Source organism: Sesamum indicum, linkage group LG8, assembly GCF_026168435.1.
Source record: "Sesamum indicum cultivar Baizhima isolate 11 linkage group LG8, ASM2616843v1, whole genome shotgun sequence".
In the NCBI taxonomy this organism is placed as follows: Eukaryota; Viridiplantae; Streptophyta; class Magnoliopsida; order Lamiales; family Pedaliaceae; genus Sesamum; species Sesamum indicum.
The window spans coordinates 17,178,721-17,300,616 of record NC_142664.1 but is presented as its reverse complement, the minus strand read 5'-3'; the positions used below and the strand labels follow the sequence as shown (position 1 = coordinate 17,300,616).

General features: G+C 38.3%; 20 protein-coding genes across 29 annotated transcripts; 11 read left to right on the top strand and 9 right to left on the bottom strand.

Annotated features, from left to right (window-relative positions):
• The first annotated feature begins 1,303 nt into the window (after positions 1-1,303).
• Positions 1,304-7,037, top strand: LOC105167855 (protein LIGHT-DEPENDENT SHORT HYPOCOTYLS 10). The gene is made up of 2 exons (XM_011087690.3): positions 1,304-2,004; positions 6,626-7,037. Exon 1 carries the CDS (start codon positions 1,438-1,440, stop codon positions 1,963-1,965), a length of 528 nt encoding a protein of 175 aa, XP_011085992.2. The 5' UTR covers positions 1,304-1,437; the 3' UTR covers positions 1,966-2,004; positions 6,626-7,037.
• Positions 7,038-8,645: 1,608 nt separating this feature from the next.
• Positions 8,646-12,621, bottom strand: LOC105167854 (trihelix transcription factor ENAP1). The gene is made up of 2 exons (XM_011087688.3): positions 11,297-12,621; positions 8,646-9,109 (listed from the first exon to the last, which is right to left on the bottom strand). Exons 1-2 carry the CDS (start codon positions 12,210-12,212, stop codon positions 9,096-9,098), a joined length of 930 nt encoding a protein of 309 aa, XP_011085990.2. The 5' UTR covers positions 12,213-12,621; the 3' UTR covers positions 8,646-9,095.
• A 2,933-nt stretch (positions 12,622-15,554) lies between these two features.
• LOC105167853 (uncharacterized) lies at positions 15,555-16,882 on the bottom strand. Its single transcript, XM_088883210.1, has 2 exons — positions 16,732-16,882; positions 15,555-16,366 (listed from the first exon to the last, which is right to left on the bottom strand). The coding sequence occupies exons 1-2, from the start codon at positions 16,745-16,747 to the stop codon at positions 15,861-15,863; spliced, it is 522 nt and encodes a 173-aa protein (XP_088739336.1). The 5' UTR covers positions 16,748-16,882; the 3' UTR covers positions 15,555-15,860.
• Positions 16,883-19,953: 3,071 nt separating this feature from the next.
• Positions 19,954-22,404, top strand: LOC105167852 (abscisic acid receptor PYL12). The gene is made up of 2 exons (XM_011087686.3): positions 19,954-20,728; positions 21,990-22,404. The coding sequence occupies exons 1-2, from the start codon at positions 20,163-20,165 to the stop codon at positions 22,063-22,065; spliced, it is 642 nt and encodes a 213-aa protein (XP_011085988.2). The 5' UTR covers positions 19,954-20,162; the 3' UTR covers positions 22,066-22,404.
• Positions 22,399-23,016, bottom strand: LOC105168574 (sugiol synthase; the record flags this gene model as incomplete). The annotated part of the gene is made up of 1 exon (XM_011088708.2): positions 22,399-23,016. A coding segment is annotated over one exon (618 nt), but the record flags the coding sequence as incomplete, so codon positions are not given.
• A 1,018-nt stretch (positions 23,017-24,034) lies between these two features.
• LOC105167851 (uncharacterized) lies at positions 24,035-26,900 on the top strand. 3 transcript variants are annotated; one of them, XM_011087685.3, is made up of 4 exons: positions 24,035-24,245; positions 24,704-25,722; positions 25,800-25,884; positions 26,083-26,900. In XM_011087685.3, the coding sequence occupies exons 2-4, from the start codon at positions 24,742-24,744 to the stop codon at positions 26,697-26,699; spliced, it is 1,683 nt and encodes a 560-aa protein (XP_011085987.2). In that variant the 5' UTR covers positions 24,035-24,245; positions 24,704-24,741; the 3' UTR covers positions 26,700-26,900. The 3 variants fall into 3 exon arrangements, with proteins under 3 accessions (XP_011085987.2, XP_011085986.2, XP_088739313.1); XM_011087684.3 differs by having other exon boundaries at positions 24,036-24,245; positions 25,800-26,900; XM_088883187.1 differs by lacking the exon at positions 24,035-24,245 and adding an exon at positions 24,255-24,545 and having other exon boundaries at positions 25,800-26,900.
• Positions 26,901-28,441: 1,541 nt separating this feature from the next.
• On the top strand, positions 28,442-33,862 carry LOC105167850 (protein MALE DISCOVERER 2). The gene is made up of 14 exons (XM_011087683.3): positions 28,442-28,915; positions 29,133-29,601; positions 29,707-29,839; positions 30,066-30,137; positions 30,586-30,729; positions 30,816-30,956; positions 31,035-31,130; positions 31,215-31,276; positions 31,369-31,842; positions 32,354-32,547; positions 32,648-32,780; positions 32,881-33,035; positions 33,127-33,324; positions 33,419-33,862. The coding sequence occupies exons 2-14, from the start codon at positions 29,487-29,489 to the stop codon at positions 33,677-33,679; spliced, it is 2,178 nt and encodes a 725-aa protein (XP_011085985.2). The 5' UTR covers positions 28,442-28,915; positions 29,133-29,486; the 3' UTR covers positions 33,680-33,862.
• Positions 33,863-34,365: 503 nt separating this feature from the next.
• On the bottom strand, positions 34,366-35,557 carry LOC105167849 (protein DOG1-like 4). The gene has a single exon (XM_011087682.3). It carries the CDS (start codon positions 35,509-35,511, stop codon positions 34,522-34,524), a length of 990 nt encoding a protein of 329 aa, XP_011085984.1. The 5' UTR covers positions 35,512-35,557; the 3' UTR covers positions 34,366-34,521.
• Positions 35,558-36,828: 1,271 nt separating this feature from the next.
• On the top strand, positions 36,829-38,039 carry LOC105167848 (protein DOG1-like 3). The gene has a single exon (XM_011087680.3). The coding sequence runs from the start codon at positions 37,030-37,032 to the stop codon at positions 37,789-37,791; it is 762 nt and encodes a 253-aa protein (XP_011085982.1). The 5' UTR covers positions 36,829-37,029; the 3' UTR covers positions 37,792-38,039.
• A 148-nt stretch (positions 38,040-38,187) lies between these two features.
• CIPK20 (CBL-interacting protein kinase 20) lies at positions 38,188-40,837 on the top strand. Of its 2 annotated transcripts, none has more exons than XM_011087678.3 (2): positions 38,188-40,190; positions 40,443-40,837. In XM_011087678.3, exon 1 carries the CDS (start codon positions 38,802-38,804, stop codon positions 40,179-40,181), a length of 1,380 nt encoding a protein of 459 aa, XP_011085980.1. In that variant the 5' UTR covers positions 38,188-38,801; the 3' UTR covers positions 40,182-40,190; positions 40,443-40,837. The 2 variants fall into 2 exon arrangements, with proteins under 2 accessions (XP_011085980.1, XP_011085981.1); XM_011087679.3 differs by having other exon boundaries at positions 40,438-40,837.
• A 138-nt stretch (positions 40,838-40,975) lies between these two features.
• On the bottom strand, positions 40,976-42,738 carry LOC105167845 (CBL-interacting serine/threonine-protein kinase 12). The gene has a single exon (XM_011087677.3). The coding sequence runs from the start codon at positions 42,591-42,593 to the stop codon at positions 41,199-41,201; it is 1,395 nt and encodes a 464-aa protein (XP_011085979.1). The 5' UTR covers positions 42,594-42,738; the 3' UTR covers positions 40,976-41,198.
• A 2,381-nt stretch (positions 42,739-45,119) lies between these two features.
• On the top strand, positions 45,120-49,272 carry BIN2 (Protein kinase superfamily protein). Of its 3 annotated transcripts, none has more exons than XM_020695932.2 (13): positions 45,120-45,365; positions 45,480-45,529; positions 46,128-46,220; positions 46,324-46,383; positions 46,469-46,741; positions 46,823-46,897; positions 46,982-47,038; positions 47,212-47,352; positions 47,447-47,497; positions 47,575-47,670; positions 47,864-47,947; positions 48,102-48,203; positions 48,691-49,272. In XM_020695932.2, the coding sequence occupies exons 3-13, from the start codon at positions 46,131-46,133 to the stop codon at positions 48,790-48,792; spliced, it is 1,131 nt and encodes a 376-aa protein (XP_020551591.1). In that variant the 5' UTR covers positions 45,120-45,365; positions 45,480-45,529; positions 46,128-46,130; the 3' UTR covers positions 48,793-49,272. The 3 variants fall into 3 exon arrangements, with proteins under 3 accessions (XP_020551591.1, XP_020551592.1, XP_011085977.1); XM_020695933.2 differs by having other exon boundaries at positions 45,480-45,541; XM_011087675.3 differs by lacking the exon at positions 45,480-45,529 and having other exon boundaries at positions 45,121-45,365.
• A 507-nt stretch (positions 49,273-49,779) lies between these two features.
• Positions 49,780-55,092, top strand: LOC105167843 (Leucine-rich repeat protein kinase family protein). Of its 5 annotated transcripts, none has more exons than XM_020695930.2 (12): positions 49,782-50,152; positions 51,282-51,313; positions 51,436-51,568; positions 51,699-51,770; positions 52,007-52,150; positions 52,252-52,323; positions 52,410-52,469; positions 53,046-53,116; positions 53,193-53,339; positions 53,432-53,770; positions 54,062-54,456; positions 54,551-55,092. In XM_020695930.2, exons 3-12 carry the CDS (start codon positions 51,447-51,449, stop codon positions 54,866-54,868), a joined length of 1,740 nt encoding a protein of 579 aa, XP_020551589.1. In that variant the 5' UTR covers positions 49,782-50,152; positions 51,282-51,313; positions 51,436-51,446; the 3' UTR covers positions 54,869-55,092. The 5 variants fall into 5 exon arrangements, with proteins under 5 accessions (XP_011085975.1, XP_011085976.1, XP_020551589.1 ...); XM_088883759.1 differs by having other exon boundaries at positions 51,270-51,313; XM_088883760.1 differs by having other exon boundaries at positions 49,991-50,152; positions 51,270-51,313; positions 51,433-51,568.
• Positions 55,093-55,428: 336 nt separating this feature from the next.
• LOC105167842 (translation initiation factor) lies at positions 55,429-59,004 on the top strand. The gene is made up of 7 exons (XM_011087672.3): positions 55,429-55,643; positions 56,333-56,463; positions 57,245-57,583; positions 57,681-57,727; positions 57,906-57,968; positions 58,430-58,562; positions 58,779-59,004. The coding sequence occupies exons 2-7, from the start codon at positions 56,349-56,351 to the stop codon at positions 58,793-58,795; spliced, it is 714 nt and encodes a 237-aa protein (XP_011085974.1). The 5' UTR covers positions 55,429-55,643; positions 56,333-56,348; the 3' UTR covers positions 58,796-59,004.
• Positions 59,005-60,302: 1,298 nt separating this feature from the next.
• LOC105167841 (uncharacterized) lies at positions 60,303-62,747 on the top strand. Its single transcript, XM_011087671.3, has 2 exons — positions 60,303-61,060; positions 62,283-62,747. Exons 1-2 carry the CDS (start codon positions 60,675-60,677, stop codon positions 62,500-62,502), a joined length of 606 nt encoding a protein of 201 aa, XP_011085973.2. The 5' UTR covers positions 60,303-60,674; the 3' UTR covers positions 62,503-62,747.
• A 727-nt stretch (positions 62,748-63,474) lies between these two features.
• Positions 63,475-69,147, bottom strand: LOC105167840 (cellulose synthase A catalytic subunit 8 [UDP-forming]). Its single transcript, XM_011087670.3, has 13 exons — positions 68,820-69,147; positions 68,518-68,588; positions 68,274-68,325; positions 68,027-68,180; positions 67,325-67,588; positions 66,787-67,132; positions 66,527-66,664; positions 66,259-66,384; positions 65,967-66,179; positions 65,526-65,787; positions 65,235-65,434; positions 64,630-64,983; positions 63,475-64,278 (listed from the first exon to the last, which is right to left on the bottom strand). The coding sequence occupies exons 1-13, from the start codon at positions 68,998-69,000 to the stop codon at positions 63,691-63,693; spliced, it is 2,949 nt and encodes a 982-aa protein (XP_011085972.1). The 5' UTR covers positions 69,001-69,147; the 3' UTR covers positions 63,475-63,690.
• Positions 69,148-86,451: 17,304 nt separating this feature from the next.
• Positions 86,452-94,774, top strand: LOC105167839 (uncharacterized). The gene is made up of 3 exons (XM_011087668.3): positions 86,452-87,135; positions 93,930-94,083; positions 94,172-94,774. The coding sequence occupies exons 1-3, from the start codon at positions 86,744-86,746 to the stop codon at positions 94,727-94,729; spliced, it is 1,104 nt and encodes a 367-aa protein (XP_011085970.1). The 5' UTR covers positions 86,452-86,743; the 3' UTR covers positions 94,730-94,774.
• Positions 94,775-108,020: 13,246 nt separating this feature from the next.
• Positions 108,021-108,833, bottom strand: LOC148787256 (uncharacterized). Its single transcript, XM_088883554.1, has one exon. The coding sequence runs from the start codon at positions 108,831-108,833 to the stop codon at positions 108,021-108,023; it is 813 nt and encodes a 270-aa protein (XP_088739680.1).
• A 276-nt stretch (positions 108,834-109,109) lies between these two features.
• On the bottom strand, positions 109,110-111,628 carry LOC148787255 (uncharacterized). Its single transcript, XM_088883553.1, has 3 exons — positions 110,426-111,628; positions 109,893-110,267; positions 109,110-109,841 (listed from the first exon to the last, which is right to left on the bottom strand). Exons 1-3 carry the CDS (start codon positions 111,626-111,628, stop codon positions 109,110-109,112), a joined length of 2,310 nt encoding a protein of 769 aa, XP_088739679.1.
• Positions 111,629-116,918: 5,290 nt separating this feature from the next.
• Positions 116,919-121,458, bottom strand: LOC105167838 (expansin-B3). The gene is made up of 3 exons (XM_011087667.3): positions 120,807-121,458; positions 118,508-118,637; positions 116,919-117,565 (listed from the first exon to the last, which is right to left on the bottom strand). Exons 1-3 carry the CDS (start codon positions 121,250-121,252, stop codon positions 117,365-117,367), a joined length of 777 nt encoding a protein of 258 aa, XP_011085969.1. The 5' UTR covers positions 121,253-121,458; the 3' UTR covers positions 116,919-117,364.
• Between the last annotated feature and the right edge of the window lie 438 nt (positions 121,459-121,896).

The window sequence follows — 121,896 nt, the reverse complement described above, 5'->3', positions numbered from 1 at the left end:
AAAGGGGGTTTTAGAATCACATCAGATTTGAGTGGTAGGTTGACTCGGATTTTTATTATTTCGCGTATAACAAATGTTATTTGATTATTTGAAAAAGACGACTATATCCCTTCATTAACTATATATAATTAATTTAACCCAAGTCAATTTGGGTAATTAATTAATTAATTATCATCTTAAATTCACCCATTGCCTGAAATGTTTCATGAGCTGCGGTCGCCACTCACTGCTGAGAACCCCACCACCACAAATACAAAAGCTGCAGAAAAGAGAAGAAGAGAGAGCGGTATTGTCTGTATACGTATACCAAATTTATACGGGATAAGAAAGTAATAGTCACGTTTGATTCTGTAACTTATTTATTTATATATTTAGTCATTTATTTAACGAATTTGATCCTAACTACCTCATATTTGGTTCTTTTTTTTTTTTCCAAACTTAATCATGTTTTGACAATTTTGATCCTCTTTATACTGAAGTAGATTTCATTTTTAGTCTTGTAAATACAAATCGTTAGCATTAAAATTGCCAACACTTGACTAAATTTACCAAAAAAAGATTAAATATGAGATGTTCATTACTAAATTTGTTGGGAAAAAAAAATTACATATGTAGATAGAGTAAATTACAGAATCAAAAGTACTGACAACCTATAGCCATAGGACCAAAAATATAATTTTGCCAAGAAATTATACATGCATGATGCAATTTAAATTAGACTAAGAGCTCGTGAATTATGACACCACTGCCGCGTTTATATATATATGTGGGAAAAATATATTTCTCGTCTTGTAATTTTGGAAGGGTGCACTTTTCTTTTAATTTTGTAATTGGGGACATATTCTACTAAAAGGTACCAATTTCACTAAGAAAATGTACTTATTTTTAGAACATGACAATCTATTTTTTTCAAGAAAATAGGTATTTTTTATCTGAGATACAACTTTTTTATCCTCAATTGCTAAATTAAAATCAGAATAGATTGAAAATGTGATTACATCACAAATACAAGCCGAAAAATATAAATTTCCCAATATATACATTGCACCGACTGGAATCATACTATATATTTGCGGGAGGAGGATGCTAATGAACATAGAATTAAATAAATTACATGTGATAATCGAAATCAAGATTACAAATTTGAAAAAGTGATAGTTAGTGCATTTAAAAAGAGAAGTTGAAAATGAATGCATTAGAGAGAGAGAGAGAATGGGAAGAAAGAGAGCAATTAAAAGTACGTACAAAATTCTAAATAAAAAAAAATAAAGGAAAGAAAGAAAGAAAGAAAATTGCAACAAAAGCACAACCCGAAAGGGCCCATATGATGTCCCCTCAATGGACTCTAAGATGTGATCTTCATCTTTCTCCACTGAGAGCTAAAAGAGCTGCACTCTATTCCCTATCATCTTCTCTCTTTTCTTACCCAAAATAAGCATGAATTCTTCTGCAACAATCCTGTCCAAGGATTCTAATTCCGCCAGCGATCAGGCGTCGCCGCCTCTGAGCCGATACGAGTCTCAGAAGAGAAGGGACTGGAACACTTTCGGGCAGTACTTGAAAAACCAGAGGCCACCAGTTTCATTGTCTCACTGCAACTGTAACCATGTTCTTGAATTTCTGAGATACCTAGACCAGTTTGGGAAGACTAAGGTTCACTTGCATGGTTGCGTGTTCTTCGGGCAGCCTGACCCACCGGCGCCCTGCACCTGCCCCTTGAGGCAGGCTTGGGGCAGCCTGGACGCCTTAATCGGACGGCTAAGGGCTGCGTACGAAGAGCACGGCGGATCCTCGGAGACCAACCCTTTTGGAAACGGAGCGATTCGAGTTTATTTGCGTGAAGTGAAGGATTCTCAGGCTAAGGCAAGAGGAATTCCGTATAAGAAGAAGAAGAAGAAGAGAATCAATCATCCACTCAAGGCGCATGATGAGCTGCTGATCAAGAACCCCAAACAGCCCGCTTGAACTACTCGGCACTCCTCTTTTCCGGATGAAAATTTTATGGTAATTAATTACTAACTTCAACACTAATTAAATTCAAAAATTTATACCTTCTTGATTATGGTTTCTGCTGGTATAATTACATGAAATTCAGCTCCAGATACTTACAAGAAATTGACAAGTGATGATAATTAATCCTTAGATAAGAATTAAACCTTGATATGGCAGAAGCCCATATCAGGAAGGAATTGGAGGTACTGATTGGCCCGAGAAAAGATGATGATCACAACAGCAGCAGCATCCTATAATTCAAGAATGCTATATATATATATATATATATATAGAGAGAGAGAGAGAGAGAGAGAGAGACGGTAATCGAGAAACCCTAGGTAGATCCAAGTTAACCCACAAAAACCCTAATTTTGATAGACAGTGCTGGGTGAAAAACTTTAAAATTGGGAACATTATTTAAGGTTTAGTTGAAGAAAAGAGATGATCCATCCTCCCAAGAACTACTCTCTACGTGCAATAAATTAAAATTGAGTAATGACATAAATATTATAACTAGTTTTGTTTCTCTCTCAAATAATGCAAAACACTGTTGGTCTTTATATATAATTTCCCATAAACTATTTCCTTTCTTTTTTCTTTTTTATTTTCACTTTGTTTTTTTGGGTCTTTCGGGATTCGGAAAGATCTTGTGCACCCCATGGATGATCTTGCAGCTAATCATATTGTCCGTGTGATTATTTTCATCATCAATATATATATATATACAAATATTTAATATGGAATTAGTACTGACAAGACGTACCCGATTAATTTCGTCTTCTCCAACAGACAACAGCCCTCTAAAAATACATACATATACATAACATCACTTGTGCAGGGTAGCTGTGTTTTTCTCGTCAGAAATTCCTTTTATTTCTACCGACAGTACTTAGTCCTTTGTTTACTGAGTTCATCAGTCGCAGGATGCCTGCCTATATCTATATCTTATATATATTAGTGATGACCTCCAGCTGGTTTCTCATACAGACAGATAAATAGGTTTACACCAATGTGTTGAGATTGAAATAATAGTTATAATTGTGTTGGGCCCCTTCACCTGCTTCAGGATTTCAACCATCGGAGCTGCACAAACTTTCTCTCTATTTATAATTAACACGTTTGAAATGCTCCATGCAGAGGCTGTTTGGGTAAGTCTATAAACTCTTTAAAACATCCATTTTATTAGATATTTGAGAACTCATAAGATGCTGTAAGCGTATTTCGTAAATTTTTTAGAAAAAAAACTTAATTATAAATTTGTCATTATTAATATTTTATAAGTTGTATATCTTATTTTATCAGCTCTAAAAACGTCTTCTACAATATATGAACTTATAAGGTCTTTTAAATAAATTTAGGCAAACACCCTCATAGTTGAAAGTAGAACTTGTATATTATTTCAATCTATAAACTAGAACTAGCAATAAAATAATAAGCTCATGTTTGAGTGAGAAAATACTTACATAGCTAATGAATTTTAAATTTATGATGCAATACTTGTAATAAACATTAGGTAGAAAAAAGTTTTTTGGCATATAAATGGAAAGTCTTAAATATATTTTTAGTCTTGTAATTTAATACTTTGTATTTTTTTTTCGGTAAATTAGTACTTTGTATTTTTATCCTTTACTTTGTAGGATTGCAAAATATGTTAGTTTGTAATTTTTTTATATTTTGCGATTTTGGTCATTCCAGTGCCAGATTTTGCAAAAATTATCAAAATAAATGATGAGCTCTTGCAATTTTGATATTTTTATCCTTTATCTTTTCAAGAGTTGCAAAAGAGTCTTATAACTTTTTGATATTTTACAATTTTGATTCTTCCAATGCCGGATTTTACAAAATATATCGGAATAAATCATGTGCCAGCTGGTCATTTTTTTATAAAAAAATTCATTTATGTTGGCAAAAGTAAACCTCAAAACAAAAACAGCAATTTAAATGCATCATATGAAATGCACATAATTTATTTCAGCTATATTTGCAAAGTCCGCCATTGAAATGACCAAAATTGCGTAATGTCAAAAGGTAACATGACTCTTTTGTAATTCTAAGAATATAAAGGTTAAAACTACCAAAATATCAAAATTAGATGACCAAAAATATACTTAAGCCTAAATGGGAACAACACAATTACAGTCTTTGCCGAATTACAATTGTTATATGTTTAACATCTTTAATTAGTATATATATACATATATATATATATATCACAAATTCCAGTGAGGAAATGATAGATTTGAAGGGCATCAATTTTGTACCATTGATTACATATTTATAACCTGCAGGGTGACTGACTTAAATTGCCCCGCAGTGGATATGACTAGACGCTCAGATTGCTGCATTAGTATTGTGATTGTTATTAATGATAATTAAGTAGAGAAACTAAGTTAATACTTAAGTGCTATTGCAATTGGATCCCATGCCATTGCTAGCTCAATATGCGCTACTGCTCTATTCCCGATCAGCACTATTGTGATTGTAAGGAAGAATAGAGTAAGCTGGTCTACCTATCTATCCCCCTTAGACTAGCAGCTATGAGTTCTGAGCTAGATGTTCCCTTCTGAGTTCTTGAGTTCTTGCCTTATGTAGCTATTGAGTTCCTTCTTTATGAGCTTTCTCTAGACTATCAGAGTGTTCTCGGCAGCTTCATAGAGTTGGAAAGGGACTCAAGCTTCTTCTAGGACTCCATTAGCCCCCTCTAGCTGGCGGATCACAAACTGAATGGATCGAGGGTGAGGGTTAGAATCTGCTTTGATTCACCTCCGGGATGCTTTTTTTTGTGAAAATCGAGTGAGTTGCCGAAGGCATGAACGGCTTTATCTGTAAACTTTTATAAATGAGATAATCATTATATATATATATATATATATATGGAAGTACATAATATCAAGTAGGAGGTCCAGAAAGAGTCGTTGAATATCGGGCAAAATATTTTTTTAGTGGGGCAGAATTTTTTTTATACTACAATTATGGCAAGTGACGCTTCTAGTCGCATAAAACTCAAAATCACGCCTTTTTAGTCCTAAAAACAACATCTATCATAGGTGTGGTACGAAAAAAAATATATCCTTATTTTATGAGACTAAAAAAGTATTTTTCCCCCTGATACCATTTGCACATAAGAAGTAACCTTCATATGTTAATTATATATAAATCTGATAACTTAAATATTTAGGTGTTTGTTTGATAATTAAAACATAAGTGGCTCTTTATTTTGAATATTAGACTAAATATTTCAAGAAGCATATATAATGAACCTATTACATAGAAATGAAATTAGGGTGGAACTTGATTTGAACTCGCAGTGGCAGAAAGTTGAGCGACTACAATAATATACTATATATTAAGGGCTCATTTTGTTTTGAGGAGTTGATTAGATTGGGATTGATTAGGTGGTGATTATAATCATGATTGTATAATCAAACCCTCAAGGCTCTGATCATAATCTTGATTAGTAGCGGGCCACATGTGTTAGTTACGGGCTTGGAAGTAAACAAAATATAGAATAGTATTAAATGAGATATCTAACACAATATCGACTAGTAAACGGGGCCTAAGTGACTAGACTTTAATATACTCATTCATCTTTCTAATCCTACAAAATTATCCAATGATCACTAATCAAGTACCTTTATACATGTAATTTCTATCATTATATTCATATGTATTATATAAATTCTTACAATATTCCATACATTAGATCAATTCATTACCATGTATGAAGATGGTAATTATTATTACCACTTGATTGGTTTGTTATTTATATATATGAATTGTAAGAAAGGGATGGTTGAAGAGTAGTGCTCAAAGATGGTTATTGAGACCTGTTGGAGATACACAGCTAAATATACAGAGAGAGAGATTGGGGTGAATTTGAATATTAGTGGTGAGTGGTGAATGGTGAGCTGAGTCAAGAACATTATATCAAAGAGTAGCTAGCTAGTAGTGTAACTTTGAGAATGGTTATAGCTACTAAGGGATCAGGAGATTGACAGCCAGATATAATCACGACCTATAAATAAATAAAGGGTTGATGAGAATGGAGTTAAAAAATTAGTATATATGTATATTGACAATTGTTTCCTGGAGAAAACTAAAAAGTATTTGAAGGTGGGGAATGCTTAGTTGATCCTCAAACTTGATGAATTGGTACTTGAACCATTTATGTATATTGTTAGTAGTAACGCCAACACACAACACTACACACATCCATCCCATTGCAATTTCTTAGAATCATGCATCTCTAGCTGAGTCCTAATCTATTGAAATATGATAATGTGGGGTTCAAATTTTTCAGATCCCTCTTCCACTTTTCAATTCTTTTTTCTGAAAATGAATCTATCACTTGATTCCAGGGCATGTCAACTCAAATTTCTGCTTGCTGGAGTTGTTAGACAGTAGCTCTCCTGTGATCAAATAAGTAATTTGATAATTGCATGCACCTCTCAGAAGTAACTACTAACATATATGATCAGCCAGTATAGTATAATTAAGACATTTCATTCAACAAAACAAAAAAAAGAATTATTGTCTTGTTGGTGATTATTTCTTCACATTAATTGCATTCTTCATCCCAATATTATATATGTACTAAACTCTGGGTCGGTTTAAAATATTTGTGTTGGTGCAGGGTCTAATTAGGCCAGCAAGTGGTATGGGATGGAGAGCCGGAGAATGCTGGACCTCACACATCACATTCCTAATTAATTATGAGTCTACCTTAATTGTTCCAAATAATACACATAATATAATATATAAATCTCTAGGTAGCAGGAGTTCATAAAAAGCTGCTGGAGGTGATATGTTGTTATATCATAAAAAGCTGCTAGACGTAGATTATAGTACCGTGTTGGTTGTATGTACGTACCGAGTAAATTTCATCACCATTTCCATAGAGGAGATGTAATATGTAGGCCTTTTAGTCACATAAATAGGATACTACTATTAGTGTATTATTTCCAAACAAACAGGGGAAAATTGATTAAACGTATCTCAATTACCTGTGGTATGCTATGGAAAGAAATACTTAATCTTCAATCTCATGACTTGTTGTTGTATGTAAGTACTCTTCATAGTACAAGAATTCTTACCTAAATCAGATTTGGCACATAGTCAATATAATACGTTATTGGTCACTTTTCTTGAGCTATACACCGCAAGTATGTTGCACTTGCCATATAATTGATTCAACTACAATTAAACATGATTTGAGTTATAATTTCACCAATATCACATGTGATGGATCCACAAAATACGGGGTACATATCTTCCTTTACGACATGGGATTTTAATAAGGGGAAAAAATGCAATTTATCCCCTAGTGATATTATAAATGTGCAAATTAATCCTCTATGACAAAAAAATTTAGTAATTTATCCCATGTATTTTTTAAAATGCAGAAATTACCCCCTATATTTTTTAAAATGAAATAATTTCCTCTCGTTGAACCCTTTAATTAAGTGGAAATGGTCTCGTTGAACCCTTTAATTAAGTGCAAATGGTCATATATAGATACCCTAGTTATTATCCAAAAGGGTTAAAATTGAAGTGGTAGCACCGGGTATTTATGACCGAGGGGTCGCACCAAAAGTCTGTTGTGCTTAATTAGCTTCATGTCTTGGTTTTGTGTTGACTGAAATTACTTGCTTGTTTCCAGGTTGATGTGAACTAGTGGGCCACTTAGACTGACAACACTACTCCTCTGGCTCTTCAATTACAACCATCACCCATTGATGACCCCAAATTGCATACGGATAAAATAGTTACGCCTGTCCAAAAGGTCAGTTTCATTAAAGAAAGGCTATGTCCTGGTGGTTCAACAGGTTTTGAGATTTTCTCTAAGATGATGCATTTTACAGAAAAATGTCTTTCATCCGCTGCACTCACCTTATGATGTCCTTTCTCAATGTCCATTCCAAACTAACTATAAATCAATTTTTATATGTTTACCAAATCAACAATAAAACAACTAACGACTACCTATCAAAACGGTTAATTATAATGAAATTCAACTTAACAATCTATCCATCTGTTTTAACATGAATGGAACCACAAGAATACTAGGAGAACACAAGGAATGGATTCTTATAGAAGGTAAATGACATCCACACCCCGTGAGGATGGTATAATTTTACAAATATTGCATATTCTTTATAAAATTACAAATTACATTCTTAAGAGGGTATCGATGTAACCTATCTTATCGGGTGTACTTCTGAAAATTTATCTCCAAATAAATGATGTATTTATAATTACAACTACAATTTCAAAATGTACCAGTAATTTAATACAATGCATGAAGCATATGTATAATGAAACCTAACCCGGTGGGACGTCCATGAATTTACCCTAAAAAGAATGCATTGCTTTTGTAAATCAAGTTTCCTGAATGCCTATATAGGTTGCAAATATGCAGGCCGGTGCAGCACCAGCCACAAGAACAAAGAGAAATGCAAACACCAAAAATGAGCAGGGAACCAATTGCAATCGCAATACAGTAGCAGTAAAAGAGATATAGTAACACAATATTGGAAGAAAAGCAAAGAAGCAAGACCCAAAAACTGAAAAAACGCCAGGCCAAGGAGGGGATGCAAGACACATTGACTGTTCCCATCCAAGTCGTCCGAGTAGAATATAAGAGATGATGGATATAAACAGAACAGACCAAATTTTTGACATTTGCTATTATTCAACTTAATGGCAGCTACAGTTATCATTCCTTCCCAGGGTGGAAAACCTATACAACCACAAACTGAAATAAATTAAGCAGCGAAAAACATCAAAAGCTACACTTCCGTAAAGGCTTTGAACAAAATGAACTTGTTCTAACCAATGTCTTTCTTTTGGAAAAGCATTAATGATAAATAACTCTAACCGGGCCAAACATGGATGTTAGTTTGGCATAATGCAGAGATCAAAAGATGGAACCCGCTACTCTAATTGATAGTTCACAAGACATGAATCATTCTCTGCTGTCAAATTTGCCCATCCCTTGCTCTTTCAGGTAATATGAACAGGAACAAATATAAGAAAAAGAAGGAGAATCGGTTCATGCGCCCCAACTCTGACAAAATGATGCTCTCAAGTTCTCCTCCTCCATGTTAGCTATAAATATCTGCAGTATTAACAGGAAATCAACCCAAAGAAATAAAATTAGGTAATAGAAGTGAAGCGCAAGATAGACAGGCCTAAATACAACTAGATTGGTTCATGAGAATGTATATTGCTCAGTACATGATTGGTGTGGCTAATAGTCATACCATGCATCAGATGTTAGCTCTATACCAACTCCAATAGCACCGGTATACATAACCAAAGTGGGCAAGAGAAAAAGACAATTGTATCAAAACCTAGCTGAAAGCTACATCAAACCAAAACTTACAAACAACATAAAGCACAGAAACTGGAGCAACACTGTTTTCCCTTGACATGCCTACAGATGCTACAATATTTGACCAGTCTTTACTATCAAAGTGTAGAAGGTGAATAGGCAAACAGAACCACAGAATAATGTAATATTTCTATGTATCTTCATCTCAAACAGCAACATGAGGCCTTCTTATTATAGCTAAAAGAAAAAAATGGATACCTAACGGGCATTCTTTTTCTTTTCTGATAATTGGGCAAATTTAGAAGAAACAAAGAGCTTAAATAATGTGGCTTAGTATCTCACAACGGTTTTCAAGAAAACTTCAGCGAAACATAAATGCTGGGTAGAATACTTTACTCTGTACTCCACCTATGAAAAACCTCAAATTTTCTGCAAGGGCAACACAAAAGTTTTCACTTTGTAACATATAAAGACTTCAGATGTTATACTAGTCAGACCAATTTTCCAAGTATTCACAGGAACAAGTCCGAAGTGATCCTATTTTTCCATAAAAACTTGGACAGTGAGACAGCACCATGAATGTTTTTAAAACTAAGGGATAAGGGAAATTCCAGATCCAAAAAACTGAAATATTCGAAAAGACCAAGGCATTTGAAATTGAGAATGATGAACAAGAATGGGAACATTTAGCTCATGAAAACCAACAACAAAGAACTGTTGAATCAGCCGATGTCCAATCCGTAGTGCTTGTGTAAACTTAGTTTCGCGCAGATAAATCTTTCTTTAAGAGCCCGTAGAAAAAAGATAACGTTCAGCATCCAACACTGCTCTATGAAGACTAAAACCCCAAGATCTAAACCTAACCATGAACATTTGTTGCCATGTTGGAAGCAGAGGACTCTTGGTAACTAGGTACGCATTGTACATCCAAGTGAAGTTTGCAGGTGGAACTTTTTACACAAAGCGGGCAACTCGAACTAGCCTATTCCAGCATGCAATATAGCAACAGAGCACTGGAGATGCAAGGACAGGTCATCCAGACTTTTTACTAATAAAAGGCATGCTACAAGAAAGGATAATCTAGTGTAAACATAAGTTGCCTGGCGTCAAATTGTGGTCAATTAGTGTCTTGAAAAAGAAAAAAGAGAAACTGAGAACAAGAAGAATGAACAGAATTAAATAAATAATTTTCGCATATTTTTGACTGGAGTTTAATACAAATTTTATGCTTATAACTTCTTTATATAAAATGCAATTTTTTATAGAAACTTATACATATGAACTGGAAGTTTGATTCACATAAATATCTTTTATAGGCAAAGCATTTTCTTATAAAATGAAAATAGTATACATCTACAGACATTAAATTTTTACATATGCTACTCCCCCACTCCAAAAATGTTTCTCAAAATGATGCTCTTGTGCACCCTCTCCTGCCCATACTACCCACACCACTTAGTGACTTGGATCAAATGCTTATGCACAAGACAGGTAGTGGTAGCAACAAAAAGGCATGCATTAGCTATCAAAAAGTGCCTCCAGACATTTCAGGATGTCAAGCAAAACCAAAATACCCAAATTATGCAACTCTAGTCCATTTGAACTGAAAACATAATGGAACCACTTAATATCAAAGCAGGTTACCCTGATACTCGGTGTGCAAGAGCACCACCCTTGGACTGACATATTTATCAACTATTAAGAAATATTATCCTCTAATCTAAAGACACGCATGGGACAAACAAACCCAATTAAATTCGAAAAACATACAAAGAGTTTCACTGACCACCGATCAACATCTTTTCTAAAGGTAACAACAAGCCAAATTATTCGCCAAAAAATTCCTCCTAAAATATATGCAGCTCTTTATGCACTTCTAAGGAAGAAGTATTAAGTAAAAAGGTATACTTAGTATCCAATAACCGAGTTGACAAGAAAAAACATGAAAAGAACACGGTCTCACTATAATACCATCAGGAGATCCAGATCGTTTGGCTTGCTTGATCTTCTCTAGCTGGACTTGAGTATCCATAAACAACCGCATCCTCTGAACCTCTAAGTCTTTTGCAAACTGCATCCTCTGCTTTTCCAACTCCACCATCTGCCTCTGTTTCATACTCTCCACCTTCTCATATATCTCTCCGAACCTCTCTATCGCCTTGGCCAATCTCCTCATCCCCTCCTCCCCATCCTCTTCCTCCTCCACAGCCCTATCGTCGCTCCCCTCTGCTTCCTCCCCCTCAGATTCTCCATCGTCTTCGTCTGCATCCACTTCATCCTCAGCCGCTGCAGCCGCGGCCGCCATCGCCGAATAATTTCTCCTGAAGTAAGACTCGTCCATAGCCGGCGACGGCAAGGGACGCTTCTGAGGCAAAATCACCGGCGTAACCATTGCGGACGTCGGCGGCTTACGGTAGGGCAAAGGCACGGCCATCGGCGGTGCAGGCAGGTACAACGGTGGGGTAGACTGAGACGACGCCAACGGCGTCGCCGCGGAGGGCGTGAGCTTACTCTGGTTTTTGTTGAGATTAGATCCAATCAAAAGCTCTAAACGGGAGAAGAACGGCCACGACGACGTTAGGGTTCCGTTAGACTCGGAGATCTTGGCCTTCTCGATCTTGTACTTTTTCTTGAGAGTATCGATCCGGTTCTTGCACTGAACATCTGTGCGACGAGTCTTCTTGGTATGACCGTGGCGTGCGTTAACGGCGTCGGCCACCTCCTGCCAATCCTTCTGACGGAGATTGCCACGGTTGAGCTCCAAGTAACGGCGACCCCAAGCGTCGACAAGGGTGGATGTAGCCTCCTCCGTCCAACAGTCCTCACGGAAGGGAACTTGGCGTGAAGGCGGCGGCTGAGGAGTCGACGATTCCGTCAAATCACCCATATATAAAAATCCCTAATCGGCAAAAAGAAGAGTGAATCTGGAAAAGGAAGAAGAGAAAAACAAGAAGAAGGATCGGAGCGATGGGAATGAGAAGAAAAGAAGGGAGTAGGTAGGATAAAAGTAAGTGCGGCAACGGGGGCGCCGGATGGCGAAAGCGCGTGGGGAGTGGGGATGTGTGTGTGGAAGAAAAGAGGGGGGGGGGGGGAGGGGGGAAACGAGGGTATCGCCGGGGGGGCGCGCGCGTGGGGGCGACGGACACGCGATTTCGGCAGCAATAGCATGGCTATTGGTAACTGCGTTACGTTACGTTTCGTCTCGTCGTGATTTTGGTCACTGATTTTAGGGATGATTAATTTTGGACCCCCTTTTTTTTGGTTTAATTTTTGGTTTTTAATTTCATTGGGTGGAGAAGAGATGAGAGGTGGGATGGGTGTAGGAAGCGGAGATTGATTGGAAAGGGGTTTGGGCTTAGACGGAAGGGACTACGGTGGGGAATGGGCCGATGAAATTCTTGTCCGGTCATCACATTGCCGTGCCTTGTGTAAAACGACGCTTTTGCCCTCCCCCACTGCTGGATCGCTTCACTCTTCACCTCACCCTTTTACTTTAATCCTTAATTATTGTTTAATACAAGAATTATTACATAATCACACAAATACGTAAACTGGGGATTCTTATGTCACTTAATTAGAAATAACCTTTTAAGAAGAATATATTCATAATAAATCACCATAAAACTAAGATAAACTGTTTTTTTTTATTTTTTATTTGAGAATAATTACTCTTCATTCTCATGAGATTTGAGATAATAACACGTAAATTTCTTATAATTTGAAAAGTTCATAATATTTATCTTCATTCAATAAACAAATCTATCCATTGTTAAAATTTACAAAAAAAAATTATATTTATCCTTAATTGATTTAGTACAAATTTATTGTAAGTTAAATAAATATATAATCAATTCACTTTTATACATATTTACATACTAATATATCTAATCAATTCACTTTACATAAATTTATATTTAATTTTTTTAGTAATGAAAACAAATATGAAAAGAGTAGTTGAATAGCTTTATAATAGGTGCATCAGTATCATCTTCACTATAGTTAAATCAGCTGCTGACATAGAATCTCCTCTTCTTTCTCAAACCTAACATTAAACCTTACACTGCAAGCCCAACAAGGCCCAATACAACTCCACTATGGTACACCAAGTTATTATGTTAACATGAATTCTGAATGGTTCTAGATTTGAAAATTATTCACTAAAAACCAAACTTGCAAAAATAGTTTTGAATCTAAAAATATAATTTAAAATATTAAGAATAAAATAAGCTGGACGAATACATATAAATATATAAAGAAGAAATATAGTAGTAGATTATTGTTAATTATATCTAATTCTAAATACAAGCTCAATCATATTTATATGATTACCACTTCACTCATATAAAACTATTAATTTAAATGAAACTAAGAATAATAGTCTACTTATAATTGATATTAAACACTATCATTTTTGCTATGAAACTAATAATAAGTAGGTACGCATATAAAAATAAATAAAGTAGTCATAACTATAATAAAATGAAAAAAGGATAATAAAAATTAACTCATTTGATAGAAAGAAAATAATCATATTTTTAATATAACTTCTCAAAAAGATAGGATCGAATTTTCTATTATAGATCTAGTTGAATTGTATATAAAATATTTTTTTAGATAAAATAATAATTCAATATTTGTACATGTATTAATGAAAATAAAAAATATATAATCAAAATTTAATTGGATGGGCGCATCATTACCATAGAAAAGAAATAATAGTTGTGTTATGTGAGGTGTAGTTGGTATACAAAGTGTGGTGAAAAGGGCTAACTGAGAGGGTGATTGTGATGAATCAATTAATGGATTAGATTCGAAACAAGTGAAGAATCTTTTCCTTTGATGGGAGATCAGTTCAAACTTGGATCAGAATATATATATATATATATATATGACGTCATTGGTCCGACGATGGTTGGACCAATGGTTGAACCAGTGACCCGTAACCTACTGAATTTTCCAGTTTGATGACCGGCCCGAGTTTTAAAACACTTGTGTATGTATGAGTGGCAAAGTTAATACACCACTGTATTATGACCTCTATTTGTAGGAGGCTTTGGAGCATAATCTTGGAGTTGTTTGTGGCACATCATGCATCGTTGAAAAGTTGTAGTTGTCAACTAACTAACAATAAAAATTAAGAAAATTGAAATAGAATTTGAATTTATCTAGACGAAGATCTAACCATTTGAATGAGTCTTGTCCAATTAACTCAAAATATAGAGAGTTTGTTACTTGCTACTTGACAGGTTGCTTTCCGCGGATATAAGGAGAATTAGTTGAAATTTTTTTAGTATAATGTTGCCTGAGATGTAAAGAGTTTGTCAAATGTGAAATTTTTATTATTTGTTGAACCGTCCTATTGAATCGGACTTGTCTTTAAACTTTGTCAGATTAGTATTAATGTAGAAATTATGCGTTTGATACTTTCTTCGTAGGCCAACAGGATATTAGACCTGTTGGGCTAACGAGCGGAGACTCACTTCCTTTGTTTTAGACCTTAAAAAAATAGTTTAGGGGGCATCAATATTGAATGATATATTGATAGTTGATAATTGAAAATTTATGAGGTAATTACAATCAAGTCACTCTAACATGCACTTGTATATATGTGTTTTTAAACTGACCGACATTAAGTCATCAATTTATGCCTTTTTTCACTGAATTACCCACTCCAATTTATGGATGTATTTTATATGTATACACATATATATATATACACACACACGAGCCCTGATCATACATGTTCATAGTATTACTGTAATATGTTATACATAGAACCAAAAGTGTTGCTTTCAAAATGATATGGAAGATGACGATGATTTCTGCGTGGATTATTGGGCTAGCTGCTGCAATCAACACGGAAGTTTAGTGAGTGAGTGAGTGCCATGGTGACGGCAAACTACATTTATATATATATATATATATATATATATATGATTTAAAATGTAATTAATTAATTAGGATAGCTATATTTAATTTTAATAACTACGTCTATAGGTAGGTCCGTAGCCTTCAAATTGGACATGATAGCTTAGCAACTACAAGTGCTGGCGGAAGAGGGAGCTGAAACCTGGAAACATGGAATTGCTCATATTCTAATTTTGCATCATGAAATCATGGGCTGCACTGCGCACAAGTTTGTAATAATGCTTTTATTGGCTGGTGGGGACATGGTACGTACCATGAACATTGTCCGATTTATGAATTCATGAAGAAAACACGCACAACACACACTAATCCACTCTTCCGGCCGGCGCCGGAGAATCCATCCACACTAACTATATTCAAAATACCATGAGTACAATTTTGTTCGAGCTGAAATTGTAATTCTTTTTTCCTTTTTGCTCTTTATGCATATGTACAAAAGAGGATGATGAAAGCATAAAAACAGGAACTGGAAAGGGTAAATTGAAACAAATAAGGAAGAAGGTTTGAGCAAATAATTAAAATATTCATCAGCTTTCAAACCCTAGCTAGTAAAAATCCTAACGAAAATAGATGGTAAGGAACCAGAAAAAGGATTATAAGCCGTGAATTATGCTTCCATTGGCTTCTCAGAAATGCTCTCCAGGTGGGGTCTCCAGACGCCGACACGCCCTCGCCGGCGATCCTTCTGTGTCGAGATTCTCTCCGACAGAATTTCACTCAGATAACGATCGGAAATGAGTAAATTCGCCACAGAGATGTTGCCTTCGGTCTTCGCTGTATTGCCGTTGGTTTCGGATTCTCTCTTTTTCTTTTTCGTTGAGGATCTCGTTCGAGTTTTTTCGGGCGCCGGTGGGAGGGGTATAAGGAAGTAAATATGGCCGCGTTTAAGTTGTGCGTCGGGAGGAACTACGACGATTTTGGGACACATCCCTTCACCGGACGGCGATGAGGGCTTCTTCAGGACGTGTTTTGGGTGCAGTTTCATGATCTCCGCGGCCTTCACGCTGCCGCTGATTTCTTCCACTCGGCCGTTGGCATGCACTATCCGAATCACGTCCAGCGCCCCGCATGGCAGAATGCAAGATATGCAGCACCTGATGGCGTTTCTCATGTCTGCCAGTTAATTGCTATTCTCTCATTAACAATTTAACACACACACACACACACACACACACAGAGAGAGAGAAACAAACTAACAAAGTAGAATTTTAAGAAGAGAAAGATAAAGGGAAGTTTATTCTCTTTTCTTTGTTGAACATGTATTTGGGGAAAAGGGGGAGAGAGAGAGTAGGAGTGCCAGTGGGAATCAGTCACTTCTTTGAGTTGTACAAATGATGTTTTTATTATATACTTTTGGACCTCCCCTTTTCCATTTCTTCTTTTGTGGGAATTTTCATACTTTTCCATTTCTCATTCTCACTTGCTTGGAAGGAAATCCATGGCATCAATTAATAATTGCACCTCATTTTGTACTTTACCTTTTGGATCCATCATTCAGCCCTTCCCATACATCCCCTTTCATCCTTCCCTCGCTTCAATTATTCCGCGAATGTGTGTGGAAGTTATAAGGGGCTAATGGTTTCATGTGTTTGTTCATGATTGGCACTGCCCAGTCATGACCCAAATGGTGGTACAACACAGGTCTAATCGAGAACACATGTCCAAATCCCTGTGCGACTATTGTCAAGATAGTGCTGATTAATTTGCTTGTAGAAATAGAGGAGCTAGTTGTAGCCTAATAGCGTTGATGGGAAAGAGTAGTGAAGACTTGTTGGGAGGTTAGTATGTGAAGAAAATGAAAGAAATGGGACAGATTTGTCCTATTCTTTTCTCTATTATTTGGGGTTTAATCTTCCTTTGAGAGGAGCTAGTGATCTTTCTATATCCCCAAGCAAAATCATGTGGATTGTTGCTTTCATTGGAAAGTGAGGGATGAGGGACTTCTTTAACCTACTGTTGTTTTTAGCCTAAACAAGTGCTTTGACTTGTGTGAAGTTGCTTGTCCTATTCGACATTCATCTACTAATCGAGACAACCAATTCCACAAGTTTAGACTCTAGATCCTCAGGGTTATCCCTTTTTAGACATCAACACCAGTACGTTTTTGTCAAATTTGATCTTCTGAAAATAATTTAACTCGCAAGTAAAGAAATTCAAAAGTAAGGTGATGATGATACGGAAGAAATATATACATATTTGCTGGTGACAAGTATCTAAAAAATTCTTGTGAGATGACTGACTTGATATATATCACGCCGTGGGCCAAGTAATAAATTAATCAAAATTGCTAGCTAAAATAAAAAATAATAATTAAGTTGGGTAGAAACCGTCTCAAATTGTTAATTTAATACTGTCCAATCAAATGGGAGGCCGGGACCATTTCATGGTTGAGGATGCAATGAAGTGGACAACATGTGAAGAATGGGGGGAGGGAGGACCCATGTAGGGAGCTAGGGGTCCTGGGAATGTGATGTGTAATGAAATCAAAACCCTGTTGATCTAAAATGATCAGTGATGAAATCTAAAACCTGTGGTATCTGATTGAATTAAAGCACAGAATATATTCGCCACTTCAAAATACATGAAAGTGATCCAGTTTGAGGAGATCATGGGTTGTCTATAACTTCAATCATTCATCTGTCTGGATATTTGCACAAGGTTGTAGTAATCTTGGCAATCATCAAAGGGACCATGTCACAAATAGGGGGTTCTGTTGGGCCAGCGACAGTTTTTGCAACATATATGTGCTAGGCCCATGTAATAGTTGGCTCTTGAAGAAGCCCTACGTTTGTAACTTGTGACCAAATTTCTTTGCAGCATGGACTGGAGTGAAGTTGGAGAGGACAACATTAAGAAAAATGATCGTTCTTGCAGTCGAATATTGGTCGAACATTTTGAAAATTATTCATCTTTTCCCACAACATGGGAATACAGGATGGCGCACACTCAAATGGTTCCGTCAATAGAATTGCGTCTGAATAATAATAATTAAAAATAAATTAATACAATTATATAAACAGTACATCATAATTATGTTAAATATCAAGACTCTTAACAGGTTTGGAAACAAGTTCAATTTAATGTCTTTTTCTACGAGAATAATAATAATTAAAAAAAAAAGAAAAAGAAAAAGAGAGATACGTGTACCCTTTCGATTCTTGTGGGAGTCGTGGAGGCACCAAATACAGCAGCACTGAGTCTGAGTGCGAGGAGGCTGCTCCATCACCTGCTACTCACCCAACGACAACATAAAAATAATTAAAAGTCATAAAACACTATGTGAACCTCAAGATCTCAAAAATATGAAGTGGCGTACGCTCCTCGTGCTCTCACGTGGAAGTCATGACTCGGACTTGGACACAATTATTCAGCCAAGCAAAAGATGGATATATATTTCATTGAGATATTTGGTAGTATAAATGTGTATGTCAGATATAGTTTCGAATCGCCAGTTATATCTCACTAGGATTATTTATGGATAGACCAAGACTCTATTCAATCTCATTCTAAACACGAAATCACGTATTTTGAAGTGGCGAATAATGCTGCCTATTTTTCGAAATAATAATGTGTTCAATTCTTTATATTAATATTAGTAACTATAGTGATATTTGAATTTTAGAAAAGGGTATCTCTTTTTATATGACTTTCTGTTTACACTTTTATATATTTCATCTTAGCACACATGACGGTGGCAGGAGCGTAAGCATAATGGGGGATGGCGGTTTGTCACCACGGAGCCGGCAGAGAATAAGTTGGGAACAGTTCAAAAGAAAGTAAATGATTTTTATTATAATTTTTATCCATTCCACATGAAATAATAATAAATAAATTATATTTCGAGTTTAGAAAAAAATTGAGTTTGGCACAACTAAATTTGTACTGATATATTGACGAGTAATTAATAATTTATATTAATACAAACTCAGAAAAGCCACATTATTTGTTACTGTGTTAGTAAATCATGTATGGAGCGTGTGATCACAATAATTTGAATGGTGGGTGTGGGACAGGGAGGGAGCTGACAGTGGCAACAAGGGAAAATCAATCCGGGGGGCCATATGTGATCTTGCTTATTGCCACGTGATAAACTCCCAGTCCCCTTAACTTCCACAAACTTGGCCCTGCTCGCCCTGCATCTCAACAGCTTTTTCTCAATTCTCTATTTAATTACTTTGAACTTTCTATTTTATGCATATTTACTATGTTATCATACATATTACAAATTAAAATACCAGATTCCATTGTGCAAGGAACACTTGAGAGTCAATTGATCGATAAGAATAAGATCTTGATATTAGTTTACTACAATGTTGGATATGAATATAAATGTATTAGCGAAAAGTGAATTCTTGAATTTCGGGTGATAATCAGTCAAATCCTCCACCTACATACATACAAGTACCACTTACCCAACAAACGTTAGAGGGGATGCATTTATAGGAATGAATTCACTAGTGAAATATATTCTTGAATTCACAGGTTTGGTAAACTTTATGGTTCCAAGTTTTGTCAAAAATTTAGAGATGATATGAAGATTGAACTTGTTTTCTTGTTCCACAAACATTTTGTTGAATTAGAAGAGAAAGGTGGCATGTTTGGGAGAAACAACCGGCCCCAGTATCCAACCAGGAACAAGATAAAGATTGATGGCTGAAGAAATCTCTGCAAGAACCGGCCACGTTAGCCAACGAGGTACAAGGTAAAGATTGATGGGCGAATTAATAAAGATAGAATCTCTTACAATGAATCTCATCTTTGCCGACATTATCAGATGAAACCAAAATTCTAAGTGAACCCCCTAGATTACATTTACTAAATTTAGCACTCACACTTGTACATTTAAACCCCGCGCGCCACTCCCCTTTTCCGCCACGAGACCCCAACTGACTTCCACCCGTCAATTACAATGAATATGCAACTGATCAAGAAATTTGACCACCGAACGCCCGCCCAGCAAAGAATACAAACTCTCTACCACACCCACCCCCTCTCCCCCAACCAGTGCACCTCAATAGTTCGTCAGATGATAGACGCGCCGCTCCCCCTGGTTTGGTCCATACTGCGAAAGTTCAGCAACCCCCAATCCTACAAACAGTTTATCAAGAGCTGTGATATGGTTTCCGGTAACGGAGCTGCCGGAAGCGTGCGTGAGGTGACGATCGTGTCTGGGCTGCCCGCGGGGAAGAGCACCGAAAGGCTTGACAGGCTTGACGATGATTTGCATCTGATGGTGGTTAGTATTGTCGGCGGTGATCATAAGCTCCTGAATTATAAGTCCACCACCACTGTACATGAAGAAGAGGGCGAGGAGGAAGGCGGCAGAACCGGAACGATGGTGATGGAATCTTACGTGGTGGATGTTCCGGCGGACAGTTGCGAGGAGGATACGTGTTTGTTTGCTGATACCATAATTGGGTGTAATCTTAAATCTCTGGCCAAGCTCACCGAGAAATTGGCACGTCAAGATGTCGCGTAAATCATGTTACATTTCGACGCCTTTGATTTCTACTTTTTCCTTTTTCGTGCCCTTTTTTCCTTTTAACCTGTAATGGGTTGCTGCTTATCAATTTTTGTCGTGTAAACTTTTTTTAGATGAGGGCGCCTTCTGTTTTTGTGGGCTGTACAATCCCATCGACCAACTTTTGAAATAAAAATTATATGTTTTCCTTTAATCCGATTGAAAAAATTTATTGAAATTGCGTTTCGTTAGGTCAAATCTAGTATAATAAATTTATATAATTGGTCGTTATTTTTGAATTATATAAAAAATGTGTGTGAAATCAGAATTTTCCAGAACAAATATCAACAATCATCATTCAAAGTTTGGAGGGAAACACGCAATGCATCTGAACTTGTATTCATCATATGGTGAATGCTGTTGTACATAACTTTTATATACAAAGAGAAGAGGCCTAACTACAACTAACTAAATGAACAAAAACGTGTTTCTAACTAATACAAGTGTCAAACTATAAAAAAATATTACAAGGAGAAAAATACAGCAACTTCAAACAAACACAACAACTTCAACCTGCACCTGCTCTGTTCTTGCGAAAGACTGCTGTTGTGCTGCTGTTGCTGGAATAATCATAACAACGTGTTATGTTTCTTCTGTAATTAATTTGAATGAATTAAAAGAAATATAGTTTTTTATTATAATAAAAAATCTCATGTATATTAATTAATTCTGACTGCACAATACGTATTAGTTGTTTTAATAATTCAAAATATTTGTTACAATAAAAAACGTGACAAATATTTTGATCATACATAAAGTTGTAGTGAATATTAATTAATAATGATCAAAACTTAAATTATTTAAAATAAAAAAGATATAGTATAGAAAATAATTAATTAATTTGCAGTAACGTATCAAACTCGATCTGGACTGATGTTTGACTCTATTTTGATGATAAATGTAGGCCAAAAAGAATTTTGTGGAATAAAACACAAGACATAAAAGGCTGCGTTTGGATTCATATTTTCGTATTTTTCGAGATAAGATAAAACACACACAATATTTATTTTTGTGTTTTTACACCTTATCTGCGTGTTTTTATATTTTTCAACTTTATATATATATAATATATATAATATAAAACAGATATGATTTGACAATAAATAGTAATTTTTATCTTCCAAAAATATAACATTAAATATACAATATTTATATATAAAAACTTACATAGTAATAACTGATCTCGCCATACTAACCAAATCTACTTATTTTAAGCACACATAACGCGCTGGTGGAAGAGGATATTGATGCTCCAAACTTAACTGGAATAACCTTGAGGGGAACTTGTTGAGAGTTCGACCTCTCGACCACATCGCCCGAGATCGCTTCTCATGAGGTCACTACCTCACCAATCAGTCACAATGAGGTCCAGCATCAGGTCGAGTCTTGAGGTCGCAACACCTTCTACTCATCTCCAGGTCGCATGTCATGAGATCGCGGGGAATTTTGTTACAATTTTATTCGATATGGGATAGATTCATTTTAACCATTTTTGTCATTTTTTGTGACAATATTTTGTTAGTTTGTTAGAGGACATTATACCCGATCTAGCTATATTTATATCCTTTGTATTGCTGCATAAATTTTGATTTGGCAACATATACAAAATTAGAGTGGATGTGCTCTAGAATGGCTGTCTTTTTGCTTCCTTCACACTTAAAGCCATACCCAATAATTCTGCACAGTACAACGGTTCCAGTTTCTTCCCTGGTTCAAGTTCCCAAGCAAAGTTATCGATTAAAGTTGCCATCGTTACATGTAGCATCCGATTTGCCAGTGGCATGCCGGGACAGATTCTTCTTCCTGAACCAAAAGGAACTAGCAGGTAATCTTGGCCTTTGTACTCTATTGTGCTGTCCAAGAATCGTTTGGGCTGAAAAGCGTCAGGGTTCGACCACAGGGTCGAGTCTCTTTCATTAGCCCACATGTTGATGAATATCTGTGTACCTTTGGGGATTGTGTTGCCACTTATTTCCACCTCAGCTTCTGATTTGTGAGGAACTAAGAGAGGACCGGGAGGATGAATTCTGAGGCTTTCTTTGGTCATTGCTTGTAAGTATGGGAGTTTGGCGATGTCTGATTCTTGCACTAGTTTCTTCTCTCCAAGGAGAGTCTTAAGCTCATGTTTGGCTTTCGACATTACCTCCGGGTGGAGTATTAATTCCGTCAAAGCCCATTCTGTTGTGCTAGCTGTTGTGTCCGATCCTACAACGAACAAAAGTCCTATATAACATAGACGATAAAACCAGTATTAGAAAACAGTTTTAGTTTCATGATCGAGTTTGATAAAATGGATTCAATTAAGAGCCTGTATATTAATATAATTTGCTTACCATGAGTAAATGCTTAATCTGGTTCGTACTCTTTTAATTTCAATATAAAGAAACAAAGTATGAGCGTTGATGAAATAAAAGTATTATTAAAATTCGCGCAGGTGTGTACCACCGTATCTAATATCACAAAAAAAAAAGGAGAAGAGGAGGAGAAATGCCAAAATAATTACAAATTTATTCACTCTTTAATTTTTGTCATAAAATTTTTAATAATAAAAATACTATTATAAATAATTTACATAACTAGGAAACATCCATCATTATATCCTTTAAACACATGCTTTATTCTACGTACTAATGCTAAAAGGATACAATCAACTTTGTTTCGTTTTATGTTTTCGCTTTTCCAAAATAAAATAAAACACACTCAATGTTTGTTTTTGTGTTTTCACACCCTGTGTGTTTTTTATTTTTCAACTTTCTATATATATAATATAAAAGAGACATGATTGCTCAAAAAAATGCAACATTAAATATATAATATTTATATATATACATTTTATATATAAATAGATATATAAAAAAGATATGATTTGAGAATGAATAGCGATTTTTGTCTGTCAAATCCCAACATCAAACCTACACCACTTATTTTAAAATATTTTAAATTACCTCAAAATACAAATTCAAATATACCCACACTTATTAATTTTTATTTTTTTTATTTATCTGCAAAACACAAAATAAAACACTCAAATTACAAATTCAAAAACTATGAAAGCATGCTGAGGAATTTTAATGAATGTGCGGTCCCCTGTCGGCCCGTTGAATAATTATTATCCTTAAAAACTGTAGACGATAAAGCAGGCGCGAGGCGGTCGAATTTAACTGTCATCGTACTCCAACCGTTGGTATGACGGTGACGTTTGTCCCTTCTTCGGAAAGGAAAGTGGCTTGCAAGAAAATATTACAATTGATCTGAACCAAGAACTTTTTGCACTAAAATATGCACACGCAATCGGTCAATCAGTGATCATCAAAGCTGCTTATTGTATTAAAAAAATAGAGACATACTCATCACTTCACAAAGCACAAGCAAACACTCCTGGACTTATAGGCTTCAAGATTTTCTATCTTTCTTCGACTTTTCGCTCAGGGGAAGACACCCTTTTCCCCTTTTCTCTTTCAGTCTCAGCAGGTACCAAAAGAGATTCCTAATTTCTGTGTGAACTTTTTCTTGATTTATTTCTCTTGTTATTGTGTGAAAATTTGTCATTCGCTGTGGTATTCAAGAAATCAAGCACAGAGATTTATCCCTTTTATGGTTCTGATTTTCTGATTCTTGGATTCATGTGAGTGATTAAAGTGGGAGTGGACATTGAAATAATAGAAAACAGGATGCCATACTGATAAATGTTTTATCTGTATCCTGTCAGCATTGTAGTAAAACATTTAGGGTTGGATACGGTCCTTAGATTTCTTCCTTCTGGCTCATTGGGTGAGTGATTTGCTGATCATAGTCGAAATACCAATTTTGAGTATAAGTTTCCTGTGATCTGATGTTCCACTTCCCTTCAACCCTTTCTGTCAATTTTCCGTTTTTTAGGTGCACTATGACTGATCTAAGTATTTTCTGTCTGCTTTTTGTGCTTTAAGTCGTAGGGACATAAACCGACTTTTTATAGTTAAGAGCAATGATGGAGGAAAGGCAACTTGATATTGGAGCTCCACTTCTATCTATGCGGCGATTTTCATCACCTTCATACTCTTCAGAGCTACTAAATAGTCAGGTGACCGGAAAATTGCGATCCAGTCGCCAGCAATCTCCTCCATTAAACAAATCCGACTGGGAATACGTGAAGGTCACAGAACAAGCTTCAGTCCCGTTTCAATGGGAACAAATACCTGGAAGGACTAAAAGTGAAGTGCAAATCCAGGTTCACACTTTAGAGGAATCTTCAAATACACCGCGGCTTCAATCTCCAGGAAGGGTAGCAGTTCCCTCGAGATACAATTCTGGGGAAAGATCTAATAATCAGAATATCCATAGACCCCAAATTGAAGCATTTCTCTTTGGAGATCATGCTACTCTTTTGGAGAAGCTACATCAGAGTTTAAATTGTAAAGATGAATCAGGTACACTAAGTGACGGTGATGCTTATTCTATTGCACTCCAGACAGAATCATGGTCCTTGAACTACAGTGTAAGTGGCCTCAGTGGGTATCAGAGTTCAGGTGTGAAACCATCAGGGACCTTTTCTATTGACAGACAAACAAGAGATTTTATGATGGACAGATTCTTAACAGCAGCGAAGGCCGTTGTTTTGGAGTTACCAAAACACGTTGTGAAGAAGCCTAACGAGCAACCAAAAGCGGTAAAGAAGATGGTTTCTGATGAAAGAAATCGTTTACTCGGGCATTCTGGTTCCTATCCCTTGCAATATTACATTCAGTACACGGATAATGTGGAAAGTGAAGATGGAGAGCACAAGTATACTTTTCCTGTGAAAAAATCAGGGAAAAGTCGCCTGATCATCCCTCTATTTTGTGCAAAGGATTCTTTGTGCATATTAAGCACCTCGCCTGGAATGAAATCGAAATTCCATGCTCCAACATCTTCAGCAGCTGATGCTAGGAAACTCACGAGAAATGCACAGAGTAGACCCTCTGACAAGGTAATTTTCAAATCTTACATTTGTGTAAATATATTGTTCATTACACCGTATATGGTTGAACTCTTGAGTCCTTGCAGAATAAAGCTGCTGTTATTCATAAGAGAAAATCAAATTCTGGACTCATGTCAAGGGACCTGCCGGAAATTAAGAATAAGCTAACAGGTAATTCCAATCAGCTTATCAGTTCCCATATAAGGAATGAATCAGGTGTGTCTCCCTTCAGGCGCTACAGAAGTTGTAGCATATCTCCGTCCCGAAAAAAATCTCAAAACTCTCCATTTCTTGATCTACGTAAGGAATTTCCAGATTACACTGCTAACAAGATGGATTCCTCACGAAAATTATTCGAGTTCTTGCAAGGTGCATCCAAGAATCAGCTATGCGAACGAGGATCAGGTCCAACTCCAACAGGTGATGCCGTCGAGAAAACTGTGTACATAGATTGTCCAAGTAAAACAAATCAAGACACTTCATGCCCGAATACATTGGAGGAAGGAAGAAAGCTCCGTCCTAAATCCGAATCAACGGATAAAGTTCGACCTTCTAATTGCACATCCAAGCTCGTATATGTTGCTAAAGAAATGGGAGATATTAAACTGAATCGTCGTCTTTATCAAGAATCCAGACCCCTTGAATTCACAGCAAAGGTACCGTCTGATACAAAATCTGGAATCAAAGATGGAAATAATCTAGCATCATATGATCAGAAAGACACTGATCCTGCTCCATTGAAGCCACCTTTACCTCCACCATTGCCAAAATCACCTTCTGAATCTTGGCTCTGGCGTACTGCGCCTTCCATATATTCGGGGTACCCGTTTTCTAAATCACAGAATGGGATCAGGAAGAAACGGGACCAGAAAGGTTATATCACTGACACAAAATGGGAGAGCATAGTGAAAACTTCTAACCTCCGGCACGATGATGTCCTCCATTCAGAGGGAGCTTCACCTTGTCTTCTCAACTATGAACAGTAATTTAGACAAAGAGTATCAAAAATCTCACCCATTAAGACACAAACATGGATCCATACATTTATTTTCAAGAATGTAGGTTGGGCCAATTTATTTTGTGAAGCCCGTGTTATCCCACTTATATTTCGTTGATTTTAAGGTTTTTGTAGCTCTAAACAACCCAACTTCGACGTTGTGTGTTATCTGATCTTATTTTGATTTCGACCCACTTTTGCATAATTCATCATCCTGTTAATTTATTGAGGGTCTATAAGAGTTTATATATATATATATATATATATATATATATATTTCTTCCCGTCAGCACATATTTAGAGATTGTATGACTAAAGTTATTTGAAATATTCTTCCTAACTCACATATTTTATAAGATATTTTCAATAATGGAATACGCCAAATCTTAATTTTTAAAAATATTTTCATACCAATTTATAATTGTGATAATTACACTTCCTTTTCATGAGTTTCGATGTAATTACATGCAATTTTTTTGTGGTTTGAAAAATTGCATCTAACATCCCTAAAGTTTGTTTCCATCAAGCAAACAAGTCCATCTACCAGTCAAGTTTCATCGAATCTTTTTATATTAACAAAAAAAAAAAAGAATAAAAGTCCATACTTACCCCAATTGACTTATTACTGATTTATTACAGGTCAAAAAAATATTTTTATAACCAAATTACATTTACACGTGCATCTTCACAAGTTAATGTATGTGAGACAGTATATCTTTACCATTATAAGGGTTGTTTAGTTAGAAAAATTTATTTGACCTGCACTAAGTCATTTTTTATTCAGTTTTTTTTATAATATCAACAAATTTAGTAAATTTTGACTAACGAATGAACTTATTTGTTAGACGAAAGCAAACATCAAGAATACTAAATATAATTTTTCAAATCATAAAAAAATTATGTATAATTATATCAAATCTTAGGAGTGGGGTATCATTAATTATCCTTTTATATTTGCATGATTTTTTCAAGAAATTTTATCAAATATTTTATAAACTTATAAGTTCATTCAAGGCCACCTTGATTTCTTTTTTAAATGGTGGTGTGCTGTGTTTAGCTGTTTGATTTTGATGGGTCATATGGATGTTGGGGCATGTAAACTAATTTCACTTAAATACACCAGAAACCTGCAACTACAAATGAGTTGGCCTCTCAATTTTGCTATAATATTTAAGTTGTAATTATTTATAATATAAGAAATAATTAGGATCTTATATTTGATCATAATATTGGTGTTTTAAGTATTAGAAAAAGTCATACCATATAATTAAAAAAAATAGGAATTTTTTATTATTATTTAAATATAAATAGGGGGTGGGGGGGGGGGGGGGGCAGAGAGTTAGAGGCAGGCACGAAGGCATTGAATTATGATGAATTGAGTAGGAGAGAGAAGAGTAGAGTAGAGGGTGTGTTTATATTTATTTATTTATTAAAAAAAAAGAAGAAGAAGAGAGAAAATGAGAGAGAGGGGGTGTCAGGTGTGTGTTGTGTGGGACCCAGTCAACGAATGTCCGGCAACTTCGGATGTCGGGGCCCGCACCACCACCAGAATGACACCACCGGGATAAGTCGCCGGCGTTTACCGGTTTTTACTTGTTACTGGGTCTCACTCGCTGAATCACATTGAATTCTTTTTTTTTTTTTTTTTGAAAAATAGAAGAAATATATATACCAAGTGAGAATTTTTTTTTTCAAAATAAAAATAAAGAAAAAAGAAAAAACAGAGTTTTGTGGGAGGTGGTGGGTGGTGTTGTGAGGGGGTGTAAGGGAAAGGTAGTGGAACAAAACGAGAGAGAGAGAGAGAGAAAGAAGAAAAGAAGAGAGAGAAAGAATTTTTTCTCCCCTTTCTCCTCTTTGAGAAAGAGATGGCCGAAGGGAGTTCCTACCTCTGAGATCATCCTGAAAAGGGCAGTCAAGAAAATCATACCCGAATTCTTCTGTTTTTCAAATTGTTCTTACTACTTTTGATTTTTCATTTTGCAAGCTGCCATTTTTTAGTTTCAAACAAGGAATCTTCTTCTACGTATCATCGTTGTCATATTCAACATCACCACCACCATTTTGTTCCTCCGACATTTTCTTGGAAACCCATTTTTTGGAAAATCCTGGATAGGACTGTATTGTGCCTTTCCTAGCCCAGAATTATCTGGCAGCTCCAGAATTCATTGTATCATTATTGACTGCCCTTTTATCCCTCCTCCTCCGGTGAGTTTTTACTTTGCATGCCTTTACGTTTCATGCCCTTTTGCTTTTTGTATGGATTGCTTGTTCCAAAGGTTATTCTTTTAGAACATCTTTTGTCATTTTCGATATGATTCTAGAGAGGGTTGTGGAATACGCTTGTTTTTATGCAATTTCATTCTTATTCGGAAACTAAGGCAATCATTCTGTTAATTCTTTTTTTTCCCCCCTGCATTTTCAGATAAAGATTGAATCTTGGATACGGTTCATTTAGCCAGGTTATGCAGTTGGTGAAAACGGAGGTGTTATAGCCCTAATAGGAAATAGTTGAAGATGAGAGACCCCAATTTGGTCAATAGTTTCAACAGGGCTAACATAGATTCTTTTATTTGTTACCTAGTTTATATCTAGTTGTGAATTCGTTTCATGTATAGAGTTATTGATTTCGTGAGCTGAAAAAATTGTTGGTGTGGTTGTCCGAGTAATTCTCTGTTGCTCGGAGGTTATTTTGCACTAGAAAGCTGGCGATTTTGTATATTAGCTTGTATAGAGTCCGGGCTGTTGGCAGAAAAAACTGCCTCCACCACCTTGACGAATGGTTTGGCGAGCAATGAGCGGTAGATGGAACGCTTATGGAGCCCCGTTTTCCTTGATCACATTCTTTATTCTTGTCTTGAGAATTCATGGCTGCTGGTCTCTCAACTCTGAAGGTAATCAGGATTGCTTCGCGTTAAAATTCTTTTGAACCCTCAGTAACAGCTGATTTGAAGTTTTTAAAACATTATGATGTTTACTTGATAAAACTGGAAATGTAGGATTGGCATTGCAGCAATTCCGCGCTAAGGTGGATTTCGACCCATCTGGAGCTTTAGCGAATTGGAATACTAATGACTCTACCCCGTGCATGTGGCCAGGCGTTCATTGTCTAGATGGTCAAGTGGACATGCTGTAAGTCCCTATTGCATGCACTATTTTTTGTTATAGCACTATGAATGTCTCAGAGGTTATTGTAACCTAACTCCAAAGGTTCTTGCCTTATTGTCACCTGAAATCACCAGTACTGCCTTATGATTTTATATGCTGATTCATACCTAAGTGCTTCTTATGAAGTTATTAATATTGATGGGAGATTTTGGTTTATTTCTTTATTCATAAATCTTTTTGTCTTGTATAGGGATCTCAATGGGTACGACTTGGAGGGAGTATTGGCACCAGAGCTTGGAAATCTCTCTCATTTAAGAGTTCTGTGAGTATCAACTTTCTTTATCTACATTTGATGTCAGAACTTCTGAGTTGATTACTAATAGGAGTTTTCAGCAGTCATCAAGTATCAAATTACAAATTTCAGAAAAACCTTGAAACCTCTCATCTCATGAACTTGAACTGCCAATTTGTTCCTTCAGTAACTGATACAGCAGAAGCATAAGATGGAATCAAAGCCTCTGATTGTTGCCTGGAGCAAAATCTCTGACTGTTGTAGTGAATTAAGCATCTCATATAAACTCTGGGGCATTTCATTTTAAATCCTTTTGTCTTTTCAGAAACTACAGGACCTGCTATCATATGGTTATAAATTTTAAAACTAATAGATTGTGCTAGAACTGCACACTTGTAATATAGATTATCATTTTATTTCCGTTCAAAAATTGTGAATATCTTCGGTTAACATCTTCTGATTTGTCATAACTCACAAGTATCCTATCCAAGAACCATCTTTCTGGTACGATTCCGCGGGAGTTTGGACAGCTTACGACACTGGAAGTGCTGGACTTGAGGGATAATAAATTGACTGGAACTGTTCCTGCTGAATTAGGACGATTGCATTCCCTAAAGCATTTGTATGTAATAACTTCTGAGTATATCATGCTTATTTTGTTGCCACGCAATATTATACACCGCAGCTAATTTCTGTATATTGGTCTAGGTTGCTCTGTGATAATAGGTTTGAAGGAAGCATTCCTGTGGAAATCGGAAAACTTGGTTTGCTAACTGATTTACAGTTTGATGAGATCCTTGCAACTGCTTCTGCTGGAGCTGGCTGCATGGGTAGAAAATTTGGACACTGGTGAGATTCTTGACTTTGCTGCATATATAGATTGCCATTTCTCTGGTACTGTCTTTCTGAGCTCTCTGTTTTGAACAGTATCTGGCAGAGTGTTATAAAACAATCGGAAAAATCAAATTCGTTCCAGGTACCAACTAAAGGGACCATAATTCGTTACCTCAATCTATTCCAGCTGTAAGTAATCATAATTACTGCTCGTTTGTGCTGTTTATCTCCCTCTGATAGAATCTTATTCACGAAATATCTTCTTTGTTCAAGGTTCAAGTTTGGAAGTGAATTGTCACCGAATCATGCTGATGATAGTCCCACCAATCTAACAGGTAATCAAGATTATGCGTTTTCTTTCTTAAATTGATGATACTCCTTTCATCGTACTTGAGATGAATAACACATCGGTTACTGTGGTTTCCAGATTTACCTGAGTCAGATGTCATTTGGAATGTAGAAAATCAGGTGAATAATGTGCGTCGTATATTAGTTGAACAGTCCAGTAACCTTGCTGCCATCCCTCCCAAAGGTGGAATACCCGCTAAACCAGAACCTGTCACTACTCTTCCAAGCAGAAGTAGTGGGTCATTTCCTGCTATTCCAAATAGCAAGAAACTATCTCCTCCTCCTCCTCCTGCAACCGCACCTACTTCAGATCAAGAAAATATGACTCCCGACATAACTAATGCTGCTGCTGCCGGTCAACCAACAGATAAACAGTCTTCAGATACTGGAAAATCAGGGAATTCCGTGAAGCTTATTGTGGGGTTATCAGTTGGAGTTTTCTTGCTCATTCTTGCTGTAGTCATAATTGTCATCTGCAGAAGCAGAGCAGCAAAAACAATTGCTCCTTGGAAGACTGGATTGAGTGGGCAGTTGCAGAAAGCTTTTGTTACAGGTATGCTTTTCGTATGTGATATGGATGCTTCAAGTTTCAGTATATCCGGAGATTCTGCCTGCTAGTTTAATATGTGAATTCTGCAATTTTTAATGTCATTTTTACAAAAAGTGCTTTTTTCTATTAGCATATATACCCCAAAAAGTAATTCAATCATGTTAAAATTGCCTGTCTTTCATGGAAGTTTGTTATGTGACATAAAATTGGATATTCTGGAGAAAGAGGGCACAGATGCTAGCTTAAACAGAAAAATATAATATTGCTGAAACTGAATGTTTACTGGGGTCGAAAAGGGATACTTCCTCCTAACCAGTTCAATGACGCTTGAATTAACCATTGTGAAGCAATAGTTAACATAAGTAATAATCATTTGAAAGTCATAACGATTGCTGAAACCATCCGAGTAACAGTTTATAGTTGTTCTATTATTTGTTTGAATCTGCACTTTGGATACTTATTTGAAATTCTTTGATCTATCATATGTATTGAAATGAATGCGCTTAATCTGTAGGGGTCCCTAAGTTGAACAGAGATGAGCTAGAAACAGCATGTGAGGACTTCAGCAACATTATTAGTACTGACGAGGGTGTGGCCACAGTGTATAAGGGAACTCTGTCTAGTGGAGTCGAGATTGCTGTTGCTTCAACTGCTATAGTTTCTTTAAAAGACTGGTCTAAACGTTCAGAACTGGTATTCAGGAATAAGGTTAGCTGATTAATATCAATTATAAATAGTAATATGTTATCATCTCCCATACAAAAGTATACTTAAAAATTTCTCATTTGCTTTTGTCGACTGCTACTAGATTGATACCTTGTCGCGGGTTAACCACAAGAATTTCCTCAATCTTATTGGGTACTGCGAGGAGGATGAGCCTTTCACTAGGATGATGGTACTGGAGTATGCTCCGAATGGCACGGTTAACGAGCATCTGCATGGTATTTGGAGGATACAAATTCATATAGTAGTCATTTCTCGTCACATAGTAACCACACCTTAATTTCACAAGGGTGAATCATCTGTTCTTTGTTTATTCAGTTAAAGAAGTTGAACACCTCGACTGGAATGCAAGGATGAGGATTATCATGGGGACTGCTTATTGCCTTCAACACATGCATGATCTCAATCCACCAATCGCACATTCCAACTTGACTTCCAAAGAGATACTTTTGACAGATGATTACGCTGCTAAAGTAGGCTTCTCTTGTTAGTGAGTGCTCTAGTATTATCCCTCAAGTAATATATGATGAATGTTGCTAACACTTTGAGAATCTACCCTTTCAGATTGCAGACATCAGTTTCTGGGCAGAACTCGTGGGCAAGTTAAAGAACACTAACACTGTAGACACTGAGTCTGCGCACTCTGTCCAGCTCCCTCATGCTGATGTGGAAACAAATATTCACAGTTTCGGAATCTTGTTGCTTGAAATAATTACTGGAAGGCCACCTTACTCAGAAGAGGAGGGGAATCTCATGATCTGGGTACTACTTAAAACATTGCATTAACCGATATTATTTCGTGAATGCTCATGATAGCTTCATTATATGTAACCTGGATTACTTGTAATATTGTCAGGCTGCTCAGTACTTGAACGATAAGAGCACCATCGACAAATTGGTTGATCCATCGCTGAAATCGTTTAAAGAAAATGAGCTGGAGGTGGTGTGTGAGGTGATCCAGAGCTGCACTCAACATGATGCGCCAAGAAGACCTTCCATGAAAGAAGTGATTCAGAAATTGAGACAAGTGATCGATATATCGCCAGATGCAGCAACTCCAAGGCTTTCTCCGCTATGGTGGGCGGAACTTGAGATCTTATCGGCGGAGGCGGCTTGATTTCACTGCAAACCTTTTTGTAAGTCAACCATATAACATTTTACAACAAGAAGAAGAAGTGGATGGATATTATTATAGTTTACCTTTACACTGCTTTGCTCTTAGAACGCATAAAGAAATTATTTGTAACTATCATTTCCTTCATTTATTATATATAAACATGCGCCATTCTTATTCTTCTAATTACTTTCATTCTTTCTTTGTTGCCCGAGACTATAAGTGCTGTAACGAAATATTTCAGTAAAATGTACTCTTTTTTCTTTTCTTATTATTATTATATATTATTATGGTGATGCATGCAAGTAAAAATCAATGTTTAAGAGAGCTGAATCACCACCTGAATCTTTTGGCATATTTTTCATGCCGTAATGTAAAACTCGAGTTGTAGCTTATGAACTCAAAGTTCCTTCATCAACCAAAATCAAATTCAAATCTAAATATTCAAAAGCTTGTGATGGGATTTACTGTTAGCTTTTCACAGTCAAATGTTTAACTTCTTTTAATAATAATGAAGAAATTAATAATGTCATCATCTTGGTCGAAAAGATAATTGCAATCTGTCTTTCCTGTTACCCCAAGAATTTCAAACTTTTTTTTTTTTTATATTCTTGGAAAGGGGGGGAGGGGGGTGTTTAGGGGCTGGAGTGTATTGGAAGCTCGCGAAAATTGCACAAGCAAGCAGCATATGCACAACCTGTTTTACATATACACAGGAAACGATCAATACATTTATATATATACCTACCAGCTCTCTCATTAAAATAACTAAATCTAATTAACTCATGAAAAGAAGGGAGAAAAAAAAAACCCAAAAATAGCTAAATCTAATTAAAAAACTTGTGTCACATGGTTTTCACTGTGATTAAAACGCTCTTTTCTTCTCTCTTTTTGCCCCATTTCCTTATCTGAATTTGAAGCATTGAAGCAGCAGCCAAGAAATCCACGCACTGCATAGGATTCAAAATATCCAACATCCCTTTCAGTGTCTTCAGCCTAACACAATCTGCCATTTTCATCACTTTCTCCAACCCAGCCAACAACCCTTTCAGCGCCACCTCCACCAGGCCGTCCACCTGAGCAACTGTGGCGGCGCCTCCATTCTTCTTGGCTTGCCTCTCCAGCGTCGCCAGCTCCACCATTTTCCTGTCCGCCATGCCCACCTGCTGTCTCTCCATCTCCCTCTCCACCCTCTCCTCCTCGACCTTAATCTTCACTCTCAAAGCCTCAATCTTCTTTACCTGCTCCTCAGTCAGGCCAGAGAGCTTCATACCACCTTCCGGCTGAACCCCTCTCAGGGACTCAACAAGCCGGAAAACCGTCGACGGCTTCCAGCCAGTGACCCAAAGATAGGCGTTCTCAAGAGGACTCATCCAAACCGGAGCAAAGAAGGCCAAAACGTCTTCATGGGCCGAAGCCCATTTGAATGTGTAGTATTCCTTGTGGTGAGCCGTAAGTTTGTTAACCATGGACTGGTAGCCTGCTTCCTGAGAATGCCCATCTCTTGAAACCACTAGAAGAAGCTGAAGAAGATGTTCAAGTTGGTCCATCCATTTCGCATAGAAGTCAGAGAACTTTTCTTCAACTTGGGTTTTCATCTTTCTTCTTCTAATTATACTGTAGTGCAGAGAGGAGAAGAAATTTGGGAGATGAGTTGCTTTCAGTATGTATCTCAGCAATGGGGTATTTAGGGGAGGGAGAGAGAGAGTGTGTGAGAATTTATTTAGGAGGTGTGGTGTTAAAGGAAGAGAGTGACCAGATGTAAAATGAGGGGTTAAGACACGGAGTATGCTAATCGGGAAATGCGTGGCTTGTGCAGTGCAGTGCAAGTGCATGGCTTACGCGCAGCAAATTTTCATCATGTGAAAGGCGCGCCCAGCACTACACTACAATCTACATACATATACATAATTAGATTCTTTCTACCTTTGACTGAGATGTGATCTGAGATACATACGCATGCATCCATAGTAGCACCTGGCGCCGCAACACCCGTGGCAACGTGTCAATTGCAGGACGAGTGTGTCTTCCCACGTGGGAGCATCAGGGCGGATATCTCTTCCCCTTAAAACCTCATAACCTAATAATAATTCAAATAAAAAATAAAATAAAATCTTGTGCCAGCCTCAAATAACAGCTTCTAAATAAACTATGTTCTATATATGACACAAAACGTCGGCCAGGCGTAATTCCTAGGGACAATTGTGGATGTAGATCATGATTAATGAGCTATAGTACCATGTTGGCTGTCGCGTATTTGCCCCGAGATTACCACCTTCTAAGGAGTTACTGTGTCCGAGCGAGTACACTACAGTTTATGGAGCCTTAGATCGAATGGATTAAATACCCTGCAGAGCTGGATAGGATACGGAGGTGTTGTATAATTATTTAATGGATCAACCTTTATTTCTGCTTTGCCTTTCCCTTTTCGACTCATGGGCCTCAGTTCTCTTTTTTCGTTTTTGGGTTTACATACCTCAGCTCTGTGGTTATAAAACAAGCCCACCTATTTTCTACTTTTAAACCCGATGTGAGACGAGAGTGGGCTAGACCAAACTACGTTGAGTGACTAATGACCCAAGATTCCGGGAAGGTTGGCTGTCGAAAGAGTTTTGTCTGAGAAGCCCTTCAAAAAGATGGCCCATCAAACTCCCAAATTGGTCAATCAGAGGGAATTGTTTATATGATCTGGTGGGACTAGGAGCTTGCGAAATACTTTCGAATAAGAATTTTGGGTATTCAAACCCAGGAATAGGATGTGATATAGAGCCTGCTCGGGTGATGATGTAAACTGCGACAATAACGACAAGAAAGCACTCACCTAGGCAATTAATAGGGTGCAGCAACCTCAATAGAGAAATTATAATCTATACAAAGTCGGTTAAGATGCAATGAACTGTCTGTATACACACACTCATGATTTTTCTGCTTCCTATACAAACAAACAAACGGTGACACTCATGATTTTTCTGCTTCCTATACAAACAAACAAACGGTGACATTTAAAACATCTTTTACTCATTATTACAAAAACGGGAAAAAAGAGAAAAAGTAAAAGCATGTTGGGTTGTCCACTCTGATCTCAGGGATCAGCACAAACTGCAAAAGATAAAGTGCTTGACGGAAGATATTGTCGTCTTCTTCGCACAAAAGAAATTCCAAACTGCACTATATATACATATATACACTACTACTACATCATAATCTGTCCAATACTCTTTTATCTCTCTGATTCACACTGGGTACATTATTACAGATAAGTATAAGGAATAACGCGTTCCGGTTGAAAGAACTTCCTTCATCCTGGAATTTGTAATTACAGAATTCTCCACTTTGTACAACTATATATCTAAATGGGAACGACGGATCAAGTTCGCGAATCCTGCTTCTATCAGGAGTGGATGAACCTCCAGGAAGAAGAACTCTCGGAGTTGAACCGAGCCATTTCTCTGAATGCAAATGGGCGCACCGCCGATGCTGAACTGACACGATTAATCGAGAAAATCATGGACCATTATCAAGATTACGTGCAGAGACGAAGCCTGATGGCGCGAGCCGATGTCTCGCCCTATTTCGCTCCCACCTGGTGCACCTCCCTCGAGAGATCGGTCCTGTGGATCGGTGGCTGCAGACCCTCCTCGTTTGTCCGCCTAATTTACGCTCTCTGTGGCGAGGAAATTGAGTCGCATCTTTCCGAGTTCCTTCGTGGGGTGAGAATTGGGCACTTGGGGGAGCTTTCCGGGAGGCAAATATCCATGGTGGACGAGTTGCAGAGCAAAACGATAAGAGAAGAGAGGAAGCTTTGCACCCGGCTGGCGGGGTTGCAGGAGAACGTGTTGGATCACCCGTTGGCGTCGATCGCTGTGAAAACGCGGGGAAGGAGCTGCGAAGTGAGCGATAATTTGGAGGATGCGCTGGATAAGCATGGCCGTGCAATGGCAGAGATTTTGGGAGAGGCTGATCAGTTAAGGCTGAATACATTGAGGGAGGTTGTAGGGATACTAACGCCACGGCAGGCGGTGGATTTCCTGGCGGCGGGTAAGAAACTCCGACTTTGCATGCAAGATTGGGGGAAGAAGAACGATCTTGATCATGGTAGGAATTCGGCTAATTAATGAGTCGGAGGTTTTGCCCAGCTAAGCTACCTTTCTTTGTTAATTCGAACGTAGGCTTGTAATTTCTGTATGTTACAAGTGGATTATGTTTTTGGTGTTGGTTCTGTAATAAAGAGCAGGAGGTACTTGGGTATAAAATTAGCAGGATATACCTATATAATCTATGTGTAATAATTAATGTTGGTTCTCTTGTAGATTGTAATAATTTTTTGTGAGAAATAGGAGGTTAGCAAAAAACAGTTCCTTTCTTTTTCTCCTTTGAAGTAAAAACCTAATGTCTTTTATTGTAGTAAGATTCCGCAAAAGAAAATGTGAGGTTGCAAATTTGAGATAAAGGGCACTTACCATCATTCATCACATCATATGGGCAGTCACAAAAGAACTAGAATATGAGATAATAGTAAAATTTAAGGCTTTTATTTCTTGCAATTTAAATATGATTTTAAAAAAAAAAAAAAGAAAAGGAAACAAAAACACCAAATACGCAGCCGCAGACCCATGGATCCCTTCTACAAGTTTCCACAAACTTCTCACGTCTCATGTTGAATGTGTGTCAAGGGTATTCATGGGCCCTCAAAATACCTCCACTACAAGTTTGATCCGATACAGATTTAATGTCAATCGTTCATATAACAACCGTCTGCGAATTGTTTGCTACATGTCATTGTTCACAAAATTTACTATAATTACCGTTTCCTTTCGCAGGCTTCCCCTTATTACTTGAATCAAAACCTTGGGGCGCCTTGGGCACTCATTTTGGTTCTTCCTCACATAAGGGAACTTCTTTTTCAACCTTGCCTCAACGGCAAGGCTTTCAGACCCCCTTCAATCCGGCTTTAGAATCTCCCCTGCATCCTTCAGAAAACTATCAAATATTTGGTAGGTTTGACTAATTTTCAGGATGTTTACGTCAATGTGCAACGATAAAGAATTAATGGCCCAATTCTTTTGAGCTTAGGGCCTTAATGTTTTACAATTAGACGAAAAAAATTCGTTAGGAGAGAGTAAAAATGGAGAAGAAAGGCAATATCTTGATGCAAAGGTACGAGATAGGGAAATTGCTCGGCCAGGGGACGTTTGCCAAGGTTCACCATGCTAGGAACCTGAAAACAGGAGAGAGCGTGGCGATCAAAATCATCGACAAACAGAAGGTGATGAAGGTTGGTTTGATCGATCAAATCAAGCGTGAGATCTCCGTAATGAGGCTGGTCAAGCACCCAAACGTGGTGCAGCTCCACGAGGTCATGGCAAGCAAATCCAAGATTTATTTTGCCATGGAATACATCAGAGGCGGCGAGCTTTTTAACAAGGTGTCAAAAGGGCGGCTCAAAGAGGATGCCGCACGCAAATACTTCCAACAGCTGGTGGCTGCCGTGGATTTCTGCCATAGTCGGGGCGTGTACCATCGTGATCTGAAGCCCGAGAATCTCCTCCTTGATGAATTTGGGAATTTGAAGGTGTCGGATTTCGGGCTGAGCGCATTGATTGATTCCAAAAGGCAAGATGGTCTTCTCCATACAACCTGCGGGACTCCAGCATATGTTGCCCCGGAGGTTATAAACAAAAGAGGGTACGACGGAGAAAAGGCTGATATTTGGTCCTGTGGTGTAATCCTTTTCGTGCTATTGGCGGGTTATCTTCCTTTCCATGATTCAAATCTCATGGAAATGTACAGGAAAATCAGCAAAGGAGAATTCAAGTGCCCGCAATGGTTTCCGCCGGAGGTCAAAAAGCTGCTTTCAAGAATTCTTGACCCTAATCCATCCACAAGAATAACCGTTTCCAGGATCATGGAAAATTCATGGTTCAGAAAGGGATTCAAGCGGATCGAAACCCCGGACCTTGATTTAGACGAGCAGTCGCCGCGCAGCATTTTGGAGATTGATGATTCGGATACTGAGTCTTGTTCCGGGAAGAACAAAGAAGATGCTCAACCAGCCGTTGCAAAGAAACCAAACTGCCTGAATGCATTTGATATCATATCCCTTTCTCCAGGATTCGACCTATCTGGATTATTCGAGAAGGACCGTAGTAATTCGGCCAAGTCTGAGGCCTGGTTCACAACCCAAATGCCACCATCAATGGTGGTGTCGAAGCTGGAGGAACTGGCAGTCATGGAGAGTTTCAAGATCAAGAAGAAGGATGGAATCGTGAAAATGCAAGGTAGCAAAGGGGGACGAAAAGGGCAGCTAGCTATCGATGCGGAGATATTCGAAGTGACCCCATCGTTTCACATGGTGGAGGTGAAGAAGACGGCCGGCGACACGATGGAGTACGTTAAGTTTCGTGATCAAGAATTGAAGCCATCGCTCAAGGATGTGGTGTGGAGTTGGGAGGGAAGTGGGACGAACTTGACGCAGCAAACTCTACCAGAAGAAAACGTTAGTTAGACTTAATTGGTAATACTTGCTATATACTTTCCCGTGTCTTATTATAGATTTTGGATTGTTTTCGCATGTTTTCTATTTTGAGGTAGATTCATTTCTAGGAGTTTTCTCACAGAATCACGTCTTCCCCCCCTCCCCCCTTCCCTCTCCCCCCCAAGTTTTTTCCTTCAGTTTCTGGTTATTTGATTACATCTTATGTTTTTGTGGTGAGATTTCCAACTAAGGTAGGTGCGAATATTGATTTTCAAATTGCATTCAGTGCAGTTTCAGAGAGCAATCAAGTCAGACAGCAATTAGTTTTAGGCCCACCGGACAGATAACTAGTTGCAACAAACAGTACACATGCTACTGTCATCATTCGGACGCCATAAAACTAGTCATTGCTGCATAGAAGATGACAGCTAGTGACTATAGATGTAGTTGACAAATTGAACTCGAGAATCTTAATTTCAGTGGATCATTTCACTTGTAGATTCACAATACAAGGAGAATGACCATGTGGAGTATAAGTTAGCAGCAATTTGCCCACCCTTCACATGGATTTGGAAGTTATATATAACAGATTCTTTCCAGACAATCTCCTAACACTTGCTAAGCATAACCTGACAACTTACTGTCATATATGTACAGGTTCTAACATATATGGGAACAACTCAGAAAATCTCTCTGTTCGACACTCAGATTATATAGAGCATAAAGTTGAAAATCTTATGATTGCCAAATTGCACAAAATGTTTATCTGGTAATATTGAAACAGATTTTGAATCAATCAGTACTCGAAATCTGACAGGCAAAACTTCATCAAGTAGCCAACGGCATATAGTATATTCGTGTATTCATTGGTTTTACAGCACGTTCCTTAATAAAGAAAATTAACAACAGACTGAAGAAGCAGTCAACCTTTCATCTCACTAGCACAGCAATCAGAGGTACTATTATCTGCAGCGGGAGTAAACATCATATGGAATCTACAAGAAACAAGGAAAACATGGAATGTTATCTTTTCTCTTCTTTCTCTATCTATTCGGTGTCCGAAGGCAAGTAAGAAGAATTTGCAACATTTTCCATCATAAGGCTTGTAAGACCAGGCTTCAATTCACTTTTACAGAACTCTTCGTATTCTCTTCTATCTCCTCCTTTTTTCTTAACCTCAACCACTCTCAAAGACGGTGTTAATTCAAATATTTCGGCTGCAATCGTCAAAGGTCCCTTAGCACCATCCCTAGGTCCCTCCAAACTTACTCTACAATCCTTTTTCCTCACCGCAAAACGCACTACCTTGGCAATTTCCTCCAACTTTGATATGATTGTTGAAACTGGAGCCCCTGAAACAAATCTCGCTCCTTCATCTGATCCTTCCTCAAACAACCCGGACAAATCAAAACCACGCGAAAACGAAATGATATCAAAGGCATTCAAGCTAGCAGGCCTAGCAAGACTGGTGACCTTTCTTCTGGTCTCCACCTCAGACTCCGACTCAGACACCGATTCAGAAGATAAAGAATCAATATCATCATTCTCACAACCATCAAAACTACATAATTTATCATCCTCAATGTAGAATTTCACATGCTTAAACCCCTTCTTAAACCATTTATTATCCATGATCTCCGGAATTGTGATCCGGGTTTCAGGATTCGTGTCGAGCAATCGAGTCAAAAGTTCAATCAATTCAGGCGAAAACCACCTTGGACATCTAAATTCGCCTTTATTAATTTTCTTATACATGGCCATGATGTTCTGATCGTGAAACGGCAAGTAGCCAGCCATCAAAACAAATAGTATCACCCCACAGCTCCAAATATCAACCTTCGCCGCATCATACCCTTTTCTTGCCAGCACCTCCGGCGACACGTACGCCGGAGTCCCACAAAAGGTATGAAAAAGCCCATCTTGCTTAATCTGCTCAGATATAGCACTCAACCCAAAATCGGACACTTTAACGTTCCCATCTTCATCAAGCAATATATTTTCAGGTTTCAAATCACGGTGGTACACGCCGCGCGCGTGGCAGAAGGCCACCGCGGAAACCAATTGCTGGAAGTACGTCCTGGCATCTTCCTCCTTAAGCCGGCCCTTGGCCACCTTGTTGAATAGCTCACCGCCCTTCACATACTCCATAACAAAGAAGATTTTAGACTTGGACGCCATAACTTCAAACAATTGCACAATGTTTGGATGACGAACTCTCCTCAAAATGGAGATCTCCCGTTTGATGTGGGCTTTCAAACCCACTTTCAAGATTTTCTCTTTATCAATCACCTTAATCGCCACACTTTCCCCCGTCCTCACGTTCCTCGCATGGTACACTTTGGCAAACGTCCCGTGGCCGAGGAGTTTCCCAATATCGTATCGGCCTAATAAAATCCCCGCCATTTCTTTCTGCTTGGGATCCTTGGGCACGGCGGCTGCCATAGATATTGCCTGGAAATCTTGATTCAACTTCCTCTCAAGTCCTGATAATACTGGCGCTGTGTTTCGTGATTGGGTTTTCGCCAGTAAGATTTCTGGATTTCTGTCCTGCTGTCAGGCCTTTAAAAGTGGAATAAATGAATAGTCCCCAGTGGAATTATTCCCATATTCTATTACAAGCCCTTACAGCTGGGCGCTGCCAGCGGCCACCTTTTTACTCTTCCAGAAAATTAAAATTAAAGAGTAATTGTTAGAACGTGGACGCGTACATGATTGGTGAGAACCATTGCTAATCATGATTCATGTCTCAAGAACAAAAATACATCTTCACTGCAAATTAGTTGATCCAAAATCTTTACTTGTCATTTATTTCTCCTATAATTAATCAAAACAATATATTATTCAATACAATGTCTTCAAAATAGATTCTAAATTTTATTTAAATTATAATGATCACTTACCTGACCTGAATTTGAATATTATAATTATTGTGTATGAATCAACAATTATATATTTAATGACAACATTATTAAATTAAACATACTTTTTTAAAAACATATAAGTATTAAGTACCAATCGAAATAAAATTTATGATTTTTGTGAAAAAATAATTATTAGTGACAAACAACAAGTGAAATAATAAACAATATTCTTTTAACATATAGGCACAAAGCATTCATTCATCAATAAGTTTTTATTTTAAAAGTGATTTTTTTTTTCAATCACTATTCAATTTAGCTTTTATCTGCTTTTACAAACGCTATCCATTTTATATTCTGCTACAACTTTCAATTTTTTCTACAGAAATCATTTTTCTAAAAGCAAATTTTTTTACAAAAACTCCCTTATTCAACTATTAAAGTGTGACAATATAATTCGATCATATTTCAAATTTTATCTATTTATATTTTATTTATCTCAAACATAAAAGTGAAGTACCCAATGAATAAAGATTGGAAACAATTGTGGGCCAGTGACAAACCAAACAATAGACATAGGATGATATTATTGCAAAGTGAGTGAGAGTCAGTCATGTGAAAGCATTAAATGCATGTAAGTTTATTGTAGGTGAAAAACATGTGGTAATATGATAAGACCGTGTTTGTTTCTAACAATTATTACTAAATTAAGGGTCCTCTTTCACACTTGCACTATTTTATGTGTATAAGTAAGCGGGACGCAATTTCAACCACGACCAGTCAAAACTTAAAATCGCAGCCACGTTTTCCATGGGCTCTTATAACGCGGCAGCTGGTCCAACACCCATATTCGGCGCAGCAACCAGTAATATATAGGATTTTGCTGGCCTTGAATGTGAACTCCCGATTTCATACTGCCTTCAATCAAATCATTTTTAGTAATTGTACAAAAAAAAAATGTTGCGTTGTCCTCATTTAATCTGGAGTTATATTTCTAAACTTAGTTCGTTGAAGTTATTTTGCTAGTAATGCCGATATTAACTTGTTAAACCTGAACTGATTTTTAGATTTCATACGTCAGAAACTATCATACTACTTACCATATCTTACTTAATAAAAAAAAAACAATTATTTATTTACCGTTTTTGAGAATGTGAAACTCAAGTTTAAGTAGAAGATTTGATTGTTATAGCTTAAAGAATTGGTTATTGATGGAGTGAGCATATATGCTTCTGGAAATATTTGGTTTGGGCGGGTTAGGTGAAAGGTACATCTGTCTTAATTTTTTAAATAAATAATTTCATACATTTTATATACATAAATAGTTTGAGTATAATTAGAGAAACAAAATGTATATTATGGTGAGTAGTGTTTGCATGGGATTAATTATATATTATAGCACTTTGATTGTCCTTTTAATAGACGTTCATACCAACTGAAAAAATGTTAAATCTTTTTTGTTTTCTTTACTTTGGGCACCAAACAATCCATATGTGTCATTTTTTTTCCCAATATTGAGATCAAAAGTTTGAACATGGGATTGGAAAGTGAAATGGAAAAAAGTTAAACACATTTTTAGGATGAAAAGTTTACTTTGTTCATCTTTTTGTTGCTGCTCTTCCTTTTAAGGGATTTAGGCTTATAAGAAAGTCTACATTTTGCATGCAAAAATACTTATATTCTTAGTACTTGCATGCTAACGTGAATGTCGAAATAACATTGTCTAATTCAGATTGAAATTTCTATTATGTCCGTAGTTTCTATTTCATAAAACATACGCAAATGATGTGTATAAATTTAAGAATTATAAATAATAAAAAATACAATATAATTTGAAATAAAAAGATTCAGTGTATTGTACCAAGTGATTGGACAGCCTCCAGAATTCCCGAGTTGTGGAATTATTACTCTGTATTGGACTGCGTAGGTGCAATGATATGGGCCTAATGATCCAAGCCCATTTGCTGAGTAGGCCCAGAACCCAAGTTGCCATTTGCCAATTAGAGTATCAAGGACGGACCAATGAATTTATTTGAAAACAATAAGGGCAATCTTGGTAAATAAAAGACACAACTCCGGTGTCTTTTTTCCAATTATTTCCCAAGAGAAAGAAAAAGGAGCAGCTGTAATCACATGGGATGCTGTTCGGCTTATGGGTCCTGCAACCCCCCCTCCCTTTTTCTCTCCCTCGCCCCGTCTTTCTTTCGTCCTTTTTTTCTTTTCTTTTCTCCTACCGACAATTATGAGGTCTGAACCATAAACAGGAAATTTTGCAGACTGGGTAACTCGTTGAAAATCCTTCTTTCTTTTCTTTCTGATTCTTCGCAGGGAATTTGTTGCCATGGCCGACGATAAGGTGAGCTTTTACTCTCTTGATTTTTTTGGTTTCTTTCATTTTGCGGGTCATATTGTAAGAAAGAGTTCAAGAAAATCTATCTTTTTCCGTCTTTAATTCCCCTAAACATTGCAGATCTACTTTCTTTCGGATCAGCACTCTTCGCTCTGGATTTTGTTGACTTGGTGTAGTTTCTGGTGCTCATTGATTATTTTTCTTGAGATTGTGTGTTTCTGGCCATCTGGTCTTTGTGGCAACTTTTGATTTCTCGAGATTGCGTTTTACTTGTGTGTGTGTTATTTGTTTTGTTTTTCTAAAGATTGGAATCAGAACTACAATGTATTATCAGAATTGGGGGATTAGATTTCTAACTCAGGTCTTGTACCCAAGGATTAAGGAAATTCTCCATCATTTTCTACTCTGATTTGGTTATGTTTCTGTTATCTAGTCTGGATGCCAACAGAGAGACTATGTTACTGTTTCAAGTTTCTTTTCATGATATTTTCCTCTGATCTCGTCAGGTTGCTTATTGTCGTCTTTTCATTCAGAATATCTAGAATCACGGATTTGCTTATTTCTTGAATCCGGACTTGAGATCTTTACTGAATTGATCTTATGTAAAACTAATCTACTTGATCTGATATGCTTGTATATTCTTGAGATCTATACATATCCATCTATATAACTAATTGCTTACATAACTAATTCTTAGTAGTTTAAATGCTTCATCTTTATAATTCTTGTATTGTGGTTTCTGATATGACTGTGATTTCACTTTTACAGGAGATGCATGCTCCTGTAATGGATAGGAATGATACAGTCACGGGGCATATAATTTCAACAACTATTGGAGGCAAGAATGGAGAACCTAAGCAGGTATTCACATATCTGTTTCTTTGGAAAGAAGAAAACACCGAAGAATGATGGAAGAAGGAAAATGTTGTATTAATACTTCAATTTGTTTCTGTTATTTCTGCAGACAGTTAGTTACATGGCCGAGCGAGTTGTAGGGACTGGTTCATTTGGAATTGTGTTTCAGGTATATATATTGCTGTACCATTAAGGCTACTTTTGTCATTGTTATGTTTTTCATCGGGCTTGTTTGTTATTGTCATTGTACTTAGGCCAAATGCATTGAAACTGGAGAGACTGTGGCTATAAAGAAGGTTTTGCAAGACCGAAGATACAAAAACCGTGAACTGCAGTTAATGAGGACAATGGATCATCCTAATGTTGTTTCCTTGAAACATTGTTTCTTTTCAACAACAAGCCAAAACGAGCTTTTTCTCAATTTAGTTATGGAGTATGTCCCGGAAACCATGTTTCGTGTTCTGAAGCATTTTAGTGACATGAACCAGAAAATGCCACTCATCTACGTTAAACTTTACACCTATCAAGTAAGGAGCATATTTCCTTACAAGCTGTTTCTGACATAGCATTTTCCTGTTTTCAACATGATAATTAGGATGTCTTTGTAGATTTTCAGAGGGTTGGCCTACATGCATTCTGTTGCCGGGGTGTGCCACAGAGACTTGAAGCCTCAAAATGTTTTGGTACGCACTTGCAGCTCATTTAAAGACTGAGAACTCGAACTGCAGGAGTGCTCTTTTTCTTGATTTCACCTGTTCTCTCTGTAGGTTGATCCTCTAACTCATCAGGTTAAGATATGCGATTTTGGAAGTGCAAAAGTATTAGTAAGTGCTACTTTTTCTTGATCATAACGTTGCTGCCTACTTTTTGCCATATTCATTATCTTTCCATATTTAATTTTTTATGAAGCTCTGCTGCTGTTTATATTCCTACTTCTGCTGCGTACTAGTGTATTTATGACAACACCTTTTTTTTTTTCTTTTTCAAATTCAAATAGGTGAGAGGGGAAGCAAACATATCATACATCTGCTCGCGATTTTATCGGGCTCCTGAACTCATTTTCGGTGCAACTGAATACACTACTTCAATTGATATCTGGTCTGCGGGTTGTGTCCTTGCTGAGCTTCTTCTGGGCCAAGTGAGTAGTCTACATGCTATCGCTGACTTGCTTGTTTTCCTCTTGCATGGTTATTCACATGTGCTCGTCTGACTTTATAATGCATATTTTGTAGCCTTTGTTTCCTGGGGAAAATGCTGTGGGTCAGCTTGTGGAAATCATCAAGGTAACACTCTGTTGTCGTTTCTGGAAGTGATGTAAAGTATTCTGGTATTTTTTAAGTTTTAACATTTTATCTTCTAGGTTCTTGGAACTCCAACGCGAGAGGAAATTCGTTGTATGAATCCAAACTATACTGATTTTAGGTTTCCACAAATAAAAGCTCATCCTTGGCACAAGGTAAACATTCCCCTTTTGAAGCTTATTCCCTGCATACTGTGATATGTTGCTTATGTATTTATCCCTTTCCCATATTCTATATTGTGCTAGCCTTTAAAGTGTGTTTATAAGGAGCTCAGATGTAAAACATCTGTATATTTTTCAAAGGTTTTTGTAAATTGACTTGCCAAGTATCTGTGCCATTTTCTCGCAGGTTTTTCAAAAACGGATGCCACCTGAAGCAATAGATCTTACTTCTAGGTTGCTGCAATACTCTCCAAATCTCCGTTGCACTGCAGTGAGTTTCTTCAATTTCCTTTTTTGAAGCTTGGTTGATGTTGTGGGCGCATAATGTAGTATTTTGTTTAAAGAAAGAGTATCTGATTCTCAACTAACTACCTGCAAGTAGTTAATTTTTTTATATGTTCTTTGACAAGATGTTCTTATTGCAGCTAGAAGCATGTGCACATCCTTTCTTTGATGAACTTCGAGAACCTAATGCTCGATTGCCTAATGGTCGCCCATTGCCACATCTATTCAACTTCAAACAGGAGGTGTGTGAATTTGGTTTATCGTCTCCTTTTTCAACTTTAAATAAAAAAAATGATCTGAATTATGCCTTGTAAAAGCTTTTTCAGTGGACCTGATGACTTGAGCTTGTTTTTGGCTGATGGATTCGTTTCTGAATGAAAATTAGGATGTCAAAACATGATTAAAACCAATTGTAAGAAGGCACAAATCATTTAAAACTGTTGAATTAGTTCCTGGATATCAAGCTGGAATACATGCATAATGATACATAGTAATTTAAGTTATTGCTTGATTTGATTCACATCCTTTTGGAATTAATGCATTGTGATAGGCAAACCGTCATACTTTAATGCTCTTTCTCACCAGTGATTAACCGAAATCAAATAAGAAGCTGTGAAATATGCTTATGCTTTGCATTACCTTTTTCTCTGCATCTATATTACCTTTTCAGAGTGGAATGTTAGATTGTGGTCCTGTTAACTTAGTATTTTTCTGGTCTCTTGGTTGTAGTTGGCTGGTGCCTCTCCAGATCTCATCAACAAGCTAATACCAGACCATGTGAAAAGGCAAATGGGTCTACAGTTTTTTGCATCCTACGAGGGCATGACGTAAAATAGACTAATGGTGAGTAATGCTAGTTGATGGGTTAACAAACACGGCAGATTCTAAATCACCTCTAACTGAGGGTTAGCCGGACCAGCGGCTTCTCTTGAGGTACGAGGACAAGTACAGAAGGCGGCAGCCAGCAGGCGTCTCTGGATTGTTTCTTCTATACATGCAGTTTTTACCTTTTCCTGCGCGATTGCCGGTTCCTCTCTGAGCACAGCATACCTGGAAAGGGAATGATCCTTTTTGTGTATATGTTTTGGTTACTGATAAAAAAGCATGCAGCAGTCAAGTTATGAAGTGTGTATGAATAGATATCTCTGCCCCAAAGGAGCATCCGGATCCAAAATGGTGGGTTCGGGTTTTTTTCTGTTTTGATCTGCTTCTCTTCTGTTTCTACTTGTTACGGCTGCCCTCTCCCCTATACATGTTGTGAAAGGAAATTATTGCTTATTATGCCAAGTAATCTATTCTACCCCTTAATTACATGCTCTCCATCTACTTCTCCAAGTTATTTTCTTATTGTAGTTGTTTTCATTACATATATGCTTCCAAGAGTGAGATTGAGAGAATGACATGGAGGTATTCAGACATGGCTACTGAAGTTGTGTTCATCGACTTGCCATCTAGAATCACAACGGACACACCTTGGTTGTGAAGCTTATCAAATTGGGAGTCAGAAATAAAAAATAAAAAAATGAAAATGAAAATACTGGGATTTAGTTTGATTTAGTTTGATTTAAAGAATTTAGTTTGATTTAAATTCACAGAGATTCTTTATTTTATAAATTGATATATATATCATATCGTATTTGATAAAAATAAAAAATAAAAATCGAGGTGTGGTAGAAATTACGTATGAAGACAGTGTAAAGTGTAGTAGGCCTTGCAATTGGGCCCAAGTAATATATCAGTGGGCTCTGTAACTTTTAAGAGGCCGTGGGGAAGGTTTATGGGCGTAATTTAGCAATCATGTGACTCCACCGACGCCGACTGCCCATCCAATTACGGAACTTGTAGCAGCTGGCATGGGAAATCAATGATCTGATCACCCCATGTGGTGCGACGTCGTTGGGGCGTTAGTTGTCCTCTTCCTTTCTGGACTAGTCAAAGCAGCGACAGCTGCACCGATCATGGCGCCAGCACGCACATCCATGCCCCGCAAAATTCGGATATAGTTAATTATCAACTAGTGGCTGTTTGCCCATTGTTTAGGCGCAGTCATTTACGACTCCCCGCCATTGAATTATGTCAATCCGACGGTCCCTTCCGTTCCGGTGCATTTGATCGTGGTGTGCCCCACCGCATTGAATTGTTGTCCTTCAGAAGACAAGGGGACAGTCTCCACAGTTCCCAAATCTCAAGGGTAAAGGTTTTCTTTTCCTATTTGGCCTTTTATTTTGAATATTTCGCATCGCGCCCGATGGATTTTCCTTTCAGTAATAGTGTCCTCCTCGTCCGCGGCGACAGTCACATTTTTTTAGTGACTCAAGGGTTTTGCGTATACTGGATAACTAATAAGGATGGGATTTCCAGTAAATAAATGGTGATTCGTACGAATTGTTTTCACAATATTTTTCGCAGGATTATGAAATAAACGGGTCAATTTAAGTGTTGATTTTAAGAGTAGAAACCCAAAACAATTAAGGAAAAATCAGAAGATCATGTTTCATATAACCTTTAATTAACAATAGCAAGAAAAAAGCTTTTAAAGTAAGCTATAATGTTATTAATGGATGATAATGAATTAGTTTAACTCAACTGCTCATACATGTACGGATATCTTGGGTCAAATTGATTGAAATTGGATTTCCACATATTGAGAATATAATTATGAGTTTTAGCCTGAAAATACACAAATTTATGATTGAATTATAGTTTTTCCGGACCCAAATAATAACAAGGCCAAAAGGGAAAAAAGATAAACATATATAAAGTTTTTTTTTTTTTTGAATAGAAAACATTTATAAACTTTGGATAATAAACACAAAACCTAAAAAGTAGAAAAGAAATGATCGAATCATTTACTCTTATAATATGTTTAAAGTTAGGTGCGTCATAAGGCTCTAATAGAGCTCCGTATGCATCTTCTCTGACAATTACTTTTAGATCATATAAACAAGGAATTTTTCAAGGTCAAATAGCTCCAGAGCTCAGTGGGTCTTTTGACTTCATTGTCATATTTTTTTATTGTATATCTGCATACCTGTGTATGTGTGAATAGTGTCCATGTGTGCTTGTGGTAGAGACCTGCAACAAAGGGAAATGAAGAAAAATGAGTTCTTTGTTCTCCTTTTCCGTCCTCTTCAGCCAACATCCTTAATCTTTGTGAATGCATCTAACAAGATTTTACTATCAGAAAGATAAGAAGCTAAGAGCAACTTTTCAACTGCAAATAATTTTCATGTTATTTACTTTGGAGATCTGATGAGAGAATTAAAGTTGATTTTGTCACTTCTTTTCCTCCGGGTGACTGCTGCTAGTTCTTCTTTCAGTCTTCTTTCGCCAAAGGGTGTCAACTTTGAAGGTGAGCTCCACATTGCACCATTACGTTGTTTTTCATTTTTTTTTTTTAAAGAAAAAAGTTCTGTTTCATTTTTTTTTTCTTTTCATTTACATGCACATGGGTTTCTTGAATGGTATTAGCAGTTGCTGCTCTGATGTCTGTGAAGAGAGAAATGAGAGATGAAAGTCATGTTCTTGATGGATGGGATATCAACTCTGTCGATCCTTGTACATGGAACATGGTTGGCTGCTCTCCAGAGGGCTTTGTTATTTCGTTGTGAGTTTTTCATAAATGTCTTAGTTTTAGAATATTCACTTATTTAGACTATATCCCTAATTTTCGTTGTATGTTTTCCCTTTCCATAGTTCTGCTTGCTTAACTTGCCTTCTCTGTTTCTGGCTGACAGAGAAATGGCTAGTATGGGATTATCCGGCACACTTTCACCAAGTATTGGGAATTTAACTCACCTTCGAACAATGTGAGTCCTATTTTCTGTTGAATGTTATGCATCATTCGGGAATGGGTCATGACATGATTTATCACATGCTTTTGGATTGAATCGCCTTTGACAATTTTTTCCCATGATTCTCAATTATTATATATATATATATATATATATATATGCATCATTCAACAATGGAGTTTTGGCAGTCTTGGTTTCTATTTCTTAGTTGTTGGTTTGCTACATGCCCTGACTCATGCTAGCATCCACAGGTTATTACAGAATAATCAATTGTCTGGAGTCATTCCCATTGAGATTGGAAAGCTTTTTGAATTACAAACACTTGATCTTTCCAGTAATCAGTTTGATGGTGAAATTCCAAGCTCTCTGGGTCGCGTAACTCGGCTTAGTTACTTGTAAGCACGTATTAGTATTATTTATCCAGATTCTTATTTGTTTTAAAGCCATAGTGGCTTTAATTTACTTTACCAAATTAATGGACATGGCGAATTTGCAGGAGGCTGAGCAAGAACAAGTTGTCTGGACAAATTCCAAGAGATGTCGCCGACCTCACAGGTCTTTCTGTCTTGTATGTTTTCTGTCCTGAACCTTGAATATATTGTAACAATGAGGATAGCAAATGGATGTTGAATAAAAGAAACCTAAATTGTGCAGGGACTTATCATTTAATAACCTAAGTGGCCCTATACCTAAGATACTTGCTAAAGACTACAGGTAAGGTTCTTAGATCAATTTTTCTGTATATATAGCTACTTCTGGATAATTTATTCTGCATATTTTTTGCTGTAGTCTTATGTGTATATCCACAACAACACATTCAATCATGCTTTGGAAGAAGTACAACTCACTTGCTAGATGATGAATGTCAACCAATTGTATTCTCTTATTTGCAATACATTGTAGTCTCTAGTCAATGTTTCTGCCTTTTCTCCACTATAATTATGCTTATTAGTACTATGCACATGCTCAAGTTACATAGGTGCCAAATTATCCTCTGAAACTTAGTTGGAGTTTTACCATCGCGGCTAACATCGCCGTTGCAGACTCCATCAATTTTCACTTCTTTTTCCCCAGTTGGTACAATTTTAAGCTGCTTGTGTACTGGTAATGGGTTACGAGTATACCATTTGAAAAATAGTGTGATGGACATAAAAATTTAGAAATCAAGAAATAAATCATTTAGGATTGATGTTCATCATCCTTATGGCAGTTTTACATTGTTGTGGAACTCTTTTTGGATCCCTATTTCTCTAATTTCAATTTTTCTGAAAGGAATGCTTTTTGTTTCAGTGTTGCAGGGAATATCTTTCTGTGCTCTTCAGCCTCACAAATTTGTATGGATGTTCCAAAACCAGTGAATGGTAGTTCCCTTTTTTACATATAAAATGATACAGTTGATCATGCGTCCTGTTTAACACTCATGTTTCTTTCTTTCAGAAACAAGTTCATATACAAAAGTAAGCCATCATCATCATTCGGTGATTGCTGTTATAGTTGGAGTTAGTTGCGCATTTGTTGTTTCTGTCTTACTGCTCATGTGTTGGGTGCATTGGTACAGATCTCGTGTTCAATTTACATCATATGGTACCTCCTAATTGCACACTCTTTTTCTTTTTCTTCGTCTAACAGTCAGGTAAAGATGATTATGAAACCATCCTAATTGCTTTAATGTGCAGTGCAACAAGATTATGAGTTCGATATTGGACACTTGAAAAGGTTTTCTTTACGTGAGTTACAAATAGCAACGAGCAACTTCAATCCTAAAAACATACTTGGACAAGGAGGATTTGGAGTTGTCTATAAAGGTATTCTCCCAAATAAGGCCATAGTAGCAGTTAAGAGATTGAAAGACCCTAGTTTCACTGGGGAAGTGCAGTTCCAAACTGAAGTTGAGATGATAGGCTTGGCTTTGCATCGGAACCTTTTACGTCTGTATGGCTTCTGTATGACTCCTGAAGAAAAGTTACTTGTGTATCCTTATATGCCTAATGGGAGTGTTGCAGATCGTTTGCGAGGTCTGTCATCCAACTAGATTTTTGCATATGATCTCAAAGCTCTGTGCGTGAGTGTGTGTGTGTGTGTGTGTGTGTGTGTGTGTGTTTCTTTTTTGGGGTGGCATGATGTGTGTGGAGATGAAAGAAGTGTGGTGCTTGCATGCAGTATTTCCACTGGGTAGGTGGGTTGAGTTTGACAAGGTTTTAAGAGAACATTTTCAGCAATGTAATAATCGATTCAAATTACCAACTTTTAGTGCTTAGCTCGTCTCTTGTGAGCTTGGTTTGACCCTTTCTTCCTTTAATTGATAGATCCTGGTCAGGAAAAGCCGACTTTGGATTGGAGCAAACGTATGCGTATTGCTGTTGGAGCATCTCGTGGTCTTCTGTATTTGCATGAGCAGTGTAATCCAAAAATAATTCATAGGGATGTCAAAGCTGCAAACATCTTGCTGGATGAAAGTTTTGAAGCTGTTGTAGGAGATTTTGGTCTAGCTAAGCTCTTAGATCCTAGGGATTCACATGTAACAACTGCGGTCCGGGGCACTGTAGGACATATTGCACCCGAGTATCTCTCAACTGGCCAATCTTCGGAGAAAACAGATGTCTTTGGTTTTGGGATACTGCTTTTGGAACTCATAACAGGGCAGAAGGCTTTGGATGCTGCTAACAGTCAGGTCCAGAAAGGAGGAATGATGCTCGATTGGGTAAGTGGATTTTCGACCAATGCTTCAATCAATACTAAATTCGGTACTTGTATGTGAAGGAGAGAACTCATGAGGAGCTTGTGGAATCTGACAGGTTAAAACTCTGTATGGGGAGAAGAGACTGGAAGAGCTCGTGGATAAAAATCTTAAGGGAAATTTTAACTGGCATGAAGTGGAAAAGGCAGTTGAACTGGCTCTAAAATGCACGCAGTCGAATCCAGACCTCCGGCCTAAAATGTCAGAAGTGTTGAAGATCTTGGAAGGAATTAACGGACACACAGAGCATCCTGAACCACAAGGTGGAGTGGACCTCTGTCAAGGCCAAACATTTAGTTTCACTTGGAATTTTAGTGATGCCCGGGAGGAGTCGTCTGTCGTTATTGAGGCCATAGAGCTTTCAGGGCCTCGATGATGTTTCGGTACTGTAAGAGTGTAGATTCCTTCCTCCGAGTCTGAGGCATTGCGATTGGAGTCAGATTTAAGGCAATCGTTTCAGTTCATTTCGAGGCCTTCCAATTTCGAAATGCCTAATCTTAGTGTAAATATTACATCTATTCCAAGATATTTTAGCCATTGAAAGCAATTTTTGTAGTTTGTATTATTGCTTAAATTTAGAAATGCAGTTCAAGTTTTATATCTCTACTCTTTAATAAAATTGATGACCTAAATAATTAATCTTAATGTGTTTCAAAATGGACTAATTATTTAAAACGAGTTGGGATCAAATGCAAATTAATTAAAATAAATTGACAAGTTTGCATTATTGTTGTGTATATGTGATATTATCATGCATTTCTAACAGAGTGATAATATGTTATTGGTTTTTGTGCAAAAAAATGAAAATATGTTTGGATTGCATATTTTCAGGCCTAGGATTATACCTAAGCCAGTCTAAGATGATATATTAACGTGTCATGTCATAGCTTGAGAATTATGCATTTCAATAGAATTGGATTACAAAAATAGTATAAAGTTAGAGATCAGCTTTTAAAGATAAAACCCTGGCAAAGTGAAGGAGCAGTAAGAAATAGTTATCTCCCACAACGACGTCGCAGCATTCTTCTACTTTACAGTTCTCATTCAATTGCAATTTCCATGTTTTCCCTCCTCTTTTTTTCTCTGCCTTTCTCGTCCGCTCAGCTTCGATTTCTCTTCCTTTGAGGTGCCTGATTCAGTAGCTCCTTCAGGTAAGTTTGCTTTCTCCGATTTCCACTATTTTCTCATGAAATTGAAGGTTATTTTCACATCTCTTTGCATCCGTTCGTCAAATTTTATTCCAATTCTGGGTCTTTTTTTTTCACTATTGTGTTCCTTGAGTAAATTGCCAAAATGATACACTTGAAAGGCGAATTCCGTGTCCTCAACTTTCTCAAATATATGTTCTTTATCGATTCATTGATTTAACACATCCATTTTTTAATTCACAAGTTTTGTTCATAAAATTTAAGACATTCTGTTTCTATTCCTGCGAAAAAAAGTTGTGCAAGATGGATGTATTTCATAATTTTCCAAGTTGATTGACGTGATTTAAGTAGTTAATAGACAGGAACTTTTGTCCTGTTTCTAATTTTCGTGCCCTTTCTGGGCAAGAGGAAACAGTGATGACAAGAAAGTTGACTGCACATGTAAAACAACGAATGTGTAAGAGGAACTAATTTTGTGAGAGCGATGAAAGGTGATTCGTTTCTTTAATTGAGTTTGCATGTCTTTGGGTTAAACACGATCTCTATTAGTAAATTTTCTTTCTTCTGATTTGATATAGCCACATGCACTTAGATTTTTCAGATTTGAGAATTGTTCTGTTTTAGATACCTGAACATAGTACATGTTGTTTACCCTTGCGTAACTAATTCTTTTTGGATTTTTTTACTTTCAGAACGTGAACAACTTCAATGGCTAAACGAAGGGCTAGAAAAAATGCCACACAACCTGCAAGCAGCAAAAACAATGTTCATGAAGATGGAGTGTCACTAGACAATAAGGAAGAAGCATTTCAAGACCATGAAGGTATTTACTTCACCTTTACTCAGTATTCAATATGTTTTGCTCATTCATGAGCATGTTAAGTTAATCTTTTAACTCCAACATGCGGGGAAAGGGAAGAATGGAATTGTAAATTATCATTTTTTTGAATTAACATAAACCACATTAACTCTGTATGTTTGTGGTCCAGAAATCCCATATTTTCTCAGCAAGCTGTGTTTCCGACTTAGACTGACTGCAGCATCTTTTTGAAGATTATTGATGTTGACTTGTTATGATGATACCACACAATACCTCTTGGGAGTTGGTCCATACTGACAGAATCGAGCAATTGGCTAGGCTTCAACTCTTGCAAAAGTGTTTTGTGATTTTATGTGTTACATGCCCTTGTTGAATTTGAACTATGATGCTTAAGTTGACAATGAGCGATTGTATCAATTTTTGAGGAGTAATCCATGAGCACATGCTTCTGAATTGTCAGGTGTTCTTTTGAGGATTATGCTAAATTGGATTCTTGTCATATCCTCTTCTACAATATCAAATTTGGTTTTTAGCAAGCTTTTGAAATAATGTTTGTAATCAGAACTTTTTAAGTTGCTCATTTCACTGGAACTTATATGTCTGAGTGAGATTATTGGATGATTAGATTTGCAAATAGCACTTTGATCAGTACTCCATATGTAGTTGCTTTGTGATAGATTTCTCATGAATCCTGACAACCATCAGAAATCAAGTTATACATATTTTGCTTATGAAGCATGTTGCTGTATCCTGCAAAGTTATGAACTTGATAGTTTTTTATCAGTTGAACGTCAAACTGCTGCAATCAGGGCTCTTCGGGATATGGAAATTGAACAACTGCGGACTATGTTACGGTTACTTCACTCTTATTTCAACAAGGAACAGTTGCAAGTTCCTGTACTGCAGTTTTTTAGAGAAAACCTTCCAAACCTATGCATTGCCGAGACGGCGAAGGATGGCCAGTATGAAGTGAAATGGAAAGACAGAGATGGGAACTTGTCTCTGAACCATGCTGATGAAAGAACACTACATGCTTCCCTTCTACGTCGGCTGTCAATTGCTTATCCTGATTACTCTGCTGGAATTCCTTCTTTGGGTGGCTTTGAATTTTCAAATAAATCCGGTATTCAGGATTCTTCTTTGGCGTGAATATTGTCCCACAGTCCCAATTTTTACTATGCATTTTTAATTCTGATGCAATATCTTGATATTTATGCCAGTGAAAACAGGCCTACTCTGTGCTGATAAATTGCAGATCAGGAGTCTTGTATGTCCTTCTACTGAAATTTAGTTTACTGTGTCCATATTTACTTAGATTTCCTTGTGGCATGCTCCTGCATTTGTATCAACTCGTCATCCCATTTTTTTACTTTGGTGGAAACTGGAAATACCTCAAGGCCTTTAATTTCTTTACATTAGAAGTCACTTTTGCGTCTTTCTTTCAGGTCTTTGAAGAGCCATCTGATTCACAAGTACTAGAGTTGAAGGATGGCCTGCAAACTCCAAATGTATGCCTTTTTACATGGCCTGTACTTTATAGGAAAAAGCCTACTTCATGACATTATACTGATATTCCCCCTTTACCAAGCTTAATCTAGGTCCAAATATATCTGCTGAACTTGACATAATGGTGGATATCTCAGTTTCTTATGTAATATGACCTTCAAGGTAGCCTCCAGCAAGAAATTGATATTGGAGAGTTATTCTATGTTTTGTTGTCATTTTTCACTACATGTAGAAGTGAGCTGAAATTAGTTGAAAACTTTGATCTGGTAAAGCAGTGACACTTAAATGTCATCTAGGTTTGTTTCTCATTCAGAATGCTTTGATGAGCTCTATGTGTGACCTGAGGCATCGATATACTTATCTGTTAGAAATCTAGTTTTGCTCATTGCCGAGAAACAAGCAATGTTGGCTTTCTCAGTATTCTAATCCCTTGAGTTTGTTGCTGTTCAAATTATAATTGCAGGTGAATAATAATAGATTGTCTGTCGGGATAACACCCAAAACTCTCAGACTTCCAAAGTGTGGTGAGATGCTTCTATCTGTACATGGCTCACCCCTTGGTGTTTATAAGGAAGATAACATGGAAACAATACAAGGTATGCTTTCCATATTTGTGATTTTCCACCTTTTGAGTGTTTAATGTAATTTTTGACAGGTAATCATGTATTTATGTTTTTGAGGATTTACTACTAAAACTCATTCAACACTTAGTGGTAGCTTTCAAGTTTGTATTGTGGCAAATATTCCCTACTAGCTTATTATGCATAAATGATAGACGGCCTTCTTGTATTGTCTGTTCTATCACCCTACAGAGACTGAAGATGGTTGAATGTTGAGTGGAAGAATCATGCTTGTCGAGGAAGATGTTCTGCATCGAGCTTCATTTGAATGTAGTTATGGTTATCTTACAGTGATTGATAAGTGAACTCTACTTCAATGTAAACATGTAATTATTAAACTTTCCATTATGACCTCTCAGCGTGAGGCATTCGTTTCAAATGGTATGTGAAATCTGAATCTTTGCACCTCTTTTCTTTCTCTCGCTGGACTTTGTTTATATTAGAGAACGCATTTCTCTTGCTATTCTCTTACGCCATGCATGGTAGACTAGGCATGTTCCCATGCTATTTTCTATGTCCGAAGAGGGAGGGCAAAAAAAAAAAAAAAAAAAAAAAACGGGGAAAGAAAAGGGATGCAGTGCAGGCCAAAGACGTGGATAACTGGATAACACTTGATCATGTGGGCATGTTTTATTTAAAATCACAATATGTTGAATAATTCAAACATACAAAATCCAAAACCCTACAGACAGGACCCTCGACATGCTTCACGCTTACATGTTGGTTGTTTCCTTCGAAAACCAAAGCTCAAATCCAAACCAATAATTTTTGTAGGGTCCTTAAATCCACCACCTTCTGCACATGCATTCTTTTGTGTTTCCATGGATGAAGAAGGGACATCACTACACTGCATTTCGCCCTCTTGAATTGAAACATTTCGTGTAACATACACTAATCGTTTTTTTCCATCTCATTGAGGTACACAAATCTAATTGGAATTGTCTAATGATTACGCAAACTAATTAAGTTTGTGACGACGTGGATTCTTACCAACTTGGACGAGGGCCTCACTTGACTTGACTTAGCCCCAACTCAATGCCCAAGAAAAACAAGGTGTGACTTTCATTCTATTCCATATGCTCCCTTTCCCCTTACCATTATTTGTGATTATTATTATTATATTGAATCCGTGTATTGTCTATTATTTCATTTGTAAGAAGAATCTCCCCAGGCTGGTTGCTGCTGACAGGCCCACACCTACAAACAACCCGGAACCCACCCACGGGATAAGATTATTATTAAAGAAAACTTATGATCATCAGACTTAGAAAAGGTCAAATTGGGTGAAGACGTGAAGTTTATCTGCAAAGTTTCCTCCCATGACCATATATCCATCAAATTCAATTCAAGACAACAAGTTGTGATGTTGATGACTCGCAACACATATCCTTAAATTCAATCCCCTCCCTACATCTCAATCTCACTCTCCTACTTAACTTTTCATCTTCTTAAATAGTTATTTTTCATATGATTGGATACACAATTTGAACAAGAAAATAACACTTTAGACGGATTCAATTAAAAAGAAAAAAGGTAAAAGGCGGAGTTTCATAGAATTCTGTCGAGAGTAAGAAACATTGGACGATCGGACAAGTCACAAGCCTTGGCCGTACAGTTTAATGCATAATAACACGTGTAATAAACGCTTACACAGCTAAACACGCCTACACATGTCAGCTCAACTATAATTAAACTATTTAATTACTCCCTACACTCTTAATAACAACACTTCATTAATTTCTTAAATACAATTTTATTACATAGGGAGAGAGAGAGAGAGAGAGAAAGAGGTGGGATGAAGTCAACTGCCAACTGAAGGTGGTGAAGAAGTTGCGTATGATGGAGATTTTGTGAGAGAAATACCGAAAACCCTGATCAGAATGATGTTTAGAATAATGAAATTAACTTTACCGCCTTTCTTTCACCTGTCACCTTCCTATTCTTCCTCATTCTTCAAGTAAACTACATCTCCATCCATGCTCTGCGTTACGCGTATGTGTGTAGATTGTATGTAGATATACTGAGATTGTGTGGGTTTGTAATTTTCTTGGCTTTCGCGTTTTGCTGTTGAAGACTAATTAGAGATTGATGGATCAAGAACTGAGAGAGATCAATGAAACAGCGGCCCGATTTAGTCCCGGTGATGTTTCAAGAAATTCCGATACTGCAGCAATTGCAGTAGGTGCCACCGAGATCGCAGAATCAAATGTAAAGTCAAATGGGACGGCGGTGAATACGGCAGTGATAGAAGGTGAGGAGGCAAACATGTATGGGCAAGATAAATGTTCATCTTGTGTCATTGATATCGACTGCAACGATTTTGTGCTGAGGGTGTGTAGAATTTGCCATTTGAGTGCAAAGGAAAGTGGTAAAAATTCACTGGAATTGATGGAGCTTGGTTGTGGATGCAAAGGCGAGCTTGGAGTTGCGCATTCGCTTTGCGCTGAGGCCTGGTTTAGGGTCAAGGGGAATAGGTAATTTCACTTCATCAATATATTCTGATTTTTGTGTCCATTGCACTGTTTAGCTGAAAATTCTTGGCCTATGGAATTTTCTGTTCTTTCTGGTTTTTTTTAGTTATGTCGATCTGTGATTGTTTGTTGTGTTTTCTGTCTGCCGATGATCTTCTTTGTTACTATACTAACCGAGAAGTTCTGCACTATTTTACCGAACTTAGAAGTCATTACTCGAATGCGAAGCGATAGAGTATATTCTTGTCTGGTTTTTGGAATTTTGGTTTAATTTCTGCATACTTCGCCAAGAAAAAAAAAAAAAGAGGTGAATTTGAACCCATCACAAGAAGTACCGTGTGCTGATAAAAGGAGATCACGGCTACCAATCTTGAGGTCCTTACCGTGCTTTGGCAGCAGGATACTTTTGGTCCATAGCCATAGAACCTGAGGGATGAATTTTCTTATGTGTGAACGTCAAGACAATACTTTTGATTCTAGGGGTTGAGAAGACCTGAACTCTTATAGTTGTAAATTGTTCTAGATTGAAATGCATATGGGTTTTGAGTGGTATAGCGGTACTTTCCACGACTCTCAGAGAAGGCGAGTACCCATACTTAGAAGTAGCCAGCAATGCTCTAATTTAGGATCCTCTGAATTTTACTCCACACTTTTATTTAGTGTGAGGCTTTCATAGTCTTTCGCCGCTTTATTTCAGCCTTGAATGTTTTAAGGATTTCGTTTTCGTATCTGCTAGAAGTCCTCTATGAAATTTTTTGCTATAACCAGGGGAAAGGAAAGGAACTACTGATTCATGTACTTACCTGCCCTTGTTTTCCATCGTGTCTAAATTATTAGTGTATAATGGGTTGTGGTTCAAACTCATTCTTTTACCTACAGAATGGTCTATGGTAATGGTATCATGTTAGTTGTGAAATGTGGCCATGCCTTTTAAGTGTTCTATGAGCTTCTGCTGGTTCTGGCTGGGGAATAGTTATGATACGTAGACTGGAATTCACAAATAACTAGTGCATTTGGGAGGCATAAATTCCCACTTTTCTCAATGCTTATATTTCTATGCATTTCGAATTGCAAATTATGGTTCTGTCTGTTGTATTTGACATCACAACCTTTTAAATGAGTTGATGAGTTGTAAGTATTTTGGCTTCATACCCTCAGGTTTTCTTTTCTTACTCCTTTCCTCTTTACTCGGTAATATATAATTTGCTTGAGCTTGTTCTTGCAGATTATGTGAAATCTGTGGTGAGACGGCAAAAAACGTTACAGGTGTCAGTGATAATGGATTCATGGAAGAGTGGAATGAGAACAGATCTGCTGAGAGTGGTACGGGCTCACCAGACGGCAGCAGAAGGTGCGTGCGTGGACAGCCATTGTGTAACTTCCTAATGGCATGCCTGGTTATAGCATTCGTCCTTCCATGGTTTTTCCGTGTAAATATGTTTTGATGAAGTAACTAAATTCCCAAAACAAAACCTCATTCTACTCCCTTCTGGTGAAGAACCAGTTTTTGACAGCTCTCAGCATGTAACCCACCATTTTTCCACTTTGTTTCCCGAATTAATTTCTGGTGTCAGCATAGTCCTCTGTATGTTACAGATTGTCCTGTTGGTCGCGAATTATGTATATCATGGCTGATCGCCATTTTCGATCTTTCTGAAAAATTCCTCAAAAAAGAGTTTTTTCTTTTTAATGTGTATTTTTGGTCTCTTTGATTGCACAAATATATTTGAGAGGACAAATAGTGAAGTTATTGACTGGAATACAGAAATTTTGGTACTGGAAATTGTTGAGTTGTTTTTCCGAGTAAAAAGCAAATCTTGGTCTTAGTGAAGCTCATAACTACTGCAATGCATTACACAACTCAGTATCCTAATATGGCAAACAAGGTTCCATAAAAGATAACCCACAAAATAATTTTTTCTTTGGAAAATGTCTGCCGCATCAAATTCTCCTCTTTTTTTGGTAAAGTAGTCTATGTCTAGGCGGGGGTTGGCATGCCGCATCAAATCCTTAAGGGAAAGAGCCATAGAACAAAGTACACAATGAACTGGAATCTAGAGTAGCTTTAGAATTATTAAGTAAATCCTTCTCTAAAAACACTAGTCAAGTAAAGATGACAATGAATTTTTCACTTGAAAACACTACTTATTTTGTGTGGTAAGCTTTTTTTGTCATTTCTTCTTTTTTCTTATGTCAATATGCTGATGCCTTGCTAGAATTTGTAAGTTTATGATCCTGTTTTTCACTTTATAAATTTTTTTATGATTGATCGATTAACTTGGATCGGCTGTTTCTTCTTGTGTATATTTATTCTCTTACACATAGCATGTAATATTCATTATGCATATAATGGTCAAGGGTACGCTTGTGTTTATTTAATGATGTGAGCTTCACACCTTGTTTGGAGTTATAAATCAAGATCCAAATATTCAATGTTCTATGTTCTTCTATAATCAACAAATTCAAAATGTGCTATATAGTTGTCTCACCAAGAAAGAAGGCGGATGTTATACATTTTCAAATATCGACAGTAGAATTGATAGGGGCTGCCAACAACTGCAAAATGGTTGAGGATTTCCAACCTCAAGAAGCATGGCTTGATTGTTACGAACCTCCCTTTTATCGTTCGAAGCTCAACAATCAATGGCAATGCAGCTTTGGGCAACAACTGAAGCATCGTCTGTGCTGACAAACGGATTGATCTTCACCCAAACAAGAGAGAAAACAGAAGCCAAAAGAACAGACCACAAAACCACAATTGTTGGAGTCCGATTCTGTCGGCCCATAAGACCCTTGAGGAATGGGTAGAGATGCAGAATCACCCAAAACGCAAAGAAAACCTTGCCAAACAAAGGTCCCCAAGCTTCATATCCGCTGTTGAGAGCATCAGAAAATCCAGCAACGACGCCAACCAAGTTCACGATGAGAATAGTCGTTGGAGGTATCAACACTGTTGTCCATTTGATAATGTAAAGCTCCCCGAATTCTGTGTCATCTGCTGCTTTGGCAGTTACAGTGAAGTTGGTGTCGAGTCCTGCAAGCATTTTCAGGAATCCTTGGAAAACTGCAAAGAGATGGGCTGAGACACCTCCAATAACCCAAAACTGCTCATTACGCCACAAGGCCTCGATGCTTACTCCACTCCACCTAAGCTCAAGCACGCTGGTCAGGATGATCGAGAGAAAGAGCCCAAGGAACAGAATACTTGCAAGATTTGACAGCTAAATCAAGGAAAATAAGCCAAGGCAAGATTAGTGAATGAACTCAGTGCAGGAAAATCATATATCAAGATTATATATATTCAAAGTTCATTCATGTACATAAGACTCCAGGTGTTAACATGTTTCATGAGTGCATTGAGTTACATGACCGTAAAAGCATCGTATGGATGCCTTTCTCAATTCTTATCTCATGTTCCGTTGATACCATTTCTTGATCAATCTGATGCAAATCTCCAATTTCAGGTTACAGGGAGTTTAGTTTGCATGTTAATCCGAATTTGTTGGATTAACTTCAAGGCAGTGACGAGATAATCAATTACAATTAAAAGACTAAAGCAGAAGAATTTTTACCGTTGGTATGATGAATTTCCCAGTCAGTAGACATATAGCAGGAAGGGAGCAATAGGCAACCAGCGGAAGAGATGTAAAAGGATAGACGATGGTATTGATGTATGCGAGTCTTTGGAGCCATTTGAGGCGGCCACCTCCAAATCCATACCAAAGAGGACAGTGTCTACTCAAGAAGATTTCAACAGATCCCAGTGCCCATCTCAGTACCTGGTGAAGTCTGTCAGACAAGTTAATTGGTGCTGATCCCTTGAACGCAGGCCTCAAGGGCATGCAGTAGATTGATCTCCACCCACGGCAGTGCATCTTGAAACCCGTCAAAATATCCTCAGTAACTGACCCATATATCCAACCAATCTACAGAAACACAATTTTGACAGCTTCATGTCAAACATAGTTTATTATAATAACGTGTGGGAAAGTTTTCTAAAGAATGATTGCGGGGAAATTTGTCCATCATGTAGTGGCGAGCTGAAAACATTCATCAATTAGGGGCCAAGTTTGAATCTGAATCAGATGTTTCAGCACAAGGAACAGCTTTTGTTAATGCACCATGCTTCAAGAATAAAGTAAAACTTATGAGATGAAAATGGAACCAGCTTTCAAACCTCTTTGCCCCATGCAGTCTTCTCTTCATACCCACAGCTGATTACATGGATTGCTTCTTTGATCAGTGTTGATGGATTGGCTGACTCGGCCACCCCTCCGTTTTCCATCAGCGTGGACTCAATGAATACAGAAGACAAGCCAAAAGTTTTCTCAAAGCTCATTTGGGAGATGAGTAATGATCTTTCATGCTCATCATAACCTACATACGTGATTATGTAGATGCACTTCAGTTTTTCAAGATTCCAACTTGATGCCTAGTAATATTAGTATATAAAATGCAAGAAACTTACTCTCAATCTCCCTAAGATTAAAGATGGCTGCATTAAGATCTTCCCTTTTTGCATCACGGTAAACCTCTGACAGATCTTTTTCTTTTGTGGGCTTCTTGCCGCGACAGCAGCAGCAGCTGCCAAGCCATGAGCAAGATGAAGATTTCTTGGTTAAAGTGGGAAGAGATGAAGGTCCATAGCCGTAAAGGGCTTGTCTGTTGAAAACGCAGCCTGTTCCCACATAAACAGGTCCTTGAATGCCATCCAACCCTTTCATGTTAACCTGACATCACAGTTGAACTAAGTTAGCTATATACCACCCCAAATGATTTGAGCGGTCCAAGCTTAACCTGGATCAGATTACTAACTGAAAATAGCATAATTTTGAGTTTTAGTAGCTGTTGTAAGGCTTGAACCCACATTTTAAAATGCTTCTAGATTTGATAGCTCAAAGAATCTTACATCAAAGAAAACAGTGTTGCGATTGGCATATCGATCGCTCTTATCAATGCCATCAAACCTCTGGGGAAACTGCACATAACATACATCTCGACCTACTTCAGGATCCATCAAGAAACACATTGCCTCGCGGATTGCCTTGCTATTGTTAACATAGTGATCACAGTCGAGGTTGAGGATATAGGGTGCATTTGTAAGAACTGCAGATACTCTCACCTGAAGGAAAACAATTGTCAAGTATAAAGCGATAGAATATATGAAAACAGCAACCTTGTAACAGAATCATAGAGTGTACCAGAGCATTTTCAGCACCAGCCTTTTTATGATGTTGATAGCCAGGTCTCTTCTCTCTTGAGACGTAAACCAGTCTAGGAAGCTCATTACCCTCTATATCATGTGCACCAGTATTGCCTAAGAACACCTGAAAAAATGGAACAAAGAAGGCCATGACCATTATTTCTCATCAGAAGATACCATAAAGAATTATACACCAACATTAAATTATTAACTAATATAATGGTAAGAGAAAACAGATATAGTTATTCTGAAACTGCTGAACTAACCTGAATCATGCCAGGATGGTCGCGTGTGTTGTTCCCGGGCCAAGGTGTTCCATCGGCCATAGTCCAGCCTTCATCTGGTGTTTTCTGCGCCTTTGCTACCAGAGCATTTATCCGCACTTTATACTCTTCGTAATCCCTCTGTAACTCATCAATGCAGAAGCAGTAAATAGACTCTTCTTGAATTGATAATGTGATGGCAGATAACTATTAAAATCTTCCAGAATATGACAATTACAATGGACTGATGCAGATACACTTACTTTCATTGCTCTACGTTCCTTGACAAAAGAAGGCTGTATTTTATCCTTCAGGTAATCAATTTTCTGTGAGAAGTAAAACTCAGGTGCGCGTGGTTCAATGGAGAACTTCTTGCAGAAAGGCACCCATTTCCTGGCAAATTCGGCTGTCTCAGCAAGAGACTCAAATGTAAGCATAGCAGCACCATCATCAGATACATAGCAAGACACTTTATCCACTGGATAATCCACTGCAAGGATAGAGAGAACTGTGTTTGCTGTTATCAAAGGAGGTTCTTTCAGCGGATCGACTGTACTGACGAAAAAATCTACAGCAGCAAGCTGAGAGGGTTCTCCCTCCCGCTCATACCTGGCATAGAACACAAGGAAATCAAATAAATAAATTTGCCAGCAATTTAATAAACTTACTCCCATAGGGTGAGATATAAACTTGATTTGGGAATACTTCCACTTCAGTCTGCATACGGCGATATGAATTTGAAATGGGTTTGCAATGTTCCCAGAACAAGAAAGAAAGAGTTGATGTAAAAGAGAACCATACCTGGCAGATAACCTGTCAATATATGTCTGCCTGTTTATAGGAGACCACTTGGGGAACTGATCCAACACCCATGAAAATGCAAACCAGATCTCACAAATGACGGAAGTGAGCCACAGCCCAAAGGCACTATCAACAGGATGTGTTACTCGATATTGGAAGAAAAGGCACAGAATAATCAGTCGCATAATGATCACAATTCTGTAGGGCGTGAGTTGGGACTTGGGTAGAGGAACTACTCGTGAAAGTGGTTGTGCAGCCTCTGACCTGCATAATTTGGTGTTACAACTTACATCCTCATGAGGTAGGGCAAATCAAAACCGAAATTCAAGAATATCCATGATCCACAATGATGGAGGTTGACAGAAGATATATAGCTATATCAATGTACAGGCAGTTTACAGATCTTTTATCAGAAAAACAACCATCTAGTTGATGACAAATCTGATATTGGTCCTATATAGATAAAACCTGAAAATTATGGCAAATAGTACAATTTCTCAAATGGGTCAGCTTCATTATTTGGATGGAAAAGAAAGGAGAAAAATTTTATTTTTTCTCCCAGATCATAAAAGATTTGGATAGCCATCTACTTCACACGTACGAGGAAGTATAAGTTTTCAAGAACAATAGGTCCAAAACTTCATTCTCCTACTTTTTTGTTCCATTGGTTATTCAGAGATCATCCCAGTTTCAGTAACTTACTCTGGTGTTAATTCCCCTTGCTGCTCAGGCGGAACCTGAGCAGATTGGGCTTCTTTTCTCTCCTTTGTTGCAGCTCGTTTTTTCTTGTTTTTCTTGTCTTTCCAACTTTCCACCCTATTCTTCCATATGGGATTTCCAGAGTCATCGAGATACTCTTCAGAATAGGAACAGAGTGGATCATTGAGATGCTCCTCATCCATATATATGGATAAATTGTTCATTACGGATATGAATTATGTTTACTCACCACTGTCCACTGTAGAAACAGTACTTATATTTCTAGCATGAATTCCCTTATCCTGCAACAAGACAAGCCAATACAAGTCCATATGTTTGTCATTCTATTAGTTACAAAGCTTTTCATGGTAATCAACATAAAGATGCACTGTTTAATCACATCCAAGTTCGAAATTCGATTTCATAGTTTACTCCACAAAACTATATCGCCATGAACACCGTTATTTTATATTACATTTTGAAGAAAATCATACCTGAGCATGTGTTGCAATTGGTGTATGATTTCCAATTTCTTCTGCTCCAACATCAGCCACCATCTTTCTGTCTGTTCATTCAGTCATGCAACTAGTATAAATTTTAAATTTGTGAAGCTTAACGGGAAATGATTTTTTCATCGGAATAGTTTTGATCTGTCCATCTTAACGGTAGACTTTCTAATTAGTTAATGGAAACAACAGAAACCTTACATATGTGTAAATCCTCACATAGAAAAAAGTTCAATTAGGGCATATTGGACAAAATGGAAAACAGAGCAATGAACTCCAAGATTTAGTACCATCATTATACGGAGTGCCGCAACGAATGCAGGCATTGCGCCCTTCCTTGATTTCATAGTCTAAACAATGCTGACAGATGGGATAATTGCATTCCTGACACGCCACAAACACTTCACTGTTAGAGCTTAATCCCACCTGTTCACCACAAGTGTTGCACATAGGAACCCCAGAATCCATCATCTTTACTTGTCACCAACTCGTGGTAGCTTCTTCCTTCACTCCCTTCTCCCTCAGACTTGAGATAAAATGTGTCTTGATCTGGGGCATTATATCTATGTTACAAAGGTAAATAATTTCCACAAGATACACTGTTGCTTGATCTTGAATCAAACTGAACTGTTTTTGTGATAAAAAAATGAAAAAAATTGTGGAATAACATGTTGGGTACCCTATGCTCCCAAGACAGAGAGTGATGGCAAGAAAGGTCATTTTCTTTCTAATTTGCTGGAATTGGAAGGCAGGCTGTGGTTGGGCTTTGTTACATCTCAACTGACTCAACCAACATTTCTTAAACCTCAAGGAACAGAACCACCAGACACACAGCCACGCAAATGCTTTCGCAGAAAGTTGGTACTGGGCCCGGCCCGTACCTATATAGTAGTGAGAGAAGTTTTCAGTCTAGGAACTCCAATGCTTAGAATTCGTGTATGGTGCTGATTTCTTTATTCTAATTTTCTTGTACAGCGTCTTGAAGTTGTTTCATCATCGGGATTTTGATCGGAGTTCCCCAGAAGTTAATTCTTTCTTTTTCAATCCAAGAACACTTGTATGTTGAGCGCCAACAAAATGCGAACTGACAATTGTAAAATTTCTTCATCCATGCTGAACAAAATCATTGAATCTTCCATTCGATGCTGAAGCCGTTTACATTGAGAAAAAGAAAATCTATTCGATGTAAACACATAGTTCTCTCTTTCCAAATGTAGGCGTGTCAATTCCCCACATCCATAGGACCAGATACATCTTCAGCAGATGCAAACATCCTACTTCACGGTCTTTAAATGAGAAATTGAATCCATAAACAAGAAACAGCTTGGCCATAAGTCACTGAAAATCAATCCAGTAACGTTGGATGTAATTCCAGAATCTTCACCCCAAATATTCAAGCTCCACATTTCTCATGCTCGAGAAATTCGCATTTACATGCAGCGCAATAGGAAGGTGTGCTATATCGAGTGTGAGTGGAGAAAAAGGGGGCTTCCGGCGGCAGTGGCGACGGGACCAGGGTGGGAGACACACAACTTGCCGCAGACACGGGCCATGGTTCGAGAATTCGGACTTTCTGTATGCATGAGAGTGCCAACGACCAAACGGTAAAATAGTAAATCCCGTTGCTTTCATGCACAGCGGCCGTTCCGTCATATGTAAAAATTAAAAACGTGTAGACTATTGTAAAAGAGGTTTCACTTTGAGTAGTTGTGAGAAAATAGTCTTAGCAACTTACGTCTACCCACATTAAAATAAGTTTGGTATGGTGTCGTCCACAGATGTGTAAAAATTCGGATGTTTTTCCGAAAAATTAACATCTATATGATATCATATGTAAATAAATTCTAAATCACGAGTGTAAATATAATTATTCGTTTTAATTATTCGACTTGCCACAATCTTTTTTATTTCAAATACGAGCTGAGCTTGTTGAAAAATACATACAGACTATGAGGTTGAAGATTAAATAAATTGAAAAACATGATCTTTGGCTTGTATTTTATATATATATATTGACAATCCTGTAAAGTTTGAAATTTTATTTTATAGTTTATCTCATATGTTATTTTAATGTGATTGATTCAAATAGAAGTCAATCAATATATATAACCCAATTGAAAGAAAATATCAAGTTCAAATACCCCAAAAGGTGCATTACGAGTGCAAAATTTCATATTGCGAGTTAGATCAGATACATTCTTCCTAAAAACTTGAGCATCAATACAACTTTGCAGTCGGATCAATAATATAGCCCTTCACCTCGTAAGCTATCATATATAGTCTTTTCAGGAGATTTAAATGTTCAACATTGATATTCTCCTCCATTTCCATACATCTAACATTTATCGGCTACCTAGATCCTCGTAACCCATTTTTATTTTGAGCACTAAATTACCAAAAAACGACTCGAATAGCTTTGTTCGCATCTAGTGATTAATTGTTGGGCGAGATAAAAAGCCATTGCCATTGCCTTGTGATTCAATGGTTGGTAACAGTGGTATACGTACCTTCTCCTGCACAACAAAAAAAGTTAAGTATGCATATAAATATTTGAATGTGAAGATGGATCAACTCTTTTATTTCAAATTGAACAAAATATAATTAATCCGACAGATATTGGGGGCAAAAGATATTAACTACTAGCTTAGTTTAGTTGAGGAGGATATGCAATTAGTGGGATGTGATGGCAAAATCAGTAAGCTTAAGAGTAGATACATTTGCGGGGCAGCAGTGAGCTTAAGTTTCTGATACTGTTGCAATGGCTTGCAGCAAATAATTAGCTTCTGCCAGAGGAGTAAGTGCCCTGTAACGCATTCATACAACTAATCAGTTTCTGATGCGATGAGAGGGATGGAGTACCCATAATGTGTATATATAGGAATCGGTTTTACTTGGTACAAACACTATATTCTGAAATAATTCTTTATAAGTCACCTAAAAGAAAAAGGTTTGGTTCCATTTCCATAATTTCCACACCTTCGTTTACACAAACAAATACCCTACTGATGAACTATTAGGAGTTAAACACACAAGGGTACAATATGCGCTTCATATTATACCACTTTAAGTTATACACACTGATATTTAAATTTTCATCATATTCTACATCATCAAAGTGTTTTTCTGTTTTCTGGTGCGGAAACTCGAGCATGTAATGTTTATACATAAAGTAGCTAGGGCTGCAAGACAAAAGTGGCAAGGCCGGAAAAAACCATGCATGAGCATGCATATGAACTTCCTTGTTCTTAATTAACGAGGACTAATCATATGAAGATAAAATTTTATCATAATTTGTAGTAAAATAATTCTGAACGAAACTCTAATAATTTGATCAAAATTTAACTACTCAAGAGTGGTTATCTTTTCTATGCTACTTTTTCTTATTTTCTATTTTGTTGTCTTTCACAATAGAGAATATATATGATGATACGATAAAGATTTTGGTGAAAGGGTTAAACTTAGAATATGTTAATTCTCAAGTATACAAGGTTAGACCATGACAGATACTTTTCCCTTAATGTACATTTATAGTATCCTATTGTAATAAGTTCTAAGACTGCTTTCTCTTTTTGTTTCCTCATCCAATACCTGTGATCCGCCTCGATCACGTTTGGTCACGATCTTCGACCACGACCTTTCCACGTTATCGATCCGAATTCGTTGATCTGAAAATAAAATAAAAAGCTAGTCGGGATCGTCTCGACGACGATACTCCGATGCTTAAGTCAGATGGGGTCGCAAGAAAATTGTAGCGATCTTGATAAGTAAGTGAAATGTGTGAGTAGTGCGTACCTCCTCTCTCTGAAACTTGGAGTATTTATAGATGGTGGAGTTGGGCCCACCTTTGGCATAGGTGTCGCTGTTATGCTTGCCCATGTAGTGACTAAGCTACCTCTCAGCAAGACACCTGTCCGAATGGATTTACGGGTCGGATTCGGATCCGCCCAACCCGATTGAGACGTCATCCAGCCACAAGATGCCACGTGTAATCCTGCGACCTTGACTTGCGATCTTATAAATGTTCTTCTGTCAGGTTAACCTGCGACCTCTCATGCGACCTATTGATCAGCCTTGCTCAATCATCTTTTGCTCATGATATCCCCATCATAATTCCCTCACTTCTTTCAAATGTAATTTATTATATTGGGAAGAAGTTATAGATCCTCTTCAAATCATGGTCGAACAGTTCATATTCAGGTCGCGGGTTTGATCTTCGTTCTTAGGGTCGGAAGCTAGATGGGTTAATTGGAAATTGTATCGTCGCCCTCTCTCCAATCGTCGCATCAATTAGAGGGACACGTGTTGAAGATCATGTGGTGATGATCCAAACGCCGGGTGCCACGCGTCCTCCATCAGCTCACCTAGTTTGGGCGCGCTTCTCCATACAGTGGTCTATATAAACCCCTTGATTTCAAAACTCACTCGCTCTGCTTGCTTGCCTTCGAGATTGTTGCCAGAAACCCAGCGACCTGCTTCCTCGACCTCATCAAGATACCATGTCTTTCGTTAATTCGAGTTTTTCCTTTTCTATTTCTACGACTTCCCCTTTGCATGAGGAACAACCCGAGGGACCTTCTAGGGTTAGGTCAAGGTCCGAGTCGAGGTCTAGGTCAAGGTCTAATCCATCTCATAATTCTTCCGACGACGGGACCCCTAGGCATGTTAGATTTCAACAAGCCTTAGACAACAGTCCTTGGATAGGTATAGTGAGTAAAGTGAAACAGACCATCTCCCAAGTAAAAGAAAAATATTTTATCCCCCATGATTTTGAGGTCTTGATCCCTCGTTCATTTGATCGCATGCACACACCTCCTAGAGGTTTCTGTACATTATCCATTCGCCATTTCAAGGCGGTTTGAGATTGCCCTTAGCTCCCCCTATAGCTCGCATACTTAAGGGATTGAGATTAAATCCCATGCAATTATCCCCCAATTCTATTAGCCATATTGTACTTTTTGTCATAATAATGCGAGCTTTCGATCTTGACCCCAGTTTTGATAATTTCTGGTCGCTCTATTCTTTCACCGCTTCCACAAGGTCGGCCAATAGGGCTTTCTTTTATCTCACCTTTCGTAGACAATGTAGATACCTAGAGCCTCTTAAGTCCAACACCGGTCCTTGGAAGGATCGCTTCATCTTTGTGCGACCTCCACCTGGTCAAAAATGGCCCTTCACCCTCAAATGGTCTGTAGAAAAACCCGAACCAGTCACTGAAGGAGAGGGTCTAGACGGGGATTTGATCAATAGTCTCACATCTAACACTTTTTTCTTAAAAAAGTTGCTGACTGAAGAGGTTTTCTGTCTCGCGCGCCTTTCTCGGGCCTCTGTACCCATCACCGGGTCGTTAGGTGATTCACTGCCCTCTCCTCATCATATTATTTTTTCTTCCTCTTACTAAATTTTTTAGATCGCTATTTGCAGAGACCAAAATCATGCAAGCTCGCATGGTTCGACGTATCCAAGCTCGGGGAGAGCGAGTGGTCGAAGAACATGAACGAGCTGACCGGCAACCAGTTCCTTCACCGGATCGCGCCCAAGATCGCTCCACTCCCCGCACTCCTCGCGACCAGACCCTGACACTTCTGCCACCCCAACTGTCGAGCTGCCAAGACCAGATACTCCGATCGACATCGGCAGTGAAGAGACTCACCCTCATCCTCCTACCCCCGGAGCTGCGCGGGGGGGGGGGGGGAGGGGGGTTGCCTAGTATGATGCAGGGTCGCAGGCAGGCAGGCGAAGGCGAGGCCGGTCCCAGTCGCCATAAGAAGCCCAGACATCGATATCCTCCCAAATCCAAGCACGGGAGATCGCATTTCAGCAGGCATACTGAGGAAGAAGTTGCTGCTGCTCGGGCCACTGAGAATGAAAATTTAAACTGTTTGAAGGATATCGAGGAATGAGAGGTGTCCGCCCAAGCTGATCATCGCACCGAGTCTCAAAAATCAGCTGAGCTGACCAGGGCTAGACTCGCACCGAGTTGGAAGGTCTCCGACCACAGTACCATCCTAAACAGCGAGGCAGACCAAGAATCATACGAGATTTATAGGCACACCAACCTACCTCGCGACCAAGCTGCACTCCTCTCATATCCTTACCCGCGGTTGGAGCAATTTGGTGCTCATGCCCTGATGCAGGTAACCACCTTGATCTCACCACTTTAATTCCTTCCAGGTATATCACTTACACTTGAATGCAGGCCGGAGCTTTCATGCGATCCTTATCGATCAAGTGTACACTCCTCCGTAAACGTCACCAAGAAAGCAGCCAGAAGCTCACGACCTAAAAAATGAGCTGCGCATAAAGGAGAGGAATTGGCAGCAACAGCATCAACATTTGAACGAGGAGCGAGCTGGCCTTGAAGCTAAGCTGAAGGAGCTTGAGACGAAGTTAAAGGAGGTCGAGGAATCCCATGTTGTCGAGGTCGCTAGGTCACATGAAGAGGGCTAGAGGTCAGGCTTTAATGCCGGTCATGAGGCGGGTCGAGTCCAGGGCCAGATGGAGGGCAAAGAAAGATTTTTGAACTCTCCTGAGTTCGCTTCTCGAGCCCGGGAGCTGTGACTAGCTAGTGCACGCGACTTCCTCCACACCCCCGTCTTTCAAACTGCGGTCGAAATCAAAGCTTCCACCCACATGTTGGCGGGTTTTAACAAATGCAAGGCCCAGGCGAACAACTTGAATGCCTTTGTTGAAGGGTTCGATCCCCTAGTGGACGAAAACTTCCAACCTTATGCAGAGAGCCTCCTCTGGAGATCGAGGGCACCGAGTTTGGCAGTTTGATAGATGAGGTGGAGGCAATGGATGATTGAGCTCGATCCTTCTATCTGCAAAAACTGATATTTTTTGTATAGACCAGCATTCAAGAAACAGTTACTCTTGGTATGTAATATTTTGAACAGTGATGAACTTTTGTGACCTGTCTTTTGAAATCAACTTTTTTAGTTGTTTACACATCAACTTAACGTATGATCTCCATTGATCAAATTACTACATTTTGGCGATAGACACGCTTATAATGCATTGTATATTTGAGATAGCACACTTTTAAATTTGTGCGTTGCATCCAATCAACTTGAAATCGCCATCTCTTCTGGATTAAAGATCTCTCTTAAGCCTTGTGATTTCTCCTAGCCAATGCTTTTTCACATCAGATGATCTTTTACCTCGCAATCCTTTTCAGATCGAATGATCTTTTTCAGATCCCGTGATCTTTCATAGAACTTGCGATCTTTTTCAGATCCTGTGATCTTTCACAGAAATTGCGATCTTTTTCAGATCGAATGATCTTTTTCAGATCCTATGATCTTTCACAGAAATTGCGATCTTTTTCAGATCGAATGATCTTTTTCAGATCCTGTGATCTTTCTCAGATCTTGCTACGTCACAAAACCAGTAAACAGATTTAAGAAGTAAAATTTTAGACAGCAAATTGCACAAAAAAGATGATATCTGCATTAGATTGATCTTTTTCAGATACATTACATATAACCTTTCACAGGTTTGATACGACCTTTTTTAGGTTCAAATTAAAGACAATTCGGGCCTATCTGAGATATACATTTTGAGGTTTTTTACGGGCTACCACCTAGGCATAGAACTTCTTCAAATTTTGGATGTTCCACGGCCGCGGTAGATCTCGACCCTCCATGTCTTGGTACGTGCCTCGCCTCTTGATTTCTGTGACCTTGTAAGGTCCTTCCCAACTTGGGTCTAGCTTTCCCACGTGTCTCGACACTTCCACCTTCTTTAAGACGAGGTCACCCACTTGCAGTTGCCTGGGCTTGAGTCTCTTGTTAGAGCTTTTCAGCATCAAACCCTTGTGGTGTAGCATTCGAGCATGTGCGATCTCTCTTTTTTCTTCGATCACTTCCAGGTCGAAAATGCGTTCCCCTGATTGGTCGCTAGATCATACATAGCCACGCGTTGGGTTTCCTCTCCTATCTCTACAGGAATAAGAGCTTCAGTTCCAAATACAAGGCAAAAATGGGTTTCACCTGTTGAAAATCGAGGAGTTGTACGGTAAGCCCATAACACTCCTGGCAGTTCGTCTAGCCATGACCCTTTAGAGCCTAATCTTGTTTTAAGATGTTGCAGAATAGTTCTATTTGAGACCTCGACCTGCCCATTTGACTGAGGATGCTCTACTGCTGTAAATTCTGTTGAATTTTTAACTCCTTACACCAGTCAACTATCTTTTTTCCCTGAAATTGGGTACTATTATCGGACACCAGGATCCTAGGAACCCTAAATCTGCATATGATGTTCTTCCATATAAAATCTATCATGACCCCTTCGATGACTCGTGCTACAGCTTCAGCTTCGATCCATTTGGAGAAATACTCCACCGCCACTATGATGAATTTTTTCTGAGATCGTGCAGTTGGGAAGAGTCCCAAAATATCTATCCCCCATCGGTCGAAGGGACATGCGACCTTAATTGGTTCCAGGGGGACTGCTGGTGTATGGATTTGCGCTGCAAACTTTTGACAGGCTTCGCATTTCTTGACTAGCTCCTTAGTGTCCTTCACCAGTGTAGGCCAAAAGAATCCTTGTCTAATTACTTTTTGTGCCAGCGATCTTCCCCCGGAATGATTTTCACAACTCCTCTCATGTATCTCTCTCATTACGTATTCAGCTCTCTCAGGGTCCAAACATTTCAATAAAGGTCATTCCACAGTTCGTTTATACAAATGCGCCTCAATTAACACAAAACGAACCGCTTTAGCTTTTAATCTTCGCCCGCTTAAGGGGTCGGGGGGCAGGGCACCATCTCTCAGATATTGGATAATCTCATCTTTCAAAAAGGTTTTTCATCCGTGGCATTAACCTCCAAGCTCTTAGAAATTGCTGGTGCATCTTTGATCATCACCGTAATCTTACGATCCCTAATCCCAGATAACATAGCCCCAAACTTTGATAAAGAATCCGCTCTATAATTCTCGCACCGGGGAATCTGATACACTTGGCATTTGTCGAATTTAGATATCAGAGATTTAGCTTTGCATGGTAAAGTGTCATGTTTTCCTCTTTAGTTTCGTACGTCCCATCAATCTGTAGGGCCACAAGTTGGGAGTCTGTGTATACCTCCAGATTTCTAGCACCGGCTTCAAATGCCAATTCTAATCCCATGATCAAGGCCTCATATTCTGCCTCGTTGTTTGTTACTATGAAAGATAAGCGGACAGCGACCTCGATCTCTACATCCTTTGAATCTTGTATTAGGATACCAACTCCCCTATTTCCTGCATTAGACGACCCATCTACATGCAACATCCACTTTTCTACCTCAAGATTTTTTTCGGGTTCTCCCACAAGCTCGACCATGAAGTCTGCTAGTACTTGCCCCTTCAACGAAGTCCGGGCTTGATACTCAATATCATATTTCCCCAATTCTACCGCCCATTTCACTAGTCTTCCAGAGGCATAAGGGCGTGCTAAAACACTTCGCAGAGGATGATTGGTCAGGACAATTATACGATGGCCCTGAAAGTAAGATCGCAGTTTGCGCGCAGTTACTACTAATGTAAGCGCTAACTTCTCAATTTGTGTGTATCTCTTTTCTGCACCCTGCAGCATTTTGCTTACGTAATATATCGGATTCTGCACCCCTTCTTCCTCTCTTATTAGTGCTGAACTGACAACATTTTCGGAAATGGCAAGATACAAATATAGTGCCTCACTTCTCTTTAGATTGGTAAGCAACGGTGGTGAGCGCAAATATGTCTTTAGATCTTGAAAGGCTTGCTCACACTCCTCAGTCCACTCAAAGTTTTTAGTCTTTCTCAACACTTTAAAAAATGGAAGGTTCCTATCTGACGACTTAGAAATGAAACGGTTAAGGGATGCAAGCTTACCAATAAGTTGTTGAACCTCTTTGATGGTTGTTGGCGACCTCAGCTTGAGTATGGCTTCAATCTTTGCGGGATTTGCTTCGATTCCCCGTTCATTGACCATATATCCTAAGAACTTTCCTCCTGTCACCCCAAAAGTGCATTTCGTCGGATTGAGTTTCATCCTGAATTTTCTGAGGATGGCAAAGGTTTGCTCAAGGTGGGTCATGTGATCTGGTGACCTCGAACTCTTTACCAGCATATCATCTATATAGACTTCCATAGTTTTCCCAATCTGATCCTTAAACATCTTTATTCACCAGCCATTGGTACGTGGCCCCCGCGTTCTCAGCCCAAAGGGCATTACATTGTAGCAATAGATTCCCCCTTCAGTCACAAACGATGTTTTATCACGGTCTTCTTCTGCCATAAAAATTTGATGATAGCCCTGGTAAGCGTCCATCATAGAGAACAGTCATACCCTGCTGTTGCATCGACCAGGGAATCTATTCGAGGTAGCGGGTAAGGGTCCTTAGGACACGCTTTGTTGAGATCTATGAAATCTATGCAAACCCTCCATTTTCCGCTAGGTTTCGGAACCACCACAACATTTGATAACCAATCAGTGTATTGAATTTCAGAAATGTATCCAGCATTCAGTAATCTTTCTACCTCTTCTTTAACTATCTGATTCTTCTCATAACTGAAGTTCTTCTTTTTCTGCTGCACTAGTCTCATGGCTGGATCAACGTTCAGACGGTGAACAATTACCTCGGGGGCCACACCCAAAAAATCAGATGACTTCCACGCAAAAACATCAGCATTTCTTCTCAACAACGCTACCATCATAGTTTCCAAATGTTCGCCCAACTGTGACCCAATTTGGGTGGTTTTGATTGAGTCACCCGGTATTACTTCCACTACCTTATGGCCTTCAACTGGTTGTATTCTCTGAACCTGTTTGTCAGGTACCCGGTTGTTTTCTTCAACGGTCTCTAACTTCTTTCTCTTGTTTGCATTTTCGCCCTTTTTCAGGGACAGATTATAGCATTTTCTCGCCTCTTCTTGATCACACCTTACTTCTCCCACTCCTGCATTAGTCGGGAATTTCATTTTCAGATGATAAGTGGAAACTACTGCTCGAAAAGAGTTTCGCCCCGACCTTCCTAAGATTACATTGTACGCAAATGGGGTATCCACTACTAGGAATTTGACCATCAAAGTTTTCCTTGGCGGTTCATCTCCCATCGAGACAGGCAAATCAAGGGTACCTAAGGGTGCGATCTCGCTACCCCCGAACCCAACCAAAGGAGTCCGCACCGGTTCTAACTTGGCATTTTCCAGTCCTATTTTTTTCAATACATCTTTCAAAATGATATCCGTCGAGCTTCCGTTGTCTACCAGAACCTTATGAACAACGAAGTTTGCAGTGTCTAACTTGACCACCATTGGGTCATTCGGCGATCCTGCTTTACCAACCCTATCCTTATTCCAAAATGTTATTTCTTCCTCTGGTTCAATGTTTGCAATTAACTGGCTCCTCTGGTCACTCCTGTTCTGTCGCTTTCTAGATCTTCTAGAATCACCCCCTTCTGGTCCTCCTGCAATCGTGTAAATTACACCTTTCACAGGCGCATTATTTCCAGGATTAGCCTCTTTCTGCACGCCTTTCCCCTTATCTTGTCTCCTCTCGGGACTCCTAGATCGACTTCTTCTAATGACATTGTCATCCGCCCGACATTTCAGCACCAGTTCTTTGAAATAACCTTGTCTGATTAATCTTTCTATCTCATCTTTTAGCTGATAACATTCTTCCGTGTCATGTCCTCGCCCCCGATGAAATTTGCAGTACTTGCTAGAAAACTTCTTAGCTGGCGTGAACCTCGTGTGACGAGGCCATTTCAGTATATCAGATTTCTTTATAGTTAACAACGCCTTGGTTCAGGTTGTATTCAAAGGTGTATATCGGTGATATTTCGGTTGGTAGGGAGGATCCCGACCTCGATCAACCTTCTGCTTTCCATCTCTCCCCTACTCTTGCTCGCGGGTCCTTACATTACCCAACCACTCTCCGTCTTTCATAGCGTTCATTTCTTTTTCGTTAATATACTTTTGAGCCAAACGCATCAATTGTTCAACATTGGTCGGCGGGTCTCTTGCTAGAGCAGAAGCGAAAGGTCCTTTTTTCAACCCGTGGATAAGAATGCTCACCATCATATCAATCCTTAAATCTTGGACCTCCAAAGTCTCGTTATTAAATCTTCCCATGAAATTTTTTAAGGTCTCATTCTCTTTCTACCTGATGGTGAATAAATAGGTCGCTGACCTCTTTTGTTTTTTCTTGCTAGCGAAGTGAAAAATAAATTTTTATACTAACTGTTCATGCGAGCCAATACTCCCCGCAGGCAAACTTGTAAACCACTCCTGAGCCTTTCCTGTTAAAATGGTTACGAATAATTTGGTTTTTATGGAATCAGACTGTCCATAAAGGTTCATTACAAGATCAAACGCGGACACGTGCTCCTGAGGGTTTTTTAAACCGTCGTATTTTGGTAAGTCGGGCATTTTAAAGCTAGTGCTCACAACTTCTCTTAGAATTTTATTGCAAAATGGAGAATGTTTATTCTGAGTGATCAATTCTCCTTTTCGTTTTAACTCATCTATTTGTTTTCCCAACATTTGAATTTGCCTTCCCACGCTATCAACTTCTGCTCTCGAGATCGCAGGTTCGCGTCTGTATCCTCTACTCCGGGCGCTCGACCCCACTTCCAAAGGAGCAATTGCAGGCCTTACACCGGGGTCTCTTCTGCTCATATTTTCCGACAATCTTTCTACTTCTCGTTCACGTACCACCCTCTTTCTGACGGTTTCATTCTCATTAAGCAAAGTATTCCTTTGCTCATATGCTATGATAGCATTTTTTCCCGCATCTTCCATAATTTGCCGTAATTCCCCTTTTGTCAGTTGATATAACTTCTCTTTTCCCTTCGAAGTACCTTCCACCACAGGCAAGTTTTCTCCCGACCGCTCCATGTATAGGGTTTTGTTTTATTTCCAAATTCGTTCTCACAGAAGACGCCAAACTGAACCGCCTCGATCACGTTTGGTCACGATCCTCAACCACGACCTTCCCACGTCACCGATCCGAATCCGTTAATCTAAAAGTAAAACAAAAAGCTAGTCGGGATCATCCCGACGATGATACTCCAATGCTTAAATCAGATGGGGTCGCAAGAAAACTGCAGCGATCTTGATAAGTAAGTGAAATGTGTGAGTAGTGCGTACCTCCTCTCTCTGAAACTTGGAGTATTTATAGATGGTGGAGTTGGGCCCCACCTTTGGCATAGGTGTCGCTATTATGCTCGCCCATGTAGTGACTAAGCTACCTCTCAGCAAAACACCTGTCCGGATGGATTTACGGGTCGGATTCGGATCCGCCCAACCCGATTGAGACATTATCCAGCCACGTGTAATCCTGCGACCTTGACTTGCGATCTTATAAATGTTCTTCTGTCAGGTTAACCTGCGACCTCTCGTGCGACCTATTGATCAGCCTTGCTCAATCATCTTTTGCTCATAATATCCCCATCAACCTGAGTGTGAATATAATTTTCCAAATCCATTATCAAGGAGGTTACGAATATATTGATTCTTCTATGTAGAAGTAGTAAAAGATCAGTAAGTTGAAATAAAATAATTTGCCGCGCCAGAATCAATGAAGTCCAAGATTGCATTAGCATTATTGTTCCTGGAAAGAAAGCGAAAGAAAACTGGAAACAATTTAATCTTAGGGAGAGCATTGGAATGGCAAAGCTATACATAACCACAAACAAGTTTCTAAATTTTTCAACTTTTTTGTCTTTACCTTTGCAACTCATAAAATATAAATGAAAGATGCTGTTGAATTTTGGCCCACGGCCCAACTCACCATGGACTCTTATTGGATAGCAGCCCACCTTGCTACCGGCCCATGACCCGTTGACCCGACCCACAAACCCGACCCATGATCTATTTAACCCAAAACTCCTCTTTTTCTCCTTATCTCCAACCGATCAGTTTTCTTCCTCTTTCTTCTTCATTTCATTCTTGTTTCTCTCAAGTCCAATTCCCATGGCCTTTGAGAATCACTCCACCGTTTCCTTCATTAATTTTCTCACCACTATAAATCAATTCTTCCTTCTGATTTGATAAGAAGAAAGAACCGAACGAGCAAGAACAAGAGAAACCAAAACCTTCTTTGTGAATCCTTTGTGAGATCATCTTCTTTGTGAAAATACTTAGTGTGTTGTGTGTATTTCTTAGTGAAGCCTAAGTGATCTTTGTGGGTCTAAGTGTCTTTGTGTCTTGGTGGCTTTGTGGGTTCTTGCAACCGTGAGGGTTGCCGATTGGTAGAGCTTGGGCAGTCGATTGCCGGGTTTGGCTCCCGAGCCATTTATCTTATTGCCTTCATATTGTATTGTTTATTTCATTATTGTATAAGGATTTTACAAACCCATCATTATTTCTATAATTGTCGATCCTTTTGGGGCTCATCATTTGGGATAAACTCCCAACAGTGGTATCAGAGCCACGGGTGCTCTAATCTTGAAGACTCACGGTAACATCTAACCATCTTTTGTTTTTTCGTGATTAGTAATTTTCTATGAACTTTTTGGGGCTGTTTTTCATGCAATATTTACTGCTGAAATTTTCTGTCATTTTGCTAAAAATAATCGCTGAAATTGCTGTTTTTTGGGTGTTGAATTACTGTGTTTTCGAGGCTGAAATTGTTACTTTTTGGTGGGATAATTGCTGCTGAAATTACTGTAAAATTACTGCACTCTTTTACTGTTTTTGGGGGAAAAAATCACTGCTCTTATATTGCTGTTTTTCAACTGCTTTTTGGCCGAAAAGGTTGCTGAAAATTGCTGTTTTTTAACCATCTGAATCTGCTGTTTTTTGGGTTGCTGTTTTGGCTGAAAATAAGTTGCTGAAATTGTTATTTTTCGGAATTATTTTGCTTAGTGCAAGAAATTATTGTGTGAAATTGATTGCTTTGTGCAATAATTTTCTATCTAATATTATTGCTTCGTGATAATCGCTTCTCAGAAAATCTGTGTTGCTACTTTGTAGGATTGATACTATCCTTTTTCGGCTTAGTGCTATTATTGCTTGGTATCATTTTGCTTTGTGATATTGATATGCTTTGTGCATTATAATTGTTGTTATTACTCTGTCAAAATTGTTTATTCCCTTGATAATACTTGAGTCGTGGTTTTTCCCCGCTAATCCCTCACCTGGCCGGACTCTTGAGGTCGTCGGGTATCTGGTTGAGATTTAGCTTGGGAGGCTTCGGTTTAATAACTGCGAAATTGTGGTTTATTGATTCCTATAGCAATTGTTGCATTTGTTGCTAATACTTTTATAATGGCTGGCTATAATTTACAACTTTTTTATGGGAAGTCCGATTTTAATATTTGGCAACAAAAAATGAAGGGTATTTTAATACAACAGAAAGTGTTTAAGGATAGATGGTAAATATCCTGAAACTATTTCTGAAGAAAAAAGGCTTGAAAATGACGAGTATGCTTATTCTTCTATCATTTTGAATTTGTCTGACTCTGTGATTCGAAAAGTTGGAAAACAAAACACTGCAAAAGATTTATGGAATAAGCTTGAAGAATTGTATACTGAAACTTCCTTACCGAGTAAGTTGTTTTTACTCGAAAAGTTTTTTAGATACAAATTGGATTTATCTAAAAATATTGAGGAAAACCTTGATGAATTTACAAAACTAATTCAAGACATAAAATTAACTGGTGATAAGAACATAGATGATTATTCTCCAATTGTTTTGTTAAATGCCATACCTGAAGCTTACTCTGATGTAAAAGCCGCAATTAAATATGGTAGAGATAATGTCAATTTAGAAACTGTTGTGAATGGTCTTAAAAGTAAAGAAATTGATTTGAAAACAAATAAACCTAGTGAGGATCTAAATGAGGTTAATTATGTAAAAGAAAAATTCAAGAATAGAAACTTTGAAAAACATAGGAATAGAAGTCCTAGTAAGTCTAAGTATAAAGATAAAAATGGAAAGTTTGGGATAGAAAATGTTATAATTGTGGAAAAAGGGGGCATTTTATTAAAGATTGTAAATTGCCAAAACGGAATGACAAAAAGGAAGAAGATGCTAATTTAGTTTCTGAAGGAGATGTTGAAGATTGTTTTAAAATTTTTTATAACTCACCTTATGTCTCCTAACCCTTGTGTACAAGGTCATTCTTTCTGTTTTGCAGGTACCGCTTAGGAGTTACGGCAATGATGAATGCCAAATCTGGCCCTTGGGCCTGGTCCAAGGGGGCAAATGTTGAATTTTGGCCCACGGCCCAACTCACCATGGACTCTCATTGGATGGAAGCCCACCTTGCTACCGGCCCATGACCCGTTGACCTGACCCACAAACCCGACCCATGATCTATTTAACCCAAAACTCCTCTTTTTCTCCCTCTCTCCAACCGATCGGTTTTCTTCCTCTTTCTTCTTCATTTCATTCTTGTTTCTCTAAAGTCCAATTCTCATGGCCTTTGGGAATCACTCCACCGCTTCCTTCATTAATTTTCTCACTACTATAAATCAATTCTTCCTCTTCTGATTTGATAAGAAGAAAGAACCGAACGAGCAAGAACAAGAGAAACCAAAACCTTCTTTATGAATCCTTTGTGAGATCATCTTCTTTGTGAAAATACTTAGTGTGTTGTGTGTATTTCTTAGTGAAGCCTAAGTGATCTTTGTGGGTCTAAGTGTCTTTGTGTCTTGGTGGCTTTGTGGGTTCTTGCAACCGTGAGGGTTGCCGATTGGTAGAGCTTGGGCAGTCGATTGCCGGGTTTGGCTCCTGAGCCATTTATCTTATTACCTTCATATTGTATTGTTTATTTCATTATTGTATAGGGGTTTTACAAACCCATCATTATTTTTGTAATTGTCGATCCTTTTGGGGCTCATCATTTGGGGATAAACTCCCAAGAGATGCCATCCTGAAAAGACAAGTATGTTATCTTTTTTCTTTACTTGAGAATTGAGTGACTTGTTTGATTTTGGTGGTCCAATTTTTGGGTCACAAACTACCTAAATTATATCTTCAATTTGTATCTCATGCAGATACTTTAGCCTTTCAAGAAGGAACTGCCCAATTTGTATTATTCTTCATTGCAAAAGTCAGATTCGGGTGTTTTCTTTTATTTTGGTATGATGCATCAATGTGTAAAATGAATCTGGTGAAGACCCAACGAGGAGGTTGTTGGGTTGATAGGATGGAAAACTTAATTTGTGCATAACTATGGTTATAGGCCTACGTAAGATACAATCCTATAGATTTACGGACTCCATTTAAATTTTATTATATCCCAAATTCAGTCTATAATTTATTTTACTAACTAATCTAAATTTTTAATAATTACTAATTAATCACCCTAAATTTTATTTTAAATTATTTTTAAAAACAAATTCAAGCATACATACTTATTTATATTTATTTTCTTTTTATCTCGTAAAATACTCGGAATATAAATCCAAACACTATGAAAGCTTTTGTCCACGGCATCCTTAATTGTTTAAAAAGCTCTTCTCATAGCTGAAGCTTAGGAGCATCTTCTAAATAAATTTCTAGTGTATCCATCATTTCTTCCTTGTCTTTGATGTATTATAATTTGAAAAGAAAAATAATTTTGTTTAAAAATTTCTTCAAAATTTAATAAAATATAATTTTAATCATAATTAGATCAAACCCGTTTTTAACCCTATCTAGCTAGGCACAATTGGATTAGGGTTGTAAATTATTCGGGTCGATACGGACATATTTTTGTTCAAATTTATTTGAATTATTATCAAGAACTGAAAATTGTGTTTGAATTTGATTTGATTATTAATTTAATTGAGATCAAACGAGTCTCAATTAAATCAAATATGAATTGGGTTCTAATAATTTTATATTTTATTATTTTTATACTAATTAAATCGAGTTCGAGTCGAATTCAAAAGTTTATTGAGCAAATGAATTTGTTGAAATTTAATTTATTAAATATAACAAATTAAACTATTGAAAGAATTTTTATGAATTGATTTCAGTCAACTACGGAATAGTTTGACTTAGTTTTCAGCCCTAAATACCACAAACGATGCCAAATGTAAGGACATAATTGTCCTATTTGGATCGACAAAATTAATCGCGGCCGTATCTGATTATAATCCCTTTCTCTCTTCACCAACAAAACAAAAAAACAGCTGAAATGCACCGCTTTCTGCTCCAAGTTTGATCACTCTGATCTTGATTTCATCACATACACCATCCACCATCCACACACAGCTATACGTACGTATTTGCGTACAAATCCAAGAGGGTTTCGAAAATGGAAGCGTTTGATGAGGGTGTTTTCATGGGCACAAACGACGGCGGAGATGAGAATGTGCGTCCCTTCGACGACGGCATGCAGTACGGCTTCGATGGCGATAATGGCGTGGCACCACCACCAATGGACGGATTCTCTGGGAGCCCCAGGAACGACAACAATGACATGCAGTCGCCGAAGGCCTACGGCTTCAGCGGCTCGCCGAACCGTTATTCTCAGTCGCCCCTTGAAACAGCGAACGCCGGCGGCGGCGGTGGTGTGGATGAGTACGTCAAGCCCTACGACATCTCAGCTGACAGTGAAGGGATTTTCACGTCGGCTGATGGCGGGCCGCTTCTTCCGGAACCCAGCCAGATGCGTGAAGAAGGCACCGCATTTCGCGAATGGCGTCGGTGAGATTTCTTAGAATTCTATTATGTTTTTAATAGTTTCCCGATCATGTAATTATAAAATGTGATGAATTTTGTAGCGTTTTATGCGGGACTTAATCTTTGTATGGAAATGAATATAAATTGGATTACGTAGGATCAGGGTTCTAATTGCCCCGATCGGATCTTGGATTTAAACTCATAATCAAAACAGAGCTGTACCCTTAAATAATTAATAATCTTGAGTTTGTAATTGATGCCATGTAGTGTGTTGATACTGATGTGTGTAAGGAATATCAATTGCGGTTTTTAGGTGGAAATGTAAAAGTGTTGAACTTCGTTTTGGCAATTTAAGCCTGTGATGGAAGCTATATATAAAATCGAATCCATCTGATTCTGCCCTGTTAGCCTGATGCTTGGTTGAGGAGGCTGTTTCTTTATTTTCTTCCCATGTATGTTGGGACCTTATCTCTGTACTAGTAAGGTAGAACTAAAGCAAGAACGAACCGAAATCTTCAAATACATTTTATCTTGTTTAGTAATTCGCTATCTTTTTGTTTTCATGGCCTATTCATTTCCTTGAAATCATATCTTTGTTTGCTTAAATGATTGATTGACTATTGACGGAAGCAAATTTTTTCGTCGTAGTTTCCATTATAACGGAAGCTACTGCAGCACATGTATATGTTTTCTTTTGATATATGGATTTGTTGATCTCCATCTGTGTACATTGATATTTCTCATGCTCGCCAATCTCTTCTTTTCAAGGGGGTGGGGGAGGGATAGGTAAGTGTATCGCTATCGTGCATAATCCCCTTTGCTTATCGGGTTCCAACTTATCGTTAGAGATGACTTGTGTCAGTTGCATTCTGATTCATACCCATGCTCATGTTGCTGGCAAATGTTTGTCAAGATGAAGAACAATAAGAATGCGCAACATGCAGTAAACATTTTGCATTCTTTGTATAAGAAACGCTCCAATCCTGATATTAATAAAATGATGGCCCAAACCAATATGATTGGGCCTTGCTCACTGGATGGCCGGATAAAACCGAGGGCCCAACTCCTTTAGCCCACCGACCCGGTCCACTCTAAGGTTTGACCCGGCAGCTCCCTTTAAATACTCTCCTCTTCATTTCTGCCCTAATTTTCCGCCGTCTTCACTGTCCCTTTCTCTCCTTCAAACCCTTCGGGTTCTTCACCCGTTCTTCGTCTTCTGTAACTCCTATTCTCCAGATAATGGCTGTAAATGAGCCATTAAGTGTTAGCCTTCATATATGGCTCATACTTACTGGTTTGTGGTTAACGGACAGATTCTCTTCTCCCTCTTTCTTCCTCCTTGAAAAACCCTAAAGCCTTTGTGGCAAACACCTTAGTGGTTTCCGACTCTAAAGCCTTTGTGGCACGATCCTCGGTGGATTACTGTGAACAGCCTTTGTGGTTGGCCTTTGTGGCCTCGGTTATATCCGTGCAACCGTGAGCAGGGTTGCGGCCTACGGCCTCTCTAGGCCCTGGGTCTTAGGCCTCTGAGCCGACCATTTCTTGTTCTGAAATTGTATTGTTTCGGTTTATTCTCTGTAAGCATTAATTCTTATTCGGTAGGTTTTCTTGTAATTCATTTAGAAAGCCTGTAATATTTAAGTGTTCTGTAATTATTTGTATTGTAACTGTGCCGGAGACCGATCCACTACTAACAGTGGTATCAGAGCGGGGTTAAGTCTCTGGCCTGAGGCCACTCACGGTAACATCGCTCTAACTCTCTCTCTCTTTATTTTTCGGTCCCAGTTTCCCGACCCCTTACTGCTAACCTCCCTTGGCCGGGCTCCTGAAGCCGTCGGGTATCTAGTGGAGGCGTAGTTAAGGCCCTAGCTTTATTAACTGTTTTAGTTTACTGTTGAATCTTCTGTGATTGGGAATTTGCTGCTGCTTAATATTTGCCTCTATTACTTGAACTGTGAATTTCTGTGATATTACTGAAACTTGCTAAAATGTCTGGTTATAATTTACAACCATTTGACGGAAAAACTGATTTTTCTATATGGCAACAAAAAATGAAAGGCATCTTAATACAACAAAAAGTTTTTAAAGCCATTGAAGGAAAATATTCTGAAACTGTTTCTGATGAAAAACGGCTTGAAAATGATGAGTATGCTTACAGCTCTATTATTTTAAATCTGTCTGATTCTGTAATTAGGAAAGTAGGAAAACAGAATACTGCTAAAGAGCTATGGAATAAGTTAGAGGAACTATACACTGAAACTTCACTTCCCTAGCAAACTGTTTCTCTTAGAAAAATTCTTTAGATATAAACTGGATGTTTCGAAAAATATTGAGGAAAATGTTGATGATTTTACTAAATTAATTCAAGACATAAAATTGACAGGGGATAAAAATATTGATGATTATACACCCATAGTTTTATTAAATGCTATTCCTGAGTCCTACAGTGATGTTAAAGCCGCAATAAAATACGGACGAGATAATGTAACTTTAGAAACTGTAATTAGTGGCTTAAAATCAAAAGAAATGGATTTAAAAACCAATACTCCTAGTAATAACAACAATGAAGTAAACTTGGTAAGAGGAAGACCTAAAAATAGGAATAATAACCATAACTCGAAATTCAGAAAATACAGTAAAAGTCGGAGTAGAAGTAGGGGAAGAAGTCCGTCTAGAAATAGGCATTATAACAACAATAATAATAAAAGAGATGAAGATAAAAACAAAAAGGATTTTAGGTGTTACAACTGTGGGGGTAGAGGTCATTTCATTAAAGACTGTAAAAAGCCTAAAAAGAACCAACAAAATGAATCTGCTAATGTTTCTGAAGAAACAACTGATGAAGTTTATATGGTGTCTGATGTAAATTTTGTTGAAAACTCCTTAAATAAATCTGAATGGCTTGTGGATTCTGGATGCACTTTTCATATGACACCTTATAAAGATATTTTGACAAATTTTAAAACTGAAAGACTAGGTTCTGTGTCAATGGCAAACCAAAAATTATGTGATGTGCTCGGTTTTGGTGATACCTGTCTTATTTTTAAAAATGGTTCGAAAATAACCCTTAAGAATGTTAGGTATGTCCCTGATCTTGCCCATAATTTGATGTCATGCTCTGCCCTAGAAGAAGAAGGGTTAGAGGGGAAATGGGGGAAAGGGATCATGAAAATTTCTAAGGGTTCCATGACTATTTTCAAAGCAATCAAAAAGAGAAATCTGTATTTATGCACCGTTAAGTACGATTCCTTTTCTGGAAATGTTTTCACAGAAAATAAATCTGAAATTTGGCATAAGAGGCTGGGTCATATCAGCTTTAGAGGGCTTGAGTTGTTACACAAAAATGGTTTTTTGCATGAAAAACCTTCTACTTTAAATTTTTGTGATGAGTGCATATTAGGAAAACAACACAAAGTTAAGTTTCCTACTTCCTCATACCCGTCACCCACTTCTTCAAACTGCATTTTAGAATATGTGCATGCAGATGTGTGGGGACCTGCTAATATTAGTACTCATGGGGGCAATAAGTATTTTCTATCAATTATTGATAATTATTCTAGGAAAGTATTTGTTTTTCTAATGAAACAAAAATCTGATGTCTTTGAAAAATTTCAGAGTTGGAAAAATCTGGTTGAGAACCAAACAGGTCATAGGCTTAAAGCATTAAGAACTGATAATGGCTTGGAGTTTTGTAACAAACAGTTTACTGATTTATGCGAAAAGTATGGTATTAAAAGACACAAAACCACACCATATACTCCTCAACAAAACGGGGTAGCTGAGAGAATGAATAGGACTTTGTTAAATAAAGTAAGGTGTCTTTTAATCAGTTCTGGCTTATCTAAAACTTTTTGGGGAGAAGCTTTATTAACTGCAGCATATTTGATAAATAGGTCACCTTCAGTGCCTTTACTAGGAAATATTCCTGAAAAAGTTTGGACAAATTCTGATGTTGATTTTACTTCTCTACGCATTTTTGGTTGTGCTGCTTTCTGTCATTATAATGGTGATAAACTAGATCCTAGGTCCCAAAAATGTGTATTTATTGGTTATCCACCCGGAGTAAAAGGATATAGGCTATGGCTTAAGAATCAACCTGGCTTTAAGGTGATAGTAAGTAGAGATGTGATCTTTAATGAATCAGAAATGCCATGCTTAAACACTTCCTCTAAAAATTCCGAAGATTTTAATATTGAAAATACCTTTAATAAGGTGGAACTTAGTAATGAGGATAACCAACAAGGGGAAGAAATAGTAAATAGAGAAGAAAATCAAGAAAATCAGGAAGAAAACAATGATGAAGAAATTGAAAATCCAAACACCTATCAGCTAGTTAGAGATCGAGTACCTAGGGAACGTAGGATTCCCTCTAGGCTTAAAGATTATCATTTAGCTCTAAATGTTGAAAACTTAGAACCAAGTACTTATGAAGAGGCCTTAGAAAGTACAAACTCTAAAGAATGGATAACTGCTATGAATGAAGAAATAAAAGCCTTAAAAGAGAATAACACTTGGGTTCTAGTTTCAAAACCGAAAAATGCTTCTATAGTCGACTGTAAATGGGTTTTCAAAATAAAAGAAGAAAACAATGTCAAAAGGTTTAAAGCAAGACTTGTCGCAAAAGGTTTTACTCAAAAAGAAGGCATTGATTTTACTGAAATTTTCTCTCCTGTGGTTAAGTTTACTACTGTTCGAATCTTACTTGCTTTGGTTGCTCACTTTAACTGGGAATTAAAACAGATGGATGTAAAGACTGCATTCTTGCATGGAAATCTAGATGAACAAATTTACATGTCTCAGCCTCACGGTTTTGTTGATAAGAAAAATCCAAAACATGTATGCTTGCTCAAAAGATCCTTATATGGTCTGAAACAATCCCCTAGGCAGTGGAATAAAAAGTTTGATCAGTTCATGCATTCTTTGGATTTCAAAAACAGTGCTTATGATCCATGTTTATATTTCAAGCATGAAAACAATGTGCCACTATTTCTTGTCTTATATGTGGATGACATGTTAATAGCTAGTCCTAGTCTTGATATGATTAAAAACTTACAGCATCATTTATGCAAGAACTTTGAAATGAAAGATTTAGGAAATGCGAAGAAAATACTTGGTATGAACATAGAAAGAAACAGAACCGAGTCAACTATTTTCTTAAATCAAACCTCTTACATTCAAAGCATTCTTGAAAAATTTTCGATGGAAAATTCCAAACCATCCTCTGTACCACTTACAGCACATTTCCAGTTAAGCAAAGATCTATGTCCTAAAACAGAATCTGAAAAAGATAAAATGAAAAATGTGCCCTACTCAAATGCTATAGGATCTGTCATGTATCTAATGGTAAGTACTAGGCCAGACATAGCATATGCAGTTAGCTGTTTAAGTAGGTATATGTCCAATCCAGGTACTTCCCACTGGGAAGCAGTGAAATATCTGTTTAGATACTTAAATGGTACTAAGAATGTTGGAATAACCTTTTCTAAAAATTCTGATGATGTGGAACTTAAAGGATTTGTGGATTCTAACTATGCTAATGACAAAGATAGTAGAAAATCAACTACCTCCTATATCTTTACACTGTGTAATGCCTGCATAAGTTGGAAATCACAACTTCAAAGTATTGTAGCTCTTTCTACTACAGAAGCTGAGTATATAGCAACAACTGAAGCAATAAAAGAAGCATTATGGTTAAAAGGCTTAATTTCTGAAATCGAATTTCTGAAGAATAAACTTGTTGTTTACTCTGATAGTCAGTCTAGTATCCAGCTATGTAAAAACCCAGTCTTCCACTACAGAACCAAACACATAGATGTTAGATATCACTTTATTAGGGATGTTATAAACAATGGAATAATCAATCTTGAAAAAATAAAGTCAGAAGAGAATCCTGCAGATATGGGAACTAAATGTTTAGCAATAGAGAAGTTTAAAAATTGTCTTGATATACTACATCTTTAAACTGCTGTTCCTTAACCTTTCTTCTTGCAGGAAAAGGAAGCTATGGCAATGATGACAGCCTTTTGACCCACCATCTTGGTTTGGACCAAGGTGGAAAATATTAATAAAATGATGGCCCAAACCAATATGATTGGGCCTTGCTCACTGGATGGTCGGATAAAACCGAGGGCCCAACTCCTTTAGCCCACCGACCCGGTCCACTCTAAGGTTTGACCCGGCAGCTCCCTTTAAATACTCTCCTCTTCATTTCTGCCCTAATTTTCCGCCGTCTTCACTGTCCCTTTCTCTCCTTCAAACCCTTCGGGTTCTTCACCCGTTCTTCGTCTTCTGTAACTCCTATTCTCCAGATAATGGCTGTAAATGAGCCATTAAGTGTTAGCCTTCATATATGGCTCATACTTACTGGTTTGTGGTTAACGGACAGATTCTCTTCTCCCTCTTTCTTCCTCCTTGAAAAACCCTAAAGCCTTTGTGGCAAACACCTTAGTGGTTTCCGACTCTAAAGCCTTTGTGGCACGATCCTCGGTGGATTACTGTGAACAGCCTTTGTGGTTGGCCTTTGTGGCCTCGGTTATATCCGTGCAACCGTGAGCAGGGTTGCGGCCTACGGCCTCTCTAGGCCCTGGGTCTTAGGCCTCTGAGCCGACCATTTCTTGTTCTGAAATTGTATTGTTTCGGTTTATTCTCTGTAAGCATTAATTCTTATTCGGTAGGTTTTCTTGTAATTCATTTAGAAAGCCTGTAATATTTAAGTGTTCTGTAATTATTTGTATTGTAACTGTGCCGGAGACCGATCCACTACTAACACCTGAGTTTCTATATCTGAATTTTATGACCTCTCTTACTTGTGACTGTAGCCAAAATGCCATTTATCTTGAGGAGAAAGAGAAAAAGGAAAAGGAGTTGAGGAATCAGATAATTGCTGAAGCTGAGGAGTATAAAAGACAGTTTTATGAGAAAAGGAATCAGACTTGCGAGACCAACAAGGCTCAGAATCGGGAAAGAGAGAAAGTATCATCCCAACATCTAATTTCAAGTTTACTGATATGACTATCGGTATTTTTTGATGTAACAATCGAGAAATTTTGGTGTTTTTCAGCTTTATCTTACCCAACAAGAGAAGTTTCATAAGGAGGCCCACAAACAATCCTGGAAAGCAATAGCGGAGATCATACCTCGTGAAGTTCCCAACATCGAGAAGAGGAGAGCAAAAAAGGAAGAGGAAAAGAAACCTTCTGTTCATGTTATTCAGGGACCAAAACCTGGAAAACCGACCGATATGTCAAGGATGCGTCAACTCATTATGAAGCTGAAGCAGACACCTCCACCTCATATGGTGCCACCCCCAACCCCACCCAAGAAAGACGATAAGGACGGAAAGAACGGGAAAGATTCTAAGGAAGGGAAGGGTGATTCTAAGGAAGGGAAGGATGCCAAGAACGGGAAACCGGCTACTCCCAAAGCGTTGCAAGACGGGAAAGACAACAAGGGCGGAAAAGAGGCTACTTCATCAGCATCCACTGCTGCTGGAGAAACTCCAATTTCACCTGCTAAAGATGCAGCAAAGGGTGCTACTCCTAAAACAACTAAGTCCGACGAATCATCGGCTGTTGAAGGCAAGCAATATATAGAGAATGAGCCTTCCCTCATTGCCTGATGAGTATTGAATCTTTGATCTCCTCTAATCAATTTTATTGGTTCAGTTCTTTATTTCTCTTTATATATAATCATATATCATCCCACAACTAGCAAAAGTAATAAGAGCAGCTCCTGTTTTGAAACTTAAGCTCTGCAGTAGGGGCTGAAGTGAGATCTCTTCTAGTTTTCTTCTAGTTTTTGTCTCCCATGTTATATATTTTCTGTTTCTGTGGTCCTTTAGATGAACTGTTTGCCCCCTAGACTCCAATCTTTGGAGCTAGCAAGAACTGTTAGTAAAGCATAACAGTGGAATATGCTGATCTGGAAATGACAGATACAACCAAGACTGATCCAGCTCAGATTTATTTAGCACAATGAAATGAAAATGTTGATTTTTGCTGTTAGGTTCTTTGAGATGAAGATTGGGAAAATTATCAAGGGCTGTGGATCTGCATTAAGTATAGAACTGAATCTCCTGTTATGCTGAAGCATTATTAATGTGTTCACACAAATTTCATGTCCGCAAAAACTTATCAGATTAGAAAAATCTGGACAAATTAATTTTATAATTTAAATAAAGAGGCTGCTATCTAATTTGAAAAAATTAAATTATTTTGTCTGAGTTTCGATTCAAGAACTTGAAGTTTGTTTTTGAATTGAATGTATAATGTACGTCGAAACTTGTGGAAAAAAATTACCAACTAATTTATAATTTGATACCAAGGCCTTGAAATCTTGATGCCGAACATTGGACGTGGCAAAAAGACTTTGAGGTATTAATAGCTTCGAATTTGATTTGTTGTGTGCTGAAACGCAAACCCAACGCCCTATTTTTAGTGTATGACATAGGTTTCCTTGATTTGGAGCTGATTTATCGCGCTTGAGTATCATGAAAACTTTCAATGGATCAACTTCCAAATAATAATAATAACAATATGGGTTAAATATACTTTGCACTCCTGTTACTATGCATTTTGTTTCAATTACACCCTTAAAGTATGAAAGGTGACAAAGACACCCCTGACAAAATAACTTGACATTAGTAGCACAAAAATACCATTCTCACTTACCTGTATATATTTTATTTTACTTCTTAAAATATGTTTTATTACGTTTTATAGTTTATGGGTGAAATGCACTTTATGCATAATTCAAGGGTGCAAAGTGTATTTAACCCTAATAATAATAATAAACTTCTCAATGGATCATGTTTAAACATATTTTGAGTAATTTGCCACTCTAAAATAATAATAAGAATTTTGTATATTATTTTCGATTGACATTAAAGGTGCAAGATGAGTCGAGCAAGTTAAAGTTCAACTCGAGCTCAAATGTTTCTGTTTCTAAGCTGGCGTGTTTTTTAATTTATTTAAATTGAAATTCTCCCATCTAAATAGTGCAATAAGAGGAAATAATATAATAAATATGAAAGGAGGATCTCAAAGAGAATCAATCAAGACTTGGATTTTTATCTATATTTTTGCACTATGTTTACTTTAAGGTATAATGAGTGATATTTTTAACAATTTAATTTAAGAATGTGTTTAGTAGTATTTTAATCAGTTCATTATTCATCGAGTTAGTACCACAAATTGGGTGACTGTAATCACCAACATTTGTGGTAGATTACAAATCAAAGAAGGCCGCCCCATTAGGGATTGTGGTCTAGTCCCATTTATGCCCTCAAATTTGTCTCCTGAGTTACGCTCATTTTTTACCAAAATTACCTTCTTTTTGGTCCGGTACAATTAATGCACCTGACACTCATTTTAATCGCTACAACTCTCCCAAGCAACAAAGTACTCTTCTCCACAACTCATGTATGGTGTGCCGGTGGCTATAGTGCTATTCCTTCTTCAAATAAATATGGCTGTTGTATATGTTGGTAGTACACTTTTTATTCACTAATTTTATATATATAATTCATACAATAAATACATACACTCCTACCACACTATGTATAAAACACACTTTCTCTCAAAATTGACATTGATTTCACTTGGTGTGCAATCGTATTTCATTTTTTAGCTAAAATCACAACCACGTCAATGACATTGGAGGAATGGAATGTATCAACATATGGAAATGAGATACACAGAGATAAATTGCTATTTTATTTTTTATAAAGGGGCTGTTTGCCTATTTTCCATAACTCAGGTAGTTAGATTGCAATTTACACTCACATGGAAATGAGATACCAACACTATTTTGTGGGCCCCCTTCTTTCCCTCCAATCTTGGGCATTCACATGGAATTATATCCAAATAAAAATGGGGTCACGTCCATGTTTGGTCATCTTCACATCATTTCTTTTTACTCAAATAATAAATAATCATTGAAAAGGCAAAAGCGAATATATTTATATCTTATTATTAAAAGAGACTACTATTTTGGTGCCTTATATTTTTTTGATCTGCCAATTTATATGCTTTTAATACGTAATATAATTAATTAATTTATTTATCGACGTCCCATCCTCTCACTCTTCGAAATCCTCAGAGTGTCCACTTTCTCGACTTCCACTAACTTAAATTTTTCATAGCTATACTTTTTTAATATTATTTTTAAAATTTTCAATTAAAATACAATTTTCAAAGTAAAATTTAATTTTTATTTAATTACGCACGCTCATTTGGATGTACTAAAGTAAATGTTGGGCGTTGGCAAACTTGCATGTGAGGGGGTTGACGGCATTCGTATCTCTGCAGTGCTGCTCACAGATATTCGCCCGTGGAAGAACTGCCCCACCTCCACTCCCCACTCCCCGCGGCAACGCTGTAATCAACCCTCTCTTTCTCTTTTCTCTTTTCCTTTCTTCTTTTATGATTACGAGCTTGGCATGCAATTTTAAAATAGATGTAGACAAGTAGAGTAAGTAATGGATACGATTAAAGAGGTGGAGTATAGTAACGGTTAAAAGATAGAGTAAACCATTTTGAAATAAATGTATGTCATTATATTGGTAGAAATATTTAATAATATGATTAATATTTAAAAAAATTAGTGTTGCAGTGTCAGAAATCGTCTGTTGTGAGTGAAAAGTGACAGCTTTTTATATTAGTATCAATAGCTGTTGAGGCACGCCGTTTCTACGTGTATATGATAAATGATGGTTCATGTTTTTAAATATATTATATAAATTATAGTAATTGATTCTGGCCGCAGTTCTTCAGCTACCTCATGTTCTCGAAAAAGTTAGGAACCTGAGAAAAGAGAGCAGATCGCTAGGTTTGTTGGGAGGTCTCCAGCTAAAACCCTCCAATGCCTAAGTTAGTGAAAGAGTTCGAAATAGAAGAAATCGAGCTAAATGCGATCTCAAAGCGATCTAGTATGAGTTCAGGTGTAATAAATATTTTACCATAAATGCAATGGAAATGAAATATTTATAGTGTATGGATGGGTCCACTTGCCTATCCAAAAGGTTTACTTGCGTAGTGTCACGCATTGGCATTCTAGCTCATGTAGCGTCACGTAGATCAACGACCTCACGCAGTGGGTCATTTAGGTCGGGTTGCAGATTTGGGTCGAGACCCGTGACCCGATCCGATATAAAAAGGGTGCGGATCTTTAGGTTATACTTGCAAATAATGTCTGTTTTGAGGACATTTTCGTTATTTAGATAGTTAATTATCTAATTAGTTGAAGGATATTTTTTGCTTCATAAATAATTGGTATAGTGGTATCATTAACTGTCATTTGTGAATGTGGAGAAACTTTTCTTTTCATATTATTATAAATAAATGAATACTAAAAAAGATATATTCCATGTTGGCAAAAAAAATTAAATTGAATGCTTTTCGCTTAAATTATGTTAAATAAAGGTATTTGGAGATACAACTTCTATTTCTGCTACTAAGTTAAAATAAGTTAAAAGTTATAATTTGCTAAGAAAGTGTTGATTGCAACTTAAGATATTTTTGTAAATAAGTTGAACTTTTTATAACTTTTCTTACACCTAATTAGTTTTTTTTTTTTTTCATATTTTGAAAATCCGATCGTCCCAATAATAACTAAAATCTACCCACCTACAAGATAGTTAGGTAATTTCATAAATAAGTTGTTGATACACCAATTTCTTTACTAGCTTCATAAATTATTAGAATAAGAAATAATAAATTAATTTAAATGTGAAAAATATTTAAAAGTAATTTAATTTTTTTATAAAATACTAGCCGCTATGGCACTCTGTCGCTGCATGCATATAATAAATAATATTTTATATTTTAAAATATATTATGAATAAGAAAAAATATATAAACCAATACACCATATTTCTAGAAAAGGAAAAAAAAGAGAAAGAACATTTTCTTTTTACTAGATATCATAGCACATCATCCATGCGTGCATATAATAAATAATATTTTATATTTTAAAAAATATTGTGGATAAAAAAAATGTATAAAATCCAATAAAATGAAAAAAAAAAGAGAACAACAAAAAAAAAAATCAACTTAAGGGTATTATTTGTATAACGATAAAATTGGTGCTGCAGTGTTGCAACCGCCGTTTGTGAGAAAAAAATATTTTTTCTTTTTTTGAGCTTATGTTATGATACACTTTATCAGCAAATAACATAAAAATCATTATAAAACTCATACCAAAATTATAAAAGTCCACTCAAATTTGAGAAACAAAACCCGTTCCAACTCAAGATAAGAAGAATTTAGTTAAGTGGGACTGTGTTTGTCAACCTAAACATTTAAGAAACTTAGAATTTTTAATATATGAAGCTAATATGCTTAAATCATTACCCAAAACACTTATGGTCTCTATTCATCAAAGCCTAAATACTTTCCTAAATCGGATTACTTGGATTCAGAAGCTAAAACCAAATCCTTTATTTTAGAGCCTTTATTTTGGTGTGTTTTTGAAGCATAATTGGGTACCATTTCAGAATGTGTGGAAACCATCCCTCAAGAATATAATAATATTAGAGTGAGTTATCACTCAAAAAAATAAAACACTATGTAGAAAGGGAGGTCTGTTGTGTTGGGTGGAAGGCATATTTACGATTACAAGTCAATAGGTTTCAAACCCTTAAAAATTATAAGTGGATTACAAATTACATATCAAAATACACTAAGTATCAAAAGCAGTAAAAATCGAACACATAAAAGGCTCAGAGAGCCAAATCCGTATTTTAGCTTTACTCTCGGTCACAAAGGCCGGCAGCCTAAAATACACCCATGGTTGCTCAAGCGACACAAAGCCCCTTTGGCCACAAAGGTCCTTTTTTCTCACACTTAGTTTTAGCACACACTAAGTTGCCCATAACCATGAACCGACCACCATATAAAGGTAGCCCAAGGTTGTTGATTAATTGACGAGGGAGGCGGTTACAAAGTCCCCAAAAACCAATGGAAAAGCACAAGAAATGAAGAAGAGAGAAGGCAGAGAAGACGCCACCGTAAATGGGGGAGAGGAAGTGGATGGTAGAAAATGAAGTGGTGCTAGGGTAAATTACATTTAAATTGTGAGTCAAACCGGGTCGGGTGGGGTCGTTGGTTTGGGCTTGGGCTGTCCAAGTGGATGCTTGGGCCTACACAGATGGCTCATCGAAAGAAAATTCGGGATCGCAGTGATGGAGGAATATAATAAATTAGTAGAATAACTCGGCTAATAAATCGTAGCCATGTAATAGAGGGTAGGTGTAACATCCACAAATTTTTTAATACACAATTATGTGATTAATTGGTAATTTTTTTAAAAAATTAGCTAATTAGTAAATAAATCATAGATTCAAATTTTGATTATATTAAACTTAAATCGAGCAAATTGGAGCTTTATAAAATATTTGGGAGCAAATTATGTTAATTAAGAAAATTAAAAAGGATGTAATGGATATTTTAAAAAAAAAATAAAAGAAAAATGAGAGAAAGGTGAGAAAGGAGGTCAAGCACCTCCCTTTCCTGAAAGTAATTGATCTAATCCGTACCCCCTTTCCCGATTATCGCTGTGAAATAGGGGTTTTGACTAGGGGTTGCCGAAAATAAATTCTTTCTTTTTGCCCCTTTTTCTATAAGAGTTTAATTATCCATCCAATTTAATATTGATTGGATACCTGAGCACGTAGAGATTCTCGCGAGTCCATCGTATATAAAGCAACTTTGCCCCCCTCCAAAACTATTAACTATTAATTGAATTTCCTATCAGGCTCTACAATCCGATTCAAGGTCCAATCATTAAGCCATCAAGAGGGTTCAAAAGGAGAGAGGAGGTTGAGCACCTTCTCCTCCTAGAAGCGTGTCATCTAGAGGAGGAAGACAAGGGAGAGGAAGGAAGTCAAAAAGCCTTTTCCTCCTAGAGGAGAGCTATCACAAATAAGGAAGCTTCAAGAGGAGAGAGGGGGTGTAGCACCTCCTCCTCCTTAAAGCGTGTCATCTCAAGAAGGAGAGCCCCAAGGAGAGAAAGGAAGTCATGCGCCTCCCTTTTATGAAGGTAAGCCATCAAGAGGGGTTTAGGGGAGAAAGGAGGTCGAGCACCTTCTCCTCCTAGAAGCATGTCATCTCGAGGAGGAAGCCCAAGGAGATGAAGGAGGTTAAATGCCTTCCCCTCATGGAGGAGAGCCATCACAAAGAAAGAAGCTCCAAGGAGAGAGAAGAGGTCGAACACCTCCTCCTCCTCCTAGAAGTATGTCATCTTGAGCAAAAGAGGCCCAAGGAAAGAAAGGAGGTGAAGCCACCTTCCTTTCCTGAAGGTAAGGACAATAAGACGGATTCAAGGGGAGAGAGTAGGTCGAGCACCTCCTTCTCGTGGAAACGTGTCATCTCGAGGAAGAGAGCCCTAAGGAGAAAAAGGAGGTCAAGCACCTTCTTCTCCTTGAAGTATGTCATCTCAAGGAGGAGACCAAGGAGAATAAGGAGGTCAAACGCCTTCCCCTCCTAGAGGATTGCATAAAGTGATGCCCAAAGTGAAAATATGATCAAATGAATTCCTACGAAGCTCCCTAAAGAATAAATGCAAAAAGACTATAGGAACTCTTAAGAAGTTCCCAGTCAACACCAAAAAATTTGATCAAAGAAACTCCTATAAAATTCCCAAAAGATTAGATGCAAAAACAAAAAAATAAATGATTACAGGGATTCCAAAAAGTTCCCAAGGATAAATGGATAAATACAAACAAAGGAACTCCTAAGATGTTCCCGAAGAAAAAAATACATAAAAAATGAACTCCTAAGAAGTTCTTTGAGGAAAATGCATTTATTCAATTGAAGGAACGCCTCAGAAGTTTTCAAGAAAAAATGCATAAAAAAGGAACTCCTAAAAAGTTCCTAAGATAAGTTTATGAATGCAATTTACAGAACTTCTAAAAAGTTCCCAAATAAAAATGGTTTTACTTGAGTTGTCATACGCAAGACATCTTAATCAAAGAAAAAAGGCTTTCTAGAGGTTTCATAAGCAACACCCTAAATCTAAGAAAATAAAAGAAAAAAGGCTCCATTGATGTATCATATGCAATACCCTGAAATCTAAGAATTTGAGGGGTCATATTCAATACCCCATAGTTAAAAGAAAAACTTCTAAGGTGTCATATGGGACACCCTGAAGTCTAAAGCAAAATGTCCTCTCTAAGGTATTATAAACAACACCTAAAGTTAAAGTGACTCTCAAACAATTTTCTTTGGGCTTCTATGACTTCACTCCATAAATCATCCATTGAATTAATAAAATTACGAACCCAACAAAGAGATAAAATCAAGAAAGTGAAAAACAAAGGGAGTAAGGAGAAACCTCTTCCGCATGACCAAATTTCAGGTCAAAGAGAGAATCTTCGACCATGAATTTTGGAAGGCAAGTGGAGTGCTTCATAGCACATTATATTTCTACTAAACTTGACAAATAAATTTTATATATGTAATAGTGAGTTGTTGGATGGAATTGGGGAGCGGCACGCTCGGACATACACATACCAAGAGGTAATGTGATGCAACTCGGCACAGCGTGATCCGTGTCGAATTATGCGATCTCGAGATTCGATCTCTACTAAGAGTGCTGATTCGTCCAAGACCAGATTTTGGATCCCCTGAGAATGAAACAAGAACCGTGAGCTCGTCGGGCACGTCCTCGACAATGACCCTCCGACGCTCAAGTTAGGTTGATCGAGAGAGAAGTGTTCTATCTCAAAGTTCGATCTCAATAAATGCGTAAAAGGTACCTTTAATGTCGGCATTTTGGGTCTATATATAGGGCTCAGCAGGTCAGAGTTGACCGGCCACGTGGCCGAATCCTGCTGAGTTGCGTCCGCGATCGAACGGTGATCATTGTCCGGGTCTTCGAAAGCGGGTGGATACCGATAGAAAAGACGCGGATCCTCGCTTAAATGACGAAAATGCCCTTAATGAAGGGCTTTTTCGACATTTCCCAAGCAATCTTCATTAATCACACATCATTACTCCAGCACTTATCAAAAAGTGGAGGCACACTTTTGGAGAAGTCATTTGTTGGTCGTGTCTGTTCACTCGCCCGCGGAGCGCACGTGTCGCTTTCTCACAGGCCCGTCTCGGGGCGCGTTTCTCGAGAGGGTTGGGCTTATATTTAGCCCCCCCATTCAAACTCACTCCTCTGCCCCACATAAAAAGCTCTCAGTTACCAGGACCGCTAGCCTCGAATTCGCGTTCGACATGCTGCATCCCGAGCCCTCCTGTTTTAAGGTACGATGACTTCTAGCTCTTCTTCGAATTCCGATTCTAGGTCGTCTGCGACCCCCTCTAGGTCCGCACGTGGTTCTTTTTCTACCTCCCCTAAGAGAAATAAGAAATTCAAAGCCCCCCAAAAACCCTCCGATGAGCGAGCGGGCCCTTCGACTTTAGAGAAATTTCAGGATAGACTCGCTAGGAATCCGTGGGAAGGGGTGGTGAGCAGCGTTAAAACTCCCATTGAAAAAATTAGGGCCAAGTATTTCATACCCTCTGAATACGAAATTAGGATTCCTAGGATCGCATGCATCGCCCCCCTTCTGGCTTCTGCGCCTTTTCCTTAAAGCACTTCGACGCTGGGTTGAGGTTTCCCTTGGCTACAATATTGAAAAAACTTGAGTTGTGCCCTATGCAGCTTTCTCCAAACTCCCTTTCTCATATCATTCTTTTTATCATAATAATGCAATACCTAGATCTAGAGCCCAGTTTTGATAATTTTTGGAGATTGTATTCTTTCACGACCTCCAGACGATCGGGCGAGAGGGGTTTCTTTTATCTTTCTGCCAGACCCCACTGCGGGTATTTAGAACCTCTGAAATCGAACGTAGGGACTTGGCTAGATCGCTATATTTTTGTTCGACCTCCTCGATCTTGGCCTTTTTCCACAAAATAGACAAAGTATAAACCGGTTCCCAGAACGAGTGGAGGGGGGTTAGAGGGCGATCAAATAAATAGCCTAACTGTACATAAATACGACCCCAAGAGGCTTCTCACTGAGAAGGTTTTGCGACTGTCCGGGCTGTCTCTAGCACCCCTCCACATCGATGAGTCTTTAGGTGATCTCTTTTTCTTGTCGTCGCCTGCTTTTCTTTACCTAGTTCGAGTTTACTGACACTTCTTCTCTACAGGTAGTTTAATCATGAGTACGAGGAATGCGATGCGGGTGAGGGCGGCCCAGAACAAATTGAAGAAGGGAAAAGGGGTCGCTGCTTCCACCTCAGCCGAGCTCTCCTCGGTCGCACCCGTACCGGCCCCCTCTCGCGCCCCTGAATCTGCGAGCCCTGCCGACCGTCATCCTATCCAGGTCGACAACGAGGAAACTCCTCCTTGCCCCTGTACGGCTACAATTCTTCTGATCTCGACCTGAACCTGGACGACCTAAGCGAGGGTCAAGGTGAGGAAGCTGCCGAAAGACCCGATCGTGACAGCGACAAGAGATCCAAGAAGAGGAAAAGGTCTTCGCGGAAGGAGGCAGAGGAGAGGAAGAGGAGGAGGAGATGGGGAGGGATAAAGGGAAAGGTCCGGCGGGGCCTCCCATGCCCTCTAAGTCCTCTCCCACTAACGTGCCCGCCGGCCAAAGCAGATGGGCCAAAAGTTTGAGCAGGATGGCTCGAGATGCAGTGGAGAAGGCCGCCGTGCCGGACGATCGCGAACGATTCCAAAAGCTAGAGCGTCTCTCTGCTTGCTGGGAAGAGATGCGTGCTGATCTCAAGGGGGATCGAGCTCAACCAGCCCAGCCCTCCGAACTCAAGCGAGATAGAATAGTGCCTCGGTGGAACATCTCGGCTTGGAGCTCTATCCTCCAATCGCAGCCTGGGGAGGATTCTTGGGAGCTGTACGAGGCGAGCATTCTTCCACGCGACCAAGCTTCAATGATTACCAACACTCCCGCCTGTCTGGAGGAATATGCTGCTCATTCCCTGATGCAGGTACTGTTCCTCTGTCCGAATTTTTTGCTGCTCTAATTCTTTCGAGATTCTCTCGCTTCACCTGTTTTTGCAGGCGGGTAACTTCCGCCGCGGCCTCTCGATAAGGTGCATGAACTATCGCTGGAATCATACAGAGAGGAATGTGAGGGAGCTTTCGGCCGAGATTGATAAGAGAGATGTGAAGGACCTTAAGTTCGCGGATGAAATTCTGGTCCTGGCCGAAAGGATCAAAGAGTTAGAGGGTCGCTTGGAAGAAGCCGACAAGGCCAAGGAGGTCGCTGTTGCCGAAGCAAGAGAGGTCGCGGTCACTGAGGCGAGGAAAGAAGGGTTTGACGCGGGGAGAGAAGTTGGTCTCATCGAGGGCCATAAACAAGGGTTAGAGAAAGGCCAAGCGGGTCGCATAACTGTCGAGGAACACCATCGAATCTTGGCTGACTCTAGAATGGCTGTTGTTCGTGATTTCCTGAAGACCGACACTTTCACGACCACTGTTGAGATCAACTCCGCAGACTCCTACGCCAGGGGCTATCAGACTTGTCAGGGCCAAATCGAGAAACTTGGCGGATTTGTGGAGTCCTTTGACCGCGACAAACTAGACATCACACTCGACGGCGACCTCCAACATCCACCTGATGACCCCAACCTTAAAGACGACGAATTCATGGCTCTTAGGGAGGAGATGGAAGCTGAGGCAGATGCATGACACCTTCTGATAGTACTTTTGTAATAGAATTTTTTGGTTTTGTTAGCCCTGGAACTGAAATTCTTTATGATATGTAAATCTTCTTTTGGAGACTGAATCATTGGGGCGTAGGTTTTTGATCGCCTTTGTAAACATTTCATCAATGGATAGCACATCTTTTGGCAGTTCGCAAATCTGTTGAATGCTTTCCTGATCGCAATGATCGATCTTCTGCAGTCCCCACTTATTAATCACGTCTTTTTCATATCGTTAATCACGTCTTTTTCAGACCGTGTAATTGGGCGTGTCTTTTTCAGTTCGCGTTTGGATGCGTCTTTTTCAGATCGCATAATTCGACGCGTCTTTTTCAGTTCGCGTTTGGAGTGCATCTTTTTTTCAGATCGCATATTTGGACGCGTCTTTTCCAGTTCGCGTTTGGAGTGCGTCTTTTTCAGATCGCATATTTGGACGCGTCTTTTCAGTTCGCGTTTGAAGTGCGTCTTTTTCAGTTCGCATATTTGGACGCGTCTTCTTCAGTTCGCGTTTCAAATGCGTCTTTTTCAGATCACATAATTTGGACGTGTCTTTTTCAATTCACGTTTGAAGTGCGTCTTTTTCAAATCGTATATTTGGACGCATCTTTTTCAGTTCGCATTTGAAGTGCGTCTTTTTCAGATCGCATAATTTGGACGCGTCTTTTTCAGTTCGCGTTTGGTTAAACCTCTTTTTCAGTTGGCGTGTGAAGTGCGTCTTTTTCAGATCGCGTTTGGTTGAACGCCTCTTTTTCAGTTGGCGTGTGAAGTGCGTCATTTTCAAATCGCACGTTTCGAGCTGCTATGCTTAGTAGATAATGATAAAGACATGAAGACATCCGCATAGTAAGATAAGCGACAAAAATGTAAGCAGCTTTATATATTGCTCTAAGGAATTTACAGTTTGTACAAAATTTAACGAACGTCTCTGGATATAAAAAATTCGATCTTCACAACCTTTGTGGCCTTTCACAGGCTCCCTCGTGTGCGATCTCGTTGCCGTTGATGGCCTTTCACAGGCTCCTTTTGTGCGATCTGATCGCAGTTGACGGCTTTTCACAGGCTCCCTGTTCGAACTATCTGACTCAAGCATAAAACTTTTTCAAGTTCTGGATGTTCCACGGGCGCGGCAAATTTCGACCCTGCATGTCTTGCAGCCTATATGTCCCCTTCTTTTTTATCTCCACTACTTTGTACGGCCCTTCCCACGGTGGTTCTAGTTTGCCCACATGCTTTGAGGCTTCGACCTTTTTGAGCATGAGATCCCCTACCTGGAGTTGTCGTAGTCGAATTCTTCGATCATGGCTTCTCATCATCAATCCCTTGTGGTGTAGAATCTTCGTGTACGTTGCGTCCCTTCTTTCTTCGATCATGGTGAGGTCGAAGCTTCGTTCCTGCTGGTTAGTTTCAGGGTCATACATTGCGACCCTTTGGGACTCTTCCCCGATCTTTGCTGGGATGATAGCTTCCGTCCCGTACACTAAGCAGAATGGAGTCTCCCCTGTTGCTGTTCGCGGTGTTGTTCTATAAGCCCATAGGACCCCTGGTAGTTCATCGACCCACGATCCTTTATTCTCCAGTCGCGTTTTCAAGTGTTGGAGGATCGTTCGGTTGGTCACCTCTGTTTGTCCATTGGCTTGCGGGTTCGCAACTGCTGTGAAATGTTGTGCGATCTTAAGCTCCTTGCACCATTCCGTGATTTTTCTTCCCTGAAATTGTGTACCATTGTCAGAAATTAATACACGGGGCAGACCGAACCTGCAGATGATGTTCTTCCAAATGAAGTTGATCACTTCTTTCTCGGATATCCTTGCTACCGCCTCTGCTTCGACCCACTTAGTGAAGTACTCCACTGCCACGATGATAAACTTTTTCTAGGCCTGCGCTGGGGGAAAAGGTCCGACAATATCGATCCCCCATTGGTCGAAGGGGTAGGCTATCTTGATCGGTTCCATCGGGGTCGCAGGTTGGTGTATCAGGGATGCATATTTCTAACAGCTCTCACATTTCTTCACCAGCTCTTTGGAATCTTTTGCCATCGTGGGCCAGTAGAATCCCTGTCGTATTATCTTCTGAGCCAGCGACCTCGCTCCCGAATGGTTACCACAGCTCCCTTCGTGGATTTCTCGCATCACGTATAGGGCTCTCTCTTCATCCAAGCATTTCAGGAGAGGTCCATCAACTGTTCGTTTGTAGAGCTGTCCTGACAGCATGGTGAACCGGGTGGCCCGGAACTTAACTCTTTTTGCAGCTATGGGATCGGCCGGCAAGGTGCCCTCCGCGAGATATTTGATGATCTCATCTTTCCATGACTCGGACTCTGCGATCGATTGAACCTCTGCTCTGCTTGCGATGCAGGATTGCTCTCGAACCAGGGCGGTGATCTTACGATCTCCAATCCCATCCATCCCGCCCCAAATTTGGATAAGGCGTCCGCCTTGTCATTTTCTGCTCTAGGAACCTGCAAAATTGAACACTTGTTAAATTTTTTCATCCACTGTTGGGCGAGTTCTTTGTAGGATGTCATCGTTTTCTCCCTCGTTTCGTATGTCCCTTCAATCTGTAGTGCGATTAGCTGGGAGTCCGTGAACACTTTCAAATCTCTTGCGCCTGCATCGAATGCGAGCTCCAGCCCCAGTACGAGTGCTTCGTATTCGGCTTCATTATTGGTTACAGGGAATGACAGACGAGTTGCTACCTCAATCTCGACCCCCTTTGGCCCTTGAATCAGTATTCCTGCTCCCCCATTGTTGGCGTTTGAGGCTCCATCCACGTGTAGCATCCATTTAGGAGTTTGCTCCTGGGCAACTATAGGTGACTTGGGATCACTTACGAGTTCTATCACAAAATCTGCTAGTATTTGTGCTTTTTGTGCCGCTCTAGGTTGATACTCTATGTCATATTGCCCTAGCTCTACCGTCCACTTAATCAGTCGGTCTGACGCCTCTGGTCGCGACATTATGTGTTTCAGGGGGTAATTCGTCAGCACAATCACTTTATGCGACTGGAAGTATGGTCGCAACTTTCGGGCGGTGACCACCAACGCGAGCGCTAACTTCTCCATCTCCGTGTATCTTAACTCGGCACCTTGGAGCATCTTACTCACATAATAAATGGGATTCTATTGACCTCCATCTTCTCTCACTAGTACCAAACTGACCGCATTTTCCGACACGCCCAGGTAAAGGAACAGTTCTTCTCCATCTTTTGGGTTTGCTAGTAGGGGAGGTGTTGTCAGGTATTCCTTCAGTTCTTGCAAGGCCTTCTCGCACTTCTCACTCCATTCAAAGTTTTTGGGTTTCCTCAAAACCTTGAAAAATGGAAGACTTCTGTCTGCTGATCACGAAATAAACCTGCCCAGGGAGGTGATTTTTCCTGTCAACTTCTGAACCTCTTTGATCGTGGTCGGTGATCTCAGATTCATGATGGCTTGAATTTTTTCCGGGTTAGCTTCGATCCCACGCTCGCTGACCATATATCCTAAAAACTTTCCTCCTCCTACTCCGAATGTGCATTTGTCTGGATTGAGCTTCATCCCGTACAATCTCATGATAGCAAATGCTTGAGCGAGATCTGCGAGGTGATCCTGCGACCTCTTGCTCTTCACGAGCATATCATCCACATACACCTCCATCGTTTTTCCAAGCAGGTCACCAAACATCCTATTAACCAGGCGCTGGTACGTTGCTCCTGCATTCTTTAAGCCAAAAGGCATCATGTTATAACAATAAATTCCTTTCTCCGTAATGAAAGAGGTCTTATCTCTGTCTTCCTCCGCCATATGGATCTGGTGATACCCTTGGTAAGCATCCATCATCGAGAACATCTCGTATCCCGCTGTGGAGTCCACCATAACATCGATCCTGGGGAGCGGGTAGGGATCTTTTGGGCATGCTTTGTTTAGATCTGTGAAATCTACGCACATTCGCCATTTCCCGGAGGATTTGGGGACAAGCACCACGTTAGACAGCCAATCAGTGTATTGAATTTCCGATACATACCCAGCTTGGAGTAGCTTGTCAACTTCCTTTCGGATGATTTCATTCTTGTCGCTCCCAAATGACCTCTTCTTCTATTGCACGGGTCGCATGGTTGGATCTACATTTAGCCTGTGCACGATCACCTCTGGGTCGATTCCCGTGAAGTCGGATGGACCCCATGCGAACACGTCCATATTCTCCCTTAGGAAACTGATCATCGCCATCTCTCTCTCCTTCATGCTCGCACCTATTCTGGTGGTCTTGTCCGGCTCGTTAGGTGTGAGCTGCACGACCTTATACTCCTCGCTTGGTTTCAAATGTTCGGCTTCATAGGGTCGGGGTTCAGCATCTTCCTTGACCCTTCTCTTTTTCGTTTCGGGTTCTCCCTTCAACGATAAGTTGTAGCATTTTCGAGCTTCTTTCTGATCGCATGCCACATCTCCGACTCCGCGATCCGTTGGGAATTTCACCTTATGTGGTAGGTGGAGATGACTGCCCTGAATGAATTCAATCCTGGCCTGCCCAATATCACATTGTATGCGAATGGTGTGTCTACCACCAAAAATTTCACCATTGTGGTCTTTCGTTTCGGTTCGTCCCCCATGGACACCGGCAATTCGATCATACCTAAGGATGCCACTTCGCTTCCACCGAATCCGACCAGCGGTGTTCTGACCGGCTCTAACCGAATATTTTCCAAGCCCATTTTGTCAATCATACTTTTGAAGATGATATCTGCGGAACTCCCACTGTCTATCAAGACTTTATGAACTGTGAAATTTGCTATATCCAGTTTGATGATGACCGGGTCGTTCATCTCTCCAATCTCTTCTGGCTTGTCGGAACTATTGAAAGAGATGGTCTCCTCTTTCTCAACCTTCAGCACGAATTCCCTCCCTCTGCTCAAATTCATGGTCCGTGCGCACCTCTTTCTGTCTCTGTTCGAATTACCTGAGCTAGAGCCTCCTGCGATCGTGTATATCACCCCCTTGGTGGGTGCGTTATTTCCAGCGGGTTGGACTTGTGCCGATCTCGAGGATCCAGGGTTTCGATCTCGGCTTCTCGACCTCCTCCTCCTGGTCTCCTCCCTGCCAGTCTTGCAATTCTGGGGGACTCGGTCTCTGAAGTACCCTTGCCTCACTAGTCTTTCAATTTCATCTTTTAGCTGGAAGCACTCTTCCGTATTGTGTCCCCTCTCCCGATGGAACCTGCAGTATTTGTTAGAGAATTTTTTGGAGGGGGTATACCTAGTGTGCCTCGGCCATTTGAGAACATCAGCATTCTCGACCATCATCAAAGCTTTTTCCCGCGACATCGGCAAAGGGGTGTAATTGTGGTATTTGGGAATGTACTTGGGTTCTTTTGGCTTTTCCTGCTTCTGCTTACTTCCTCCAGCCTCTCTCGCATCATTCGACCTTCTGTACAATTGTTCACGCTCCCTCCGCTCATAATCCTTCATCGCATTCATCTCCTCCTCATCGATGTATTTTTTAGCTAGAGCCATCAGCTGTTCGGCATCTCCTGGCGGGTCGCGTGCGAGCGCGGATGTGAATGGGCCCTTCTTCAACCCGTGGATCAGGATACTAACCATCATATCAATGCGTAGATCCTGGATTTCTATCATTTTGTTGTTGAATCTTCCCACGAAACTTTTTAATGTCTCGTCATCTCTCTGCCGTATAGTGAAGAGGTGGGTGGTAGATCTCTTTTGCTTTCTTCGGCTTGCAAAGTGGAAAGAGAATTTTTGGACCAGCTGTTCATGCGAATCAATACTCCCTCGAGGTAGGTTGGTAAACCACTCTTGCGCTTTTCCCGTCAGCGTAGTAGCAAATAACTTGGCCATGATGGGGCCTGGCTGCCCGTATAGGTTCATCACCATGTCGAAGGCCGCCACGTGCTCATACGGATCCTTAGTTCCATCATACCTCGGCAAATCGGGTACCTTGAACCCGGGTTCTACCACTTGGACCAGGATGTCATTGCAGAAGGGTGAATTTTTATTGTGCGCGACTATCTCACCTCGCTTTTTTAGTTCGTCTATCTGTTTATTGAGGCTTTCTATCTGCTTCCCAACGCTCTCCACTTCTGCATGCGAAATTACTGGTTCCCTTCTCTTCGTGCGACCGTGACTGCTGGAGCCGGCATCCGATGAGGCCGGCGTCCAATGAGGCCAGCCTTCTAGTTCTACGATCAGGCTCACCTTGCACTCGCGACTCCCTCTGGGGTTTGACATTGTCGAATAACTGTTTTCTAGCAGTTTCTTTGGCAATAGGAGTCGCTGTCCTCCTCTCGTATTCCACGATGGCGTTCTTGCTTGCCTCCTCTATCATCTTTTGTAGCTCCTCCTTTCTGATATGGATGGTCGTTCCTCCCTTCCTTGGTGTTTCATCCTCGCCAACATTTCTCCTCGACGAACCTTCCATAACGATAATTCTCAGACGTTCCCACAGACGGCGCCAACTGATCCCGGTCGAATTATGCGATCTCTACTAAGAGAATCATCCAAGACCAGATTTTGGATCCCCTGAGAATGAAACAAGAATCGTGAGCTCGTCAGGCATGTCCCCGACAATGACCCTCCGACGCTCAAGTTAGATTGATCGAGAGAGAAGTGTTCTATCTCAAAGTTCGATCTCAATAAATGCGTAAAAGGTACCTTTAATGTCGGCGTTTCGGGTCTATATATAGGGCTCAGCAGGTCAGAGTTGACCGGCCACGTGGCCGAATCCTGCTGAGTTGCGTCCGCGATCGGATGGTGATCATTGTCCGGGTCTTCGAAGGCGGGTGGATCCGGGTCGGGTCAATTCGACCCGACCGATAGAAAAGACGCGGATCCTAGCTTAAATGATGGAAATGCCCTTAAGCAATCTTCATTAATCACACATCACAGCGGAATGCGACACGACAAAGTGCGACGTAGTGCTATGCAACTCAACATAGTGCGATGCGACGCAATATGACAGTGCTACCCGACAAGACAAAGTGCGACAAAACACAACGCAATGCAACATAGTACATAGCATCTCGTCGCAATGCGAGATGGCATAATGTAACGCAACGCCATGGGGCATGACACACTGCAACAGTGGGACGCAATGAGAGATGCTACACGGTGCAGCATGACATAGTGTGCGTGACAGTATGCATGACGAAACTCAACGTAATGCTAGATGACACAACGCAATGCGACGCCATGTGACCATATGATTTGCTAGGCCCTCCTTGTCTTTATGGAAGCAGATGACCTCAACCAGGTAAGAATGGTCGAGTCAAGCCTCAACCAAGCTCGGGCTGAAGCGCATTGCTCAACCGAAGAAGTCTGGCCAAGGCAAGCCTCGAGCAGATTCTTGCCTCGCCTCAACCGGCAAAGGAGTCACCCTCGACCAAGGACGACACCTCTGCCTCAACTAGGACGGATCCTCATCATGCATAATTTTCAAGACAAATAAATTGCAATCTAACCCCTGACGGGTACCTAATTGTTCCCCAAGTGCTTTGTCGACTCTTGAAGCTAATTAACAAAAACCCGCAAAAAAGAAATGCAACAATAATAATATGGAAGGACGAGGAAAAGAGAATTGTTTATAAGCTAAAAATACCTCTCCTAGCCATGGCAGGATATTACGAAGAAGATCATAAAGGAGAGTCACAACCCAAGCGATATCCTAATACAGGCCAGACTCGAGGAAGAGCTCGAGATCATAGTTTAATTCCTAAACACCCTTATGATATCCAGAAATTGGGTGGGGGTATTGATGGACGAAAGAAATCCAACCAAATAAGGCAAGATTGATATTCTCGAAAAGAAAAGTTCAAATCAAACTTACCAAATTGATGTGGTATAATTAATTACTAGAATAACCTGCCAATAAATCGTAGCCATATAATAAGAGGTATGTGAGGGTTAAAATAGTACTTTACTCATATCTATCTTAAATAGCATACAGTCGTATTAGTATAAACACCCCACATTTTCTCATCTGAGAGAGAAATAAATCACTTGTATCAAACTGGCGCTCCTATTATATAAACTTAGTCGATCTTGTTTTTTTCGACATCATATAGAAATAGAAGGTATTATTCGTATGGGGAATGACACATATTTCCAGCTCTACTGAGAATATTGGAGTTGGTATGAACAACAAAGCTAAAATCTGGCCAATCTTGCTTGGAATAAAAATTGCAGCACCACATGAAATCAATCAGTTTATTACCGAGTCTTGCTTTAACAAAATATTGGTGAATCTTCGCTTGACTAATTTCACTTCCGTTAAGCTGAGGTTTTATTACAAAGAAGTTTCGTCTTTTACAACTGATTTGGTTAGGGAAGATAGTTCATTTGAATCAGGTAGATTGGTTACAAAGTTGTGTACTAAAGCCTTAACCCTTATAAAATCTATAATAAGAGTACAATAAATATAAAAAAAAAAAAAATCATGAATTTTTTTTATTAATTTAGTGATAAAATTAAGTTATTAACTATCTATTCTTTTGATAAAATATATTTATTTATTTTTTCTAAAAATATTTAACTTTTGGTTAAGCGTATATATATATCTGACTTTTAAGAAACATGTATGAGTTGATGTTATATTATATTTATTGTGTATATACTATATATATATAAATTAATTTATATTCCACTTTTAACTTAAATTCTTCACATATCAAAAAATTAATTAAAAAATAATTTGGTGATGATTTAATGAGCAAAATACTAAAATATATTAAAAATAATATAATTGTTTAAGGCAATAGGGGCATTTTTATCCAACAAAGAGGGTAAGTGTTACATTTATTAATTAAGAGGATAAAGAATACACGACGAACAGTTTAGGAGGACAAAGTGTATTTTATTCTATATTTTATTAGGCCAGGGGGTTAATGCAAGGTAAGGTATAATTGAGGCCCTTGAGAGGAGTAAAGTGTATTTAACCCTACTACATAGGTCATTTAGCTTTTATTATGAAATGATTAAATTACCAAATTGGTGTAAATAAACTTTCTTATAATAGATTAAGAGTATCTAACATCTACCTTTTTCCTTTTTTTTGTAATTTTGATGACAGCACGTATCTCACATTTCTTGTGACAAGGAACTTGAATAACTTATAAGCATTTAGATTTTCTCTTCCCGATGAGGTTCTTTTTCAGAACAAAATTGTGATGTAAATGTGAAGTTAAAACAGATAATATCTTGTGCAATGGAGCACCGACACTTGCATACTGCATCATTTGGTGTCATTTGTGCAAGTGAGGCCATGAGTTCATCACAAGTCCCTCGTCTAGAGGAGCTAATGATGTTATCGCATAGTCTACATCTATTGCAAAAGAAAAATTTGAACAATTTATTAGCCTGAAGGCCTCCCCAAGTACCTTTTCACAGCACAAATCGTGAGGCTCATATGATACATCAGAACGGGCCAGCCGCAACATTTTGTGTTATCTGTGAAAGCGAAACCATGTTCCCATATCATGTCCCTAATCTGTAGGGATTGATGATGATCCAACATGGGCCCCACATCGATTGCAAATAAAAGTTTACAAGACTTGTATACTCCGAGCCTCATTCTCTAGTAAAACGTCTTTTTTTAAAAAAAAAAATCATAATATTCATACAAAATCAAAATGAACAACATCTCATACAACGAGACAATAACGATCACCACATCTCAAAATTATTTGAGTGGAGATGCCCACCAACTCCTATCAATCTAATTGCGTTCAACAACCTGCACACCTGCGGGAAAACAGCAATACGAATTATAGGCATGTCGATTGTCGGAGAAAGGACAAGGGAACATTAACAATTATGGGAAAAGATCCATCATTTGTTGAGTAGTGTATGTTTGTGTGTGTGTGTGAGTTTAGATTTTAATATTTAGTTATAGCCCATAATTATATAATGGGGCATTCATCTAACTAACTTATGGAGTATAAATCGTGATCGGTGGGTACATATAGTGATAAAGTCGCTTTTTAAGTAGTAATAAATATAATTTAATTAAATATTTTATAATGCAAAGAATTTTGTCATCATGCTCACAAATTAATTTGATGGAAATTTAAACTATAGAGATAAGTAAATGGCATTTTGCTGTTCAAGCTAACCATAACAACCAGTTAAGGGCATGATTAAAAATTAAATAAATAAAATATTATTTCTTATATTATAAACAATTATAATTTAGATATTATGAGAAATTAATATTATCTACCGTAATCATACAAAATCAATCAAAAAACTTAATTTATTACCGCAATTAATCAATATTGATCAATATGATTTTAGCTATAGTGAAAACATTAGTCGTGATATTTACACTACAAGAAAAATAAATTATTACCTATACTATATATCACTACGCCTTAGAAATCATGACAAATTAATATCATCAACAATAGTCAAATAAAACTGATGCGGAGATTTAAATTTGGTTACAGCTAATCAACATTTATCATAATTTTACATATGGCCAAAATATTTATCATGATTTTTTATTGTAACTAAAGTTTCAACCTTGCTGGCGGAAACAATGGTTAGTACCCGTTGCAACGCAGTGGGTAATTAATATTCGCCATAATTTATTACTTTTTAATTATGACAATTAACCACAACAAAAAATCATATTTCTTTTAGTGTTAGTTATCGCTCTTCTTGAGAAACCAACAACAAATAGCTAGCCGTTATGCAGCTATTTTTAATTAATTTTTGCAACAAAATTTTTAAAATTTTTAATCATAGAAATTAATTATAATATATATATATTTCTTCCCGTGATTATTATATTGAAATTTTGATTGGTTTAACCCTCTTTTATATAAGATAACCCTATTTATTATGTCTTGAAGATAACTGACAAACATGTGTGCTTACATGGGTATGATTATGTATGACTTAGAAGTTCACAAGTGTAATAATTGTTTTCTTCTTTTGATCTTAATTAAATAATCCCCACAAAAATAATCATTTCAACTGTCTTTCATTTTTTATCAGCTGGTTTTTTACAAGAAGAACTATTTTTTCAAAATTGCTTTATTTCAGATAATTATCAGTATTTCTTAATTTTTATTATTATTTTTTTAAGAAAATATAATTAATAATTATTACATTACAGGTACGTAGTGTGTGCCACAATTACTAGTGATAAACAAAAAGCAAGAGAGAGTGAGCAAGACAAGGATGGTTGAAAGGTCCCACACCATCCACTTTTTTCCTAGAAAGCAAGCAAACAACATACAAAGTTTACAATACCATAACTCAATATGAAAAAACAAGAGCACCCACAAACCAACTATACCTAATTCCCACAAAAACAGACATACTACTATAATACTATTACATTTTCCCACTTTTAAAGCGCACTCTCTCCTTTGGAGAGGGCTACAATGACACTACAATTTTAGCAAACACTTACAAGGACTTCACACACTACACATAGTGTAGGGGAAACCATTGGGTGAGAAGAGAAAGAAGTTAGCCATTTTCTTGGCTATCTTTTCCCTTTTGTTTTAATCTAAAAAGAAAAAAGAGGACCGACCAGGAGCTGAACTTTAGGTATCAATGGGAATTAATAAAAGTAAGACTCTGCTTTTAATTGTCATATAAACTTTACTACGTGGGTCTGAAGTTGAGACGCGAGGTGTAAGTGGCTTTGGGAGTCCAGTTCCTGGGAATCACGTCCCTTGCCGAGAGGGTTTTTCCGGTCGAAAGGGTCGTAAGCTTCACGGAGAATGGCCCTTGTAGGGGTCCGGCGATAATGCACCAATTCGCGCCCCATATGTGCGTCATTTCCAGCCATTCGTTCGAGTTAGCCTGGTAAAAGGATAGATGTGGGTTGTCAGAAGCCATTCGTTGGAGTTATTAGTATTGAACTCCAAAATTAAATTAATATGAAAATACTAATTGGTTATTTCAATAGTGGATTCTAAAATACAAGGTGAATTATATCAACAGCCTTCAGGTCAGATTGACGTACACTAACACTCTATATATTTTGTAAAATTACAAGTACAACCTCTAAACTGGTACATATCTGCATAATTATCTCAAAGAGTGCCGATATAAGTTGTTTACCACTGAAGGAGTGTTGACGTAAAATACAATTACAACCTCGATCAAGGGTATAATTGTAATTTTACAAATAACAATAAATATATATAATTCACTTAATTTCAAAAAAAATATCGATGTAATTTATCCTAATATATATACACTATATATTTAATTCAAGGGTATGATATTTTCACCAACACAATAGAGAGGTGGAATGAGGTGTTATTGTACGGGAAACTTTAAGCACTCATAAAATGAAGTGGTGGGATTTGTGTATTGTGCACTTAAGAGTAGGAGACATTGGGCATTAGAGAAGGGGAAAGTGGAGGCTTTTTCAACCACAAATGCAAGTGGGAAAACAGTTTGGAGAGGAGAAAAACATCACCCCCTCAATCAAATCCCTTTACAAAAACAAACAAACATTTCCTCTCCATTTCATGTGATTCATTCTTCTAAAGCAAAAGAGCCCTGAAAAAGCTTCTTCTTTTGACTATGCCAAAATTCATCTACAAGAAAGGAATAGTTTTATGCTCCCAATCTCACTATTTATTTTTAATTCTATTGCAGTTTTACTTCCTTTTAACTGATACACCAAAATTAAGTCATTTATTTTATCTAAAGGAAGTCCTCTACACGTGTGGCGTCTGTGTATATAAGATCCGAAACGAAAAACCATATCAAAATAAATCGAAATCAAAATACCTCTCGTATGTGCATCGATCCAACGTCGCCGTCTCCATCCTCAAATTCGACCAACAACGATAGCCAATAATCAGTCGATCCTTCGTTAACATGGAACGCGATGTTTTTCCCCGGGTACTTGCATGGAGTCCTGCACGGTCATAATCAAATTTTACCACGCACATTATCCAAAAGTCGTTTCAAATGTACAAATTTAATGTACGAGATCCACAAATAATTCATTTTTTTTCTATTTAACGTATATAATCTCCCGCACAGTAATATTACGCACGGAACAAACAGACCTGAATTTTCCTTTTTTAAATTATAATACATCTTCTACTCCATTCAGCACATACGCATTACGTATTAATTTATTTTTTAATTCTAAAATAATAATGTAATTTTTACATAAGTACAAATATAAAATATATATACAGAAAACAATGCAAATGGCGTCAATTATAGTCCATAAATATTTGTCTCCGGTAAAATGGACGCAGAATATTGTCTGAATTATTTAAAATATCTGAACCTCATTTGGTGCCGTAAAAGTTTGACCAAAAAGGTAAAGACATGTGTGCCTGTTCCTCTCATGTGCTGCGAATCTGCAGCACACTTTTAACTCACAAATAAACAAATAAAAGCATTTCACAACCTCAAAATTAGATCCAAATGTGTAAAACTAAAAGGATGTTAGTGTAAAAATAAATTTACTCATGTGACATGAGAAATGAGCAAAAAAAATTATATAAAAATAAATAGTAAATTATCCCCTATATTGTGAAAAATGAAGCAAATAGTACTCTATATGAACTATTGATAGGGAGTACTTTCCTTCACGAGGGAATAAATTGCATTTAACCCAAATTTTTATTACTGAATTAGAAGTATAATTGTAATTACAACTATAACATCAAATGAAATCTGACCACAGTGAGTATCAATGTAATAAAAAGAAGTTCGGACGGGTTCGGCTTCAATTATTGGCATAGACTAAAGCATACTCCGAAAAATATAGACTACAAATAACCCATATACTGAATGTTAAATCGATTGAGAGAATCGAACCCACAAACATTATTAATAGTTACTGTATATAAGAACAATTACCATACGCGAGGAGATTTTTTTACCCAAACCATGTTAGGCTGAACCAAATTGATCACAAAATATGTGTGATACATTTACCGCGTAATTGATTATTTTTCCTTAATTATATATTAATCATACTTTTAAATATATTATATTTGTCGTGTAATTGATTGGGGTAAAATGGAACTGAATTTGAATTGAAAATTGCGGATGCAAGGTAAAAATTTCTTATGGTAGTATCATTTATGATAGTGTGGGTCACTTGGAAGATGACTATTAATAATTACTTCAAAATACACTTTGGGACCCATCATTGAATATTCACAATCTACTTTTTACTTACCTGGTAAATAAATGTAAAATCAAATTTTATAGTTTATTTATATTTTTATAAAAAATTATATTATCAAATAATAAAGATTGATATAAAAAATACTTCCAAATTCATATTTATTGCTATTATTTCTATAATTAAAATATAATTAAAAGAAATGTTAGTTAATAGTTAAAAGTAAGACTAAGCGAATTTAAGTTTGTAATTAATTTAAGGGATAATTATGCTCCCTTTCCCTGAGAGTTGATGTACTACACATACACTCATATGGTTTGGAAAATTACATATAATACTTCTGATGTTTATTTTCATCTAACAAATAAGTCCCTCTATTAGTCAAAATTCAGCGAATTTGCTAATATTAACAAAAAAAATTATATTTCTCCCGATTGATTTATTACTGACTTATTGTAGGTCAAATAATTTTTTTTATAATAATTTTTTTTATGTTCAAATTATCCTCATAGGTCTCCACACATTAATGCATGTTAGGAGACATATTTCACCTGTATAAGAGTAGTTTAGCCGAAAAAATTATTTAACCTACAACAAGTCAGTAATAAATCAATCGAGTGTAACTATCAATTTTCATTCAATTTTTTCTATAAGTATTAGCAAATTTTGTGAATTTTGACTAATTGAGAAACTTATTTGTTATACTCAAATAAAATTCAGGAGTGTTAAATATAATTTTTCAAACCACAAGAGTTTAAATGTAATTATATCAACACAAGAGGGGAGGGGTGTAATTATCCATTAATTTAATTAAGTAAGATATAATCGCAAAATGACAAAATAGAACCGGACCGTTAGAAACCAGTGGAGTGAATCAAGAATTACACACACAACACACACTGCAAGCATTAGTACTGCAAGAGCGACAGATATTACCTCCGGTAGATGACCGGAAGTTCTCCACGGTTGCGCAGCTGCCCTCCGCCCCCGGCAACCGCCATCCGGCCGAAGGCCGCGCCGCTGAGGTCGAAATGCGTCCGCCCGTTAGAGCAGTACCCACCGGGGCACTCGTCCGTTATAATCACCGTCACCGCCCTCCTCGAGCATATCGACTGGTCCAAGCACTTCACTTTGTAGCACGCGCCACAGCCCTCTCCGCCCTTGAACAGCACCGGGCTCACCGCCCCAACTCGAGCTCTGAACGGCTTCACATCCACTAGTGACCCGTAACCGCACGCGCCACCGTCGCTTCCGTCGCCCTCCGGGCTCCCGTACCACGTAGCGGTGGCTGGATACCAATGTGGGTCAGCCACAGCAGCAGCTGCAGCGGCGGCAGAGCCCACCAGCACGCAGAAAACAATAGTATAGCACAGACCCTCCATAATGCGAGTGAACTCTGGGGGCGCCGTCGCCACCTCTAGACCACCACTTCACGGCGGCGCGTGGTAATCGACGTAAAAAAACCCGGCCTGCCGACAGTTTTTTTTCTTTTTTCTTTCTTAACAAGCACTGTAGAAGCACAGTGCAGTTGGCACTGAGAAGTGTACTGAAAAAACTCTGATATGGTTTGTTTGTTACAATGATATTATATAAGGCCGCAAGGCCGTTGGTATCGCAAATCTTTTGTCACACTTTCACGTCGTGATATCACACTTTATGTATATGCATAATTTTATGAAATAGTTTTTTAAATTATATTGTAAAAATTACTTAAAATATATATAAGATAATTATGAAAAATTATGATGAGTGAAAAAATTAAAAATAATTATTTAATTTAATAAAATAAAAAAGTTAATATACCAATAAATTGAAAACACCAATAAGGTGCTCTTCAATTATTATAAAGTATAAATATTAATAAATAAGTGATATATATTTTTAAAATAAAAATTATAACTAAATTAAACTCTAATTCTAAAGTGGGCTCGTACATAATACACGTATAAATGTGATACTAATACGTAATAGTAAATCTTTGAGCTTGACAGTATGAATTTTCTATTACAGTCAAGTGTTAGTGTAT

Bases quoted from the DNA above. Each gene is read 5' to 3' on its own strand.
- CIPK20 (XM_011087678.3), top strand. From the start codon at position 38,802: ATGGAGAAGAAAGGCAATATCTTGATGCAAAGGTACGAGATAGGGAAA.
- LOC148787255 (XM_088883553.1), bottom strand. From the start codon at position 111,628: ATGGTGATGAACCTATACGGGCAGCCAGGCCCCATCATGGCCAAGTTA. The intron at 110,268-110,425 runs GTCAGAACACCG...GATATTGGGCAG, and splicing joins AAAATATTCGGTTAGAGCCG to GCCAGGATTGAATTCATTCA. The intron at 109,842-109,892 runs GTGATCGTGCAC...CCCGTGCAATAG, and splicing joins TCACGGGAATCGACCCAGAG to AAGAAGAGGTCATTTGGGAG.
- LOC105167852 (XM_011087686.3), top strand. From the start codon at position 20,163: ATGAATATGCAACTGATCAAGAAATTTGACCACCGAACGCCCGCCCAG. The intron at 20,729-21,989 runs GTAAATCATGTT...ACTTATTTTAAG, and splicing joins TTGGCACGTCAAGATGTCGC to CACACATAACGCGCTGGTGG.
- LOC105167841 (XM_011087671.3), top strand. From the start codon at position 60,675: ATGGATCAAGAACTGAGAGAGATCAATGAAACAGCGGCCCGATTTAGT. The intron at 61,061-62,282 runs GTAATTTCACTT...TTGTTCTTGCAG, and splicing joins TTTAGGGTCAAGGGGAATAG to ATTATGTGAAATCTGTGGTG.
- LOC105167839 (XM_011087668.3), top strand. From the start codon at position 86,744: ATGGAAGCGTTTGATGAGGGTGTTTTCATGGGCACAAACGACGGCGGA. The intron at 87,136-93,929 runs GTGAGATTTCTT...TTGTGACTGTAG, and splicing joins GCATTTCGCGAATGGCGTCG to CCAAAATGCCATTTATCTTG. The intron at 94,084-94,171 runs GTATCATCCCAA...GGTGTTTTTCAG, and splicing joins AGAATCGGGAAAGAGAGAAA to CTTTATCTTACCCAACAAGA.
- LOC105167851 (XM_011087684.3), top strand. From the start codon at position 24,742: ATGATGGAGGAAAGGCAACTTGATATTGGAGCTCCACTTCTATCTATG. The intron at 25,723-25,799 runs GTAATTTTCAAA...GAGTCCTTGCAG, and splicing joins AGAGTAGACCCTCTGACAAG to AATAAAGCTGCTGTTATTCA.
- LOC105167845 (XM_011087677.3), bottom strand. From the start codon at position 42,593: ATGGCAGCCGCCGTGCCCAAGGATCCCAAGCAGAAAGAAATGGCGGGG.
- LOC105167840 (XM_011087670.3), bottom strand. From the start codon at position 69,000: ATGATGGATTCTGGGGTTCCTATGTGCAACACTTGTGGTGAACAGGTG. The intron at 66,385-66,526 runs GTTAGTTCAGCA...CCATTTTTTCAG, and splicing joins ACCATCCTGGCATGATTCAG to GTGTTCTTAGGCAATACTGG. The intron at 64,984-65,234 runs GTTTGAAAGCTG...GTGTTTCTGTAG, and splicing joins AGACTGCATGGGGCAAAGAG to ATTGGTTGGATATATGGGTC.
- LOC105167855 (XM_011087690.3), top strand. From the start codon at position 1,438: ATGAATTCTTCTGCAACAATCCTGTCCAAGGATTCTAATTCCGCCAGC.
- BIN2 (XM_011087675.3), top strand. The intron at 47,671-47,863 runs GTAAACATTCCC...ATTTTCTCGCAG, and splicing joins AAGCTCATCCTTGGCACAAG to GTTTTTCAAAAACGGATGCC. The intron at 47,948-48,101 runs GTGAGTTTCTTC...TTCTTATTGCAG, and splicing joins CAAATCTCCGTTGCACTGCA to CTAGAAGCATGTGCACATCC.
- LOC105167838 (XM_011087667.3), bottom strand. From the start codon at position 121,252: ATGGAGGGTCTGTGCTATACTATTGTTTTCTGCGTGCTGGTGGGCTCT. The intron at 118,638-120,806 runs GTAATATCTGTC...ATGACCGTGCAG, and splicing joins CTTCCGGTCATCTACCGGAG to GACTCCATGCAAGTACCCGG. The intron at 117,566-118,507 runs GTATTTTGATTT...TCCTTTTACCAG, and splicing joins GATCGATGCACATACGAGAG to GCTAACTCGAACGAATGGCT.
- LOC105167854 (XM_011087688.3), bottom strand. From the start codon at position 12,212: ATGGGTGATTTGACGGAATCGTCGACTCCTCAGCCGCCGCCTTCACGC.
- LOC105167850 (XM_011087683.3), top strand. From the start codon at position 29,487: ATGGTTTGGCGAGCAATGAGCGGTAGATGGAACGCTTATGGAGCCCCG. The intron at 29,602-29,706 runs GTAATCAGGATT...CTGGAAATGTAG, and splicing joins CTGGTCTCTCAACTCTGAAG to GATTGGCATTGCAGCAATTC. The intron at 32,548-32,647 runs GTTAGCTGATTA...GACTGCTACTAG, and splicing joins AACTGGTATTCAGGAATAAG to ATTGATACCTTGTCGCGGGT.
- LOC105167849 (XM_011087682.3), bottom strand. From the start codon at position 35,511: ATGCACTTGCACTGCACTGCACAAGCCACGCATTTCCCGATTAGCATA.
- LOC148787256 (XM_088883554.1), bottom strand. From the start codon at position 108,833: ATGGAGAAGTTAGCGCTCGCGTTGGTGGTCACCGCCCGAAAGTTGCGA.
- LOC105167842 (XM_011087672.3), top strand. From the start codon at position 56,349: ATGGCTAAACGAAGGGCTAGAAAAAATGCCACACAACCTGCAAGCAGC. The intron at 56,464-57,244 runs GTATTTACTTCA...GTTTTTTATCAG, and splicing joins AGCATTTCAAGACCATGAAG to TTGAACGTCAAACTGCTGCA. The intron at 57,969-58,429 runs GTATGCCTTTTT...TTATAATTGCAG, and splicing joins ATGGCCTGCAAACTCCAAAT to GTGAATAATAATAGATTGTC.
- LOC105167843 (XM_011087673.3), top strand. From the start codon at position 51,214: ATGAGAGAATTAAAGTTGATTTTGTCACTTCTTTTCCTCCGGGTGACT. The intron at 51,771-52,006 runs GTGAGTCCTATT...TAGCATCCACAG, and splicing joins TTAACTCACCTTCGAACAAT to GTTATTACAGAATAATCAAT. The intron at 52,151-52,251 runs GTAAGCACGTAT...GCGAATTTGCAG, and splicing joins GTAACTCGGCTTAGTTACTT to GAGGCTGAGCAAGAACAAGT.
- LOC105167848 (XM_011087680.3), top strand. From the start codon at position 37,030: ATGGGAACGACGGATCAAGTTCGCGAATCCTGCTTCTATCAGGAGTGG.